Here is a 144,179-nt window from a genome sequence, read left to right on the forward strand (position 1 = left end):
AGAAGCCACTCCAAACCTGTTTGAGTTCTACGCCAAGCACATTTTCAGTCTTCCAGTTAACAATGTTCTTGCAGAAAGACAGTTCAACCTTTCGCAACTGTATCTTAGTGATAACATGTCAGAGTTATCAAAACAGGCTTCAATCACATTTGTTGAGAACATTCTGCACAGTGGAAAAACCAACACCAGGACCACAGAAGCCGCACGTGAAGTTCATGAAGAAAGAATGAAAGAATATGCCCAAATGCTCACCACAGACCTTTAGTAAGAGGCAAGAAAGAACTTAAACAAGATTGGAGAAAACAGCACACATGGGCCACTTACAGCAAAGGACGTTTACCCTAAAGCTTGGATAGAAAAGAAAGTAAACAATGACTTACTGGATATGATTCAGTCACTAAAAGCTGATGGTCGCAAACTTAAACTTCACTGGAAAGCTTCTGCCAAGGGAACATCTGCACTGGAGGGACAAAGGTCATTCAGCCCAATAGTAATTGGGGGAGTTACCAGTAATAATAATAATAATAATTTACATTTCTAAAGCGCTAAAATTATAAAATATTCTAAAGCGCTTTACAACATTATTAACTACAAATATTAAAATGATAAACGACAAAATATCAAAACAAACTGTAAGCCAGCTTGAATAGATGTGTCTTAAGCTTTGACTTAAAAATCATTACACTTGGACTGTTTCGAATTTCAAGCGGCAGTTCGTTCCACAAAAAAGGTCCAGAACGGGCAAAGGCACGATCACCAAAGGTCTTAAAGTTAGTTCTTGGGACCTTAAGGAGACCCTGATCGCAGGAACGTAGCTGATGACCCTTGACACTGTGTGGCTGCAGATATTCTTTTATGTATAGTGGGCCTTGGTTATTTAAAGCTTTATAAATTAAGAGTAACAACTTAAAATGGACGCGATAAGCCACAGGAAGCCAGTGAAGATTATATAAGGCGGACGAGATGTGGTGAGACTTGGGAATCCTAAAAATTAGTCGAGCAGCGGCGTTAAGCACCTTCTGAAGACGCTCTGTCTGGTACTTGGGTACGCCAAATAAAAGGGAGTTGCAATAGTCTAAATGCGAAGTCACAAATGCGTGAACAAGAGTCTTCGTGGACTCAGGACTGAGGAATTTCCTAATTTGGCGAATTTTATACAATCCATGAAAAGCTTTGCTACAGATCTTACCAATGTGAATGGACATGGACATATTGGAGTCAAACCAGGAACCCAGGTTTCGAACACTGTTGAGAAGCTGAATGGTAGAATTACCGACTGTGATGGAATCAATTGCGATTTTTGATAATTGATGGCGGGAACCAACAACTAAGAATTCGGTTTTAGAATCGTTAATTAACAGGCGATTATAAATCAGCCATGAGCGGACATCCGAAATACAGGCTTCAAGAGCAGCTATGGCGTGGTCTTGCGAAGATATTTCATTGGGTCTAAACGACAGATAAAGTTGTGTATCATCGGCATATCCGTGAGCAGAGGGGAGATGGTTAGCGATCACGTGATATATTCGAGATATGTATAATATGAATAAAATAGGACCCATACAGCTGCCTTATGGGACACCGCAGTTCAAATGAAAATCATCTGATGTTCGATCGTTTCTGAGAACACGTTGTTTTCGGCCAGACAGATAAGACGCAAACCATTTATGGGCAGAGCCAATGATTCCAAAATCGCTTTCAAGAACATTAAGGAGAATCTGATGATCGATTGTATCAAAAGCAGCGCTTAGATCCAGTAGCGCAAGAAGCGTAATTTCCTGATGGTCCATTGACATAAGAATATCACTTTGAACCTTAAGCAAGGCAGTTTCGGTAGAGTGAAATCTTCTAAACCCTGATTGTAACTTCGGCAGAGGAGCATTGTATTCACAATGCTTAAACAATTGAGAAAGAACCGCCTTTTCGACGATCTTGGAGATGAATGTTAGATTGCTTACCGGACGAAAGTTTTTATAAGTTAACTCTAGACCGGGTTTCTTTAATAGAGGTTTCACAATTGCAGTTTTCCAATCGTCGGGAACATAGGCGTGGCGAATAGACAAATTTACCATGCGAGTAATGGAGGGCGCAAGGACGTCAAGACAAGACTTCACAAGCCATGTAGGGATTGTACACCTGAAGGACAAGTTCCAAGACTCATGCAGCTAGCAGCGCTAAAGGTGTGGAACTATGGGGAGGAGCTACCAGTTTATGATCTACCAAGAGAATGCCAGTTGTGTTTACAAAACCTTCCAAATGTCTTCCAACCTCCAACTACTTGCCTTTCCAGGTCCCACATGACTGTGCATATTACACCATTGCCTACACATGAAGAATAAAGTAGTCATAGGGGTGGGTCAGTAATTTTTAAACATTTTAGATTTGTACATAAGAACTGATTTCACTGACCCACACTGCATGAAGTAAATGTATCTCAACATGAATGCATTTTTACTCACAGAGACACATCTAAAAATTAATAAACGTTTCAATGCAACATGTTAGAACTAACCTGATAAGAGCATGTTGTATATGCCACTTTAGTTAAGTGAACATAGGTCAATGTCAGTTTTAGTGTATGTAGCATGTTAGCTTTGCAATATTGTAACTGGTTTTGCAGGGTATAAGTAAAGTGCATGGAGCCAAAGCTGAGACATACATGTATTTAATCATGTTGTATTGGATCTTGAATTAAATGAATTGAACATTACATTCAAAATGAACAGTAGGTAAATGAGGCTGTAATATATCTGATTTTAAATTGTTATGCATAACTGTAGCTTAGTAGAATATTAAACAAACATTTAAATGCAGTCACTTCACTACAGCAGTTTAAGACCACAATAAATGTAATATTTAATTAAATGTAGATTATATCATTATAATGTTGCCCATGTATAGTTAAACATATCATTAGCAGTAGGTAACTTTTAATGTGATAAGTACATGACTTGTGTATAGGTGTTCTTGTACATTAAGTGAATCATTTTGAACAGGAAGGGCAAAGCTAAGTGATGCAGCCAATGTTATGTTACATACAGTTAGTGTACAATGCATAACAGTAATAAATTAGATTTAAACACTGGAACTGTTAAAAACATGCCAAATTCTTTATCCTGTCTTTCCTTATTCCGTGTAAAAGATAAGTAGTACAAATCTGACCCATAATGAATCCTCTCTCCCATTTAAACGTTTTTCTTACCCTATTAAATATCTACAACGATGGAATTTTTTTTCACATACAGGCAACTTGTCATAGGCTCTAAATCTGGACCAACACAAATATGAATATGCAGTGTGGTCCAAAAAGAATCAGTGTATTGGTCGATCCTGCACATTCAAAGCGCCCAAAAGAAATAAGCATTGATTTAACAATCGATATCAGTCAAACATCATCGATAGTACCAACGAGTACCCGAGAAGTGATTGATAATTAACTGCTCTTGGTTCCTGTTGACGAATAAACCGGAGTTCACTCTCGATCTCGGGTGGACGATATTGAATGTAAGCTAATCGACCCATTACCACCAACACCCCCAAGATGTGGTCAAGATAACCTAGTTTATAATCTTACCTCGAGCATCGTGCGCTTGCTTTACTCAGTCGATATATTTCATTCCTCCATTACATCTCGAGCACGCGTTAAAAAGATGAAAATAACTTTGATACGAACAACAGTGGACTCCAAACCTCAATTTGACTTGAAACTACGATGCCAATTCTTGAACTTGTCCGTTTCGAAATTCCTAATAATAAACACCACGCGCAATGAATGACAAAACAGTACGAAAAAATAGCATTTCTACCACTAAGTCGATGAAAAGAAAAAAAACAAAACGGTAGAATCCTTAACTCCGTTGCAGTTTTCGCGGTTTAAGTATTAAACTACCAGAGACTTTGTGTTTTGATAAGATATTCAACGGTAAAGTTTTAAAAGCGTAGAGGGGAGAAGTAAACACAACAAGGGACGTCATATGCGCATGTCTGAAATTTTCCTTAGCTCACGTGCGTACGCTGTTCCGTGAGGCCTAATATAGTAACCCTAACTAGTTTCGCTTTGTAAACCCAGCCAGTTTAGAATAAAATAAAAAATTAAAAACTATCCGTAATCTTGAGCCACCAAGATATCACGTGCTAAGAAATCCTAACTAAATTGTCGAGCGAATAAAGGGATGTCGGGCTACTATTTTTCTGGTTAAGCCGACTGCGATTAATCGACAACTGTTTTTTATGTGTGCACACGGCACTGACTATCAAAACCCCCTTTTTAAATGATTATTTAGTGCCTCTAGCCAGTTTTGCTTTCAGTAATAACTTTGTGTCGATTCACGCCAGGTGCAGTTGCCTGTTCGAAGATCAAATATGAATTTAGTATGAAGAAAAAAAGTTTTCAAATTTCAGAACGAAATGAATTTATTTAAAAAATCTAATGGCCATAACTCATTTACTGTCTTGAATGAATGGTTGCGTTCAATTACGCACTACCTACTCTGACCTGCCCCCAATTCTTGTCTAAAACTAACCCGCAATAAAATTACCGTATCCGTCATGAAGTCTCTACAAATTTAACAACTTCAAAAAACAGTCGCTCGTTCGTGTCTTCTTCATTTCACAGACGGTATTTTGACGTTTTATGCAGTAACTTTCAAAGACCAGAAACCTGAGATGATTGGGCGGGAAATTAATTATTCTGAAACCATGGCGAGTGGCTGAGTGAAAAATGTTCATATAGTTTTAACTGGCAAGCTTATACGTTGATTTTTTTTTTCAAAAGCATCTCAGCGGACCAGAATATCAAACTCTTTAATTGTAACTGGTGAATCACGCGCTTTTAACTAGTCCAGCTCTTTGGAATACTAGCGATACGGATCACAATCCGGTATTAAATTCTGTAACCTTCCGTGGTAAAGCGGAACGAAGAAAACTGGCTTTTGAAATATGAATAAGTTATTCATGGGCTTTTCCGGAGATTTAGGGTCTCGCTCGAGCCATTTGTTTGCATTCAGCGTCACCTACTTAGTGTCCATATTTTATCCCTCCCTACCCACCCTCGTTAACGAGCCTGTAAAGCTGAGGGGGTAGAGGAAATGTCCCTACCCCTCACAGGAAGGAAACTAATGGGGATCGTGAATAGTGTTCTCATTACGTCCTAGGGGTTATAATGGTTACCAAAATCACAAAATGTTTTTAATGGAAACTTTTTCCCACACCCTGAGTCATGATAAAACGCTGAACGTGCAGTTTGGTAGATTATTAACAACCTAAGGTGACAGGTGTCCCTTCCTAGTAGATAAAATGTGCTACAGACAAAAAAAACTTGGGTAAAAAAGTTTAAAAAATCATCTTGATAGAAATATCACACTTTTAATGTTCCTTATCTTCGTTGAAAATCTCTAAAATATACGGCCATCAACAAACGAATATAATTTCGACTACAATCACGCTGGTGCTAAGTGCGATTCCCTTTGAGAAAGAACTTGAAATCAGGCTGAAACCCTCCACGTAAATGGCACGTCACCTGATGGAGGAAAAAAGGGGAAATTAGTATACCAAAATAAAGAACAGTAACAATTATAGACAGTTCAGTCATTACTGTGCCAACAATTAGTTATCCGTTATTAGTTATCCGTTATTAGTTATCCGTTATTAGTTATTTCTTTGTTACATCGTATATCGGTTCTCATTTATGAGGTCTCGACTATAATTATAATACCATTCCCCAAGCGAAGATTTCTAGTATGGCAGCCGAAAAGTCAATATTCACTATATAGCTTGACGCTAGGTTTGAACCTAAACAGTGAGAAAAACGATCAATAAACATTTATTCAGCACTTTAACCACGATAAACAAAAGTATCTGTTACTGGTCAAATACAGCTCGAGCCACGCCCCGTTTGATAACTTTTAACCATTTAATTCATTTTAAGACGTAGTTTGTAGTTCTCTCTTCAGGAACGAACATGTCATTTCTTTGTTACATCGTAAAGAGAATACAGGATTAGATCAAGATAACATCCTCTTCTTAGCTGACAAGTTTCTGAGATTATATAAACTGTTTGCTGATTAATGTATCCGTAGAGGATCTGGGGGAGGGGGTATGGGGGGGGGTCTGGAAATGAGAAATGTGTGTCCAGAGAGTTTTGGGCTTTGACTAAAATCAACATATTACTTCGTTAGTAAAATTTAATTTTGAGTAAATTGCTTTCCTCCTTGTTGTGATGGAGCACACTGCTATGTCACTGGTAGCTATCATTCACCCGGTTGATACAATGAACTAAAAAGAAGTCCATACTCAGGCTTGTCCGTATCATCACTTCGTTAGTAAAACTACAGATTGAGTGAAAACGCTCTTTACCCTATTTCAGCCCTACACACAGTTACTTTTTACTGGTACAACAAAGCCAGTCATAGCAGCTATTTCTAAATGAACAATCGCATCCGGAAGTCGCCGCTTTGCATGGGGGACAGCTGCTGACTGTAAAGTAAACACAGAAAACACTATGTGGAACAAATAGTTAAAATGGAGTTGAAACACTTCGCAAAGTGTTTATTTCTGTAATTGACTGACGGGGAATGACCAAACCACCGCCTGGCAACGTAATAACTGACTGACGACTGAATGACTGACTAACTGATTGACTGAAACTCTGACTGACTGAAAGTCTGACTGACTGACCGACTGAATGACTGGCCGACTTACGGATGGACTGTCTGACTGACCGACTGACCTGATTGACTGACTTCTTGCCGAACTTCCCGGCTGTCTGACCGACTGACCGACCGACTGTCTGACTAAATAACTTACTATCTGACTGTCTGACTGACCAACTGACGGACTGTTTGATTGACTGAATGGTCGACTGACCGAATTTTAATCGACTGGCTGACTGATGACATTAAAATCGATTGACTGACTGACTCATTGATCAGCTGACTGACTGACAGACTGACTGACCGACTGACTGACTGACTGATTTGATGACAGAATCATCTACTGACCGACTGACTGACTGAAGGACTGACTGACTAATTGACAGACTGACCGTTTCATTGACTGGCCTGGTGACTGACTGGTTAATTGAATTTCTAATGGACTGAGAGACTGATGAACTAACTGACCGACTGACTGACTGACTGACTGTGACTGACTGACTGACTGACTGACCGACTGACTGACTGACTGACTGACTGACTGACCAACTGACTGACCGACTGAGTGACTGTGACTGACTGACTGACTGAGTGACTGACCGACTGACTGACTGTGACTGACTGACTGACTGACTGGCTGACCGACTGACTGACTGATTGACCGACTGACTGACTGACTGACTGACTGACTGCGACTGACTGACTGACTGACCGACTGACTGACCGACTGAGTGACTGACTGACTGACTGACTGACTGACTGACTGACCGACTGACTGACTGTGACTGACTGACTGACTGACTGACTGACTGACCGACTGACTGACTGATTGACCGACTGACTGACTGACTGACTGACTGCGACTGACTGACTGACTGACCGACTGACTGACCGACTGACTGACCGACTGAATGACTGCCTGACCGACTGACTGACTGACCGATTGACTGACTGACTGACTGATTGACTGACTGACTGACTGAGTGACTGACCGACTGACTGACTGACTGACTGATTGATTGACTTACTAATCGATTTCTTAATGAGGTGATTGATGATTGATTGATTGAGCCGTAAAATTCACAACAGCCAGTCAGATCAAGCAGCAGAATAAAATTTTAAAACCATACGAACAAATTTTCTGAGGCGGGAAAAGAAAGAGAACTATTCATGTTTGGTTCTAGTTTACTTTTGCATCTAACTGGTAAATTTTTAATAAGGTTGCGCGAATTTTTTAGACAAATCACCAAGTTTATGAAAGTTATTGAAAACTAATGAAAACCTTAAGAAGTCTTTCCAACCTACTGTTATCACGCTTCCAATTAGATTCGTTCAGTTGAATTTCATTTAACTCTGTACAAAATCACACAAAGGTGGGAGAGTAATGAATTAAGCATAATGATACATGTAATAGTGATAATGATAACAGTGACGATAATAATGACGATAATGATGACAAAAGAAACAATTTTAAATCTCACTTCAGTGTTGTGCTTAGTCTTTGCTTGTTCCAGTTGGAAATCAAATATTGCTTGTTAAGAAGACAGTTACCTAGCTTTCACGCGTGCGAGCATAATATTAACGGAAAATGGCAACAAGTGAACCTCTAAGCGTCCACCTTCAGCCTTGTTACACCAAATTCAAAATATTTGTGTTAAAAAGTTAACGAGAATTTTCTCTTGCTAAATTCCTGGAGCGTTGAATGAATAATAATATGAAAACGGAAAAAATTCAGAGTTCATTCTTCTCCTTCGACGCCTTGCCTAAACTTACTTTGGAGGTTGTCCTAATTCACCTCCTGAAGGGCAAGGGTGGAGGATTTTGGGGAAGATCACAAGGGGAGTGTACAAGGTGGAGGGATATAGAAAATTAACTGCCAGTCATCTGCCCAAGAGGGGATCACAAGAATAATACATATACATAGCCTTAAAGGGGAATCGGGTAAACAACTAAAATCCTCCGACCCCTCTTAGGCGTTTAATGATGACCATCCATACGTATATCTTTTGGAACACAACTTCCCTTGAAAGGAGGTTTTCCCGCTACTCCGAGTTTTGCTCTACTTAAAATACTCAATTGACGAGAATAGACTCAATTCACATCAACGCACTGATTTACTTGAGATATCCCTTTCCGTTTGCTTCAGAAAGCTTCTTATTTCATCTTGAAAAACGAGAAGTCAAAAGTGGCATAGAAGGGTGATGATTTCCATCTCAAAAAATTTATGCAGGTCTGGTAACTGCGCAATATATGAAGAGATGAAGAGTGTAATACACGATTAGGAATTTTTTTGTGTGCCTAATCCTGTACAGAAAAAAAGGCGCACAGGTCCCTGCGATCTGCGGGCGCGCGCACGCGTGCGAAACGTCTCAACTAACAACAACAATAAAAAATGTAAGAGTCAAACTCTTTGATAATTGTTAGCATTATTTCCAAAACATTAAAAATCTCCTTCAAAATTTAAGCTAAGAGAACGGATTTTAGTAGTAATTCCTCCCCTACCCCCAACCAATTTTACCGCGCGCCAAAAAAATTCTTAGCATATGTTAAGCAAAATATCGGTCCGAATAAAAACAAAGATGAGTGAAAATGCAAGATTAATTTGCTCTTTTCTGGGATTTTAACATTATCCGAGAATATTTCTTAAAAACCCTCAGACCATGCCTAAATATTTAGGACTGCTTCACTTTTTTCAGACTATAAGTCTAACGACCACAGGGCGCCAACTCGGCCGACAATGCACGCTGGGTGACGAATTGATCTGAGATCTACCTATTTTCTACCTTGAAATCAGATATTCATACCTTCAGTTGCATGCAGAAATGGCACTCTGGCGGCCGAAGAAACGCTAAGAAGAAGAACCAAGGCAAAGACGAAGCCGTTCATCTTTTGTATAGAATAACTGTACCACTACAAGATCAAACGCGCAGTATTTTCTTACCAAAGTCGAGGTGAAGACTGAGCAGGCCTTTTTTGTTGGACTTTTAGAAATTTTTTGACAAAACGTTTGCATGAAAAGTAAAGTATTTGATTATGGTCGTGCTTATGTGCTAGTTTTGCAGATAACAACTAATCAACAATCATTTATTCTGTGCACAGCCAGCCATTTTTATTGATAAGTGCGTTTACTATCGATTTATAGTTGTGTTAGCAGTGTAAGAACAATACGCATCTTTAAAGGTATAGAAGTTGAATCAATTGGGCTTTTGTTCTGGTTTAGTAGACTGTAACCAATCCACTATTTTCTGTTATTTGTACAGTTCAGCGTGCAAAGTCCGCTATTTTTATTATCGATCAATTTGTCCAACCAGTTTTGTTGCTCATGTGTTCTTCTGCGTCTGTTTAATCCAGCTTTATAAGCCTTTTTGAAGATATGATACATTTTATTCACCTAGCTTTAGGTAAACTTAGCCCATTTAGAAAAAGGAAAAATTCTTCTGTAATTTTGATTCACCCAGATATTTCGCGCCCTACAACATGCTTGAGTGATCATTTACAAAGCCTTTGTAATGTAAAGGACATCTTAAATAGACAAGAAAGTTAATTGAAATTATTGGACAGGTGCTTTTGTTCTGGTTTAGCAGACTACAACTAATACACAACTACAGGAGCCACCACCCTGGCTCGATTTTTTAACATTATTAGATCTGTCTTTGTCTTGCTCCGGCTGTGTCCATAAATTATTTAGATCCTACCGTGTGACTGCAACTGCTCAGCCATGAAAGGTCTGTTACGAGCATTAAGATAGTATCGTTCCCAACACCTTTCATGTTACAGTTACAAGGAAGGACCTGGGTACAAGATCAACACTACCCAAACATACTCACGTACGATACCTGCAGAACTGAAATGTCCTACCACTAAATCCCACTTGGTGGACCGAGTCCCCACTTTGGGATTTGAACTCTTTCTGATATAAATTTCTCTTTTGTTCCAATAATTTGGAATAGTTGGCAATCACGTGAGTGAAAGCGATCTATTATCTGATAATTGCTTAATGTTTTAAAAATAGTGGCATTGTAATGGACATCACGAGATGAACACGCCTCGCTGATTTGGATAACGTTAGGTTAATCTTCGCGTTTCTGCCGAAGATTGCGGAACTTGACAACTTTTTTTCTGTTTACTGAGAATTTGGAAGCTCGATTCGTCAGGGTCCTAAACTTCTAAAGCGGTAAGTTCCATTAATTTTTATAAGGTCTCAAAAAAAACGAAAGAACGCTAGGACGATTTTGGAAAAATACTTTCCATTGTTAAAAGTGGTCCTTTATCTTTGTCTGTTCAAACTTCGAATATTAAAACTGACAAATTAATCCTTTCAAAAAATCCCATATCTCGTTCTTTGTCAATTTAAAGGGCAAAAGCTGATTTTTTCTCAAAAATAGACTGGAGAAAAGTAGAATTCGAGTTGTTTCGCTTTTAATCAAATATGCTAACTGTTCTCTCGTTGCAACTGACTGCGTTGCAAATATATAGAAGATTCCATTTTTCGATTCAGTTGAAAAACTATGTATTGCTTCCTCAACTCGGTAGAACCCCACTATCGTTAACTCGAACAGGATCCGATTTCCCTTCGATTTGAAGTCGGTTAACGCAACAAATTTTACTTTTCCTTGGCTCAAATTTACCCTGATAACGTCGTTCGATAAACGTCAAAGTGTCAGATCATAGCTGATTGACGCGTCCCATCCTGTAATCGCGATTTTTGTGAAAATAGAAACTTGTATATGAACGGGACACACCTTGATGAACTATCTAGTTTGAACGTTCCTATTCAACAAACTTAATGTACGAAAATTGAGCACGATCGAATCGTATTTTCGAATTCATGACTCTTCATAAATTATGAAAAGAATGATTGAAATTTCAACACGAGTAAAGATAACTCGGACCTCCTCTAGCTTGAACCGTTTTTTCGTTTCTTTTGGGAGCTCGAATTACCACAGCTCTACTGCAGACTGGTAACTGGAACAGTAGGTAGACATATGTGTATGAAATCACGCGGTTATATAATTGATTCATCATTACTGATGTAAGTTACATGCTATGCTGACTCGAGCAAAGAAATTGTAAACAAGATCTCACCAGTGCAAATTTATAAAAAGAAATATCAAATTACCGCCTGATACATAATTATCAAATATGATCAATCGGATTCAAAAATGATTCATGTAGTTTGAGGCCGACTATTATATCTGTTGGTTCTCAAAACATTCTTCACAGATTATCCATCGCTGATTATGGCCTTGATAGGGTCAGTGATGCAGAAATCGAAGAAAGGAACATTGAACCACTGTGTTATATGTGACGAGTTAAATTGCTCTTACAAACTTTTCTTCTCTTTAAGCGTTTTTAGAAATTTGAATTGTCATCTTAGTAAATTACTCTATAACTTGACAATTTACAACATATGCTTTCTGACTTATATTTGCCTTTTTCAATTGTGGGTCTCACAGAGATTATAAGCTTAAAGTTGACCAAAGTTTTTCATCCGATATTGAAATACCAGGATATTCAGTTTGCTTTCAGTTACCCAGTCTTTCGAATGCTGGAGGAGTTGGCTTATTTTAAGAAGGATCAATTATTCGCAACCAGACCTGATCTTAAATTTTCAACTAATGATTTTGAGTCACTTTGGGTAGAAATGCAAAATGGATCTCCATGTAACATGTTAATGTGGTGTGATTTACCGGCATCCACATGGTAACATGCAAAACTTTATGGATTTTCTTAACTCTATTATTGAAAAGATTGATAGGGAAAATAAATTCTGCATCATCTTAGGAGACTTTAATCTTGACCTGCTTAAACTAGATTCTCCCCCTGATACAGATAATTTCTTACATACTTTGGCGTCCTTCAAATATCAACCACATATTTCACAACCTACTCGAATCATTGACCACTCCAAACTTTAATTGACAACATTTTCTTTAATTCTTGGAAACACCTCGCCTTAAGTGGAAATATTATTTATGATCTTAATGATCATTTACCTAGTTTCCTTATTATTAAAAAAATTAACCTCTTTGCCTAACAAGGTTAAGACCTGCAAAAGAGATTATTCAAATTTTGATAAATCTTCTATAATTCAAGACATCCATTCAGTTGATTGAGAAGGTGTGCTGCATGCCACTGCTAATCTCGATCCTAATAATATATTTCATTTTTTCTACACCAGCATCTCTGATATAGTTGATGTTCATATCCCTCTTATACAACTCTCTAAACGTGAATTGAGAATGAAATCTAAGCCATGGATAACCCCTGCTTTAGACGCTTTTAAAGGGTCTCAATCAATATAAAAAACAAACTTTTTAAAAAATACATTTCAACTATTTATAAGTCTGCTTATTATCACACTAAATTCAAACTCTATACTGAGAAATAGAATTAATCACCTATGAAAAGTATCTAAAAAATATTATAATTACTATTTCTATACTAATATAACTGATTCTAAGAAAGTCTGGAAGGGGATAAGACAACTTATTAATCTTAAATCCAGATCTGGCTCTACTCCCACTAAATTACTTGTTGAAGATGTTGAAATTAATGCTTCAAAGTCTAATTGACAGATGCTCTAAACAGTTTTTTTGCTAATATTGGACGTAGTCTGACAAAGAAGATTCCTACTGTAAACAAATCGCCTCTTCAGTATCTTGCAGTTCCACCCAATGACAGTTCTTTTTGTTTCCCACACCAACAGTTAAAATTGAAAATGAAATTACTAGGCTAAATGTCAATAAGTTTACAGGACCTTACAGCATACCAGTTGCCGTTTTAAAAATTACCAAACAAGTTATATCTACACCTCTAGAAATTATATGTAATGTCTCATATTCCACTGGGATTGTCCCAGATCTATTTAAAATAGCTAAAGTTACCCCTGTTTTCAAAAAGGGTGAGCAAGCAAGTTTAAATAATTATCATCCCATTTCTACTCTCTCAATATTCAATAAACTGCTAGAAAAGCAAATGCACAAGAGAATATTAGATTTCTTGGACAAGAATAAATTAATTTATTGCGAGCAGTTTGGCTTCTGTGCAAATCACTCAACTGATCATGCTATTATATAAGTATCACTGACTTGTCATGCAATTGACTGCCAGGAATTTTCTTGTGGTATATTCTTGGATTTCAGCAAAGCTTTTGATTCTGTAAATTATAATATCTTCATTGAAAAACTAGACTACTATATGGCATTCGTGGAGTAACCAAAGACTGGTTCATCTCTCATCTTGCTAACAGATATCAATATGTTTCCTTGGGGCAAACTAAGTCTGAACTGCAATCTGTCTCTTGTGGTGTTGCTCAAGGTTCAGTTCTGCGCCCCTCATTATTTCTTATCGCTATCCATGATTTTAGTAACTGCTCTGAAATTCTAGATTTTCATGTATTTGCAGATGATTCCAATCTATTTTATAAACATAAAAATCTTAAGATCCTTGAATCCAAAGTAAATAATGAACTAGTAAATATTCATACTTGGTTAAGTGCTAACAAACTTTCACTTGATATTGACAAGTCAAATTTTAACATCTTTCTCCCTCCACAAACAAAGTTACCCTTTCATGTCAACCTCCGTCTTAAATGGAATGAACCTAAACCAAGAGTCTTCAATAAAATATCTAGGTATTGTAATTGATTCTCATTTATCATGGAAAAGTCAACTAAGCTATATTGCTTTAAGATCAAGCGAAATATTGGGGTTCTTTCTAAACTTCGTTATTATGTGAATTTAGACATTTTGATTAAACTATATTATGCTTTAATTAATACATCCCTTTTTAATCTATGGTTTAATCTCGTGGGGTAACACTAATATTCTTCGACTACCCAGCCTTTGTTTATCTTACCCAGCCTTTATGTATAAATTTTACAGTAGACGCCTACCATCTGTGTTTGATACATTTTTCACTCAAGTAAATAAAAAACATAACTACAAAACTAGAAGTGCCTCGAATTTGTTCTACCAGCTATACCTAAAGTAAGAACAAATTATGGAATATTTAATTTAAGGTTTAAGAGCCCCAAAGTATGGAACTCGATAAGAAAAAATTTGAAAACCTTATCAATCTCAAACTTCAAGGAGTCAGTAAAATGCGATCTAGTTAAAGACTATTAGCTACTTAATATGTACTTATTAGCAACTTATGTACTTATTAGCAGTGTATTGTTTTCCGATTTACTGTAATCTAGTCTCCTGTTAATTTCTGTAACCTTTTCAAGTGCATCTTTATTTTGTGGTTTATAATTATATAGCTGTTACTATTTGCCATAGACATTGTGCTCTTCTTATATATTAGTGTTTAGTATTCATAAATAACTCTAACTATTTTAGACTTCCTTCATATCTTATAAACTTCGTTTCTTTTTTCTTTTTTCTTGTGTGTGTGTGTGTGCATTTGTGCTTCAATCTTCTTGCTGACCTGTATTTTAACTTTTATTTAATGCTGATGTTAACTAGCTGCCCGTCTCCGCTAGACCCTATCGTTATTCCAGGCTGCTAGTACTCCAATTTTATTTCTGATGATTTCTTTTAGTTTTATAACTTTTTTGCTTAGAGTAAGTATGAATGCGAGTACAAATAAAGATTATCCGTGAACTTGTGCAAATGACGTTTAGTTCAAATCTTTTTTTTCTTTTTCGATTCAAACTCGAACATTCTAGTGTAAAAAGAAACGTGAAATGTTACAGCTTACTCTCGTAAACTGGCAAACCCATTTCATGAGAGGCTAATCTGGATTTGTTTGAAACAAGAATTAGTGGGATTTTTAAATTTTTTTGTCTCGCTCCAGCTCCCTTTTTGTACTTAGCATCACACGCGCTGTGTCCCTATTTCATCCCTATCCACCTACGCTCGTACATTGCTGCAGATTTCTCTTTTGTGTTTCAATAAATTTGTGTAGCTGGTAATCATGTGAGTTAAAGCGATCTATTGTATGAACCATCTTCTCCTAATTACTTGACGTTGTGGAAATAGAAGCATCGTAGAGGACATCACGAGATGAACACGTCTCGCTGCTTTCGAAATATTTGGTTCTCCTTCGCGTTTCCGTCGATGATTTCAGAACTGAACCACTTTTCTTCTGTTCAGTACAAATTAGGAGCTTGCCTCATAAGTTTTTAAAACTTCTTGGCCTCGGTATATTTCATGAATTCTCATAAAGTGTTAAGAAATTCATCGAAGGGAACGTTCGAACAATTTTGACAACTTACCAATAATAATGTGGTAGTCTTCCTGCTCGTCTGTTCGATCCGAACTGCAAATGATAAAGCCAACAGATTTGTTGCTTTCTTAAAACTCTTAAGCATATTATTCTTTACCAGCTGACCATACTGACTTTTTGGAAAAAAAAAAGTATTGGACAAAAGTTAAGTTCATACTGTTTTGCGTTGGACTTATTATGCTCACTGTTCTCAACTGACTGTCGGTTACAATGGAAGATTCCGTTTTTCGACGTTAGTATCGATAGTTCATACCGACGAGAGCATATTTTTCCGCTAATTTTTCAAAAAAAGCGGAAAAACTCATTATCACTTCATAACACTGTAGAAATAGGAAATCTTGACCCGAAATATAAACCCGGTGTCATTTCTTTCTAGGAATTTCCTGTCTAGTGTTCAACCTCGATGGTTTTTCATTTCATCCATCGTATGTGCTGATCATCTGGTTGGATTTTGTAGTTTTTCTTTTGGTGCAGAGGTTAGTCAATTGTTTCTATGTTTAACAGCTAGAGTAGAGGGTGTTTTGATTGGTCCTAAGCTGATGTTTGCACGCACGAAGGGACTCGACTAGTACTTACTACCGGTGCAATCTGTTATTTGTTACAATTGACGTTACGCTACTTAATCACGAGATAAAAGTGCTCTGCTCCCTAAAAAGAATCGTGGTTTGTTAAGTGACGGTTTAAAAACTCAGTAGCCCGGCAGGTTTTCTATGCTTTAAAAGAATGAAGTCTTCATGTGAGACTTGTGGTAATGAAACACTCTTTCCTTAAGTTCAGGGACACGAATGACGCGTGAGAAAACTTCAACATTTGAGTTAAAGTTTTAAGAATTGTCTGAAGGAATTTGTGTGTTGATAGTCGCAAGCCTTAACAGCCGACTGCGCCTCTCTTTGAAAACGAAAGCGCAACGCGGAAGAACAATATGGCCAACACATCTACGAATTTTATGGTTTCATGATCCCTAAGTTAATTAATTTTGTTGATTTATTTGCTGCGTTCTCTGTGTCTTTCCTCCATAAGCAATCTTAAATATTCTTAAATTATCACGTCCTTAAATACCAACCCAAGCAAGAATGTTCCCTATGTCTGCATACTAGCTATTTTTATAAGAAGGTTGGTCTTCGAAATCACTTCCACCTAGAAAACATTTTCTTGGCCTCTCAACTGTTGCGTTACTTGTTACTTGTAGATAATTTTAAAAATGTTGCTTAATTTGTCAGTCGTGCCACAATATCACTCCATGAGCTTGCTTTGTGTCTTCGTCGTTTTGCTTCAATACACGGCGCTAAGGATGGGTCGATACGGATTTTCCGAATCGATACGATACCGAGTAAGAAATTGACATTTTTCTCCGATATCAATACTGTGACATCATTGAGTCAAATGGTCATTCAGGTGGTTTGATTGGTAAAAATATTGAGTTATCTTGCACTGTTAAAGTTATGCAGCGTTCAGTGCTTTATACAAGTGTCAATGAGACAGTTAAAAGTTTAAAATTGGATGAACGACTCGATACTCAATGCTTAATGCCCGACCCCTTGCAATTCCCGACCGCTGGCAATTCACTACAATCTGTTACTCGTGTGCAATGTTTACAACTCATAACATTTTTAAAGTAAGAAATCGTGACTCGAGATTTAAAACCCTACGTCATTTCTTTCTAGGAATTTCTTTTCAAGCGTTCAACCTCGCTGGTTTTTTATTTCAGCTGTGTTATATGCTGATCACCTGGTTGGATTTCGCGGTTTCACTTTTAGTGAAAGGCTTTTTAACCACTTAACTCCCATGAGTGACAAAGACAGAATTCTTCCCTACAATATCAATACGCTATCAGGCAGACACGTTACGGTCATTTAGGGGACTATTAGTTGATTTAATGACAAATTCTCCCTGCTAATGAGATCTTCGGAATGAAAGGATTAACTGATATCTACACGGTTAAGAACAACTTCTTCAATAGTTCTTATGCTGTACTGAAAATTCGCCCCAGGCCTCTTTTTCACTAAACTTTTCACGACTCTCGAACGACTGATTTGGACTCTGATGGAAAGGCTTTTGTGCTGAAGCAAAGGCAATTCTTTTAAGGATTTAGAAAGCAGTTTTCCTGGAATCGTTGAAAGAACTGCTTTGGGACACTACTTAATATCGTCACCAGTATAAACAGGCCTACATTAAACACTTAATGTACTGTCCCGAGGGAAACAGGTAGCTTTGTTTCCCCGAGAGTCCTGATGTTTCCCTCGACTTCATCTCGGGAAACATCAAGACTCCAGGGAAAACAAAACTAACTAGTTTTCCAAGAGACGATACATTAAGTGCTTTGTTACATATTTAGACTTTCCCTTATAAAATTATATGACAAAAACATGCTGTTGTATTCGGCGCGCGAGCAACAACTGTGCATTTGTATCTCGGTCGGGAGACATTTGTGTTTGGTCAGAGGCACTTTGACCAAGAATCAACCAATCACAGCGCTCGTTTTGTTGGGTGAAAGTCTAGGTATATATTTGGCGTCTAAACATGACCTTAATATGTGACGTTATCTTTTTGTGAGAGAAAGGTTTCTCGCCAGTATCGGTTATTATTTGCTGTTTTTCGAGACAATTTCGCAAATTAGATATTGATGATAACGGCGTCGCTATAATCACTGATGCGGAAACGGAAGAAACGAACGATGAACCATTGTGTTTTATGTGACGACTTCAATTTCTCTTAAAAGCTTTTTCTTACCTTAGAATATTTTAAACTTTAGTTTGGATTTTTTTCAAATTTGAATTTGAACATTCTAGGAAGTATGAATCGTATTGGATTGACGTCAATTGAAGAATGCTGATGCATTAAATGAATCAGTCGTAATAAGTTTCCAGTAGTTACTAAGCTAATACTGCGTCTGAATAAACGCTGGGATTGGCCGAGCCAGCATCAGGTCGCTAAGGGGCATGTTGTTTCGCGCGGCCTCGATCTATGTTGTTGTTGTACGAGATGCAGAGCTAGAAGGGCTTCTTAAACTCTCTTTGAAATTGTGTTCTTGCAAAGCGTTCTTCTTTTCACGATGGGTCGGAGGAAACCTTTGATCTGTGTGGGATTGTGAAAGTGACCATATCGTATCACATTGCAATTTACTTTATCCCCCCAAAAAGCCCTGGCGGTGAATTTTCTTCAGTCCCCCTTCCCTCCCCTCCCCCCTTTTATACTCCGTCTGAGGTGATAGAGTATAAAGGGTGAGCACAAACTTACCAGTTAACAAATGCATACTACCATTTTCAGTTGAGTGAGAAGCGACGAAAGTTTGGCAAGCAAGTTTTGAGGTTATAATCTTGTCTTTGTTTTTGTTGTTTTTGAAATGTCGTTTGACTTTTTTTTGTTGTTTTTGAATTGTCGTTTGAGTTCTTTTGCCGACCTTCCAAGAGAGTCTCAATGGGGCGGGGGAGGGGGGCTTCACGTTAACGGCTGACGGTTAAAAATAAACTATTTTAACGGTTGACGGTTAATTTTTTGGACTGTCGTTTATAAAACGAACTAAACGGTCATAATTGGCAGTAATTTTTCATAATGAAGTGTTTGTATAGAACTGTTAATTTGTAACACCTATTTTTTATAACTGACTAACGTTTTACAACACCGGAAGTCAGTTCGGTCGCTGACAGGAGTTAAAAGACTTACATAAATGTATTTTTGTGAAATATCAAAACTTTTATCTATAAACAACATAAATTTAGCTCAATAAGGCAATCATTTAGTTCTTAATAAAGGATATCTAAGGCATTTAACGGCTAACATTGGCTTGCTTATTTGACGGTTGACGATAAAAATATTGAATTTTTGACGGTTGACGGTTAATATTTTGGCCATTTGACGGTTGACAGTTAACCCCATTGAGACTCTCTTCCAAGTTTGACAGTTGGCGACGCACAGCTCTTGAGATTTGGTTACCAAACGAAGAAATTTGTCCCACACAAATTTACTGTCAAATCCCCGTCCCCAAACTTTGTCCGTGTCTCACTCAACTTAATCGTAGCCCTCCCCTCAATGGAATCTATTTAAAAATGGCCCTCCCCAAAGTGGAGCTCAAAAAATTGTCACCCTCTCCCCAAATATAGTGGCCCTCCCCGCACCCCTCAATAAATTATGACCGGTCCCTCAGTGGTCTGTTTTCTGACTTTATCAATCCACATGAAGTCCATCTCCTGCCAACACCTTACAACAGCTGTTCGAGAACAATACGTACAATACCACAACAATTAAAAAGCCGGAAATTCATCACGCGAAACAAAATGGTTCACGAATCACGTTTATTAAGCTCTTAATTCGCGGGCCACGTTAGTAAAAAAATTCGTTCGATTAACGAGTAGATAAAAAATAAAATCACGATTCACGAGACAAAAATTATCCAATCACCCTTCACGTAAAAAGTATAGGGGACCCTCTAGGTAGCGTGAAAAACTTTATTGTGTTCGAGACTTCGGGAGTATTCGTCTTATTGCGCATGTGCACGGCTAGATCTGGCGAGTATCAAAAATATGAGTTTATCTCGGCCCTAAATATCTGTGACAAATCGGCACCACAAAGGTGGGCGCCCTCCAACACAGACAAAACACCAAGCACAAACGAACCCGAGAAGACACGCCATAACACAACTAAACGTAGGCCTACAAATATCTATTATCCTAATTAAAACAATAGAGCAACCAACAAAAACGACAACACAATGAACTGAATTATTTATCCTAATTAAATTTACAGAAAATATAATAATTTAAACTACAGTACACTAAAACTATTTACAAGAGTAATTACTATTAAGATAAAAAAAGGTAGGTTTTTTTTTTTTTGGTTCAGTTCTGTTCACCTTCGCGTCCTGTGCTTGACCTGTTCTTAACAACCACGTTTCACCACCAAACGACACATAAACCAAACTCACGATTCACAAACCAATCTTCGCGTTTAACAACCCACACTCGCGTTTAACAAACCAAACTCAACTCACGTTTTACGCAGCTAAACGTAGTAGTCTCCGATTTAACGTAACTCGGTCCTCGCCCAGATTTTTCCTTCATTTCCCTTGTCTTCACTGGCTTTCCCTTTGACAGAAGATAACCTTCTCCTTTTCCTTCTTATGCGTGTTTTTTTTTTTTCTGCCAGCTTCTCGGCAGGCGCAAGCCCCCGGGAAATAAATTCTTTGTCGTGTGAAAGGACGAATTTTTTCTGAATGACTCTCAGTGATTGAAACGTGCCCCGAACGAGTCTCTGTAACTTTTCCAACCTTCGCCGCCGGTGACCTTCTCCCTCTCAAAAAAAAAAAAAAAAACACACACACACCGTAACCACCCGAATCCTTAAATACATGTGGACGCAAGGTGCCAGAAAAGAATAAGGAAAACAATTTGATATATACAATAAAGGTTAATTATACAACACATTACACAAGTGAAGAATACAAGTTATGTAACAGATACAAATATCACCCACAACATTGATCCTAAGAGAATAAAATAATTATTTACATATCCCTAAATAAATTCTTTAGCGCTTTCATGACAATATCATTGAACCTAAGCAAGAATTTTCTTTATGATAGCATACTAGTTATTTTTACAGGTCGGTTGGTCTTCGGAAATTACTTCCACCTAGAAAATATTTTTTTGATCTCTCAACTTGTGTTGCGTTATTTGTAAGTTGCAAATAGTTTTTAAAATGTTTAATTTATCGTTCGAGCGACCATATCACTTCACTGGCTTGCTTTGCGTCTTAGTTGTTTCGCCTCAATACACGGCACTTAGGATAGGCCGATACGGATTTTCCGAATCAATACGTTACCGTGTAAGGTATTGGACGTTTTTCTTCGATATCGATATTGTGACGTCATTGAGTCAAATGGTAGTTCCAGTAATTTCATTGGTAAAAATATAAGGCTATCTTGCACTGTTAAACTACGCAGTGTTCAGTGCTTTAGAGAAGTGTCAATAAGACAATTAAAAGTTTAAAACCAGATTAAGGACTCAATGCTTCATGCTCAATGCCCGACCCCTTGTCAGCGGTTGGTCGCTGGCAATTTCCTACAGTCCGTCACTCGTGTGCACTGTTGTTTATTTCTCATAACATTGTAAAAGTAAGAAATCTTGACCCGAAATGTAAAACCCTGGGTCATTTCTTTCTAGGAATTTCTTGTCAAGCGTACAACCTCGCTGGTTTTTTATTTCACCTGTGGTATATGCTGATCACCTGGTTGTATTTTGCGGTCTCACTTTTCGTGGAGATTTAAGGTAAAATTTTTGTTTCTGTCCTTGTCAGTTAGAGTAAAGGGCTTCTTAATTATTTAACTCCCATGAGTGATCAAGACAGAATTTCTCCCTACCATACCAATACACTATCAAGCAGACACGTTATAGTCAATTAGAGGACTTAGTTGATCCAATATCAAATTCTCCCAACTGACATCGTAAGAATTGTGCAGCAGAGAGTAAAGAGAATTGCTAATGAGATCTTGGGAATGAAAGGATGAAGTGATCTCTACATGGTTAAGAGCGCCGAACTTTTCATCAACGAACCTTATACCTCGGCTCCAATAGTTCATATGCTCATTGAAAATTCGCCCCAAGCCTCTTACCACTAAAGTTTTCAGGAATCTGGAACGACTGATTTCAACTCTGATGGAACGGCTTTTGTGCAGAAGCAAAAGCAATTCTTTGAAGGATTTAGGAAACATTTTTCTTGGAACTGTCGAGAGAACTGCTTTGGAACACTACTTAATATCAGCGCCTGTATAAACAGGCCTACTGATTATACACTTAATGCATGGTCCCGAGGGAAACAGTTAATTTTGTTTCCCCAAGAGTCCTGATTTTTCCTTCGACTTCTTTTCGAAAAACATCAGGACTCGAGGGAAAACAAAGCTAACTGGTAGAGAGGCATGGTACGTTATTGATCATGAACAAGTTTATGAAATCAAGTTCATAGAGAAAGATGCTTTAATTCAGGTTACTTTATGATTTTATAGCGTGTCCAGGTTACTGTGCAGCTTAAACATCTTGCGGGAATTAACTTGTGGATTGGCCTTTTTGCTTTTCGATTTGTTCTTTAAGTTTTGTTTGCTGGGTTTTATACTCGTGCGTTTTTCGTTTGTTTCTTTACTATTTACTTTAAATGACATTTATTATCAAAGGAAATAAATTAATTTATGCAGCCTGCGCCGCGACTTATCATTATCCCGGATAGGTTACATCCGGGACTTATAATAGCAGATACTTAAACGTCCGAATATTTGATTTCGGGCCTCTTTTAGTCAATCTTCGGTGCAGGGCAAACATTCCCCACCCTCTTAACCCACCCATTGTTTTCGAGCATTCTCATAGGTGCGTTGAGTCCTCATTCGATGGGTGTTTGCCTTTACCTTTGCTGGGATTAGGTTTTTATTTCCGGTTTCACTGTAATTCGATTTGGTATTAAAAATAAACTGCCACTCAACTGAGTGGCCAAATTACGGCAAATAAAGGTTGTCCGTTTAATTCTCCCAGCAAACCGTGCTCATCCCTAGCAATGCACAGTGTACACCACTTGGTTATTGGCAAGCGAGCAAGAGGCATAAATGAGTTTTACAGGATTTTTTCTTGATTATGCTCATCGTGGTACAGAGATTACTATTATTAAATGAACAAAACCTTGTAGTAATGATAGAACTGCGGCTATGATTTAAATAAAAGAACCTTTGAAAAGATCTAATAATTTTATATCCCTATTCCGCAATGGGAAAGCTTTTTCAGGGACATATGGTTCTGATCGAAGATTAACGCTAAATATATCGCAGAATGCAAAAAAAGTGGATATTTCATTAAAAAATTGTATGTTAGGATAAATTAAGCAGAGACTTTCACTTTTACTAAAGAGACCATCACCAGCATATCACACATTATCTCTTAACTGTTCCCTCTTCTCACTCGGACGAGATATTATTGAACTCGGATCCGTCAGCGAACAAGAAGTGTTCTGTATATTCCATAGGTACTGAATACCTATTTAAAAGCGAAGGCAATTTTAAAACACATTTTCAGAACATCAAATGGAGAGAACACCAGCGCATAGAATAAGCTCGCAGAAAAGCTACTTCAACTTTCAACTAATTAAATATAAACATTCAAGTTCTCAATACAATATACATCAAAGGTTGGTATAAATAGTTGATTAATCTACTTGCAGTTCTGACATTGCCTTAGTAACTTTGTTTTATATGTACACAAGGATATAAAACACTCTTCTCACAGAGCATATGTCAATTGCAAGTGAGTTTAATTGCAAATGAGTTTGGTGTAACTGTGTTGGTTTAATCCAATTTTATGAGCCTTTTTGAAGATCTGATATATTTTATTCAGCTAGCATGAGGTAAACTCAGCCCATTTACAAAAATGAAAAATTTGTCAGTGATTTTGATTCACAAAGATATTTCGCGCGCAAAAACATGTTTGACCTATTGAGTGGTCGTTTACTATGCCTTCGTAATGTAAAGGACGTCTTGAATAGGTAAAAAAAATAACGAAAATCATTGGTGCTTTTGTTCTGGTTTTAGCAGACTACGACAAATCGACACATTTTAATTACTAACACACTAACAGAGGGCCTGATTACATAAGCCGGGCTGGCTCGATTTTACCGAGATCTTGGCGCGTTTATAATCAACTTTGTGATTCCAAGTCAAACGAGCCAGCCTGGTTAGCCGTAATGCTGGTTTTGAGATATAAAGGATTTAGAGGATGGGAGGGAGGTTCAGAAAATCAGAAAATCAGAAATTTTGAACCATAAGAATATCGTAGAACCCTAGCAAGACCTTAGGTAAGTTTTACTGAGATACAAAAAACATCCTTCAACCCCCCTCTCCCCCCCCCCCCCCATATTCTTGTAGGCGACAAATAATGACCGTTCCTTAAAAAGCATTCACCCCCCTCTTCAAAAAAGAAAACAAAAAAAAGGCAAAAATATCTCTCTTCGAACAATAATGTTACCATATTGTGTCGTTTATCGATTCGGGCATTTATTTCCAAGAGTTTTCTTTTCTTTTCTTTTTTTTTTTATATTCTTTAAGATATTTCAATGCAAAATTTGCCACAGTGGTGGAAAAAAAGGGTGCGAGAGCAAAAATGAGCATAATTCTCCCGCGTGTGAAAGTTTGCTGGGCGTTCTCATGATAAAATAATTTCAGTGGTTAAATAGTTAGAAAAGTAATTGGAAGATTTGAAGTTTATAAAGCAACAAATGAACAGCTTTCCAACTTTCGGTCTTTCTTCCAAAGATGGTGATTCAGTTTAAGGCATATTTAACAAGAGATTATTCAGGTTTATAATCTCTTGGACATAACAAACTCCTCTTCTGAGTTTTCTCGAAGAATGGCATTAAATAAATGTAACTTTATAAAATTCATTTCATTAAACGAATATAGATTTCTAAAATTTCCTGATTACGCAATAAGTCACTTTGATGAGAAAGTAAACTGTTGAATTATTGGGCATTTTCAAATCTGTCTTTGTTTTGCTGCAGCGGTGGCCACATGTTATCCCTATCTTAATTTGGTACCCAGATCCCACTGTGTGACTGTAACCTCTTGGCCATGAATGGTCTGGGTACGAGGATTGAGATACTATATCGTACACAGACCTTTTACATTACATTTACACCATAGCATCTGGGTACAAGATTAACCCACCCTCACATAGATATCCGTAGAACTGAGCGGGCAGAGGAAATGTCCTACCCCTAACTCCCACTTAGTGAACCAGGACGGCGCTCTGAGATTTGAACTCTTTTCTGATATAAATTTCTCTTGTGTTCCGATAAATTTGCATGGCTCTTATCGCGTGAGTGAAAGCAATCTATTGTATTAACCATCTCCTGATAATTACTTAAAGTTTTAATAATAGAGGCATTGTAATGAACATCACGAGATGAACACGCCTCGCTGATTTTGAAATATTTGGTTTACCTTCGCGATTCTACCGAAGATTGCGGAATTCAACTACTTTTCTTCTGTTAATTGAGATTTTGGGAGTTCAACTCGTCAGTTCCCAAAACCTGTGATCCGGTAAGTCTCGTCGATTCTTATTTTTTCTCAAGGATTTGAATGGAACGCTCGGACAATTTTGGCATACTTTGTATCTTAAAATTCAGTAGTCGATTTGAGCTCGGTTGACTCAAACTGATGACACTTTCCCTTGGCTCAAATTTACCCTAATAACTCTAAATATAGGTAATAAAATAATTTGGATATATCAACAAAGTTGAAATGGTAAATTGGCCACCGTAACGATTACTAAAGCTAACGTTTCGAGCGTTAACCCTTCGTCGGAGCGAATAGAGGAATTGTGGGTAGTGTGTGCTTTGAAAGGCAGAAAATGGAGCTACGTTAACTTTAGGTAGGTGTCTGAACAGAGCCGATTGACACGTCCCAACCTTTACTCGTGATCGATAAGAACGTGGTAACATCTATGAAAACGTGACACATTTAGCTAAACCTTCTAAAGTAAACGTTCTTATGCGGAACAAACTAAATGTGTGAAACGACTCTCGATCGTGCAAGAAGTGTATACATGATTCGTTATTAATTATGATAGAACAACTGCAATTCAACTCCAGTCCCGATACCTCGAACATTCGCTAACCCGAATCCATTTACGTCTCCCCGAATTACGAGGATACTATTGTAGATTGGTAACTGGAATAGTGGTTAGATGTAGATATACATACAGTTACTTTAGTCATCATTACGGATGCAAGTTACTTGCTCTGCTGGGTCAAGTAAACAAATTATAAACAACATCTCACAACGGCTACTTTATAGAAGAAATTTCAAATTAGTACTCGATAGTTACTGGATATGATAAATAAAATTCAGAAACGATTTCTGCAGACTAGTGCCGGCTGTTATTTGTTGTTTTTCAAGACAATTTTGCAGATAAGATATTGATGATAATGGCCTCGGTATGATCACTGATGCGCGGAAAGGAAGAAAAGATCGATGAACCACTGTGTTATATGTGACGACTTAAATTGCTCTTAAAAGCTTTTTCTTACATTAAAATATTCTAAAAGTTTTTTTCGGAATTTTTTTTTTAATTTGAATTTGAACATTCTTGGAAATGTAGATCGTATTGATCTGATGTCATTTGAAGAATGTCGATTCCATTAAATTAATTAATGGTAATGAGTTGCCAGTAATTACTCGACTTGGCTAATACTGCGTCCAAATGATTGCTGGGATCGGCCGAGCCAGTACCAGGTCGCTCAAGCGGCATGTTGTCTCGCGCGGCCTCGATCTTTGTTGTATGAAATGCAGAGACATAAAAGCTTCCTTAATTTTCCTAAAGTTGTGTGTTTTCAAACCTTTCTTCTTTCCGTGATGGGCCGAGGAAATCGTTGATCTGTGTGGGAATGTGAAAATGACCGTATTGTATCACAATAAAATTTACCTTATCCCCCCATAAAGCTTTACAATATTCTTATGATCCCCACTCCCCACATCAGCGAGTAACTGGAAGTCAATTTTATATAGCCCTCCCTTTATACTCTGTCGGAACCCCCTCAAAAACTAAATTTTGTGACTATAAATTCACAATTAGGTGTTTCTTAAAGTATAAGTATGTAACGATAGTTTCAATTTGGTCTAATTCATCTGTAAAGGCCCGTTAAATGCATGGTTTCAACATCTGCCTCGACATGTACTTAACACTTTGTTGAACCAAATGTTCGGTGCGTTTGAACAGGTCGTCCAACATTGTTGAAAACGTAAAAAGTGTTAAAACCTTGTTAAAAGCGCGTTGAATCAAGTTTAAATCAGTTCAAACTTTCATTCAACATCGACTCAACTTTTCCTTTATAAAACCATTTGAAGAACTTTTAAGGGCCTCTGAAAGGTCACCGCACAAATTTGTTTTTGCGTTCAATATTTGCTCAACATCCGTTCAACATTTGTGGAACGAATATTAGTGAAAAGTTAAAACCGTTTAACCGGGCCTTAACTCTCGCATCTGTTTGGATCAATGTGAGCAACTTCGAGGTTACCCCTCCCCCCCCCCCCCCCAATGAGCCTTACAGTCACCCTTACTTGTAACGAGTCGACTTTTGCTGGGAAGGGTGGGTGTGCAGTTTCTGTAATTCCGTTACTCGCACGAAATATCGTTTACACTTCATAACACTGTAAAAGTAAGAAATCATGACCCGAGATTTAAACCCGGGGTAACTTTTTTTCTAAGAGTTCCTTAATTAAGCGTTCACCTGATTGGATTCTGCGGTTTCACTTTACGTTAATATTAAAGGTTAAATATTTCTCTTTCTGTGCTTGCTAATTAGAGTAAAGGGCTTTTTAAACATTTAACTCCCATGAGTGATCAAGACAGAATTTCTCCATACAAAATCAATACACTATCAAGCAGACACGTAATAGGCATTTAGGGGACTATTAGTTGATTCAATGCCAAATTCTCTCAACTGACATCGTACGAATTGTATGGCAGATAGTAAAGAGAATTACAAATGAGATCTTGGGAATGATAGGATTAAGCGATCTCTACACGGTTAAGAGCTCCGACCTTTTTATCAGCGAATCTAATACCTCGGCTCCAATAGTTCATATACTATACTTAAAATTCGCCCTAAGATTTTTTCCACTAAATTTTCATGAATCTCGAACGACTGATTTCGACTCTGATGGAAATGCTTTGGTGCTGAAACAAAAGCAATTATTTTAAGGATTTAGAAAGCAGTTTTCCTGAAATCGTTGAGAGAACTGCTTTGGAACACTACTTAATATCGGCGCCAGTATCAACAGGTCTACATTATACACTTAATGTATTGTCCCGAGGGAAACAGGTAGCTTTGTTTCCCCGAGAGTCCTGATGTTTCCCGCGACTTCATCTCGGGAAACAACAAAGTCTTTATTCGCACTATTTCAAGAGGTTACTACAGATTACAAAAGTCAGAATATATAAGAAACAGTAAATTACATCAATAATCAAAAGTAAAATGTGCACAGTGACCAAAGTAGCATAGCTTTCGAATTGGCCACTGTCACGTGTAATTAACTGGTGTATCTTAACATTTGCACATGACTTACTTTACTTTAATTCTATATTTACACTTACCAAGGTATTTATACAAAGTTAATATTATAAACAAAGAGAAAAGAGAAATGAGTAAACAAGTAAATAAATAAATAAAAATTAAATTAAGTTTAAAGAAGGAGAATTAATTTTTTTTTTTACATTGCAGTTGTATAAGTACTCATACTAAAGGTGCCAAAGCAACAAGTATTGGTTGATACGTGAATTTTAATGAATCAAAAACTCAAAGGCTAAGAACAAAGAAACTAAAGTAAACTGAATCAATGCATTCTAAGAAGCAGATTGCGATTTTAGAAGATATAGCTTGAATTATTTGGAGAAGCGATAATAACATAATTTTTTTAGATGTAGTGGAATAGCCTCTCATATTTTCGATGCAATGAAAGTAAAAGTAGAAGCTCCATACTTGTTATGTATTAGCGGCCTACGGAAGTTAAGGTTAGATAAAAATCTAGTGTAATGGCTATCGAAGTCAGAAGCTAGAGGCAGAGTTCAAGAAAAATCTTGCCGGGATGCCTGTTGGATTGTTAATTATTTTATGTGCAAAGAGTGCTACACGAGCACGCGGCCCATAGCCACGAGCTGATATGTCAATTTACAACATAGTAACGGTTAAACGTTTAGGAAGCGGGAGGGACACACAGTGCTCGTTTAGTTGAGTGAAAGTCTAGGTATATAACAATATTTAATATTTCTCGTAAAAAGGTTTGGTGTCTAAACATGACCCTTAATATGTGATGTTATCTTTTTGTGAGAGAAAGGTCTCTCGCTAGCTATAGTGTCGGTTATTATTTGTCGTTTTTCAAGACAATTTCGCAGATTACATATTGGTGATAACGAACTCGGTATGATCACTAATGCGGAAACGGAAGAAAAAAAATGATGAACCACTACCTCGTTTTATGTGACGACTTAAATTGCTCTTACAAGCTTTTTCTTACCTTAAGATATTTTAAAAGTTTTGTTCAGATTTTTTAAATTTGAATTTCAGCACTCTTGGAAACTTGAATCGTATTCGATTGACGCCAGTTAAAGACTGTTGAATCAATTAAATGAATTAGTGGTAACGAGTTGCCAATACACGAATTGGCTAATACTGCGTCTAAATGAACGCTGGGATTGGCTGAGCCAGTACCAGGTCGCTTAAGGGGTATGTTGTTCCGCGGCCTCGATCTTTGTCATTGTTGTAAGAGATGCAAAGCCAGAAAAGCTTGGTAAACTCGCTTAGAAATTGTGTGTTTGCAAACCGTTCTTCTTTTCATGATGGGTTGGGGAAATCTTTTATCTGTGTGGGAATGTGAAAATGACCGTATTTTATCACAGTACAATTTACTTTATCCCCCCAGAAAGCTCTGGCAGTGAGTTTGCTACAGTCCCACTTCCCTCCCCTCCCCCCTTTTGTACTCTATCGCAGACGAAAGAGTATAAAGGGAGAGCAAAAACTTACCAGTTAACAAATGCGTACTACCATTTTCAGTTGAGTGAGAAGCGACGAAAGTTTGGCGACCCAGTTTTGAGGTTAAAATATTATTTTTGTTGTTGTTGTTTTTGATATAGGCGACGTTTTTTTCCAAGATGGGGGTCACGTTGACGGTTAACGGTTTAAAAGAAACCCCTGTGACAGCTGACGATTAAATTTTAGGTCATATAACGGTTAACGGTTAATTTTTTGGAATGTCGTTTATAAGACCAACTAAACGCGCAAATTGGCTGTCAAATTGGGCTGTCATTTTTCATAATGACGTGGTTGTTTAGAACTGTTAATTTGTAACACCTATTTGTTAGAGATGACTATCGTTTTTCGACACCGGAAGTGTTTGCACACCGGAAGTCAGTTTGGTCGCGAAGTTAAAGGACTTACCTAAATGTATAAACAACAGATGTTGACCCCAATTTAGGCAATCGTTTAGTTCTTAATAAAGGATGTCTAAGACATTTAACGGCTAACATTGGCTTGCTTATTTGACGGTTGACGATAAAAATATTGAATTTTTGACGGTTGATGGTTAATACTTTGGCCATTTGACGGTTGACAGTTAACCCCATTGAGACTCTTTTCCAAGTTTGACAGTTGGCGACGTACAGCTCTTGAGATTTGGTTACCAAACGAAGAAATTTGCCCCACACAACTTTACTGTCAAATCCCCGTCCCCAAACTTTGTCCGTGTCTCACTCAGCTTATAATCGTAGTAAATGTTTCGACAAGTTTAAAAGTTCTTAGTCCTTCAGTAGAAAAGATAAACAAACTGTTACAATTAACTGACTTAACTAATAGGGAGATTGCTTTTGAAAGGGTCTGATTGAATATGGCCGTTCCAATGGAATATACTGAGGAGCAATTAAATTACTACAGGATCTGTTACATTTTCACCGATGTACTAGAAATGTATAAACAACAGATGTTGACCCCAATTTAGGCAATCGTTTAGTTCTTAATTAAGGATATCTGAGACATTTGACGGCTAACATTGGCTTGCTTATTTGACGGTTGACCATAGAAATATTGAGTTTTTGACGGTTGACGGTTGATATTTTGGCCATTTCACGGTTGACGGTTAACCCCATTGAGACCCCCTTCCAAGTTTGACAGTTGGCGACGCGCAGCTTTTGAGATTTGGTTACCAAACGAATAAAACTGCCCCTGACAACCTTATGGTCAAATCCCCGTCCCAAAGCCTTGTCCGTGTCTCACCCAACTTAATCGTAGTAGATGTTTAGACAAGGTTAAAAATTCTTAGTCCTTAGAAAAGATAAAAAAAATGATATAACTAACTGACTTGACTAATGGCGACATTGCTTTTGAAAGGGACTGATTGAATATGGCTGCTCCAATGGAATATGCTGAGGAGAAATTGAATTACTACAGGATTTGTTACATTGTCACTGATGTACTAGCTGAAGGCCTTCGAACAGTCTTCAAACAAGAATGGGACAATCGCTACAAGGCAACCCTAGGGGAATGGAAAGATGAACCGAAAAATGGAATGGACTTTTGGAACGGTGAGTCCCCACGAAACAGAAGTAAATACGCCCGTTACTTGACAACTATGACCAATGGTGACAGAGCGGAATGGGATTGTACCATGCTGTTTTATGCCATTCTTTATTCCGATTGCATCTGCAGTCTCCATCCAGCTGTTCAGTCAAATGTGGATGATCTCAGAAAATTTCGTAATGACTTTGTGCATGGACCAAAAGGCTTCCTATCCAGCGGAGATTTTCAAGATACGATTTTGAAGGTGCATACTGCATTTAACGCACTCGGTCTCCCCACTCTACAAATCGGTGCAATCCAAACTCAGACAAGTTTCCCGACGAAAGAGTTAAGAAAAGTTCAAATAAAAGTACAGACCCTTGAAGACCAGTTGCGAAACGAGGTCTTCCCATTTTGTATTCTCCCTCCTGCACCTACACATGACGTCTTCCCTCGCAGATCGGAGGTTGATAAAATCACACAACACCTCATAGAACTCAAAGATGCCAACAAAGACAGCTTAAGCACCTTGTACTTATCCGGAAACCCTGGAAGTGGAAAATCTCAGCTGGCCCGTTTAGCAGCCAAGCGATTTTTCGATGAGAGCAAAGAAACTCCCTCTGCGATTTCATTTGTCATGACGCTTAATGCAGAAAGTTCAGAAACACTTTTGGAATCGTATGTCTCCTTCGCTCGACATTGTAAATGTCCAGATTACTCAGTTACAGACACGCGTAATTCCAAAGATCTGAGTACAGACGAAAAAATTGCGAGTCTCAAGACGCTAATAAGCGCAAAAATTGAGCTTTACACGTCGTGGTTGCTGGTAGTTGATAATGTCACTAGTTTGTCTCATGTACATTCGTATTTGCCAGGTCGAGAAAACCAACAGTGGGCGAGGGGCCAGTCGCTCATAACAACACAAGACACCAAGTCTATTCCTCTAAAAAGCTCCTTCACTCAGCACATCTCAGTAAGCGAAGGAATGCTACCTGATGATGCCAGCTACTTGTTAAGACTCCTTTCTGGTGTCACTGATAGCGAGGTAGAAAACGAAATTGCACGAACTTTGGACTACCAGCCATTGGCCTTGGCCAGCGCCGCCATATATGTAAAACATGTTCGAGAGAGTAAAATAGCTTCAAAATTCGGCTGGACTGACTTTCTGAAGAAACTTGAAAAAGGACAGCGAGGTACAACTGAGAACATTCTTTCCGAAACAAACCCAAGTTACCCAAAAACAATGACCACAGCGATAACACTCGCCTTGGAAGAGGTAATGAGATCCGACAGTGTTCTAGATCACTTGTTCATTTTTCTCTCTCTTTGTGCACCACACCCAATACTAAAAGATATTGTCGTCGACTACATCATGGAAATGGAAAAAAAATTGGAAGACAAAGAGGCGATTGGGGTAAAGATAAGTCGATGCCCACTGTTGTTGTTTGACGAAGAGGAGAGTGGTATTTACATTCGAGTGCACAGAGTCGTCCATGACGTTGTTAATTCAGTAAGAAAGAAATCTGCAAAGGATGAGCAACTTAAATGCACACTAGGAGCTGCTTCATCCTTCTCCAAATTCGAGGATCAAGATTCTTTAGTCGTTGGCACAAAAATTGTTCCTCATTTGGCAAAAATTATTAAAGACCTTGAAGAAGATTCTTTTGAAGAAAGAATATCTCAAATAGCTCAAATTGGTAACCAGGACTATTCTAACGTCTTTACAACTCTCGGAAATATGTGCCACGAGCACTCTCAATATCCAGCGGCAAGAAGCTACTTTTCAGCACTCCTAGAAATTGCCGAGTTAAGAAACCCAAATGATGAATTACAAAAAACAGATATTTATAATAACCTGGGCCTTGTCCACGAGCAACTGGGTGACCTAAAGCAAGCAGAAGACTTTCACGAGCGAGCCCTGGATGTTCGGCTGAAAAAGCTCGGACCTCAGCACGTTCAGGTCGCAACGTCTTACAATAGCCTGGGCCTTGTCCACAAGCAGCTGGGTAACCTAAAGCAGGCAAAAGACTTTCACGAGCGAGCGCAGGATGTTTTGCTGAAAAAGCTCGGACCTGAGCATGTTGATGTCGCAACGTCTTATAATAACCTGGGCCTTGTCCACCGGCAGCTGGGGGACCTAAAACAGGCAAAAGACTGTCACGAGCGAGCCCTGGATGTTCAGATGAAAAAGCGCGGACCTGAGCATGTTGATGTCGCAACGTCTTATAATAACCTGGGCCTTGTCCACGAGCAACTCGGTGACCTAAAGCAAGCAAAAGACTTTCACGAGCGAGCCCTGGATGTTCGGCTGAAAAAGCTCGGACCTGAGCATGTTAATGTCGCAACGTCTTACAATATCCTGGGCGCTGTCCACCGGCAGCTGGGTGACCTAAAGCAGGCAAAAGACTTTCACGAGCGAGCCCTGGATGTTCGGCTGAAAAAGCTCGGACCTGAGCATGTTAATGTCGCAACGTCTTACAATATCCTGGGCGCTGTCCACCGGCAGCTGGGTGACCTAAAGCAGGCAAAAGACTTTCACGAGCGAGCCCTGGATGTTTTGCTGAAAAAGCTCGGACCTCAGCACGTTCAGGTCGCAACGTCTTACTTTAACCTGGGCATTGTCCACGAGAAGCTGGGTGACCTAAAGCAGGCAAAAGACTTTCTCGAGCGAGCCCTGGATGTTTGGTAAAAAAATCTCGGACCTGAGCATGTTAAAGTCGCAACGTCTGATAATAACCTGGGCCTTGTCCACCGGCAGCTGGGTGACCTAAAGCAGGCAAAAGACTGTCCCGAGCGAGCCCTGGATGTTCGGATGAAAAAGCTCGGACCTGAGCATGTTGATGTCGCAACGTCTTATAATAACCTGGGCCTTGTCCACTGCCAGCTGGGTGACCTAAAACAGGCAAAAGACTGTCACGAGCGAGCCCTGGATGTTCGGATGAAAAAGCTCGGACCTGAGCATGTTGATGTCGCAACGTCTTATAATAACCTGGGCCTTGTCCACGAGCAACTGGGTGACCTAAAGCAAGCAAAAGACTTTCACGAGCGAGCCCTGGATGTTTTGCTGAAAAAGCTCGGACCTCAGCACGTTCAGGTCGCAACGTCTTACAATAACCTGGCCACTGTCCACGAGCAGCTTGGTGACCTAAAGCAGGCAAAAGACTTTCACGAGCGAGCGCTGGATGTTTGGCTAAAAAAGGTCGGACCTGAGCATGTTGATGTCGCAACGTCTTACAATAACCTGGGCGCTGTCCACTGGCAGCTGGGTGACCTAAAGCAGGCAAAGGACTGTTACGAGCGAGCGCTGGATATTAAGCTGAAAAAGCTCGGACCTGAGCATGTTGATGTCGCAACGTCTTATAATAACCTGGGCATTGTCCACGAGAAGCTGGGTGACCTAAAGCAGGCAAAAGACTTTCACGAGCGAGCCCTGGATGTTTTGCTGAAAAAGCTCGGACCTGAGCATGTTGATGTCGCAACGTCTTATAATAACCTGGGCCTTGTCCACGAGCAACTGGGTGACCTAAAGCAAGCAAAAGACTTTCACGAGCGAGCGCTGGATGTTTGGCTAAAAAAGGTCGGACCTGAGCATGTTGATGTCGCAACGTCTTACAATAACCTGGGCGCTGTCCACTGGCAGCTGGGTGACCTAAAGCAGGCAAAGGACTGTTACGAGCGAGCGCTGGATATTAAGCTGAAAAAGCTCGCACCTGAGCATGTTGATGTCGCAACGTTTTATAATAACCTGGGCCTTGTCTACGGGCAGCTGGGCGACCTAAAGCAGGCAAAAGTATGTCACGAGCGAGCCTTGGATGTTCGGCTGAAAAAGCTCGGACCTGAGCATGTTGATGTCGCAACGTCTTATAGTAACCTGGGCTTTGTCCACGAGCAGCTGGGTGACCTAAAGCAGGCAGCAGACTTTCACAGGCGAGCCCTCGATGTTCGGTTGAAAAAGCTCGGACCTTAGCATGTTGATGTCGCAACGTCTTATAATAACCAGGGCCTTGTCCACGGGCAGCTGGGTGACCTAAAGCAGGCAAAATACTTTCACGAGTGAGCCCTGCATGTTCGGCTGAGAAAGCTCAGACCTGAGCATGTTGATGTCGCAACGTCTTATAATAACCTGGGCCTTGTCCACGAGCAGCTGGGTGACCTAAAGCAGGCAAAAGACTTTCACGAGCGAGCGCTGGATGTTTGGCTGAAAAAGCTCGGACCTGAGCATGTTCATGTCGCAAAGTCTTACAATAACCTGGGCATTGTCCACGGGCAGCTGGGTGACTCAAAGCAGGCCAAAGACTGTCACGAAGGAGAGCTGGATATTCGCCTTAAGATATTCGGTCTGGAACACGTCAAGGTAGCAGATACTTTCATAAACCTGGGCGATGTGCACAATTATCTCGGTCTCAGCCAAGAAGTAAAAGGGTGTTATGATTTTGCGTTGGCGATTTATGTGAAGAGCTTTGGCCTTGAAGATGAGAAAGTGAGATTTGTTCAGAATGCACTTGCTTAGCTACGTACAGCAGAACTGAATATTGGTAACACATAAAGTCCAACAATCATAAATTCGTAATTATTTAAAGCGTTAGGCTCGTGACTCGTAGATAAGCGAAGATCAAATCGGAATTGAGAGTTCAAACAAAGATATCAAGACTTCAGTTTACATCATACTTATACAGATTAAGTCCAGCAACACCTGATTGTGGTGCATTGTAATGTAGAAAATTTAAGAAACAACAGACAATTTCCCTGTAAGCCAGACTTCTAGCGATCAACATTACAAGTTAAAGAGCCAGTCAGAGTGCAGTTAGTTGCGTTTGACACGTGCCACAAGCGATCTGTAAAAGGCAGAGCTAAAAACCCCATTCAAATCTCAAAAACTTTCGCAGGCTCACTCTTGAAACTATAGCAACGTTAGACTAAAAATGGCAGAACATTTAAAAAATTGAAACGCCCTGTGGTTTTTCCCCCTAGATCACGACACTAGTAGAGAAGTTACGCTTCAAACTTTCACCTCAGATGTCTCTCAAAACGGGCGCAAAATATCTTTTGCACACCATAGTTTCATCCTTGCTGATATTAACCGGTCTATCATCGAAGTTCGATCGTCAAAATGCATTTGGAGTAAGTTCGGCTACGTTGATCTCGACACGTCAGCTGGACGGTCCTCAGCGATAGTTTTATCATATTTTACTTTAAAAAAAAGTGGTTTTGAAGTATCAAGGTTTAATCCTTTCAATTGTTTTAAACATTGCGCCATATCAATTATTATTAAAAACTGGATCGTTGGATAATGCAATTCAAGACTTTTTATGGGCTTAGCCATTATGATATAGGAGCCAATATACCATAATCTACAAATATGATAAGTGTACGCGTTGGCTTAAAATTAAAAGGGAGTTAAAAAGAAGGGAAGAGAAGATTTGTCTAATATCATGGGGGTGTTTTTAATAAAACAATTATTCCACTCGCGCTTGTTGGATATGAGATGACGATAGCTAACTCGGCGCTACGCGCCTCGTTGGCTATCTATCATCTCATATCCAACAAGCGCGAGTGGAATAATTGTTAAATACATACTGTTGCTATGGATTTATAAGCGTTTATGTGACATGCGCAGATGTTATTCAACTTTGTCTATGTAATATAGAATTAGACCCTGTCACTGGCTGTCAGGATTTGAAAATATCGTCTGTGACTTTATTGCAATAAGCGTTGGACCTTTCTCAGAGTATGGTTCCTCTAGAACCTATTAAGTTTAATTTCTAGTTTTGACATCGAAGTAATCCTTTAAAATTTGAAAATTGTTCATAGTTTAAATCATCACAACTATAGTAACTTTTGGCGTGCTGTAAGTATTGTAATCTTCAACTAAGTAGGCTAATTATTAAAGGAGTTAAGTAATGGCACTTCTGCAGTCGATGGTGTTGCGTTTTGATGGTTGAGAAGATTGGTTGTTAGAACAATAGATAAAACCTATAATTCCGTTTGGCAAAAACCGCATGAATGCACAGAATCCGCATGGCTCTAATCATACTCCATTTGTCAGTCATTTTCGCGGTGTGAACACGAGCTTGTTGATACACAAAATGGAGCAGCAGTGTAGGCCAGTTTACGTAAGGAGCACAGAATTCGAATGTGTGAAATCCTAGCTACGCCACTACTTGCCAACCTAAAAAGCCCTTGTTTCCATAAGCATCAAAAAAGCTCTTTGCTATATTCGATGCCCAATCAACCAAGATAATGGTTTGAGAATTTGTGTAATGCTCTACAAAGCAAATCTGCTTTTGTTTGAGGGGAACAGAGCCTGGCACCATGGGAGGTCGGTTAGAGCTCGAAAGACGATTGTCGCGTGTGGTTCGCAGCATCCTCCTGCACGCATGTCTCGTGTTTGCCTCCGCTGGCCTGAAAATGCCACGTCTCCTTCGCAGCCGTTCTTTAGCTAATAGCTCCTTCGTAACGAACAGTATTCCTTTCCCTTTGTTTGAGGGTATAGACCCTTACAGATTGCGCTAGTAAAAGTGGCACATTATTATTATTTTTTAAATTTTTTTTTTGCTAGAGTTCCTTTGCAGTAAATGGCTTGAACCCGGGGGTAACATGTGAAGGTGAAGTCTGATCGTCCGGGTGAGTGTAGTCCTGAGAAGGACTGTTGTCGGTGGTAGTGACTGACGTTTCGACAACCTGTGCGGAAGTCATCATCAGAATCAAGTGAACGATTGTTGTCAGTAGAATGTTCTTATTCCAGTTCGTGTGAAATGATCGGTTGGTTTTGCCGTGATGCTATTGGTTGTAAGACTCAAGTGACGTAAGTCGGTCGTGATTGGTCTGTTTCGATCTGTCGGTAAAGTTAGGTCGTTCTTTTTCGGTCGTTTGTGATGTTTATGTCGTAAATGAGTCGTTTGTATGGAGCGGGTAAGTGTTGACATCTGTTTAGGGGAGTCTGTTCTAAGTTAGTAAACCAGCTTTCCAGAGTCAGTCGTTGAAAATAGTCAGTGCTGTAGGTTAGGCATTGCGCAGAGTCCCAGTCAATGTTGTGGTTGGTAAGTCGATGGTGTTCAGCAATGTGATTGCTGACATCACCTTTCCTCGTCGCCCGTCTGTGCTCAGTCAGTCTTGTTTCGTCGGATGAAGTCGTTGTTGTAGTTGTTCTTCGTAAAAACACGGTGAAGGTATTTGTTCTCGTCGGATAAGCTGTCTGTCGAGTCGCATACTAGTTGTGCGCGTCGTGTTAGAGTTCTGATAGTTGTAACTTTGTGTGATGTAGGGTTGTAGGATGACTCGTCTAGTAATCCGTCGGTGTGTGTCGGTTTCCTGTAAACTGTCGTCCGTAATGAGTTGTTGTTGTGGCTTACCAGGCAGTCTAGAGAAGGAAGTTTGCCATTTTCTTCGACTTCTCTGGTAAACTGTATGTCACTGTTTTGTTCGTTAAGGTGGTGGTGGAATGCGTCAATTTCGTCGTGTCGAACGACGGTGAATGTGTCGTCAACGTATCGTAACCAAAGCCACAACTATCAGAACTCTAACACGAAGCGCACAACTAGTATGCGACTCGACAGACAGCTTATCCGACGAGAACAAATACCTTCAGCGTGTTTTTACGAAGAACAACTACAACAACGACTTCATCCGACGAAACACTCACCGACCCACTACCACTACCGAAACAAACGACACCGCAACCCCTACGACTACAGCAACCATACCGTACATAAAAGGCATGTCTGAAAACATCTCGCGCATCTTACTACCCTTCAATATCCGCGTCGCCCACAAACCCATCACCACACTACGTCAGTTACTAACCAACGTTAACCGAACAGAACGACCGAACAGAACGACCTAACTTTACCGACGGATCGAAACAGACCAATCACGACAGTCTTACGCCACTTGAGTCTTACAGCCAGTAACATCACGGCAAAACTGACCCATCATTTTACACGAACTGAACACTCTACTGACAACAACTATTCACTTGACTCTGATGATGACTTCCGCATAGGTTGTCGAAACGTCAGTCACTACCACCGACAACAGTCCTTCTCAGGACTACACTCACCCGGACGATCAGACTACACCTTCACTTAAGTTCCTTTGTTTACTGGAAAGTCTGAAGTTAAGTGGAGTGCTGGTGCTTTAAACATGTTAAAACCGTGTCTTGTGAAATTCACATCATGCTCAACAAGATATTATGCCAGTCTACACTAAGTTTGAGTTAGATTCTGGACGCTTTTTTCAGGTTAACATTGCACTTATCGCATTTCTGGTTTTCTTGCTTTGGAAAAAGGTCTTCAGATTTCTACTCTCTTACTTAAAAGTTTTTCAAGAAGTTATCTTTGTCTTTACTCTCATTGTTTCCTTCCCTTTTTGAATCCTGTCATTTTGTCTTTTTTCGCATAACATATGAGTAACTCTTCCTAGACACAACCACAGTTCACTGCAGCAAAAAGTATCATTAGCAAAAATCACACCTACCCTTGTCGAAATGTCATTTAGATGACAAACAGTGAGGTAACGGAATGATTGATTTGCATTGCAAATATGTTTTCACTCGATGAAGCAATAATTGTCTTTGTTCTGTCAGGAACTTCGAACATAGAGCTCCGAGCTTCGATTACCTATTTGGCTTAAAATTGCGACTTTTTGGTACGACAAATAGTTTCATAACATGTGTCAGGTAATTCTAAAGCCGGACAACCGGCGACCGGACAGCAACCACATACCAACTGAGTAGGACGTGAAGTAACAGAAGGTCATGTCTTTCAAGAGCTCAAGTAAGTTATCTAGTTTCATTCTCCTACACTCAATAATTATGTTACCAACAATTTTGAGCCCTCTACTGGAGCCTTGGCTAAATATTAAAAGATATAATGCATCGATGGGCCTGTCTCGCCTATGATTCATTTCTTCTAATTTATAGGTGAAACAGACAGTGTGCGGAAACTTGTCACGGGTATAATTTATGTGAACACTGAATGAAATTGAAAGCTGCAATATTCCATAAGTCTAATTCACTACGTTTTCCATGCACAAGTTTTTGTCCGAAAGGAAATTCAGTACTAATTAGGGCAATTTGAAAATAATCGTAATCTAGCGACACCTAATCACCACAAAGATTCCATAACTGAACCCTTTCATGCATCAGCTATGTCGGTAGAAATATCGATCTCCAGCACATGAAAACGTTATTCCTCAGCGAATGATATCAGCAAACCTTTAAAACTTCGGTTTCTAAGGGACCACTCATTAGTTATCTAACATTATTTTCTCTAATAATCGCGCCTTGCCATCTTCTCGCACTTTGAGCCTAGGTTTAATTTTCTCATCTTTTCCCTTGTACGGCAGCTGCGCATTGGCAAAGGAACTGCTTTAGCTTTTTAATAGAGCATCAAAAACTTCGATATAGAATTTAAAAAAAAATACTGGAAATTGACCGCCAATTAGTGGGGGTATCGTTAGAATAATAAAAAGCCTTAAGGCGGGGAGGAGGGGAGAGAAATTGTTTCAATGTGACACAACCAAACTACTCCGAGCCCCCCTCCCTTTTGATAAATAATGACCGATCCCTGAACAAGGATTATGATCTTGACGTTGCGTCACTGTACGAGAGGAGGGAGATCTTGTGTGATGCTCAATTTGATCAGATTGTAAGGGAAGAAAACCACAAGCTCCATGATCTACTGCTTCCACGCAACGAGTCCACCTATCGCACCCGCAGCCAGAGATACTTCAAGCTACCGATTTGTAAGACAAATAGGTTCAAAAACACATTTATCATGGCGAACAGTTTTAATTATTAGTAGCTATCTTAATTATTTGTATTTTAGTTTTTGACACTTCTCTTATTGTATTTTATTGTAGATTACACTTTGTAGCTTTTATTGTAGTTATCTTAGAGTAAGTGATAATTTATTTCCATTGTAAAGTAAGTCGTATTTCAGCCGGCCCGGGGGCTGCAATGATTTTACTCCCTAATAAAGCTATCTATCTATCACTTTGCTGTCTTCTCACACTTTGAACCCATGTTCGGAAAGAGTTCCATATAATCCCAGCATTAATTATGCATTCCATTTCATAAAGACTAAATATAAAGGTTTCTTTGCAACACTCTATGCATAATTAATGTATGGGGTTCTATGGAACTCTTGCCCCCATGTTCAATTTCCTCCTCTTTTTCCTTGTACGGCGGCTCTGCTTTGCCAAGGGAACTGTTTTAGCTTTTTAACACTGAGTCAGAAACTTTCATTTAGAATTCAAAGGACTGATGAATAAACACGGCTGTCTGCATTTTTCATATCATTTTGGACCGTACCAGTTTTCTTAACTCCTAGCAAGTTGTTAAACCATGCTGTTTTAAATCTCTTATTCAGGAACCAGAGTCATTAGTTATAGACTGAAGGGGGAGGAGGTGGAGGATTATGGGCGATCATTTGGTTTGTAGGGAGAACAGAGAGGGAACTAGTCGTCGCCGACTGAGTATAAAGGGGGAGAACTATAGAAAAATGACTGCCAGCCAATTATTTGTCAATGATGAAGGGGTGGGGGGGGGGGGGGTCATAAGAATGTTACAGAGCATTACCGGGGATCAGGTAAATGTAATTATGACAGTCAAGATTCTCTGACCCCCTCCTCCCCCTCAGGCGATAAATAATGGCCGGTCCCTGATTTCATTCCTCTGAAACCTGCTCTGAGATTTTTGTGAAACTTTACTTTTTCTTTGTTTATCTTATAAGAGCGAAAATTTTGAAATAAAAAAGGGGAAAGTTTTTAAAATAAAGAAAGGAGTGAAATTTTGAAATAAAAAAAGGAGGGGGGGGGTCCTGGGGCTCGTTTAGGAACTGTAGTACTCATATAATTCCTATCATATCATAACAATTAAATTTACGAGTACTGGCTAAATTTGCGTTTCCGAAAATTGTTCCTTTTCCTTCGCCGAGAATTGGAGTTTAAATTTATTTCAGGGGAAGAATGACATTGCTCAATTCCGAGAAAGAGAAAAAAGGCAATAGTTTACCGTGCTGAAAAAACCACAATTGTTGATGTGCGTGTGCTATTTATGTGAAGGATATTCCATGCAATACTATGGCATTTCTTTCAAACAGTTTTTCTCGAAGAAAGAGACTCCCACAGAGGTACAAGGTAGATGAACGAAAGGAAAAAAAACAGTTGATTTTGTACCGTTATTCTCCATTTTTGACCAAACCCTCCCTTTCCTATAGCTATCCTGACTCATCTTCAGGAACATCTTGGAAATTACTACTTCTCCAAGAGGAAATGGATTTGAGTCATACCCAAAGAACATTGGAATAATTTTCAAAGGTCTTTTAGTCCAAATCGAGGATCTGGTGGTAAAAACCCGTATATTTCTCCACTTCCCTCCGATCCCCCATAATCCCCCCATATCCCCTTTCCCCCTTCCCCTCCTGATCTCCCCTCCCCGAACGAATCTGCATCGTTCTTTCCTTCAGTGTTATATTTACACTGTTGTAATTTCGTTCGTGTTTATCGCCCACCAGACGATCAAGAAAGAAGAGAAACATCGTACGTTATGGACTATGAACAAGCTTATAAAATCAAGTTAAGAGAGAAAGATGCTTTAACGCAGGTTAGTTTATGATTTTATGGCGTGTCCAGGTTACTGTGCAGCTTAAACATCTTGCGGGAATTATCTTGTGTGAGTGGCCTTTTTGCTTCTCGTTTCCTTCTTTGTTTTGTGTGCTGGTTTTTTTTCTCGTGATTTGTTTGTTTATTTGTTTGTTTGTTTCTTCTTTATTTTAAATAAGGGGTTTTTATTTTCAAGGAAATCATTATTTTAAATCGATTTTCTGCTGAATCAGTCGAACATAAACGAGAAACAAAACGCCATATGAGTAAATTAAAATTTCAAACTTACCAAATTATGCAGAGGCATAGTTAGTAGTCCCCTCTACTAACTATGGCAGAGGGGAGCAACTCAGTCAAAGTAAATCAATCAACAAGGGATATTTAGAGTATGTCAAAATTCGAGTAATGAGATACGACACTTGACCGGCATCCAAAGTTGCTCGTTTGTTTGAGGAACCGGTCATTATTTATCCTTTGGCTAGGTGGGTCGGTGAGTTTTGGTTGTGTCACCATGTAAACTACCTAATTCCCCCCCCCCCTCTGGGGATCTGTTGTATTCAGATGATCCCCCATAATTGGCCATCAATTCTCTATAGTCTCCCTTTAATCTCTGTTAGTGACAACTGTTTGCCATGGCAACCAAAAGAGTAGTCCTTACACTCCCTCTTTTCGATCTAATTCCCCTCCCCCCCTGGGGATCCGTTGTATTCAGATGATCCCCCATAATTGGCAATCAATTCTCTATAGTCCCCCTTTAATCTCTGTTAGTGACAACTGTTTGCCATGGCAACCAGAAGAGTAGTCCTTACACTCCCTCTTTTCGATCTAATTCCCCTTCCCCCCTGGGGATCCGTTGTATTCAGATGATCCCCCATAATTGGCAATCAATTCTCTATAGTCCCCCTTTAATCTCTGTTAGTGACAACTGTTTGCCATGGCAACCAGAAGAGTAGTCCTTACACTCCCTCTTTTCGATCTAATTCCCCTCCCCCCCTGGGGACCCGTTGTATTCAGATGATCCCCCATAATTGGCAATCAATTCTCTATAGACCCCCTTTAATCTCTGTTAGTGACAACTGTTTGCCATGGCAACCAGAAGAGTAGTCCTTACACTCCCTCTTTTCGATCTAATTCCCCTCCCCCCCTGGGGATCCGTTGTATTCAGATGATCCCCCATAATTGGCAATCAATTCTCTATAGTCTCCCTTTAATCTCTGTTAGTGACAACTGTTTGCCATGGCAACCAGAAGAGTAGTCCTTACACTCCCTCTTTTCGATCTAATTCCCCTCCCCCCCTGGGGACCCGTTGTATTCAGATGATCCCCCATAATTGGCAATCAATTCTCTATAGACCCCCTTTAATCTCTGTTAGTGACAACTGTTTGCCATGGCAACCAGAAGAGTAGTCCTTACACTCCCTCTTTTCGATCTAATTCCCCTCCCCCCCTGGGGATCCGTTGTATTCAGATGATCCCCCATAATTGGCAATCAATTCTCTATAGTCCCCCTTTAATCTCTGTTAGTGACAACTGTTTGCCATGGCAACCAGAAGAGTAGTCCTTACACTCCCTCTTTTCGATCTAATCAGTCCATCAGTTAATTGGCCTTTTTGTAGACTGTGTCATACGTTTGGTGACTAGTACTAGTTTAACATTTTCAGTGAGAGTAACATTTGATACATATCTCCGAAATTTTGAGGAAATATGGAACAGAAATGAAGAAATTAGTTGAGTTTAAAACTGTGGGCTGTTTATAAGAGTTTTTCTAGATTTTGCTCATTGTGGTACAGATATAACTTTAAAGGAACAGAAACCTTTGAGTAATGCTAAAATTGCTGCTATTATTTTACTTCAAGAATGTTAGAAAAGATCTAATGAATTTTACATCCCCATTCCACAATGGGAAAGTTGTTTTAGGGCGTGTGGTTCTAACTTAAAATTAATACTAAATACATTATAAAATGCAAAATATATTATTTCAGTGAAAACGGGTTTGGCAGGATAAATTTTTGATAGTTATGAGGCTATATGGAAATCTTTCGCACACCAATTTAGTACTTCGTGCAGTTTTCGTCAATGGCAAGGTATTCGTTTGAACATGGCCTTATGAAATTTAACCCTATTATAATTTGTTTTTAATTGAGCTTTTTGGGGTGACTAGCAAATATCCCATTTCCAAGAAACAAACAATGGAAGAAGTATACAAAACTTTATATGGTTTTTAAGAAGATAAAATTTTCTTTCCAACTAAGAAATTTTTTTGATTGACGGGTGGCCCCCTGCAGAGTTCTGACGTCATATATACAGTAAAAGCCATGCTCAACCAACTAAAATTTGAGAATATTTCTCTCCTGTGGTCGAGAGTTTAGTGGCTGAAGGGGATTTTAGACTCAAGAATGTAAGTTTAGGGTCTTGCAATTAAGTTGAAACATCTCAGAGATTTCAACAGTATTCTATTTGATTGACAGGTGACATCCAATTTGTCACGCTTTCCATGCTCATTTTACAACTTATGTAACATATGCAACTTTCAAATGCCTCATTGGCAATATAATGAGTTGAAAACTCTGTAAAATATGCTAGGGTATTTTCCCCTACCAATATACACCTTACTGAGGTTCATTTGCACCAAAAAAATATAAAATTTGTGATGAGCAAGCTGGATAGAGTGTCACACAACACCCAAACTCAATGACTACAAAAGATAATTGTCTGAATTAAGTGCAGTTTTATTAACAAAAACCCAATTACATGTTAAAACTTAGGCTCTCAAATATATCAATCTCTTAAATGATCACATTCAGCAGTGTGCCACCTCTGAAAACAATTACGATCAAGTTGAAGGCAGAGGGGAATATTACAAACTGCACACTGCCAGGGGGTTTTCATTTGCTTCTTGTCAAACTCATAACATAGCTTACAATTTTTTCTGCCCAAAGAAGCCTTAGTGGATTTATTGTCAAGTCCCTCTGGTGAAATGGCTACTGGACAATGATCAACCCTACAATTATACTTTCTTGGACGGCCAGGTCCAGGTGAAGGATCCTGTGCCATTTCACTCCTTTCAAGAAGGGCTTTTGCTAAATTAACCCGAAACAATTTGTGGGTGAGTTTTCCACCTATTGACCTATGGATGATAAAACTATTAACAATGCCTACATCAATGAAATGAAAAAACAAAGTCTTCCACCACTTCCTAGATTTCCTTACAATTTCATAGCATTTTAGAAGTTGATCAGATAGATCTACTCCTCCCATATTAGCATTGTAACCTTTCATAGGTGGGGGAATGTTAACACGATCTTTGACATATCTCCCACCCACTAATTTTCCCTTACCCCTTTCTATGAAGTCCCTCCCTGTAGCTGGATAAAAAGTTGATAAAGCACAAACTACTTGAGTATCTTTCCATTTAACAAATACAGTTTGTCCCTCACGAGACCACCTGGATGTTCCGCGTCCTGCCTTAGCTGGAAGGGGGTTACCAAGATTCCTGAGAAAACCTACTCTATTTTCGCGGATTGTCCCTGTTAGAAAACAACCCTTTTCAAATAAATCTGAACATAATTTTGGGCTACTGTAGAAATTATCACAAAATAAATGATAACCTTGAGTAAAAAGTCCATCCATCAGTCCCATAACTACATCATAACCCAACCCATGGGTGGTGGGTGTAAGGCGTTTCCCAGTGTATACTTGAAATTTATAAGTGTACCCAGAGTCTGAACTAGCCAAAATCCATAATTTGAATCCCCATTTTGTGGGTTTATCTTTTATATATTGCTTCATTCCAATTCTTCCTTTGAAGGCCACCATTCTTTCATCGATTGAAATATTTTGTTTTGGTACAAAGTAGGCTTTGCAGGCCAATTGTAATTCATCCATAAGAGGTTTCAATTTAAAAAGAGGATCATAAGGTTCTTTTCGTGACTTATGTAATTCATTTATGTTATCTTGTTCATAATCACACAAATGTAGAACTCTTAAAATATTCATAAAACGTGTTCTGGTCATGCCAGAAGAACGTACAAAGTCCTGACCGAAAAAACCGTCATCATTCCAGTATTCAGCCAGTGAAGGAACATCGACAAGACCCATGAATATGACAATTCCCAGAAAAGCCAAGAACTCTTTGGAGGTCAGCTGAAACCAGCGAAAATAAGAGCTATCAGTTTTGAGCTTGTTACCAAACTTGTTAGTATTTTCTACGATCAAATTGATAGAACGTTGTGAAAAAAAACAAAGAAAACAAAGAAAAAGGAGTCCAGTTTTGGTTTGCGGGTAACTGGAAACCAGGATCACAATACATACATACATACATACATACATACATATAATTTTTGTTAAGGCAGGTCGGTTTGTGGCAACCCAAAGGCTGGTGTGGACCTGCCAGGAACTAAAAAGGAACTACTTAAATATATGGACAATTCTAAGGAAAAAGTAAAGAAATTTCAAGGACTTAAAAGTATAAAAAATCCGTTTGCTTTGATGTTATCACACAGGCCTCCTTTTCGAATTGAATGCGATCTAATGTCCTTGAGGCCTGTCTAAGTTTTTGTTTAAAAAGCTGTAGAGAGGAAGCATCCTTGATGGCTTTAGGCAGCAAATTCCATACAATGGGCCCTCTGTACCTTGCACTATTTCTACCAAGGTCACTGTTACACCGTACATGCGGAAAGTCATTAATACGCCTTAGATTATAATTACTATCAATGTTGCGTTTTGTGAAAAGGGCAGTAAGTTGATCGGGTAAACTATTATAATGTACTTGATACATTATAGAAGCGAGTCTACGTTTGTAAATATAGCCTAATGATTTCCATTTAACTAGGTCAAGGACGTCAGAGTCAGGAGTTTCGCTGGGCAGTTTATGGATTAGTTTGGCTGCTTTCAAGTGTAAATGTTCCAATTCATTAAATGTAGATGGTGAACAGGACCCCCAAATAGCAATGCAGTATGTGATGCTTGGGACAATCCCTTTAAAATATATTTCTTCTAGTACACCTGATGGTAGGGCTTTGAGCTTTTTAAGGAATTTTAGCTTTCCTCCAAACTTGTAGTGCAGGGCTTTAACTTGCGGTTTCCAGTTCAGTTTATAATCAATTTCAACACCCAAGCAAGTAGATTTGGTGGTGAAGTAAATGTGAGAGTTTCCGAACATTAGGGGTCTCATTGGTCCGACAAAGACTTGACTGGAAATTAACATTGGCACGGTCTTACCAGTGTGAACAGTCAGGTGATTTTTACAGCACCACACTTTGAAGTCGTTTAATATTAAATTTAACGCATCAATGATTTCTTCGACTCCTTTCCCAAGGTAATAAATTGTGGTGTCGTCTGCAAACATATGAATGCACCCAGTTTCGGACGAGTTCGGTAAATCGTTGACATATATTGTGAAGAGTCTGGGACCCAGTAAAGAACCTTGTGGAACACCGATATCAATTTGTTGTAGCTTTGATCGTACACCGTTAACAGTAACATATTGGGATCTTTCATGAAGGTAGCTTGCGATCCACTCGAAGAACACACCAGACACACCTACATCGGACAATTTGTCTTTTAGGATGGTATGGTCGACGGTGTCGAACGCCTTCTTGAAGTCAACAAATAAAACTCCAACTTTGTAGCCATCATCGATTGCCTTTTTCCATGCTTCGGTCAGGTACAAGAGTAGTGACTCGGTGGAGACACCTTTCTTGAAACCCCACTGATTTGAGTGTATAAGTTCGTTTGTTACAAGGTGATAATCTAAGGAATCACAAACAATGCTCTCCAATATTTTGCTATTTAAATTAAGCATAGTCAGTGGTCGGTAATTGGCGCAGTCTGATTTGGTCCCCTTCTTAAATACTGGGATTACCTCTCCAATCTTCCAATTACTGGGGAAAATGCCACGTTGTATACTATTTTTGAAGATACTAAAAAGGCCTTCAAATAGTGACTCAGCTGCCTCGGCCATATCACGGGACATTATTTTGTCGGGACCACCTGTTTTTTGCTTGATGTGAGTTAACTTCAGCTTTATTTGTTCTTCGGAAAAGGACACTTGATCAAGGACATGTGGCACAGGGTTAATAGTTGCTGTAAGTTGGTTAATCGAGGAACCAGAGTCGTGATGGAATTTTTCAGCAAGCTTTATTCCAATATTCGCAAAGTAATTATTCATTTCCTCAGCCTTGTCGGAGTCGTTTGTCAGAATGGTACCGTCTCTATCTTGCACAGGAGGTATTGGCTTCCTCGCACTTTTACCTTGAGCCTTACTAACAACTTGCCAAAAATTTTTGCTGTTCTCAGCTTTTGCAAACTGCTCTCTCCAATAAGTGATTTCCGCGTCACGTATTTGTCTCTTGACGCGATTTCGAGTGGCTTTGTATAGGGACCAAGTATGCGTGTCTTTATTAGCCTTGTAGAGCTTGAGGAGACGATAGCGCTTGTTTTGTTCTTTCCTTATTTCGTTGGTTATCCATGGGAGTTTATTTTTCCTCATCTTCACTTGCCTGGTAGGGATATGGTCAGATACTATTCGCTGATAAAGATGTTGCCATGCCCAGACCTGATCATCAATATCGTCAAAGATCTCGCATACACTCCAAGGGGCGCTTTCGATGTCGTTTCTAAATTTCTGCTGGTTGAAAGATCTGTAATTATTTATGATTTTAATCATCAGGGGACTCTTTTCCTTTCTCATTCGCAGATTTGCATACACAAAGCTGTGATCAGATATTCCCAAGTGAGACACACCAGCCATAGTGATTTTCTCTGCGTGGCTAACAATTATCAGATCGATCAATGTTTGTGCTACATCAGAAATTCTGGTCGGTTCTTTTATGACACTTTTCATTCCATATGATCTTAATATGCGCAGGAGACGTCTACCAAGATGAGATTCCGCATCTTCATACCTTTGAGGGGACAAGTCAGAGTTTAGGTCGCCCAAAATTACAATATTTTTTCGTGTAGACCAGATCTTCTCAAGCGTAGTATTAAATGTGTCATAGAAGGAAAGATCGGTTGGCGGTCTGTACACACACGCAAATAGTAAAGGAGTTGAAGGCCACTGAACTTGTTTATCGATATAGCGAGGAGTAAAGTTCATTCTATAAGGTTCTGTGTCAGGCTCAGTAGAATTCTTCCAGTTGCCTTCATCGCCTTCACTAGAACTTTCAGAATCACTTTCCTCTTCACAGACTGGTACTTCCCTGGCTCTTTTCCTTGATCTTCTTCCTAAAGGAGCTGGGCTTCCATCATGTTCACGGGATGTGGATGGACCTGGTTCAGCATCATTCAAGTGCAATCCACGACGAGGTACACTAAAGCAAAGTCAAGATAACTTCTGAATTCCATAACATCATAACAACACTTTTGAGCCCCTAAAAAATATTGTATGCTAAAAGAGAAGCCAGAGACGAATTTCTAGACACCCAAGGTTAACAAAGCTACAAAATGTTCTCCACAACACAATTTCTCCTTGGAAGAGATCTACACGAGAATGAAGAATAATTTTGGAGGTCGGGCAGACGTAAATAATCCTGACATCAAAATTACCCTTTAAAATATCGATAAACAAGTTCAGTGGCCTTCAAGATAAACAGGAGAACAATGTTCAGAATGAAATCTGATCTGATTTCTGTTCGATTACAACTGGTCAACAAAAATGAACAACTTTCACTAAAATCCCGCGTATCAAGGCACAAAAACTCAAGAGAGGACAAATTAAGGTATAAAGAAAACAAAAATTGACATTCCTTGGCGTAGCTTACAGAAAAAAGCAAAAATTTAGCGTAACATACCTCTCATCAGCTGACTCGATCTGTGGATCACAACCAGCATCGATCATTTCTTCTTCTTCGGACGATAGTTCTCCGAATTCTGACCCCGAATCGACCTCAAAATCACTGTCTAAGACATCTCTAAGCACCTCATCAACAGAACGGTAAGTTTTGGTTTTGTTTGAAGCCATTGAAACAAGAAAATCGACCTCAAGCTCGCTTCATTGACTACAACAAGAATGCAAATGGCGTCTCATGTTAGCGTCATGACGCGAACATGATACCATGTGGAATTTCTCAACTTCACCAATTACAAATCGTGTAATAACCAGTACGATAAAGCCTTTCTACATTATCTATCAGAAACTTTGATTGGTTTACTGGTGAAGAACCATATATTTGTGTAATAAGCACGTAGAGTCATCGTTCGCCGGCGTACGATTATTTGCAGCTATTATTTTACTTCAAGAATGTTAGAAAAGATCTAATGAATTTTACATCCCCACTCCACAATGGGAAAGTTGTTTTAGGGCGTGTGGTTCTAACTTAAAATTAATACTAAATACATTATAAAATGCAAAATATATTATTTCAGTGAAAACGGGTTTGGCAGGATAAATTTTTGATAGTTATGAGGCTATATGGAAATCTTTCCCACACCAATTTAGTACTTCGTGCAGTTTTCGTCGATGGCAAGGTATTTGTTTGAACATGGCCTTTTGAAATTTAATGTAACAAGTTCTCCTTCACAAAATAGCTCAGGAAGTCTTACTTCTCAATATTGACTTCTTGAAACTTAAAAAATTAGAACAGACAAGAAAAATACTTCTTGAAAATTAATATACTTCTTGTGAAAATATTTTGCTGCTTAACTGTTGTTGTATGAGATTACATGAGAAACCACCAGTGACTGATAAAGACAGCACTTTCCTAAAATACGCGTAATTTTGGCGTTATTAATCAACAGGGTTGGGGTGTAGGTCAATACATTGCCTTGAGATGTTCCGTGACATTTACACATTTACAAAGACCTATTTTGACTAACTGGATGCTATTTCGTACCTTGGTGCAATTCTTTGCTTGCATTGTTTTCCTTCACCATTCATTCCTATGCTTTACTGTGATATTTATGTTAGATATTTATGTTAGATTTTTAGATTTTAGAATTTATATTGTTAATTGATTAATAATCACTGATTAGACTAGTGTCCCCAACTAGCTTGTGCTTGTACAGCTAAATACATTTGACACTTAAATAAAGTTTTTTTTATTATTATTATTATTATGCAGTATACACGTTTGGATGCTAGTGAGCTGAGCAAGATAGGGCGAAAATTCGTAGCTTATCTGCCTGACAGGAGTGTTAACTATAATAGTATCTAATGTTACTTAAATATAAATGATCAATATAAAACAATTAAAGTGTCGATTGGCCCAATACTAAGATGTTTTTTTTCAAATGTTCATGATGTACTGTTCAGCTCTTAAAATATCCTTAACTTAAAATGTTCATAAAATACTGTTCATAAAAGCCAAATCATAATGTCCTTAAAGTTCTTACGATGTAACCAGTTTAAATGTTCTTGCAATGTTCAGAGTGCTATTTAATACATCTTTCTGCATTCTCAGCAATATTTCTTTGTATCTTGTACCAAAGATGCCCTTCATTTCAGTTTCCAGAGCTTTAGACCATCCTCCAAGTACATCTATAATGACGTTTACTTGTGAGATCTTGTATCCTGGGTGTTGTTTTGTCAGCTCAAGTCTAAGTGCTCCATACTTCTTAGTCTTTTCTTTTTCTTTTTTGTCTCTTTTGTTGATCCAAGGGCAGCTCATTTCCACCAGAAGTACCTTCTTGTTTTTGTGGTGGATGAAACGTGCATCCACACGATTAGATCGTACATATGTACGATCAGCCTATACTGGTACATCCCAGTATGCCTCAGCATCATGTGATTTATAAAGAGGTTTGGGCTTCACATCTGAGAACCATGGCGGAGTACTATCAGCGAGCTCTAGGTCTTTGAGCATCTCAAAGAAGAACACTTTCAAAACAAAATTGTGCCTTTCTAAGTACTTGGACTGAGCTAATGATGGACATCCAGCAAGTACATGTGTCATGCTCTCAGGACCTTCGCCACACATTCTTCATTTGACATCGTTCTTGTCCGTTTTTCCAGTCTTGTAGGCCATGTAGACCTATGTTGGTGTGAGCTGTTCGTACAGTTCCATGATGCCTGCGATACAGTGGGTAGGAGCACATTGCCATTTACTGAGCCATGCAAAAAAATTTTCATGGCTCAGTTGATCATCTTGCCATCTTGCTTTTAAAGACTTCCTTGCCACTGTTGATCTTCGACTTTTTTGACAAGTTTCTCATTTACCACTTTCTTTATATGCTTCTTGATGTGCAGATCTTGGGTAGCTATCTCTGGTTCTTCTGTTGGGCTACATGATGGTTCAGTGGTATTCAAGTTCAGAGTTGTATCCAGTTCTTCTGCAAACATCTTCGCGTCAGTGATGAGAGGAGAATCCCTGACTATAGCACATTCTTCAAACCGTTGCACAGATTTCATCTTGGGGTCTGGACTTTCATAGAGTTTAACTGCTGTTGTGATCTTGATCAGCCTATACTAATAATAATAATAATAATAATAATAATAATAATAATAATAATAATCGACTTTAGAGGGTATATACATAACAGCTTGCGCTGATAAACCAGTGGCCCTCAAAACTAAAGTTAGTAAGTAATGCATTCTAAGCCATAGAGATTAAAAATAGAACTAATTAGTCGAACAATGTAACTATTCAAAGACTATAAATACAATAAAACTAGATTATAATACAGCTTCAAAAGAATCAATACTCTTGCTCAATACTCTTGCTCAATGGCTCGTAGTCCTCGTCCTCCTTTCTCCCTATTATTATTGTTATGTCGCAGAGAAATCAACTGAATGCTACATTCTAATCAGGCAGCACAGGGCGAAAACCGTAACCTGTGAACCATGAAGTAAAAAAATAAATGAACATTAACTAATCCTAAAAGCTTGTCCGTTGTGTCTACGGTCCTCCTTCTAACAGAGAGTCAAACTGCCACCTTGAAACTCCGGGCAATATTCAGCGTGCCCGAGAGCACTGCCCTCTGCATCTTTCGCAGTACGTCTGTGCTTCTGCCTCCCACCAGCTCGCGCATCATGACATCCAGCTCCCGTGACCACCCCCCCCGAGGGCATCCATAATGACGTTATATTGCTTCACCTCGTAGCCTGGGAACTGCTGCCTTAGTTCCCAGCGAAGGGGTCCGTACTTCAGTGTCTTCTCTTCATCCTTTCTTGTCCGATTGTTAACCCACGGGCAGCTCATTTCCAGCGTCACAACTCTCTTGCACATATGATTTACAATGCGTGCATCCACCCTATTATCATTATTATTATTATTATTATTATTATTATTATTATTATTATTATTATTATTACCTGAAAGGGCAAAAAGAAACTATCATTTCCCATTTTTTTAAAGCGGTTCAGTTAGGTTATTTATAATTCCTCGAAAAAAAAAAAAAAAAAAAGAACAATACCGAAGTTGTCACCCTAACGCCATGCGAAGGTTTTCGTAAATATCATTAACGCCTATTCATAGAGGATTCCTCCCCAAGACTCAACTCCTTTTAATTCACCCCCAAGATGAAAATTTCTCTCTTCACCAAACATTTACTCGCCTCCGGCTTGCCAATATAATACATTGATAAGTTTACCCTTTAAAAGTGTTCCAGAGAAGATCTATTACGGTTAATGTAGCATTCTTTCATCTTAATAAGCGTACGTGCTATGATAAAACAAGAAACTACAAGTTATAAGTTATACACCAAGATGTAAATGAACTGAGGGATTCACAAGTGTTAATTCCCTCCTCACGACTTAAAACTTGAGAACGAGGTCAGAATAAATTCACGCAGCAAGGTTCTAGAAGTTGACACTGAATTAGTTTTTATAGTTTAAAGTCTTACCAAATACTTACCAGATTTTCATAACGTATATTATAACTTTTACCTTCAGAAGAAATTCGCTGCCTATTTTTTCATGTATCAAAAACTTCAAATCGAAGGGAAAAAAAAAAAGAAAGCTCTTGTGGAGAATCTAGGGTTCAAACATACTTTCTCAATTTTCTCTCATAATTTTTTGCAGCATGCAGTGGAAGTGGTTATGCTCAGCGCAAATATCAGAAAACATAAAATCAATACACAGGAAAGTGTGAAGAGCGTTCTGAGACGTTTGCTATCCTAACGACGAAGTTCTCATGGGGTGTGACAGATGGATGTCTTCATAACGGCGCGGGAATCTTCTCATTTTTGTGTCTTACAGAAGTGTCCTTCGAGAGAGACTTGGCAGTAAAGTCGAATTCTTTAGCAAGCTTATAAACTTACAAAAATTTGAAGTTTGTGGTTAAAAATTTATTTCATTCAATAACGTCATTGTCCTTATGACTTCCTCTCAACAAAGACTTCTCTGAACGCTAAACAATTACCTTTATCTACCATATTTACAATTGAGCAGGTTTTACTGTACTTCGATACAAAAATAATAAATTATTCTCTTTTTCATTATGCCAAATTCATCTTTCTCTTAGTCTTTCCGTTACAAGTCTTCTGTCAGCTCTTGAAAGGTCACTGGCGATAGAAAGCTACAGTAGATCAAGAAAAAATGTTGTTAAAATGATGGCGAAACTGAGGTGGCTGAGCGTAATTCTACAGCCTTAGCTTAGTGGCTGACTGTATTATTTGTATTTGTATTTGTACTTGTATTAACGATATTTAGACAGGCCAGCCCAATTCAGCTTGCAACTGGTTTAAATGGAGGCCTGTACATCTCACCCATCCCACCCCAGGGGAGGACATCCATCACACTGTAATCTCATGTGTGGGGAATTAACGTCTCCTACCCCAAACCTGCAGGAGACGGGACCTCCATTTATTCGTCCCTATCCGAGAAGACTAAAATATCTAACCATTTCTTGAAGTTACTGAAAGGTAGCAAATTCTTCTCAATTATTTTAATAGCCTGCAGTGTAGGCGGATTTTGGCGGGGCGAGTGGATATTCCCATGGGCTGTTCAGGCCGCCGTCTTGAATTAGAGAAACAGTGGAGAGTTGGGACGAGGTAAAAAGTTTACTACGCTAGTGGGAGGGAAAGAGAAAAATTGGGAAAGGTGAGGGGGAGGGTTTTCTTTCCCCGTCCCCCCACCCACTCCGACATTCTCGCATTCTCGTCCCAATTCTCCCAGTCCGCAGCGAATCCAACATGGCGGCTTAACACTCAAAACCTAGCAACTAAATACAGCAATGGCTCCGACCTGTAGTTGGATGTTAAAAATAGTAAAATTTAATAAGTTACATCTTAACTCCTTGCTTGTGAGTATTGTTTAACCGTGTGTCTCGAAGCGGAACAGTGAAATATCAATGCGAGTGAAAACACTGATGTGTCAAACACGAGATGGTTACTCACCTAACGAAGAGAAGGCAGAGCCTTCATTGTTCAGCGAGGTCGTTCCGCGATATGCCGGCGATGACTACCTCATCTTCTGACCAATTTCGCGGAACAAATTCATTTAGTTGGTTCAGGCTCAGTTTAGGAGGACGAAGATCAGAGACTGGAGCCATTCCTGTATTTCACCGCTGACAGGAATGGCTCCGACTCATGTGTTTGTTAATTTTTTTTTTGGTTTGTTTTGGTTAAATAATTTATAAACTGAGATAAATTTAAAAGTGTTTTTTATTAGGTTCCTCTTAAGTTGAACATTACAATGCTTGCAAATGAAGCCCTCTAAAATTAATACAGGGCTACGTAGTGTCAAAATTAAAATACATGTTTCGAAAATCACGCAGTGTTACATGACGCTGCGACCGATATTTTCAGTTTACAGTATGCTCGGCTGGAGGAGTTTTTTTTTTTTCGTTTTGGCTAAATTATTTATACACTAAGATAAAATCTGAACGAGTGCTCTTCCCATGTTGAACGTTTAGTAATTTATACGCTGAGATAAAAAACTGAAAGAGCGCTCTTCCTATTTTAAACTCCACGCTGATTGTAATTGAAGCCCTCTTTTATTAATACAGGGCCATGTACTTTCTGTAATAATGTCGATCTATCATATGACCAGTACGACCACCTGGGCGCTTTTATCGAAACAATTTTAAGAAAATCCCCGTGTGAGGGCCTGAGTGATGCGAAAGTAGAAAGAAAGAAAAAGACAGTGTGACAATAAATTCTTATTGATTGAGTAAGGTCGGGCCGTACTGGAAAATAAATGGCTCTCAGTCGTGACGCAAGGAGCTCGCTGCGCTCGGTTGGTATTTTACTGTCCGGCCCTCCCACTCAGTTAATAAATGCATACTCTTTTCTTGCAGCAACTGCATGTCACATTTGCAACCTTACGCAGTACCTTTCTAGTGTTGCGTGACCTCAGTTTTTTTACAGGCACGACTTCAACTTTCTGGATACTTATAACATTGCGTTATTCTCGAAACGTGACATGCAGATGCAGCATTAATTTAAAACTTAGACACTACATGGTCCTGTAATAATTTAAGGAGGCTTCATTTACAAGCATTGTAATGTTCAACTTAAGAATAACCTAATAAAAGATACTTTCAATTTTATCTCAGTTTGTAAATTATTTTACCAGAACAAAAAACAAATTAATAAACGCATGAGTCGAGCCATTCCTGTCAGCGGTGAGATACAGGAATGGCTCCAATCTGTTCGTCCTCCTGAACTCAGCCTGAACCGACCAAATGAGTTAGTCAGCGAAACTAGTAAGCGGATGACTTAGTCATCGCCAGAATATCGCTGAACGACCTCGCTGAACGAGAAAGACTCTGCCTTCCCTTCGCTATGTAAGTAACCATTTCTTGTTTGACACATCGGTGTTTTCACTCGCAATGATATTTCATTCTTCCGCTTCGAGACACACGGTTAAACAATACTCAAAAGCAAGGAGTTAAGATGTAACTCATTAAATTTTACTATTTTCATCATCCAATTGCAGGTCGGAGCCATTCCTGTATTTAGTCGCTTGTCACTCGAAAGATGAAAACCACCAAAACTTAAGACCTTGAGTGTTGGACCAGCCGGGACTCGAACCCTCGACCTCCCGCACAACAGTCCAGCGCACTATCCGTTGGGCTAACATAGCCGTAAGTATAATTTGGATTTATCACCTGAGTTGATAATGGAAGCTGGCCACCATAACACAGATCTCGAAGCTGACGTTTCGAGCGTGAAAAAAATGAAAAAAATCGATTTAAGCGCGCCGCACGGAACTCTGGGAGTGAGGTGCCCGAGAAATGTAGGATCTGACGTTTGAGTGGCATGGGCACGAATTAGTCTGAAACTTTTATTCTGATGGCACGTTGAAGAAGTTTTCGTGGCATCGTGGAAGTTACAGATTATTTAAGCATTTCGCGGGAAAATTAATTCTATCTCGGTCGGTCAGTCCCACGTTTGACCGCCATATTATTTTGTATTTGTTGTAATTTTCGTTTTCGACCTCCATGTTAAATATCATTTAAATCCTTGAATTTTTTTGGGTGAAAAGTGGTGTAACGAGGTTAGTTTGCCCTTTCCTCGGGGCATTGTGCTGCTGCGTTGAATGAGGAATACGTTTCCACATATTTTTTGGGCACATCTAAAAAGTGGATTTTTTAGTGGTTTTTCGTATCTGGAGTAGCAAAGGTTCTTTTCGTAGAACCCTTAGCTTCACTGAACACAAGTTGAGATTGTGTCAGGATGTGTATATTGCAAGACTGACTGACTCATTCTAAATAACTTTTTCACATTGAATGTCTCACGTGAGTGTATTAAGAATATAGTACTTTTCCGATGCGCCTCACCAAACTTATCAACTTACCCTTTCAAATGTCACATGATCAGGAGGTAAATAACACTCCAAATGGTGGTAATGCTTCTGCCTGTACTGACGATATCCATGATCGGTGAACGAAACAACCCACCCTAGAGTGATTAAAGACATAGGGCAAGTTATTTACACGAGGCCGAACCCAAACCGCGGTCTTACGCAAGCAGTGGGCCATAAGTATTCTCTGAAAGAGGATGTTTTCATTAAATAAATGTCCTTCCACTGTTAGCTTTCGGCTTTTGGGCGCGAAAGGACCTCAATAGGGTAAACTGATAGCCGTTAAATGGCCTAAAACGTGAGCCGTCTGGCGTACAAATTGACAAGTTTTAATCGTTAGGGGAAAGAAAAGTTAACCGTAAAAACAATTTCTGGTGACAGCCGTAAATTTGCGAAAATTTGAACCATTAGCCATAAAAGCCACCATTGAGACCCTCGTGTAATGGACCAGGCGGGTGGGGGAGGGGAAGGGGGGGCTGGTACGTATTCTTAGGAACAACAAATTACCTGTTTGGAATGAGGCTGCCGCAAGTTCTGCATTGTGCTCGACCACTACGCGCATGCTCGACACCGTAAGAATAATCAAAGTAGTCAGACTCCTTGAACGAAAAAGTGAAAAACAATTAAATCATCGATATTCTGATTTTTAAAATAAAAATATGATCGTGTAGTCTGATGGTCATGCAAATGACTATTGTTGGTAGCGGAAGTCAACATCAAAGCCATTCAACGCTCACTGCGACTTACGCTCAGATCGTGGAAACGTCAGTCATTACCAACTACAACAGTCTTTATCTGGACTTCTCCCCGCGGGATGATCAAACCACACGATCAAACAATTTCCTGGCAAAATACGCGTAACTAATCATATTTTCACCTCAGAAAACGCACAGTACCCTAACTCAACAACTATGCAGCAAGTTATTTTTTCAGTGTGACAAAAGAAAGAACTTAGTGTACAAAAACACTTTTTGTCTCTTCTAAACAGCAGGCAGCCTACGTAACAATTCTAGCAACGTTTAGCTCTAAATACCCTTGCTGAGATATTTCGGCCCTTTCCCCAGATCCAGTCACAGTCCCTCTCGGTCTAACGACTTGTACAGAGTGGGGCTGAGAGGAGATATGAAGGATGGACTTTGACAGTTGTGTAAGATTACCAAAATAATAGTCCAAATACAGGATGACAAAAACAACTTGAATCAACAGTACCTCTTCTGAATAATTCTCAATGTCACTACCTCCTTGATCAGATTCACTATCACTAAATTGTAAAAGAATCAAAGCAAATTTTAAATGACGAAATTTATGATCTATCTTACGTTTAGACAAAAAGTTGCCTTTACGAAAAAAACACAACTGAACCAGCCCTGACCTGGTTGATGAAGTAGGCACAGCTTGTTTTTGGAGTTTTCTTTTTTGCTTCTTTGCTCATCTCCTATAAAGGAAAGTAAAATAAGATTAAAAAGTACTACTGGTTAATTTTTTCCTTTAGTTTTCTTGCTAAGATCTTTGAAGATCTTTTATTTTCTTGCCAATATCTCCAAGGATCTTTCACTTTATTGCCAAAATCTTTAAGAATCTTCTATTTTCTTGTAAAGATCTTCAAGGATCTTTTATTTTCATGCCAACATCTTTAAAGGATCTTTGAAATTCTTGACAAGACTTTTTGGAGATCTTTGAAGATCCATAGAAGAACCTCAAAGATCTTGACAAGAAAATGAAAGATCCTTGAAGATCTTGGCAAGAAAATGCAAGATCCTTGAAGATCTTGGCAAGAAATTGCCAGATCTTTGAAGATTTTGGCAAGAAAATGCAAGATCCTTGAGGATCTTTAAACAAGCATTGTGAAGATCCTCAAAGAATTCTCAGGGATATTCATGAAGACACACAAGAGAACCTCAAAGGTCCTCATGAAGATCTTTACTGATCCTTAAATATCCTCCAAAGATTTTCACCAGGGACTCACCATTGTTCTATTCCACTAAGGTGAATAATTGTTTACAATTGTATTTGCTTTACTTTTGTTTGAAAGAGAAGAAAAATGCCACAAGAAAGACATGTTTCATTTCACCAGAATTTGTCAGAGATCAAGTACCAAACTTAACCTGGACAGCAAAAGTTGAAGATTTTTGTTTCAAATAACGTACTGCTTACCTGAATTTTTAGATGCCTCTCTCTCAGTTCCTCTGGAGAAAGAACTTCTTCTGCTACTTTGTTTATTGTATTGTCCAGCACCTGGAGGGTCAAACAGAAAGCTCAACAATTACCCATTGTCATAACAACTATACTCTTGTTTCTGGTCAGCAAAGTAGTGGAAAGGTCACAGAAATAGAAAAAAAAACTGTTTGAATGTATACATGTGAATAAGAATTAAGTGCAGCTCAGCATATTGAACTCACAGAGAATCCCTAAGACCATGCACAAACAGAGTAGTCTTGACAGATGTAAGTAGTGCAGTCAATTATGCGATTGAAGGAAATTCCATCTCGTGACTCGTGAATTCTGCCTTCAATTGCACTTGAAACCCAATATAACTGATTAACAGGTAATAGTTAAGAGTGTTTACGTAACTTCCATTGTCACGCAAGGAACATTAGATAATCAGATCAAATTAGCCTTTTCCATAACCACATCCGATCAGAACGAACAGAGCAAAGGATAAAAGACTTAAAGAATAAGAGTTAAGATTGGAGAGAGAGGTATGATTTGTAGTTTATTGTGCATGCTTGTCGATTTAGTTAGATTTGGGTTAGATATTATTGCTGGTATCACTAGTGATTCGAAATATTTAGTAATTTTCTAGCATTAAGATACGCCCCCTGTTTCATATCATTACTGTAGTAATAATCCTTTCTTTATAATCATCTTTTCAGTTTTTAGCTGAATCAAGCACGTGATTGATAGATAGAAAGACGGGCTTGGTTCCTAGTAATATTCTTATCCAACCCTATCGCGTTCAGAGCACCAATGGAGTGTAAGACTATGTTAGAAGACCTCCATCCATTAAACCCAATATGGCGTCAGTTTTTTTTAGTGCAATTTGATGTAGAATTCTCTAGAAAAGTAATAAATTTCTTATAAAATTGCTTGAAATTCTTGAAAATTCAACAGGTGGGAGAATACTCCTCAGGTTTGGAACTTTATTTCACCTGTCATGCTCAACATAAACCAGAAAACACAGTATAGCTACTTTCTCTAAGAAGTCTGCTCCATTGCAATTCAGTCCCTTTCCCCTCCCCCCTCAGTAGTTCATCAACTTCCCCTGACAGCTTTGTCTGTTAGCCATTCACACTCTTGGGTGGGGAGAGGAACTTTGAGAGCACAATGTGTCGTGTCCTCGAACATAACAAAATTGCCTCTCTGTGGGCAACTTGTAAACAGATACCCTTCTACTACAGTACATGAATTCTTCTCCCCTTATTTCCATAAGACTTCTTATAATACTTCATTATTCCGGCATATATCAAGGATCTAAAACCAGAAAGCCCCCCCTTTAAAATGTTTCACCTCTCTTTCTAGTCCGCACTCCTTCCCTTGGGTCCAGTAGCCCTGCTAACACTTTTCAAAGTACCCCTACCTCTCTGTTATGTACCCATATCTCTGTAGTTCACTTGGTGATACAGGCTTTTTCCGTTTGCTTCGCCTTCGCACACTCCCATCGCTAGTTCCTTCTCCAAAGGAGCCCACTTCTTCAGAATCATTTTGGCAGACCTCACTAAAAACATAAACAAGTTCCGAATCGTACGCTGACAAACTCTGTCCTTCTATCGTTTTAGCTCCTGCACCTCCAAAGACAACTACATCACCATCGCAAAGGACAGCAGAACTACGCTTTGTTTTGTTTACTAGCAGCCCGTTCAGTCCTTGACAATTAATCCTGAACCTTCCATCGTTGAAATGAATTTCAGCGTGAACACGACTAATCATTAAAGGACACATGGCACTGTCCATAACAACATCCGAGTGTTCACTACTGCGTCCGAGACGAGTGACAGTCGGTTTTAGCAAAATTTTTTTCGGTTGCACAGATGGATCATAGGATTTCCCTTCGACTTTCTGCAAACATAGCATTTTTCTACTCTGATTTCAGCATGCAAAAGCCTCTAATAACAGTTCAAGATTCTTGCAGTGTTCTTGGAGAACTGCAAGGGGCGATTTTGATAAACAGACAACTACGACACGAATGTCGGAAATCAATCGGGCAAGATCGGACAAGCTCGGATAAAAATTCTCGCCGGTAAAATCAGGAACGAGAATGGGAAATGGGGAATGAGGAATGGAAATGAAAGTGATGTTTTGCCTTTACGCGGACCTCACTCGCACTCACATTCCTCGCCGGATCGAAACACGCGAGCCACGCCGATCAGCATACTAAGTTTTGAGCCGGTAATGAAATTTAGATGCTTCGGAATCCAGATAGATTCCGTCGCAGCCTCTTTTTTTGGATGTCACGCAACGCTCACCCGAAAGTTCTTTTGGGGGAGCGTTGCGTGACATGAAAAAAAACGGCTGCGAGGGAGACTAGAATCCAGACTGATCAACAATTGTATCCTTCAAGTAGGGCAATCCGTCCCCTGATTCTGTCTTCATTCAGAATTTGAAAGCTTGAAGTAAAAAGTGATAGATAATTATGGTAGAGAAGATTTGTACAATAGGCAGGGTTGTTATGAGCTGGTATTCGAAACATTTTACCGTCAATTTTAAAAAGAAGGCGCTGGCTATTCTTTTTTTTTTTTCGGTTTAAGTTTACTGTTTATTGAGTGTACATCATGTTTTTTCCTCTGTGGTACTTATATTTTAACTATAGTCCTCTACCTTTGCTGGTTTTGGCTAACATATGGTATCCTATCCTAATCCATCAGTTTTTGAAAGCTTAAAATGTGCTGATCAACCAATCCACTTTCATGCTAGCTCCCCCCTTTGCTTTTGAAATCACCATTTTCTACCTTAGTCATGTTCAAGCCTTGAGCACTTGTCAGAAGTGCTGTTCATGTACTAACAAGGTTACTTTGATTGTCACAATTGATTGTCACAATGATTGTCAGTGAAAACAAGAGAACGAGCTGAAGTGGATTCTCCGATTAAGAAAAATTCAAATTTGTTGATTATACACCTATTTGAATAATAACAGTTTACAATACAGTTTATTGAAACTTAATAAGAAAGAAAGCTTAATAAGAAAATTACAAGTTACAAATGAATCTAATTAATTTAATTAATCTGATTATTATTGATCTAATAATTTGGATATATCAACAAAGTTGAAATGGTAAATTGGCCACCGTAACGATTACAAAAGCTGACGTTTCGAGCGTTAGCCCTTCGTCGGAGCCCTTCGCTCCGACGAAGGGCTAGCGCTCGAAACGTCAGCTTTAGTAATCGTTACGGTGGCCAATTAATATTTACCATTTCAACTTTGTTGATATATCCAAATTATTTCGTTACTCCCACCCACGCAGCCCCAAACAGTTTCTTTCGAAACTATCAGCCTTTATTACTGATCTAATTTAAACTTTCATGTTCATGAAGATCGTTCACGACCGCAAATAGCAGGAGCTAGTCGAGGCGGGCGAAAATTAGAGGTACAGCAGTGGTGATAGAGTAGAAATAAAGCTTAAACATAAATTAATAACATTTCAAGAAAAAGACAGCCACTTAAAACTCGTATATACAACTGCATCATTAAACATAAGCAAATAGTAACACTACAATGTAGAATATAAATTATAAAGCCAGTTTATAATTAGTAATTTTTTGAAATAAAGGGGGCGATTCAACATAGTAATCGTATCCTCAGCCTCTAGGAACGAAAATAACATGTCCGTGAAGAGTTTTTTTAAAGCTCTCTTCGGGAGTTTACGAAGAGCATCACAAATGGAGTTCCAAAGTTTAGCTACGAAGCTAGCAAAAGAGCCCTGGCTTTGACTCAGTCTCGATGGATTAATATAAAAATTGCTGAAAGAAGAGAACCTCGTATCGTGATTATGCTTTCCAGTAGCTTTAATGAAAAGATTGCTAATGTTAGTAGGTACAGTTAGCCATGAGACGTCAAACATAATTGAGGAAACTGATTCAACGTATAACATATTTATGGGGAGGATTTTTGAGGAGATAAATAAAGGCAACGCATGTGCTCTGGGTTCAGAAAAATATATCAGCCGAAGAACACGTTTTTGTAGGACGAGGATTTTAATCACGCACGGTAAATGTGATTTAGCAGCTGGGCCCCAAACAGCCACGCCATAGGATAGGTAAGGGAGGATCAAAGAGCGATAAATAGTTAGAATTTCAAATTCCCCATGCACCCTAGACTTTCAAGTGGCGAAAGACCAGAGCCTTTATAGAGCTATGAAGTTAGAAGAAAGCGCAGATTACATGGAAACTTGACGAGACTTAACACTTTCTGTGAAACCAAATCAATAATCATACAGCATGTTCCATGGGTCAATGAAAATCCGCTCAATGACATGAATCAAGAGTGAGACTTGACAGAGGGGACGAGTTCAAAGGTGAGGTCCTCCTACTGAGGAGAAAGTTACAATTTATAGCATGACTGATTCATAACATACTTCATAACATCATTTATGATATGTTTGTGTCCCAAAGTGTCACTCCAGTATGTGACCCCTCTCCCCCACCCCCCTCCCAGCCCTCTCATGCCTATGGTGGGAAATTTTTTCTCACGAGTGAAAACGCGGAACATGTTGTTGGGTAGGTTGTTATCTACCCACGATGGTAGGTGTCCTTTCTTGATACATACAATGTAATGACAAAATTGAGAAGAAAAATTGTTAGATACTCCTTGACATAACACACTCTTAATGTTCCTCTTCAATGAAAATCTCTTGATCTACAACTCTCTAACAAAATAACAAAAAACAAAGATTGAAAACAAAATGCGACTACAATCAGGCTGGTGCTAAGTGCGATTCCCCCTGATAGGAGACTTGAAATCAGGCTGTTTTCTCCCTCACGTAAATGGCACCTGATAGAGAAAACAAAGTAAATGAGCATGCCAATATCAGAGTAAAGAACAATCACAATTATAGACAGGTCAGTGATAACTATACTAATAATAACTCATCCGTCGTCTTTTGGAAAAGTATATAGGTGGCCGTAACTTATTTAATGTCTTGAATGAATGGTTGCGTTCAATTACACACTACCTACTCTGACCTGCCCCCAATTCTTGTCTAAAACCAACCCGCAATAAAATTACCGTATCCGTCATGAAGTCTCTACAAATTTAACAACTTCAAAAAACAGTCGCTAGTTCGTGTCTTCCTCATTCCTTCCTCCGCACCGTGACAGATGTTTAAGTCAAGCGGTGAAAGCGATCACGTAAGGTTTAAATTTATTTGATTATATTTTATGAAAGAGTGCTGTTTATCATTTTTATTGAATGAAAAGTTTTAAATGGCAGTGTAATACACCTTTGCGTTCGGTCAAAAGCTGTGTATGGATCTGCCGGATTATTGCTACTTAAAAATTTTGCGTGTTGCTGTTCTTCAATCGAGACGCTTTAAACCAGAAAGAATTCTTCAGATCGGTGTGTTAACATGAGCTTGAATACCTGTTAGGTTTTCCGAATCTATTTTCAAAATGTTTGATATAGATTTACAGCCATAAAAAATTATTCCGACAAAATCACACGGGAAAAAATAGTATTCTTAGGTGAAGCGCTACGACTGCTATCTGTGCCGATCGCTAGCTAGCATTGATTAAATTGACAGACTTACGTCGTTTGCTCGCCAAAAGAAGGAGCATCAAAGGTAGAACATATCAGGCTTAAGCTGTTGAAAATCAGACAAACCTCGTGCAAAATAGATTTGTTTATATCAGCAACACTTACAACTGAATTTAAATCTCAAACAACTTGCGAAAAATTTAATATTTTAAACTTTTGCGATGCGTAAATTATTGTAAATAAAGCTAAAGCTTAATAATTCCTTTGACTGTTGATTTTCAAGAATTGAAAAACCTACTCTCGAACTTTCGATATATATGTGGAAATTTGATCCATGAGTGAGAAGAAGAAGGTTTTGGACGTCTATGAACGATGTCATTTCTTAAACTGACGAAGCGAGAATGAACAAGATGTCATTTCTTAAACTGACGAAGCGAGAATGAACAAGATTTCAGACGTCGTCGTCCTTGAGCAACTTCCCTGCTTAAGTTTCATTTTCCTGCTAGAAACGACGTCGTCGTTCCAGACCCTCCGCGATTACTTGACGTCGTCGTCGTCCCTTTCGTCGTGATTGCTTAAGCTCTCTATTGACAGGTGGTGTACAACGCCATTGTAATGTAAAGGACATCTAAATTAACTTGTTGGCGGGAAAAAAAAAGATATCACTGTGCTATTATTCTGGTGTTAGCTGACTCTGATAAATGGACAATTTTTTTTAATAACTGCGCATTAACGATCGGAGCCCCCATTTTTAGGCCTCACGGAAAGGTACCCCACCCATGGAAACCGTAACCCCATGAAATTCTCAGACATGCGCAGATTACATTACCTTGTAGCACTGCGTGAGAAAAGGAACGCGGGCTCGTGCCGTGAGTTGTTTACATCAAAGTTACAGATTTTTGTTAATTAATCTCCGGCCGACTCGCCGACGATGAGACCTAATAGCACGTAAAAGAGCACACGGCAGCCAGTTTTCTTGCAAAAATCAGCCACCAGTCAAAAAGAAGCCGAGAAAATATGTGAATTATTCCGAAGAAATAGAAAAAAGCAGCATTGCAGGGCAAGTGTGCAGCTTTTAAAGTGAAGAAAAACTCGATCGACTCGAGAGAGAGTGTAAGGGTTTGAGGTCCGAAAACGCCAATCTAAAAAGAACAGTCAAAACCCTAAGACGCAGTCTAGCCAAGTGTTTTTAAGGAGGGAATGGAAATGCAAACACTTGCAAATGTCTACGAATACTACTGCAGATTGTCTGAGCCACCAATTACGGTGACTGATTTTCATTCCCATTCTGAATTTTCGCCGGTTGCAACTTGCGCGATCGTAGTTGACACCACTTTTAAATGGTTTTAATCATAAACCGATAACACTCCCACCAAACAGAAGCCGAAAAAAAAACCTCTCGAATGTTAAGATAGAGTAGTCGATATGGCCGCATGGTCGGTAATAAAATGTACAGGCAAGTTAATTTTTCGGTCAGCAAATCATAACGACGCGTATCTTTAAGTGTCATACAGTATCGAGAGTTTCTAAACATACCTCATTGATAGGATTTCTAGTCGGATATTTTTACTTTGCATTCTTTGTTTCCATACTCTATCATGTGAAATCCGTGACTTACATTTGACTAATTTCAATCGTTACCTCTTCATAATTTCAGTATTTGTAAAAGGAAGGAACATCCAATTGAAAAAGGACGTGTTGAGGCTCCAAATTCAACTCAAAAAGTGTCAAACCAAACTTAATGAAAAAAAGAAAAACAAGTCAGCAACAAGTTAAGAGGGACAAGATCTGCTTCCTCAAAACTGAAAAAGAAATTGCAGGGGAACAATGAGTTTGTCAAAAAGGGATATTCTCTTGTGGAGACATTTGCACATGGTAACAATGGATACAACCAAAGAACTTTGATGTTTATGGCTTGTGTCAGATACATGCAACATGCATCTTTGTTATCTTATCAAAAGACACCTGTAGCATTACATCCGATTTTCAATATTTTGTTTGATTGTAGCCCCCCCACAAACTTTGTTGTCTCCCCAAGTACACTTTCTGACTGGAATGTTCTCTTAGGTGAAGCAGACAAACTAATTTTACGCAAGTGCTTCTCAAACTCCAAGTATGATTTTCATCTCTGGAGCGATGACTCCCACAAAGGAGGAGAAGAGAGGCACATAGTGGGTGTTCACACCTGGTGCCCTAGAGAGAACAAGCCCCGAGCTTATGTCCTAGCAAACAGCCTTACAGCAAGCGGGTCTGGAAAACACCAGTCTGATGTGGATTATCATGTTGTGAAAAATGAATATGACATCACGAATGTTTCGGGGTTGGTTGGGGACAATGCCTCTACCCAAAAGGGAAAAGTAAATGGTCTCTTAGCAAACAACACCAAAATTTTTGGAAAAGAAATGTTCTTTGTAGGATGCTACCCACATGTACTAAACATCATGCTGAGAAGAATGTGCCAGGCTGGGTTTGGAGCAAAGGGTGACATGAGTAAACCCCATGTTTTACAATTACTATATAAAATATCTTGGCTCCATCATGAGCGTCCAAGCCAATACAAAGTTATGTATGTTTCTCCAGGTATTCTTAGTAAAGAGCCACCCCTTCCTCAGACATTCATTGACACAAGGTGGACATATTATCATGAGACTCTCCAGTGGTATCTTAAGTATGGAAAAGCTTATCTACAGCTTGCTGAGCGTCTCCTTCAAAGATTGCCAAAATCAGATAGCCACCACACTATTTGGCAAGATGTCATTAAGATGAGCTCAAGTCCTATGATTCAAGTTGAAATCAAGTTTTTGTTTGAATTCCTTGACAAGCTCATCATTCTATCTCTGAACGCATCCCAAGCTAGTGATGCAGAACTTGGTTTTTCCAGTGGTTACCTTGCACGGTTATGGCCAGCAACTGTTTTGAAGCACCATGAAACTTTAAGTGAAATGTTGAAGTCTCCATCAGAACATTTTCCTGTAACATCACAACAGGTAAAGATGTCACTGAAAGACCCAGCAGCCATTGACCATTTTCACAAACAAGTGCAGAGGCCAATGTTACAAGAAGCACTTAAAGTAATCAAAGATCATGGAGCAGAGTGGTTAACTTTTCCTAAGTTGTTTGGAATGGGAGCTGATCAGAGACACCAAAGTCATTTCTGGCATTCGGTTTTAAAGATTCTTGGAGTTCCAGTCAGATCTGAAAATCAAAAAGAAAAGTCAGAGAACATTCCCTTTCATGTTCATGGACAGAACATTCTCACATTGGTCTCTAAGGACAGAGTTGGATTAATTAAATGGGCCACTCTTTGGAAATTAAAGGAACCCCAATTGCTATGTGAGATCAAAGAAATGGCCTTATCACAACAGAGCTCACTCATAAGTAAAGAAGCCACTCCAAACCTGTTTGAGTTCTACGCCAAGCACATTTTCAGTCTTCCAGTTAACAGTGTTCTTGCAGAAAGACAGTTCAACCTTTCACAACTGTATCTTAATGATAACATGTCAGAGTTATCAAAACAGGCTTCAATCACATTTGTTGAGAACATTCTGCACAGTGGAAAAACCAACACCAGGACCACAGAAGCCACACGTGAAGTTCACGAAGAAAGAATGAAAGAATATGCCCAAATGCTCACCACAGACCTTTTGCAAGAGGCAAGAAAGAACTTAAACAAGATTGGAGAAAACAGCACACATGGGCCACTTACAGCAAAGGATGTTTACCCTAAAGCTTGGATAGAAAAGAAAGTAAACAATGACTTACCGGATATGATTCAGTCACTAAAAGCTGATGGTCGCAAACTTAAACTTCACTGGAAAGCTTCTGCCAAGGGAACATCTGCACTGGAGGGACAAAGGTCATTCAGCCCAACAGTAACTGAGGGAGTTACCAGTACACCTGATGGACAAGTTCCAAGACTCATGCAGCTAGCAGTGCTAAAGGTGTGGAACTATGGGGGGGAGCTACCAATTTATGATCTACCAAGAGAATGCCAGTTGTGTTTACAAAACCTTCCAAATGTCTTCCAACCTCCAACTACTTGTCTTTCCAGGTCCCACATGACTGTACATATTACACCATTGCTTACACATGAAGAATAAAGTAGTCATGGGGGTGGCTCAGTAATTTTTAAACATTTTAGATTTGTACATAAGAACTGATTTCACTGACCCACACTGCATGAAGTAAATGTATCTCAACATGAATGCATTTTTACTCACAGAGACACATCTAAAAATTAATAAATGTTTCAATGCAACATGTTGGAACTGACCTGATAAAAGCATGTTGTATATGCCACTTAAGTTAAGTGAACAGAGGTCAATATCAGTTTTAGTGTGTGTAGCATGTTAGCTTTGCAATATTGTAACTGGTTTTGCAGGGTATAAGTAAAGTGCATGGAGCCAAAGCTGAGACATACATGTATTTAGTCATGTTGTATTGGATCTTGAATTAAATGAATTGAACATTACATTCAAAATGAACAGTAGGTAAGTGAAGCTGTAATATATCTGATTTTAAATTGTTATGCATAACTGTAGCTTAGTAGAATATTAAACAAACATTGAAATGCTGTCACTTCACTACAGCAGTTTAAGACCATAATAAATGTAATATTTAATTACATGTAGATTATATCATTATAATGCTGCACATGTATAGTTAAACATATCATTAGCAGTAGTTAACTTTTAATGTGATAGGTACATGACTTGTGCATAGGTGTTCTTGTACATTAAGTGAATCATTTTGTACAGGAAGGGCAAAGCTAAGTAATGCAGCCAATGTTCTGTTACATACAGTTAGTGTACAATGAATAACAGTAATAAATTAGATTTAAACACTGGAACTGTTAAAAATGTGCCAAATTCTTTATCCTGTCTTTCCTTATTCCGTGTTAAAGATAAGTAGTACAAATCTGACCCGTAATGAATCCTCTCTACCCTTTAAACGTTTTTCTTCCCCTATTAAATATCTACAACGATGGAATTTTTTTTCACATACAGGCAACTTGTCATAGCCTCTAAATCTGGAGCAACACAAATATGAATATGCAGTGTGGTCGAAAAAGAATCAGTGTATTGGTCGATCCTGCACATTCAAAGCGCCCAAAAGAAATAAGCATTGATTTAACAATCGATATCAGTCAAACATCATCAATAGTACGAACGAGTACCCGAGAAGTGATAAATAATTAACTGCTCTTGGTTCCTGTTGACGAATAAACCGGAGTTCACTCTCGATCTCGGGTGGACGATATTGAATGTAAGCTAATCGACCTATTTACCACCAACACCCCCAAGATAGGGTCAAGATAACCTAGTTTATAATCTTACCTCGAGCATCGTGCGCTTACTTTACTCAGTCGATATATTTCATTCCTCCATTACATCTCGAGCACGCGTTAAAAAGATGAAAATAACTTTAATACGAAGGCTAAACTTCAGAATACCCGGCCACTGAAAAATCATTCATCAAATCCTGCTACCGCAGTACCGCAGTCGACATACTTTACCTAACATCTGCATTATATTAAACATCGTAGTAAGTTAGGGTTAGGTTTTAGGCTTTTAACGTATTTCTTTTTAGGGTTTTAGCGTATGGCAATTTAGTTTAGAGCTCACTTTATTACTTATTCAACATCAGCGGTAGTGCGGACCGCGGTAGCAGTTCATTTATCACCTAGTTTAATACTTATTCATCCACGGCGGGAGTGCGGACCGCGGTAGCACGTCAGTTTAAAAATTAGTTAATACTTATTCATCGACTGCGGGAGTGCGGACCGCGGTAGCACTTGAGTTTAAAAATTACATTTCTACATATTCATCTACTTCGGTACTGCGGATAGCGGTAGCACTTCATTTTAAAGCTTCATTTCATACATATTCATCCACTTCGGTACTGCGGACCGCGGTAGCACTTGAGTTTAAAAATTAGTTTAATACTTATTCATCGACTGCGGGAGTGCGGACCGCGGTAGCACTTGAGTTTAAATATTACTTTACTACTTATTTATCCACTTCGGTAGTGCGGACCGCGTTATCACTTGAGTTGATAAATTAGTTTACTACTTTTTTATCGACTTCGGTAGGGCGGACAGCGGTAGCACTTCATTCTTTATCTTAGCAAGTACATTTTATTTGTTAGCTGACTTCGGACTGTGGACCACGGGAGCACTCGATTTATAAAGGGCGTGAGTGGCCAGGTATTCTGAAGTTGCTCGAAATTCCTAATAATAAACACCACGCGCAATGAATGACAAAACAGTACCAAAAAATAGCATTTCCACCACTAAGTCGATGAAAAGAAAAACAATAAAACGGTAGAATCCTTACCTCCGTTGCAGTCTTCGCGGTTTAAGTATTAAACTACCAGAGACTTTGTGTTTTGATAAGATATTCAACGGTAAAGTTTTAAAAGCGTAGAGGGGAGAAGTAAACACAACAAGGGACGTCATCTGCGCATGTCTGAAATTTCCTTAACTCACGTGCGTACGCTGTTCCGTGAGGCCTAATTTTTAATCGATAGTAACTCCAACTAGTTTCGCCTTGTAAACGCAGCCAGTTTCGAATAAAATAAAAAATTAAAAATTATCCGTAATCTTGAGCCACCAAGATATTACGTGCTAAGAAATCCTAACTAAATTGTCGAGCGAATAAAGGAATGTCGGGCTACTATTTTTCTGGTTAAGCCGACTGCGATTAATCGACAACTGTTTTTTATGTGTGCACACGGCACTGACTATCAAAATCCCCTTTTTAAATGATTATTTAGTGCCTCTAACCAGTTTTGCTTTCAGGAATAACTTTGTGTCGATTCACGCCAGGTGCAGTTGCCTGTTCGAAGATCTAATATGAATTTAGTATGAAGAAAAAAAGTTTTCAAATTTCAGAACGAAATGAATTTATTTAAAAAATCTAATGGCCATAACTTATTTACTGTCTTGAATGAATGGTTGCGTTCAATTACACACTACCTACTCTGACCTGCCCCCAATTCTTGTCTAAAACCAACCCGCAATAAAATTACCGTATCCGTCATGAAGTCTCTACAAATTTAACAACTTTAAAAAACAGTCGCTAGTTCGTGTCTTCTTCATTTCACAGGCGGTATTTTGACGTTTCATGCAGTAACTTTCAAAGACCAGAAACCTGATATGATTGGGCGGGAAGTTAATTATTCTGAAACCATGGCGCGCGGCTGAGTGAAAAATATTCATATAGTTTTAACTGGCAAGCTTATACATACATTTTTTTTTTCCAAAGCATCTCAGCGGACCAGAATATCAAACTCTTTAATTGTAACTGGTAAATCACGCGCTTTTAACTAGTCCAGCCCTTTGGAATACTAGCAATACGGATCACAATCCGGTATTAAATTCTGTAACCTTTCGTCGTAAAGCGGAACGAAGAAAACTGGCTTTTGAAATATGAATAAGTTATTCATGGGCTTTTTTGGAGATTTAGGGTCTCGCTCCAGCCATTTGTTTGCATTCACCGTCACCTACTTTGTGTCCATATTTTATCCCTCCCTACCCACCCTCGTCAACGAGCCTGTAAAGCAGAGGGGGTAGAGGAAATGTCCCTACCCCTCACAGAAAGGAAACTAATGGGGATCGTATAATTTCAACTACAATCACGCTGGTGCTACGTGCGATTCCCTTTGAGAAAGGACTTGAAATCAGGCTGAAACCCTCCACGTAAATGGCACGTCACCTGATGGAGGAAAAAAGGGGAAATGAGTATACCAAAATAAAGAACAGTAACAATTATAGACAGTTCAGTCATTACTGTGCTAACAATTAGTTATCCGTTATTAGTTATCCGTTATTAGTTATCCGTTATTAGTTATCCGTTATTAGTTATCCGTTATTAGTTATCCGTTATTAGTTATTTCTTTGTTACATCGTATAGACCACTTTCATAAATGACTGCCGGATTAATATTCTTTTGTTTAAATTTAAATTAGCCTTTCTGGCCTCGTTTTCCAGTACAAAATTCAAAAGAATACATTATCTCAAGCGAGGCCAGAAAGGCTATTTGAATTTAAACAAAAGAATATTAATCCGGCAGCCATTTTTGAAAGTGGTCAATATCGGTTCTCATTTATGAGGTCTCGACTATCATTATAATACCATTCCCCAAGCGAAGATTTCTAGTATGGCAGTCGAAAAGTCAATATTCACTATATAGCTTGACTCTATGATTGAACCTAAACAGTGAGAAAGACGATCAATAAACATTTATTTAGCACTTTAACCACGATAAACAAAAGTATCTGTTACTGGTCAAATACAGCTCGAGCCACGCCCCGTTTGATAACTTTTAACCATTTGATTCATTTTAAGACGTAGTTTGTAGTTCTCTCTTCAGGAACGAACATGTCATTTCTTTGTCACATCGTAAAGAGAATACAGGATTAGATCAAGATAACATCCTCTTCTTAGCTGACATGTTTCTGTGATTATATAAACTGTTTGCTGATTAATGTATCCGTAGAGGATCTGGGGGAGGGGGTATGTGGGGGTCTGGAAATGAGAAATGTGGGTCCAGAGAGTTTTGGGCTTCGACTAAAGTCAACATATTACTTCGTTAGTAAAATTTAATTTTGAGTAAATTGCTTTCCTCCTTGTTGTGATGAAGCACACTGCTATATCACTGTTAGCTATCATTCACCCGGTTGATAAAATGAACTAAAGAGAAGTCCATACTCAGGCTTGTCCGTATTATCACTTCGTTAGCAAAACTACAGATTAAGTGAAAACGCTCTTTACCCTATTTCAGCCCTAAACACAGTTACTTTCCACTGGTACAACAAAGCCAGTCATAGCAGCTACTTCCCACTGGTACAACAAAGCCAGTCATAGCAGCTATTTCTAAATGAACAATCGCATCCGGAAGTCGCCGCTTTGCATTGGGGACAGCTGCTGACTGTAAAGTAAACACAGAAAACACTATGTGGAACAAATAGTTGAAATGGAGTTGAAACACTTCGCAAAGTGTTTATTTCTGTAATTGACTGACGGGGACTGACCAAACCACCGCCTGGCAACGTAATAACTGACTGATGACTGAATGACTGACTAACTGATTGACTGAAAGTCTGACTGACTGACCGACTGAATGACTGGCCGACTTACGGATGGACTGTCTGACTGACCGACTGACCTGATTGACTGACTTCTTGCCAAACTTCCCGGCTGTCTGACCGACTGACCGACCAACTGTCTGACTAAATAACTTACTATCTGACTGTCTGACTGGCCAACTGACGGACTGTTTGATTAGCTGAATGGTCGACTGACTGAATTTTAATCGACTGGCTGACTGATGACATTAAAATCGATTGACTGACTGACTCATTGATCAGCTGACTGACTGACACACTGACTGACTAATTGACTGACCGACTGACTGACTGACTGATTTGATGACAGAATCATCTACTGACCGACTGACTGACTGAAGGACTGACTGACTAATTGACAGACTGACCGTTTCATTGACTGCCCTAGCGACTGACTGGTTAATTGAATTTCTAATGGACTGAGAGACTGATGAACTGACTGACTGACTGACTGACTGATCGACTGACTGACTGACTGACTGATTGACTGACTGACCGACTGACCGACTGACTGACTGACTGACTGACTGACTGACTGACCGACTGACCGACTGACTGAGTGACTGACTGACTGACTGACTGAATGACTGACTGACCGACTGAGTGACTGACTGACTTACTGACTGACTGACTGACCAACTGACTGACTGACCGACTGACTGACCGACTGACTGACCGACTGACTGACTGTGACTGACTGACTGACTGACCGACTGTCTGAGAGACTGACTGACTGTGACTGACTGACTGACTGACTGACCGACTGACTGACTGACTGACTGACTGACTGATTGACTGACTGACCGACTGACTGACTGTGACTGACTGACTGACTGACTGTGACTGAGTGACTGACTGACTGTGACTGACTGACTGATTGACTAACTGTGACTGACAGACTGACTTACTGACTGACTGAGTGACCAACTGACTGACTGTGACTGACTGACTGACTGACAGACTGACTGACTGATTGTGACTGACTGACAGACTGACTGACTGTGACTGACTGACTGACTGATTGTGACTGACTGACTGACTGACTAACTGACTGACTGACTGACTGTGACTGACTGACTGACTGACTGACAGACTGACTGACTGATTGTGACTGACTGACAGACTGACTGACTGTGACTGACTGACTGACTGATTGTGACTGACTGACTGACTGACTGACTAACTGACTGACTGACTGACTGTGACTGATTGACTGAGTGACTCTGACTGACTGACTGACTGACCGATTGACTGACTGACTGACTGACCGACTGACTGACTGACTGACTGATTGATTGGCTTACTAATCGATTTCTTAATGAGGTGATTGATGATTGATTTATTGAGCCGTAAAATTCACAACAGCCAGTCAGATCAAGCAGCCGAATAAAATTTTAAAAAAATACGAACAAATCTTCTGAGGCGGGAAAAGAAAGAGAACTATTCATGTTTGGTTCTAGTTTAGTTTTGTATCTAACGTAAATTTTTAATAAGGTTGCGCGAATTTTTTAGACAAATCACCAAGTTTATGAAAGTTATTGAAAACTAATGAAAACCTTAAGAAGTCTTTCCAACTTACTCTTATCCCGCTTCCAATTAGATTCGTTCAGTTGAATTTCATTTAACTCAGTTAAAAATCACACAAAGGTGGGAGAGTAATGAAATAAGCATAATAATGATACATGTAATAGTGATAATGATAACAGTGACGATAATAATGACGATAATGATGACAATAGAAACAATTTTGGATCTCACTTCAGTGTTGTCCTTAGTCTTTGCTTGTTCCACTTGGAAATCAAATATTGCTTGTTAAGAAGACGGTTACCGAGCTTTCACGCGTGCGAGCATAATATTTACGGCAAATGGCAACAAGTGAACCTCTAAGCGTCCACCTTCAGCCTTGTTACACCAAATTCAAAATATTTGTGTTAAAAAGTTAACGAGAATTTTTTCTTGCTAAATTCCTGGAGCGTTGAATGAATAATAATATGAAAACGGAAAAATTCAGAGTTCATTCTTCTCCTTCGACGCCTTGCTTAAACTTACTTTGGAGGTTGTCCTAATTCATCTCCTGAAGGGCAAGGGTGGAGGATTTTGGGGAAGATCACAAGGGGAGTGTACAAGGTGGAGGGATATAGAAAATTGACTGCCAGTCATCTGCCCATGAGGGGATCAGAAAAATAATACATATACATAGCCTTACAGGGGAATCGGGTAAACAACTAAAATCCTCCGACCCCTCTTAGGCGTTTAATAATGACCATCCATACGTATATATTTTGGAACACAACTTCCCTTGAAAGGAGGTTTTCCCGCTTCTCCGAGTTTTGCTCTACTTAAAATACTCAATTGACGAGAATAGGCTCAATTCACATCAACGCAATGATTTACCTGAGATATCCCTTTCCGTTTCCTTCAGAAAGCTTCTTATTTCATCTTGAAAAACGAGAAGTCGAAAGTGGCATAGAAGGGTCAAGATTTCCATCTCAAAACATTTATGCAGGTCTGGTAACTGCGCAATATATGAAGAGATGAAGAGTGTAATACACGATTAGGAATTTTTTTGCGTGCCTAATCCTGTACAGAAAAAAAGGCGCACAGGTCCCGGCGATCTGCGGACTCGCGCACGCGTGCGAAACGTCTCAACTAACAACAACAATAAAAAATGTAAGAGTTAAACTCTTTGATAATTGTTAGCATTATTTCCAAAACATTAAACTTCTCCTTCAAAATTTAAGCTAAGAGAACGGATTTTATTAGTAATTCCTCCCCTACCCCCAACCAATTTTATCGCTCGCCAAAAAATTCTTAGCATATGTTAAGCAAAATATCGGTCCGAATAAAAACAAAGATGAGTGAAAATGCAAGATTCACTTGCTCTTTTTTGGGATTTTAAGATTATCCGAGAATATTTGTTGAAAACCCTCAGACCATGCCTAAATATTTAGGACTGCTTCACTTTTTTCAGACTATAAGTCTAACGACCACAAGGCGCCAACTCGGCCGACAATGCACGCTGGGTGACGAATTGATCTGAGATCTACCTATTTTCTACCTTGAAATCAGATATTCATACCTTCAGTTGCATGCAGAAATGGCACTCGGGCGGCCGAAGAAACGCTAACAAGAAGATCCAAGGCAAAGACGAAGCCGTTCATCTTTTGTATAGAATAACTGTACCACTACAAGATCAAACGCGCAGTATTTTCTTACCAAAGTCGAGGTGAAGACTGAGCAGGCCTTTTTTGTTAGACTTTTAGAAATTTTTTGACAAAACGTTTGCATGAAAAGTAAAGTATTGATTATGGTCGTGCTTATGTTCTAGTTTTGCAGATAACAACTAATCAACAATCATTTATTCTGTGCACAGCCAGCCATTTTTATTGATGAGTGCGTTTATTATCGATTTATAGTTGTGTTAGCAGTGTAAGAACAATGCGTGTCTTTAAAGGTATAGAAGTTGAATCAATTGGGCTTTTGTTCTGGTTTAGTAGACTGTAACCAATCCACTATTTTCTGTTATTTGTAGAGTTCAGCGTGCAAAGTCCGCCATTCTTATTATCGATCAATTTGTCCAACCAGTTTTGTTGCTCATGTGTTCTTCTGCGTCTGTTTAATCCAGCTTTATAAGCCTTTTTGAAGATATGATACATTTTATTCACCTAGCTTTAGGTAAACTTAGCCCATTTAGAAAAAGGAAAAATTCTTCTGTAATTTTGATTCACCCAGATATTTCGCGCACTACAACATGCTTGAGTGATCATTTACAAAGCCTTTGTAATGTAAAGGACATCTTAAATAGACAAGAAAGTTAATTGAAATTATTGGACAGGTGCTTTTGTTCTGGTTTAGCAGACTACAACTAATACACAACTACAGGAGCCACCACCTTGGCTCGATTTTTTAACATTATTAGATCTGTCTTTGTCTTGCTCCGGCTGTGTCCATAAATTATTTAGATCCTACCGTGTGACTGCAACTGCTCAGCCATGAAAGGTCTGTTACGAGCATTAAGATAGTATCGTTCCCAACACCTTTCATGTTACAGTTAAAGGAAGGACCTGGGTACAAGATCAACACTACCCAAACATACTCACGTACGATACCTGCAGAACTGAAATGTCCTACCACTAAATCCCACTTGGTGGACCGAGTCCCCACTTTGGGATTTGAACTCTTTCTGATATAAATTTCTCTTTTGTTCCAATAATTTGGAATAGTTGGCAATCACGTCAGTGAAAGCGATCTATTATCTGATAATTGCTTAATGTTTTAAAAATAGAGGCATTGTAATGGACATCACGAGATGAACACGCCTCGCTGATTTGGATAACGTTAGGTTAATCTTCGCGTTTCTGTCGAAGATTGCGGAACTTGACAACTTTTCTTCTGTTTACTGAGAATTTGGAAGCTCGATTCGTCAGGGTCCTAAACTTCTAAAGCGGTAAGTTCCATTAATTTTTATAAGGTCTCAAAAAAAACGAAAGAACGCTAGGACGATTTTGGAAAAATACTTTCCATTGTTAAAAGTGGTCCTTTATCTTTGTCTGTTCAAACTTCGAATATTAAAACTGACAAATTAATCCTTTCAAAAAATCCCATATCTCGTTCTTTGTCAATTTAAAGGGCAAAAGCTGATTTTTTCTCAAAAATAGACTGGAGAAAAGTAGAATTCGAGTTGTTTCGCTTTTAATCAAATATGCTAACTGTTCTCTCGTTGCAACTAACTGCGTTGCAAATATATAGAAGATTCCATTTTTCGATTCAGTCGAAAAACTATGTATTGCTTCCTCAACACGGTAGAACCCCACTATCGTTAACTCGAACAGGATCCGATTTCCCTTCGATTTGAAGTCGGTTAACGCAACAAATTTTACTTTTCCTTGGCTCAAATTTACCCTGATAACGTCGTTCGATAAACGTCAAAGTGTCAGATCATAGCTGATTGACGCGTCCCATCCTGTAATCGCGATTTTTGTGAAAGTAGAAACTTGTATGTGAACGGGACACACCTTGATGAACTATCTTGTTTGAACGTTCCTATTCAACAAACTTAATGTACGAAAATTGAGCACGATCGAATCGTATTTTCGAATTCATGACTCTTCATAAATTATGAAAAGAATGATTGAAATTTCAACACGAGTAAAGATAACTCGGACCTCCTCTAGCTTGAACCGTTTTTTCGTTTCTTTTGGGAGCTCGAATTACCACAGCTCTACTGCAGATTGGTAACTGGAACAGTAGGTAGACATATGTGTATGAAATCACGCGGTTATATAATTGATTCATCATTACTGATGTAAGTTACATGCTATGCTGATTCGAGCAAAGAAATTGTAAACAAGATCTCACCAGTGCAAATTTATAAAAAGAAATATCAAATTACCGCCCGATACATAATTATCAAATATGATAAATCGGATTCAAAAATGATTCATGTAGTTTGAGGCCGACTATTATATCTGTTGGTTCTCAAAACATTCTTCACAGATTATCCATCGCTGATTATGGCCTTGATAGGGTCAGTGGTGCAGAAATCGAAGAAAGGAACATTGAACCACTGTGTTATATGTGACGAGTTAAATTGCTCTTACAAACTTTTCTTCTCTTTAAGCGTTTTTAGAAATTTGAATTGTCATCTTAGTAAATTACTCTATAACTTGACAATTTACAACATATGCTTTCTGACTTATATTTGCCTTTTTCAATTGTGGGTCTCACAGAGATTATAAGCTTAAAGTTAACCAAAGTCTTTTATCTGATATTGAAATACCAGGATATTCAGTTTGCTTTCAGTTGCCCAGTCTTTCAAATGCTGGAGGAGTTGGCTTATTTTAAGAAGGATCAATTATTCGCAACCAGACCTGATCTTAAATTTTCAACTAATGATTTTGAGTCACTTTGGGTAGAAATGCAAAATGGATCTCCATGTAACATGTTAATGTGGTGTGATTTACCGGCATCCACATGGTAACATGCAAAACTTTATGATTTTCTTAACTCTATTATTGAAAAGATTGATAGGGAAAATAAATTCTGCATCATCTTAGGAGACTTTAATCTTGACCTGCTTAAACTAGATTCTCCCCCTGATACAGATAATTTCTTACATACTTTGGCGTCCTTCAAATATCAACCACATATTTCACAACCTACTCGAATCAATGACCACTCCAAACTTTAATTGACAACATTTTCTTTAATTCTTGGAAACACCTCGCCTTAAGTGGAAATATTATTTATGATCTTACTGATCATTTACCTAGTTTCCTTATTATTAAAAAAATTAACCTCTTTGCCTAACAAGGTTAAGACCTGCAAAAGAGATTATTCTAATTTTGATAAATCTTCTATAATTCAAGACATCCATTCAGTTGATTGAGAAGGTGTGCTGCATGCCACTGCTAATCCCGATCCTAATAATATATTTCATTTTTTCTACACCAGCATCTCTGATATAGTTGATGTTCATATCCCTCTTATACAACTCTCTAAACGTGAATTGAGAATGAAATCTAAGCCATGGATAACCCCTGCTTTAGACGCTTTTAAAGAAAGGGTCTCAATCAATATAAAAAACAAACTTTTTAAAAAATACATTTCAACTATTTATAAGTCTGCTTATTATCACACTAAATTCAAACTCTATACTGAGAAATAGAATTAATCACCTATGAAAAGTATCTAAAAAATATTATAATTACTATTTCTATACTAATATAACTGATCCTAAGAAAGTCTGGAAGGGGATAAGACAACTTGTTAATCTTAAATCCAGATCTGGCTCTACTCCCACTAAATTACTTGTTGAAGATGTTGAAATTAATGCTTCAAAGTCTAATTGACAGATGCTCTTAACAGTTTTTTTTGCTAATATTGGACGTAGTCTGACAAAGAAGATTCCTACTGTAAACAAATCGCCTCTTCAGTATCTTGCAGTTCCACCCAATGACAGTTTCTTTTTGTTTCCCACACCAACAGTTAAAATTGAAAATGAAATTACTAGGCTAAATGTCAATAAGTTTACAGGACCTTACAGCATACCAGTTGCCGTTTTAAAAATTACCAAACAAGTTATATCTACACCTCTAGAAATTATATTTAATGTCTCATATTCCACTGGAATTGTCCCAGATCTATTTAAAATAGCTGAAGTTACCCCTGTTTTCAAAAAGGGTGAGCAAGCAAGTTTAAATAATTATCATCCCATTTCTACTCTCTCAATATTCAATAAACTGCTAGAAAAGCAAATGCACAAGAGAATATTAGATTTCTTGGACAAGAATAAATTAATTTATTGCGAGCAGTTTGGCTTCTGTGCAAATCACTCAACTGATCATGCTATTATATAAGTATCACTGACTTGTCATGCAATTGACTGCCAGGAATTTTCTTGTGGTATATTCTTGGATTTCAGCAAAACTTTTGATTCTGTAAATTATAATATCTTGATTGAAAAACTAGACTACTATATGGCATTCGTGGAGTAACCAAAGACTGGTTCATCTCTCATCTTGCCAACAGATATCAATATGTTTCCTTGGGGCAAACTAAGTCTGAACTGCAATCTGTCTCTTGTGGTGTTCCTCAAGGTTCAGTTCTGCGCCCCTCATTATTTCTTATCGCTATCAATGATTTTAGTAACTGCTCTGAAATTCTAGATTTTCATGTATTTGCAGATGATTCCAATCTATTTTATAAACATAAAAATCTTAAGATCCTTGAATCCAAAGTAAATAATGAACTAGTAAATATTCATACTTGGTTAAGTGCTAACAAACTTTCACTTAATATTGACAAGTCAAATTTTAACATCTTTCTCCCTCCACAAACAAAGTTACCCTTTCATGTCAACCTCCGTTTTTTAATGGAATGAACCTAAACCAAGAGTCTTCAATAAAATATCTAGGTATTGTAATTGATTCTCATTTAGCATGGAAAAGTCAACTAAGCTATATTGCTTTAAGATCAAGCGAAATATTGGGGTTCTTTCTAAACTTCGTTATTATGTGAATTTAGACATTTTGATTAAACTATATTATGCTTTAATTAATACATCCCTTTTTAATCCACGGTTTAATCTCGTGGGGTAACACTAATATTCTTCGACTACCCAGCCTTTGTTTATCTTACCCAGCCTTTATGTATAAATTTTACAGTAGATGCCTACCATCTGTGTTTGATACATTTTTCACTCAAGTAAATAAAAAACATAACTACAAAACTAGAAGTGCCTCGAATTTGTTCTACCAGCTATACCTAAAGTAAGAACGAATTATGGAATATTTAATTTAAGGTTTAAGAGCCCCAAAGTATGGAACTCGATAAGAAAAAATTTGAAAACCTTATCAATCTCAAACTTCAAGGAGTCAGTAAAATGCGATCTAGTTAAAGACTATTAGCTACTTAATATATACTTATTAGCAACTTATGTACTTATTAGCAGTGTATTGTTTTCCGATTTACTGTAATCTAGTCTCCTGTTAATTTCTGTAACCTTTTCAAGTGCTTCTTTATTTTGTGATTTATAATTATATAGCTGTTACTATTTGCCATATACATTGTGCTCTTCTTATATATTAGTGTTTAGTATTCATAAATAACTGTAACTATTTTAGACTTCCTTCATATCTTATAAACTTCGTTCCTTTTTTCTTTTTTCTTGTGTGTGTGTGTGCATTTGTGCTTCAATCTTCTTGCTGACCTGTATTTTAACTTTTATTTAATGCTGATGTTAACTAGCTGCCCGTCTCCGCTAGACCCTATCGTTATTCCAGGCTGCTAGTACTCCAATTTTATTTCTGATGATTTCTTTCAGTTTTATAACTTTTTTGCTTAGAGTAAGTATGAATGCGAGTACAAATAAAGATTATCCGTGAACTTGTGCAGATGACGTTTACTTCACATCTTTTTTTTCTTTTTCGATTCAAACTCGAACATTCTAGTGTAAAAAGAAACCTGAAATGTTACAGCTTACTCTCGTAAACTGGCAAACCCATTTCATGAGAGGCTAATCTGGATTTGTTTGAAACAAGAATTAGTGGGATTTTTAAATTTTTTTGTCTCGCTCCAGCTCCCTTTTTGTACTTAGCATCACACGCGCTGTGTCCCTATTTCATCCCTATCCACCTACGCTCGTACATTGCTGCAGATTTCTCTTTTGTGTTTCAATAAATTTGTGTAGCTGGTAATCATGTGAGTTAAAGCGATCTATTGTATGAACCATCTTCTCCTAATTACTTGACGTTGTGGAAATAGAAGCATCGTAGAGGACATCACGAGATGAACACGTCTCGCTGGTTTTGAAATATTTGGTTCTCCTTCGCGTTTCCGTCGATGATTTCAGAACTGAACCACTTTTCTTCTGTTCAGTACAAATTAGGAGCTTGCCTCATAAGTTTTTGAAACTTCTTGGCCTCGGTATATTTCATGAATTCTCATAAAGTGTTAAGAAATTCATCGAAGGGAACGTTCGAACAATTTTGACAACTTACCAATAATAATGTGGTAGTTTTCCTGCTCGTCTGTTCGATCCGAACTGCAAATGATAAAGCCAACAGATTTGTTGCTTTCTTAAAACTCTTAAGCATATTGTTCTTTACCAGCTGACCATACTGACTTTTTGGAAAAAAAAAAGTATTGGACAAAAGTTAAGTTCATACTGTTTTGCGTTGGACTTATTATGCTCACTGTTCTCAACTGACTGTCGGTTACAATGGAAGATTCCGTTTTTCGACGTTAGTATCGATAGTTCATACCGACGAGAGCATATTTTTCCGCTAATTTTTCAAAAAAAGCGGAAAAACTCATTATCACTTCATAACACTGTAGAAATAGGAAATCTTGACCCGAAATATAAACCCGGTGTCATTTCTTTCTAGGAATTTCCTGTCTAGTGTTCAACCTCGATGGTTTTTCATTTCATCCATCGTATGTGCTGATCATCTGGTTGGATTTTGTAGTTTTTCTTTTGGTGGAGAGGTTAGTCAATTGTTTCTATGTTTAACAGCTAGAGTAGAGGGTGTTTTGATTGGTCCTAAGCTGATGTTTGCACGCACGAAGAGACTCGACTAGTACTTACTACCGGTGCAATCTGTTATTTGTTACAATTGACGTTACGCTACTTAATCACGAGATAAAAGTGCTCTGCTCCCTAAAAAGAATCGTGGTTTGTTAAGTGACGGTTTAAAAACTCAGTAGCCCGGCAGGTTTTCTATGCTTTAAAAGAATGAAGTCTTCATGTGAGACTTGTGGTAATGAAACACTCTTTCCTTAAGTTCAGGGACACGAATGACGCGTGAGAAAACTTCAACATTTGAGTTAAAGTTTTAAGAATTGCCTGAAGAAATTTGTGTGTTGATAGTCGCAAGCCTTAACAGCCGACTGCGCCTCTCTTTGAAAACGAAAGCGCAACGCGGAAGAACAATATGGCCAACACATCTACGAATTTTATGGTTTAATGATCCCTAAGTTAATTAACTTTGCTGATTTATTTGCTGCGTTCTCTGTGTCTTTCCTCCATAAGCAATCTTAAATATTCTTAAATTATCACGTCCTTAAATACCAACCCAAGCAAGAATGTTCCCTATTTCTGCATACTAGCTATTTTTATAAGAAGGTTGGTCTTCGAAATCACTTCCACCTAGAAAATATTTTCTTGGCCTCGCAACTGTTGCGTTACTTGTTACTTGTAGATAATTTTTAAAATGTTGCTTAATTTGTCAGTCGTGCCACAATATCACTCCATGAGCTTGCTTTGTGTCTTCGTCGTTTTGCTTCAATACACGGCGCTAAGGATGGGTCGATATGGAGTAAGAAATTGACATTTTTCTCCGATATCATTACTGTGACATCATTGAGTCAAATGGTCATTCAGGTGGTTTGATTGGTAAAAATATTGAGTTATCTTGCACTGTTAAAGTTATGCAGCGTTCAGTGCTTTATACAAGTGTCAATGAGACAGTTAAAAGTTTAAAATTGGATGAACGACTCGATACTCAATGCTTAATGCCCGACCCCTTGCAATTCCCGACCGCTGGCAATTCACTACAATCTGTTACTCGTGTGCAATGTTTACAACTCATAACATTTTTAAAGTAAGAAATCGTGACTCGAGATTAAAAACCCTACGTCATTTCTTTCTAGGAATTTCTTTTCAAGCGTTCAACCTCGCTGGTTTTTTATTTCAGCTGTGTTATATGCTGATCACCTGGTTGGATTTCGCGGTTTCACTTTTAGTGGATATTTAAGGTAAAATTTTTCTGTTTCTGTGCTTGTCAATTAGAGTGAAAGGCGTTTTAACCATTTAACTCCCATGAGTGACAAAGACAGAATTATTCCCTACAATATCAATACGCCATCAGGCAGACACGTTACGGTCATTTAGGGGACTATTAGTTGATTCAATGACAAATTCTCCCTGCTAATGAGATCTTCGGAATGAAAGGATTAACTGATATCTACACGGTTAAGAACAACTTCTTCAATAGTTCTTATGCTGTACTGAAAATTCGCCCCAGGCCTCTTTTTCACTAAACTTTTCACGACTCTCGAACGACTGATTTGGACTCTGATGGAAAGGCTTTTGTGCTGAAGCAAAGGCAATTCTTTTAAGGATTTAGAAAGCAGTTTTCCTGGAATCGTTGAAAGAACTGCTTTGGGACACTACTTAATATCAGCGCCAGTATAAACAGGCCTACAATATACACTTAATGTCTTGTCCCGATGGGAACAGGTAGCTTTGTTTCCCCGAGAGTTCTGATGTTTCCCTCGACTTCATCTCGGGAAACATCAAGACTCGAGGGAAAACAAAACTAACTAGTTTTCCAAGAGACGATACATTAAGTGCTTTGTTACATATTTAGACTTTCCCTTATAAAATTATATGACAAAAACATGCTGTTGTATTCGGCGCGCGAGCAACAACTGTGCATTTGTATCTCGGTCGGGAGACATTTGTGTTTGGTCAGAGGCACTTTGACCAAGAATCAACCAATCACAGTGCTCGTTTTGTTGGGTGAAAGTCTAGGTATATATTTGGCGTCTAAACATGACCTTAATATGTGACGTTATCTTTTTGTGAGAGAAAGGTTTCTCGCCAGTATCGGTTATTATTTGCTGTTTTTCAAGACAATTTCGCAAATTAGATATTGATGATAACGGCGTCGCTATAATCACTGATGCGGAAACGGAAGAAACGAACGATGAACCATTGTGTTTTATGTGACGACTTCAATTTCTCTTAAAAGCTTTTTCTTACCTTGGAATATTTTAAACTTTAGTTTGGATTTTTTTCAAATTTGAATTTGAACATTCTAGGAAGTATGAATCGTATTGGATTGACGTCAATTGAAGAATGCTGATGCATTAAATGAATCAGTCGTAATAAGTTTCCAGTAATTACTAAGCTAATACTGCGTCTGAATGAACGCTGGGATTGGCCGAGCCAGCATCAGGTCGCTAAGGGGCATGTTGTTTCGCGCGGCCTCGATCTTTGTTGTTGTTGTACGAGATGCAGAGCTAGAAGGGCTTCTTAAACTCTCTTTGAAATTGTGTTCTTGGAAAGCGTTCTTCTTTTCACGATGGGTCGGAGGAAACCTTTGATCTGTGTGGGATTGTGAAAGTGACCATATCGTATCACATTGCAATTTACTTTATCCCCCCAAAAAGCCCTGGCGGTGAGTTTTCTTCAGTCCCCCTTCCCTCCCCTCCCCCCTTTTATACTCCGTCTGAGGTGATAGAGTATAAAGGGTGAGCACAAACTTACCAGTTAACAAATGCATACTACCATTTTCAGTTGAGTGAGAAGCGACGAAAGTTTGGCAAGCAAGTTTTGAGGTTATAATCTTGTCTTTGTTTTTGTTGTTTTTGAAATGTCGTTTGACTTTTTTTTGTTGTTTTTGAAATGTCGTTTGAGTTCTTTTGCCGACCTTCCAAGAGAGTCTCAATGGGGCGGGGGAGGGGGGCTTCACGTTAACGGCTGACGGTTAAAAATAAACTATTTTAACGGTTGACGGTTAATTTTTTGGAATGTCGTTTATAAAACGAACTAAACGGTCATAATTGGCAGTAATTTTTCATAATGAAGTGTTTGTATAGAACTGTTAATTTGTAACACCTATTTTTTATAAATGACTAACGTTTTACAACACCGGAAGTCAGTTCGGTCGCTGACCAGGAGTTAAGAGACTTACATAAATGTATTTTTGTGAAATATCAAAACTTTTATCTATAAACAACATAAATTTAGCTCAATAAGGCAATCATTTAGTTCTTAATAAAGGATATCTAAGGCATTTAACGGCTAACATTGGCTTGCTTATTTGACGGTTGACGATAAAAATATTGAATTTTTGACGGTTGACGGTTAATATTTTGGCCATTTGACGGTTGACAGTTAACCCCATTGAGACTCTCTTCCAAGTTTGACAGTTGGCGACGCACAGCTCTTGAGATTTGGTTACCAAACGAAGAAATTTGTCCCACACAAATTTACTGTCAAATCCCCGTCCCCAAACTTTGTCCGTGTCTCACTCAACTTAATCGTAGCCCTCCCCTCAATGGAATCTATTTAAAAATGGCCCTTCCCAAAGTGGAGCTCAAAAAATTGTCACCCTCTCCCCAAATATAGTGGCCCTCCCCGCCCCCCTCAATAAATTATGACCGGTCCCTCAGTGGTCTGTTTTCTGACTTTATCAATCCACATGAAGTCCATCTCCTGCCAACACCTTACAACAGCTGTTCGAGAACAATACGTACAATTCCACAACAATTAAAAAGCCGGAAATTCATCACGCGAAACAAAATGGTTCACGAATCACGTTTATTAAGCTCTTAATTCGCGGGCCACGTTAGTAAAAAAATTCGTTCGATTAACGAGTAGATAAAAATAAAATCACGATTCACGAGACAAAAATTATCCAATCACCCTTCACGTAAAAAGTATAGGGGACCCTCTAGGTAGCGTGAAAAACTTTATTGTGTTCGAGACTTCGGGAGTATTCGTCTTATTGCGCATGTGCACGGCTAGATTTGGCGAGTATCAAAAATATGAGTTTATCTCGGCCCTAAATATCTGTGACAAATCGGCGCCACAAAGGTGGGCGCCCTCCAACACAGACAAAACACCAAGCACAAACGAACCCGAGAAGACACGCCATAACACAACTAAACGTAGGCCTACAAATATCTATTATCCTAATTAAAACAATAGAGCAACCAACAAAAACGACAACACAATGAACAGAATTATTTATCCTAATTAAATTTACAGAAAATATAATAATTTAAACTACAGTACACTAAAACTATTTACAAGAGTAATTACTATTAAGATAAAAAAAGGTAGGTTTTTTTTTTGGTTCAGTTCTGTTCACCTTCGCGTCCTGTGCTTGACCTGTTCTTAACAACCACGTTTCACCACCAAACGACACATAAACCAAACTCACGATTCACAAACCAATCTTCGCGTTTAACAACCCACACTCGCGTTTAACAAACCAAACTCAACTCACGTTTTACGCAGCTAAACGTAGTAGTCTCCGATTTAACGTAACTCGGTCCTCGCCCAGATTTTTCCTTCATTTCCCTTGTCTTCACTGGCTTTCCTTTTGACAGAAGATAACGCTCTCCTTTTCTTTCTTCTGCGTGTTTTTTTTTTTTTTTTTTTTCGGCCAGCTTCTCGGCACACGTAAGTCCCCGGGAAATGAATTCTTTGCCGTGTGAAAGGACGAATTTTTTCTGAATGCCTCTCATTGATTGAAACGTGCCCAGATCCGAACGAGTCTCTCTAACTTTTCCAACCTTCGCCGCCGGTGACCTTCTCTCCCAAAAAAAAAAAAAAAACACACACACACACCGTAACCACCCGAATTCTTAAATACATGTGGACGCAAGGTGCCAGAATAGAATGAAGAAAACAATTTGATATATACAATAAAGGTTAATTACACAACACATTACACAAGTGAAGAATACAAGTTACGTAACAGATACAAATATCACGCACTACATTGATCATAAGAGAATAAAATAATTATTTACATATCCCTAAATAAATTCTTTAGCGCTTTCATGACAATATCATTGAACCTAAGCAAGAATGTTCTTTATGATAGCATACTAGTTATTTTTACAGGTCGGTTGGTCTTCGGAAATTACTTCCACCTAGAAAATATTTTTTTGACCTCTCAACGTGTGTTGCGTTATTTGTAAGTTGCAAATAGATTTTAAAATGGTTAATTTATCGTTCGAGCTACCATATCACTTCACTGGCTTGCTTTGCGTCTTAGTTGTTTCGCCTCAATACACGGAATTTAGGATAGGCCGATACGGATTTTCCTAATCGATACGTTCCCGTGTAAGATATTGGACGTTTTTCTTCGATATCGATATTGTGAAGTCATTGAGTCAAATGGTAGTTCCAGTAATTTCATTGGTAAAAATATAGGGCTATCTTGCACTGTTAAACTACGTAGTATTCAGTGCTTTATAGAAGTGTCAATAAGACAATTAAAAGTTTAAAACCAGATTAAGGACTCAATGCTTCATGTTCAATGCCCGACTCCTTGTCAGCGGTTGGTCGCTGGCAATTTCCTACAGTCCGTCACTCGTGTGCACTGTTGTTTATTCTTCATAACATTGTAAAAGTAAGAAATCTTGACCCGAAATCTAAAACCGTGGGTCATTTCTTTCTAGGAATTTCTTGTCAAGCGTACAACCTCGCTGGTTTTTTATTTCACGTGTGGTATATGCTGATCATCTGGTTGTATTTTGCGGTCTCACTTTTCGTGGATATTTAAGGTAAAATTTTCTGTTTCTGTCCTTGTCAGTTAGAGTAAAGGGCTTCTTAATTATTTAACTCCCATGAGTGATCAAGACAGAATTTCTCCCTACCATACCAATACACTATCAAGCAGACACGTTATAGTCATTTAGAGGACTATTATTTGATCCAATATCAAATTCTCCCAACTGACATCGTGAGAATTGTGCAGCAGAGAGTAAAGAGAATTGCTAATGAGATCTTGGGAATGAAAGGATTAAGTGATCTCTACATGGTTAAGAGCGCCGAACTTTTCGTCAACGAACCTTATACCTCGGCTCCAATAGTTCATATGCTCATTGAAAATTCGCCCCAAGCCTCTTTTCCACTAAAGTTTTCAGGAATCTGGAACGACTGATTTCAACTCTCATGGAAAGGCTTTTGTGCTGAAGCAAAAGCAATTCTTTTAAGGATTTAGGAAGCAGTTTTCCTGGAACTGTCGAGAGAACTGCTTTGGAACACTACTTAATATCAGCGCCTGTATAAACAGGCCTACTGATTATACACTTAATGTATGGTCCCGAGGGAAACAGTTGATTTTGTTTCCCCTAGAGTCCTGATTTTTCCCTCGACTTCTTTTCGGGAAACATCAGGACTCGAGGGAAAACAAAGCTAACTGGTAGAGAGGCATGGTACGTTATTGATCATGAACAAGTTTATGAAATCAAGTTCATAGAGAAAGATGCTTTAATTCAGGTTAGTTTATGATTTTATAGCGTGTCCAGGTTACTGTGTAGCTTAAACATCCGGCGGGAATTATCCTGTGGATTGGCCTTTTTGCTTTTCGATTTGTTCTTTAAGTTTTGTTTGCTGGTTTTTATACTCGTGATTTTTTCATTTCCTTCTTTCCTCTTTACTTTAAACGACATTTATTACCAAAGTGAATAAATTAATTTATCAGCCTGCGCCGCGACTTATCATTATCCCGGATGGGTTACATTCGGGACTTATAATAGCAGATATTTAAACATCCGAACATTTGATCTCGGGCCGCTTTTAGTTAAACTTCGGTGCAGGGCAAACATTCCCCACCCTATTAACCCGCCCATTGTTTTCGAGCATTCTCATAGGTGCGTTGAGTCCCCATTCGATGGGTGTTTGCCCTCACCTTTGCTGGGATTAGGTTTTTATTTCCGGTTTCACTGTAATTTGATTTGGTATTAAAAATAAAAGGCCACTCAACTGAGTGGCCAAATTACGTGGCCAGTGGTAATCCCGATCCTAATAATATATTTAATTCTTTCTACACCAGCATCTCTGATATAGTTGATGTTCATTTCCCTCTTATACAACTCTCTAAACGTGAATTGAGAATGAAATCTAAGCCATGGATAATCCCTGCTTTAGACGCTTTTAAAGGGTCTCAATCAATATAAAAAACAAACTTTTTAAAAAATACATTTCAACTATTTATAAGTCTGCTTATTATCACACTAAATTCAAACTCTATACTGAGAAATAAAATTAATCACCTATGAAAAGTATCTAAAAAATATTATTATATATACTATTTCTATACTAATATGACTGATTCTAAGAAAGTCTGGAAGGGGATAAGACAACTTATTAATCTTAAATCCAAATCTGGCTCTACTCCCACTAAATTACTTGTTGAAGATGTTGAAATTAATGCTTCAAAGACTAATTGACAGATGCTTTTAACAGTTTTTTTGCTAATATTGGACGTAATCTGACAAAGAAGATTCCTACTGTAAACAAATCGCCTCTTCAGTATCTTGCAGTTCCACCCAATGACAGTTTCTTTCTGTTTCCCACACCAACAGTTAAAATTGAAAATGAAATTACTAGGCTAAATGTCAATAAGTTTACAGGACCTTACAGCATACCAGTTGCCATTTTAAAAATTACCAAACAAGTTATATCTACACCTCTAGAAATTATATTTAATGTCTCCTTTTCCACTGGAATTGTCTCAGATCTATTTAAAATAGCTAAAGTTACCCCTGTTTTCAAAAAGGGTGAGCAAGCAAGTTTAAATAGTTATCATCCCATTTCTACTCTCTCAATATTCAATAAACTGCTAGAAAAGCAAATGCACAAGAGATTATTAGATTTCTTGGACAAGAATAAATTAATTTATTGCGAGCAGTTTGGCTTCAGTGCAAATCACTCAACTGATCATGCTATTACATAAGTATCATTGACTTGTCATGCAATTGACTGCCAGGAATTTTCTTGTGGTATATTCTTGGATTTCAGTAAAGCTTTTGATACTGTAAATCATATTTATCTTGATTGAAAAACTAGACTACTATATAGCATTCGTGGAGTAACCAAAGACTGGTTCATCTCTCATCTTGCCAACAGATATCAATATGTTTCCTTGGGGCAAACTAAGTCTGAACTGCAATATGTCTCTTGTGGTGTTCCTCAAGGTTCAGTTCTGCGCCCCTCATTATTTCTTATCGCTATCAATGATTTTAGTAACTGCTCTGAAATTCTAGATTTTCATGTATTTGCAGATGATGCCAATCTATTTTATAAACATAAAAATCTTAAGATCCTTGAATCAAAGTAAATAATGAACTAGTAAATATTCATACTTAGTTAAGTGCTAACAAACTTTCACTTAATATTGACAAGTCAAATTTTATCATCTTTCACCCTTCACAAACAAAGTTACCCTTTCATGTCAACCTCCGTCTTTAAATGGAATGAACCTAAACCAAGAGTCTTCAATAAAATATCTAGGTATTGTAATTGATTCTCATTTATCATGGAAAAGTCGACTAAGCTATATTGCTTTAAGATCAAGCGAAATATTGGGATTCTTTCTAAACTTCGTTATTATGTGAATTTAGACATTTTGATTAAACTATATTATGCTTTAATTAATACATCCCTTTTTAATCCATAGTTTAATCTCGTGGGGTAACACTAATATTCTTTGACTACCCAGCCTTTGTTTATCTTACAAAAGAGAGCAATGAGAGTGATAATTTCCATGAGCATTAATTCTAGTCCAATATTTAAGCGTTTAAATATTGTTAAACTGCCTGACCTTGTCTTCGTTAATACTGCAGCCTTTATGTATAAATTTTACAATAGACGCCTACCATCTGTGTTTGATACATTTTTCACTCAAGTAAATAAAAAACATAACTACAAAACTAGAAGTGCCTCGAATTTGTCCTACCGGCTATACGTAAAGTAAGAACAAATTGTGGAATATTTAATTTAAGGTTTAAGAGCCCCAAAGTATGGAACTCGATAAGAAAAAATTTGAAAACCTCATCACTCTCAAACTTCAAGGAGTCAATAAAATGCGATCTTGTTAAAGACTATTAGCTACTTAATATGTACTTATTAGCAACTTATGTACTTATTAGCAGTGTATTGTTTTCCGATTTACTGTAATCTAGTCTCCTGTTAATTTCTGTAACCTTTTTAAGTGCTTCTTTATTTTGTGGTTTATAATTATATAGCTGTTACTATTTGCCATAGACATTGTGCTCTTCTTATATATTAGTGTTTAGTATTCATAAATAACTGTAACTATTTTAGACTTCCTTCATATCTTATAAACTCCGTTTCTCTTTTCTTTCTTCTTTTGTGTGTATGTGTGTGCATTTGTGCTTCAATCTTCTTGCTGACCTGTATTTTAATTTTTATTTAATGCTGATGTTAACTAGCTGCCTGGCTCCGCTAGCCCCCATCGTTATTCCAGGCTGCTAGTACTCCTATTTTATTTCTAATAATTTCTTTCAATTTTATAACTTTTTTGCTTAGAGTAAGTATGAATGCGAGTACAACTAAAGATTATCCGTGAACTTGTGCAAATGACGTTTAGTTCAAATCTTTTTTTTCTTTTTCGATTCAAACTCGAACATTCTAGTGATGACAAAGAAACCTGAAATGTTACAGCTTACTCTCGTAAACTGGCAAACCCATTTCATGAGAAGCTAATCTGGATTTGTTTGAAACAAGAATTAGTGGGATTTTTAACTTTTTTTGTCTCGCTCCAGCTCCTTTTTTTTATCACACGCGCTGTGTCCCTATTTCATCCCTATCCACCTACGCTCGTACATTGCTGCAAATTTCTCTTTTGTGTTTCAATAAATTTGTATAGCTGGTAATCATGTGAGTTTAAGCGATCTATTGTATGAACCATCTTCTCCTAATTACTTGACGTTGTGGAAATAGAAGTATCGTAGAGGACATCACGAGATGAACACGTCTCGCTGCTTTCGAAATATTTGATTCTCCTTCGCGTTTCCGTCGATGATTTCAGAACTGAACCACTTTTCTTCTGTTCAGTAAAAATTAGGAGCTTGCCTCATAAGTTTTTGAAACTTCTTGGCCTCGGTATGTTTCATGAATTCTCATAAAGTGTTAAGAAGTTCATCGAAGGGAACGTTCGAACAATTTTGAAAACTTACTAATAATAATGTGGTTGTCTTCCTGCTCGTCTGTTCGATCCTAACTGCAAATGATAAAGCCAACAGATTTTTTGCTTTCTTAAAACTCTTAAGCATATTGTTCTTTGCCAGCTGACCATACTGACTTTTTGGAAAAAAAAAGTATTGGACAAAAGTTAAGTTCATACTGTTTTGTGTTGGACTTATTATGCTCACTGTTCTCAACTGACTTTCGGTTACAATGGAAGATTCCGTTTTTCGACGTTAGTATCGATAGTTCATACCGACGAGAGCATATTTTTCCGCTAATTTTTCAAAAAAAGCGGAAAAACTCATTATCACTTCATAACACTGTAGAAATAGGAAATCTTGACCCGAAATATAAACCTGGTGTCATTTCTTTCTAGGAATTTCTTGTCTAGTTTTCAACCTCGATGGTTTTTCATTTCATCCATCTTATGTGCTGATCATCTGGTTGGATTTTGTAGTTTTTCTTTTGGTGGAGAGGTTAGTCAATTGTTTCTATGTTTAACAGCTAGAGTAGAGGGTGTTTTGATTGGTCCTAAGCTGATGTTTGCACGCACGAAGGGACTCGACTAGTACTTACTACCGGTGCAATCTGTTATTTGTTACAATTGACGTTACGCTACTTAATCACGAGATAAAAGTGCTCTGCTCCCTAAAAAGAATCGTGGTTTGTTAAGTGACGGTTTAAAAACTGAGTAGCCCGGCAGGTTTTCGATGCTTTAAAAGAATAAAGTCTTCATGTGAGACTTGTGGTAATGAAACACTCTTTCCTTAAGTTCAGGGACAGGAATGACGCGTGAGAAAACTTCAACGTTTGAGTTAAAGTTTTAAGAATTGTCTGAAGGAATTTGTGTGTTGATAGTCGCAAGCCTTAACAGCCGACTGCGCCTCTCTTTGAAAACGAAAGCGCAACGGGGAAGAACCACGTATCAAGAAATGGTCTATTGTTCCGGCTCAATTTCACACATTAAGTAGTAAACAATAGTCCTTTTGTTCTTTGTAGCGTTGAGGGACTTTGGCCGAAGCAACGCGAAAAAGTTCGTGACTAATCGGAAAAAAATTTTTTGGCATCACAATTTAGCTGTTTTGGAAGAGTAGGTAGCGCATGTTTGCACACGACAGGTAAATTGTCACCGGAGTACCCCAAGGGAAAATTAAACGCTGATTTAGCCGCTTCGGAATGATATGGCCAACCCATATGATATGGCCAACACATATGATATGGCCAACACATATGATATGGCCAACACATCTACGAATTTTATGGTTTCATGATCCCTAAGTTAACTAATTTTGCTGATTTATTTGCTGCGTTCTCTGTGTCTTCCCTCCATAAGTAATCTTAAATATCCTTGAATTATCACGTCCTTAAATACCAACCCAAGCAAGAATGTTCCCTATTTCTGCATATTAGCTATTTTTATAAGGTTGGTCTTCGATATCACTTCCATCTAGAAAATATTTTCTTGGCCTCTCAACTGTTGCGTTAATTGTTACTTGTAGATAATTTTTAAAATGTTGCTTAATTTGTCAGTCGTGCCACAATATCACTCTATGAGCTTGCTTTGCGTCTTCGTCGTTTTCCTTCAATACACGGCGCTAAGGATGGGCCGATACGGATTTTCCGAATCGATACGATACCGAGTAAGAAATTGACGTTTTTCTCCGATATCAATACTGTGACATCATTGAGTCAAATGGTCATTCAGGTGGTTTGATTGGTAAAAATATAGAGCTATCTTGCACTGTTAAAGTTATGCAGCGTTCAGTGCTTTATACAAGTGTCAATGAGACAGTTAAAAGTTTAAAACTGGATGAACGACTCTATACTCAATGCTTAATGCCCGACCCCTTGCAATTCCCGACTGCTGGCAATTCGCTGCAATCTGTTACTCGTGTTCAATGTTTACAACTCATAACATTTTTAAAGTAAGAAATCGTGACTCGAAATTTAAAACCCTGGGTAATTTCTTTCTAGGAATTTCTTTTCAAGCGTTCAACCTCGCTGGCTTTTTATTTCAGCTGTGTTATATGCTGATCACCTGGTTGGATTTCGCTGTTTCACTTCTAGTGGATATTTAAGGTAAAATGTTTCTGTTTCTGTGCTTGTCAATTAGAGTGAAGGGCTTTTTAACCATTTAACTCCCATGAGTGACAAAGACAGAATTCTTCCCTACAATATCAATACGCTATCAGGCAGACACCTTACGGTCATTTAGGGGACTATTAGCTGATTCAATGACAAATTCTCCCTGCTAATGAGATCTTCGGAATGAAAGGATTAACTGATGTCTACACGGTTAAGAACAGCTTCTTCAATAGTTCTTATGCTGTACTGAAAATTCGCCCCAGGCCTCTTTTTCACTAAACTTTTCACGACTCTCGAACGACTGATTTGGACTCTAATGGAAAGGCTTTTGTGCTGAAGCAAAAGCAATTCTTTTAAGGATTTAGAAAGCAATTTTCCTGGTATCGTTGAGAGAACTGCTTTGGGACACTACTTAATATCGGCGCCAGTATAAACAGGTCTACATTATACACTTATTGTATTGTCCCGAGGGAAACAGGTAGCTTTGTTTCCCCGAGAGTCCTGATGTTTCCCTCGACTTCATCTCGGGAAACATCAAGACTCGAGGGAAAACAAAACTAACTAGTTTTCCAAGAGACGATACATTAAGTGCTTCGTTACATATTTAGACTTTCCCTTATAAAATCATATGACAAAAACATGCTGTTGTATTCGGCGCGCGAGCAACAACTGTGCATTTGTATCTCGGTCGGGAAACATTTGTGTTTGGTCAGAGGCACTTTGACCAAGAATCAACCAATCACAGTGCTCGTTTTGTTGAGTGAAAGTCTAGGTATTTACTTGGCGTCTAAACATGACCTTAATATGTGACGTTATCTTTTTGTGAGAGAAAGGTTTCTCGCCAGTATCGGTTATTATTTGCTGTTTTTCAAGACAATTTCGCAAATTAGATATTGATGATAACGGCGTCGCTATAATCACTGATGCGGAAACGGAAGAAACGAACGATGAACCATTGTGTTTTATGTGACGACTTCAATTTCTCTTAAGAGCTTTTTCTTACCTTAGAATATTTTAAACTTTTGTTTGGATTTTTTTCAAATTTGAATTTGAACATTCTAGGAGATATGAATCGTATAGGATTGACGTCAATTGAAGAATGCTGATGCATTAAATGAATCAGTCGTAATGAGTTTCCAGTAATTACTAAGCTAAAACACACACCGTAACCACCCGAATTCTTAAATACATGTGGACGCAAGGTGCCAGAAAAGAATGAAGAAAACAATTTGATATATACAATAAAGGTTAATTACGCAACACATTACACAAGTGAAGAATACGAGTTTTGTAACAGATACAAATATCACCCACTACATTGATCCTGAGAGAATAAAATAATTATTTACATACCCTAAATAAATTCTTTAGCGCTTTCTTGACAATATCATTGAACCTAAGCAAGAATGTTCTTTATGATAGCATACTAGTTATTTTTACAGGTCGGTTGGTCTTCGGAAATTACTTCCACCTAGAGAATATTTTTTTGACCTCTCAACTTGTGTTGCGTTATTTGTAAGTTGCAAATAGTTTTTAAAATTTTTAATTTATCGTTCGAGCTACCATATCACTTCACTGGCTTGCTTTGCGTCTTAGTTGTTTCGCCTCACTACACGGCACTTAGGATAGGCCGATACGGATTTTCCGAATCGATACGTTACCGTGTAAGGTATTGGAAGTTTTTCTTCGATATCGATATTGTGACGTCATTGAGTCAAATGGTAGTTCCAGTAATTTCATTGGTAAAAATATAGGGCTATCTTGCACTGTTAAACTACGTAGTGTTCAGTGCTTTAGAGAAGTGTCAATAAGACAATTAAAAGTTTAAAACCAGATTAAGGACAATGCTTCATGCTCAATGCCCGACCCCTTGTCAGGGGTTGGTCGCTGGCAATTTCCTACAGTCCGTCACTCGTGTGCACTGTTGTTTATTCCTCATAACATTGTAAAAGTAAGAAATCTTGACCCGAAATCTAAAACCCTGGGTCATTTCTTTCTAGGAATTTCTTGTCAAGCGTACAACCTCGCTGGTTTTTTATTTCACCTGTGGTATATCCTGATCACCTGGTTGTATTTTGCGGTCTCACTTTTCGTGGATATTTAAGGTAAAATTTTTCTGTTTCTGTCCTTGTCAGTTAGAGTAAAGGGCTTCTTAATTATTTAATTCCCATGAGTGATCAAGACAGAATTTCTCCCTACCATACCAATACACTATCAAGCAGACACGTTATAGTCATTTAGAGGACTATTAGTTGATCCAATATCAAATTCTCCCAACTGACATCGTAAGAATTGTGCAGCAGAGAGTAAAGAGAATTGCTAATGAGATCTTGGGAATGAAAGGATTAAGTGATCTCTACATGGTTAAGAGCGCCGAACTTTTCATCAACGAACCTTATACCTCGGCTCCAATAGTTCATATGCTCATTGAAAATTCGCCCCAAGCCTCTTTTCCACTAAAGTTTTAAGGAATCTAGAACGACTGATTTCAACTCTGATGGAAAGGCTTTTGTGCTGAAGCAAAAGCAATTCTTTTAAGGATTTAGGAAGCAGTTTTCCTGGAACTGTCGAGAGAACTGCTTTGGAACACTACTTAATATCAGCGCCTGTATAAACAGGCCTACTGATTATACACTTAATGAATGGTCCCGAGGAAAACAGTTAATTTTGTTTCCCCAAGAGTCCTGATTTTTTCCTCGACCTCTTTTCGGGAAACATCAGGACTCGAGGGAAAACAAAGCTAACTGGTAGAGAGGCATGGTACGTTATTGATCATGAACAAGTCTATGAAATCAAGTTCATAGAGAAAAATGCTTTAATTCAGGTTAGTTTATGACTTTATAGCGTGTCCAGGTTACTGTGCAGCTTAAACATCTTGCGGGAGTTATCTTGTGGATTAGCCTTTTTGCTTTTCGATTTGTTCTTTAAGTTTTGTTTGCTGGTTTTTATACTCGTGATTTTTTCGTTTGTTTCTTTCCTATTTACTTTAAATGACATTTATTACCAAAGGGAATAAATTAATTTATGCATCCTGCGCCGCGACTTATCATTATCCCGGATGGGTTACATCCGGAACTTATAATAGGAGATACTTAAACATCCGAATATTTGATTTCGGGCCTCTTTTAGTTAAGCTTCGGTGCAGGGCAAACATTGCCCACCCTATTAACCCGCCCACTGTTTTCGAGCGTTGAGTCCTCTTTCGATGGGTGTTTGCCCTCACTTTTGCTGGGATTAGGTTTTTATTTCCGGTTTCACTGTAATTCGATTTGGTATTAAAAATAAACGGCCACTCAACTGAGTGGCTAAATTACGGCAAATAAAGGTTGTCCGTTTAATTCTCCCAGCAAACCGTGCTCATCCCTAGCAATGCACAGTGTACAACACTTGGTTATTGGCAAGCGAGCAAAAGGCATAACTGAGTTTTACATGAGTTTTTCTTGATTCTGCTCATCGTGGTACAGAGATTACTTTTATTAAAGGAACAAAACCTTGTAGCAATGATAAAACTGCAGCTATGATTTTAATAAAAGAACCTTTGAAAAGATGTAATAATTTTATATCCTTAGTCCGCAATGGGAAAGTTGTTTCAGGGATATATGGTTCTGATCGAAGATTAACGCTACATATATCGTAGAATGCAAAAAAAATCGATATTTCATCAAAAAATTGTATGTTAGGATAAATTAGGCAGAGACTTTCACTTTTACTAAAGAGACCTTCACCAGCATATCACACAATATCTCTTAATTGTTCCCTTTTCTCACTCGGAAGAGATATTATTAAACTCGGATCCGCCAGCGGACAAGAAGTGTTCTGTATATTCCATAGGTACTGAATACCTATTTCAAAGCGAAGACAATTTTAAAACACATTTTCAGAACATCAAATGCAGAGAACACCAGCGCATAGAATAAGCTCGCAGAAAAGCTACTTCAACTTTCGACTAAATATTAACATTCAAGTTCTCAATACAATTTTCATCAAAGGTTGGTATAAATAGTTCATTAATCTACTTGCACTTCTGACATTGTCTTAGTAACTTTGTTTTATATGTACACAAGGATATAAAACACTCTCTTCTCACAGAGCATATGTCAATTGCAAGTGAGTTTAATTGCAAATGAGTTTGATATAACTGTGTTGGTTTAATCCAATTTTATGAGCCTTTTTGAAGATCTGATATATTTTATTCACCTAGCATGAGGTAAACTCAGCCCATTTACAAAAATAAAAAATTTGTCTGATTTTGATTCACAAAGATATTTCGCGCGCAAAAACATGTTTGACCTATTGCGTGGCCGTTTACTATGCCCTCGTAATGTAAAGGACGTCTTGAATAGGTAAGAAAAATAACGAAAATCATTGGTGCTTTTGTTCTGGTTTTAGCAGACTACGACAAATCGACACATTTTAATTACTAACACACTAACAGAGGGCCTGGTTACATAAGCCGGGCTGGCTCGGTTTTACCGAGATCTTGGCGCGTTTGTAATCAACTTTGTGGTTCCAAGTCAAACGAGCCAGCATGGCTAGCCGTAATCCTGGTTTTGAGATATAGAGGTCAGGGTTAGGGTTAGGGTTTTGAGATATAGAGGATTTAGAGGATGGGAGGGAGGTTCAGAAAATCAGAAAATTGGAACCATAAGAATATCATAGAACCCTAGCAAGGCCTTAGGTAAGTTTTACTGTGATACAAGCAACATCCTTCAACCCCCCTTCCCCCCCCCCCCATTCTTGTAGGCGACAAATATTGACCATTCCTTAAAAAGCATTCACCCCCCTCTTCAAAAAAGAAAACAAAAAAGGAGGCAAAAATATTTCTCTTCAGACAATAATGTAACCATACTGTGTCGTTTATCGATTCGGGGATTTGTTTCCAAGAGTTTTCTTTTCTTTTCTTTTTTTTATATTCTTTAAGATATTTCGATGCAAAATTTGCCACAGTGGTGGAACAAAAGGGTGCGAGGGCAAAAATTAGCATAATTGTCCCGCGTGTGAGTGTTTGCTGGGCGTTCTCATCATAAAATAATTTCAGTGGTTAAATAGTTAGAAAAGTAATTGGAAGATTTGAAGTTCATAAAGCAACAAATGAACAGCTTTCCAACTTTCGGTCTTTCTTCCAAAGACGGTGATTCAGTTTAAGGCATATTTAACTAGAGATTATTCAGGTTTATAATCTCTTGGACATAACAAACTCCTCCTCTGAGTTTTCTCGAAGAATAGCATTAAACAAATGTAACTTTATAAAATTCATTTCATTAAACGAGTAGATTTCTAAAAATTTCCTGATTACGCAAAAAGTCACTTTCATGAGAAAGTAAACTGTATATTGAATTATTGGGCATTTTCAGATCTGTCTTTGTTTTGCTGCAGCGGTGGCCAAATGTTATCCCTATCTTAATCTGGCCGGTACCCAGATCCCACTGTGTGACTGTAACCTGTTAGCCATGAATAGTGAACCAGGACGGCGCTCTGAGATTTGAACTCTTTTCTGATATAAATTTCTCTTGTGTTCCGATAAATTTGCATGGCTCTTATCGCGTGAGTGAAAGCAATCTATTGTATTAACCATCTCCTGATAATTACTTAAAGTTTTAATAATAGAGGCATTGTAATGAACATCACGAGATGAACACGCCTCGCTGATTTTGAAATATTTGGTTTACCTTCGCGATTCTACCGAAGATTGCCGAATTCTGTTAATTGAGATTTTGGGAGTTCAACTCGTCAGTTCCCAAAACCTGTGATCCGGTAAGTTTCGTCGATTCTTATTTTTTCTCAAGGATTTGAATGGAACGCTCGGACAATTTTGGCATACTTTGTATCATTAAATTCAATAGTCGATTTGAGCTCGGTTGACTCAAACTGATGATGCTTTCCCTTGGTTCAAATTTACCCTAATAACTCTAACTTTAGGTAATAAAATAATTTGGATATATCAACAAAGTTGACATGGTAAATTGGCCACCGTAACGATTACTAAAGCTAACGTTTCGAGTGTTAACCCTTCGTCGGAGCAAATAGAGGAATTGTGGGTAGTGTGTGCTTTTAAAGGCAGAAAATGGAGCTACGTTAACTTTAGGTAGGTGTCTGAACAGAGCTGATTGACACGTCCCAACCTTTACTCGTGATCGATAAGAACGTGGTAACATTTATGAAAACGTGACAGATTTAGCTAAACCTTCTAAAGTAAACGTTCTTATACGGAACAAACTAAATGTGCGAAACGACTCTCGATCGTGTAAGAAGTGTATACATGATTCGTTATTAATTATGATAGAACAACTGCAATTCAACTCCAGTCCCGATACCTCGAACCTTCGCTAACCCGAATCCATTTACGTCTCCCCGAATTACGAGGATACTACTGTAGATTGGTAACTGGAATAGTGGTTAAATGTATATATACATTCAGTTACTTTATTCATCATTACGGATGCAAGTTACATGCTCTGCTGGGTCAAGTAAACAAATTACAAACAACATCTCCCAAGGGCTACTTTATAGAAGAAATTTCAAATTAGTACTCGATAGTTACTGGATATGATAAATAAAATTCAGAAACGATTTCTGCAGACTAGTGCCGGCTGTTATTTGTTGTTTTTCAAGACAATTTTGCAGATAAGATATTGATGATAATTGCCTCGGTATGATCACTGATGCGCGGAAAGGAAGAAAAGATCGATGAACCACTGTGTTTTATGTGACGACTTCAATTTCTCTTAAAAGCTTTTTCTTACCTTAGAATATTTTAAACTTTTGTTTGGATTTTTTTCAAATTTGAATTTGAACATTCTAGGAGATATGAATCGTATTGGATTGACGTCAATTGAAGAATGCTGATGCATTAAATGAATCAGTCGTAATGAGTTTCCAGTAATTACTAAGCTAAAACACACACCGTAACCACCCGAATTCTTAAATACATGTGGACGCAAGGTGCCAGAAAAGAATGAAGAAAACAATTCGATATATACAATAAAGGTTAATTACACAACACATTACACAAGTGAAGAATACGAGTTTTGTAACAGATACAAATATCACCCACTACATTGATCCTGAGAGAATAAAATAATTATTTACATATCCCTAAATAAATTCTTTAGCGCTTTCTTGACAATATCATTGAACCTAAGCAAGAATGTTCTTTATGATAGCATACTAGTTATTTTTACAGGTCGGTTGGTCTTCGGAAATTACTTCCACCTAGAAAATATTTTTTTGACCTCTCAACTTGTGTTGCGTTATTTGTAAGTTGCAAATAGTTTTTAAAATGTTTAATTTATCGTTCGAGCTACCATATCACTTCACTGGCTTGCTTTGCGTCTTAGTTGTTTCGCCTCAATACACGGCACTTAGGATAGGCCGATACGGATTTTCCGAATCGATACGTTACCGTGTAAGGTATTGGACGTTTTTCTTCGATATCCATATTGTGACGTCATTGAGTCAAATGGTAGTTCCAGTAATTTCATTAGTAAAAATATAGGGCTATCTTGCACTGTTAAACTACGTAGTGTTCAGTGCTTTAGAGAAGTGTCAATAAGACAATTAAAAGTTTAAAACCAGATTAAGGACTCAATGCTTCATGCTCAATGCCCGACCCCTTGTCAGGGGTTGGTCGCTGACAATTTCCTACAGTCCGTCACTCGTGTGCACTGTTGTTTATTCCTCATAACATTGTAAAAGTAAGAAATCTTGACCCGAAATCTAAAACCCTGGGTCATTTCTTTCTAGGAATTTCTTGTCAAGCGTACAACCTCGCTGGTTTTTTATTTCACCAGTGGTATATGCTGATCACCTGGTTGTATTTTGCGGTCTCACTTTTCGTGGATATTTAAGGTAAAAATTTTATGTTTTCTTTTTATGTTTCTTTCTTGTCAGTTAGAGTAAAGGGCTTCTTAATTATTTAACTCCCATGAGTGATCAAGACAGAATTTCTCCCTACCATACCAATACACTATCAAGCAGACACGTTATAGTCATTTAGAGGACTATTAGTTGATCCAATATCAAATTATCCCAACTGACATCGTAAGAATTGTGCAGCAGAGAGTAAAGAGAATTGCTAATGAGATCTTGGGAATGAAAGGATTAAGTGATCTCTACATGGTTAAGAGCGCCGAACTTTTCATCAACGAACCTTATACCTCGGCTCCAATAGTTCATATGCTCATTGAAAATTCGCCCCAAGCCTCTTTTCCACTAAAGTTTTAAGGAATCTGGAACGACTGATTTCAACTCTGATGGAAAGGCTTTTGTGCTGAAGCAAAAGCAATTCTTCTAAGGATTTAGGAAGCAGTTTTCCTGGAACTGTCGAGAGAACTGCTTTGGAACACTACTTAATATCAGCGCCTGTATAAACAGGCCTACTGATTATACACTTAATGAATGGTCCCGAGGAAAACAGTTAATTTTGTTTCCCCAAGAGTCCTTATTTTTTCCTCGACCTCTTTTCGGGAAACATCAGGACTCGAGGGAAAACAAAGCTAACTGGTAGAGAGGCATGGTACGTTATTGATCATGAACAAGTCTATGAAATCAAGTTCATAGAGAAAGATGCTTTAATTCAGGTTAGTTTATGACTTTATAGCGTGTCCAGGTTACTGTGCAGCTTAAACATCTTGCGGGAGTTATCTTGTGGATTAGCCTTTTTGCTTTTCGATTTGTTCTTTAAGTTTTGTTTGCTGGTTTTTATACTCGTGATTTTTTCGTTTGTTTCTTTCCTATTTACTTTAAATGACATTTATTACCAAAGGGAATAAATTAATTTATGCATCCTGCGCCGCGACTTATCATTATCCCGGATGGGTTACATCCGGAACTTATAATAGGAGATACTTAAACATCCGAATATTTGATTTCGGGCCTCTTTTAGTTAAGCTTCGGTGCGGGGCAAACATTCCCCACCCTATTAACCCGCCCATTGTTTTCGAGCATTCTCAGATGTGCGTTGAGTCCTCATTCGATGGGTGTTTGCCCTCACTTTTGCTGGGATTAGGTTTTTAATTCCGGTTTCACTGTAATTCGATTTGGTATTAAAAATAAACGGCCACTCAACTGAGTGGCTAAATTACAGCAAATAAAGGTTGTCCGTTTAATTCTCCCAGCAAACCGTGCTCATCCCTAGCAATGCACAGTGTACAACACTTGGTTATTGGCAAGCGAGCAAAAGGCATAACTGACTTTTACAGGAGTTTTTCTTGATTATGCTCACCGTGGTACAGAGATTACTATTATTAAAGGAACAAAACCTTGTAGCAATGATAAAACTGCAGCTATGATTTTAATAAAAGAACCTTTGAAAAGATGTAATAATTTTATATCCTTAGTCCGCAATGGGAAAGTTGTTTCAGGGATATATGGTTCTGATTGAAGATTAACGCTAAATATATCGTAGAATGCAAAAAAAAAATCGATATTTCATTAAAAAATTGTATGTTAGGATAAATTAGGCAGAGACTTTCACTTTTACTAAAGAGACCTTCACCAGCATATCACACAATATCTCTTAATTGTTCCCTCTTCTCACTCGGAAGAGATATTATTAAACTCGGATCCGCCAGCGGACAAGAAGTGTTCTGTATATTCCATAGGTACTGAATACCTATTTCAAAGCGAAGACAATTTTAAAACACATTTTCAAAACATCAAATGCAGAGAACACCAGCGCATAGAATAAGCTTGCAGAAAAGCTACTTCAACTTTCGACTAAATATTAACATTCAAGTTCTCAATACAATATACATCAAAGGTTGGTATAAATAGTTCATTAATCTACTTGCACTTCTGACATTGTCTTAGTTACTTTGTTTTATATGTACACAAGGATATAAAACACTCTCTTCTCACAGAGCATATGTCAATTGCAAGTGAGTTTAATTGCAAATGAGTTTGATATAACTGTGTTGGTTTAATCCAATTTTATGAGCCTTTTTGAAGATCTGATATATTTTATTCACCTAGCATGAGGTAAACTCAGCCCATTTACAAAAATAAAAAATTTGTCTGATTTTGATTCACAAAGATATTTCGCGCGCAAAAACATGTTTGACCTATTGCGTGGTCGTTTACTATGCCCTCGTAATGTAAAGGACGTCTTGAATAGGTAAGAAAAATAACGAAAATCAGTGGTGCTTTTGTTCTGGTTTTAGCAGACTACGACAAATCGACACATTTTAATTACTAACACACTAACAGAGGGCCTGGTTACATAAGCCGGGCTGGCTCGGTTTTACCGAGATCTTGGCGCGTTTGTAATCAACTTTGTGATTCCAAGTCAAACGAGCCAGCATGGTTAGCCGTAATCCTGGTTTTGAGATATAGAGGTCAGGGTTAGGGTTAGGGTTTTGAGATATAGAGGATTTAGAGGATGGGAGGGAGGTTCAGAAAATCAGAAAATTGGAACCATAAGAATATCATAGAACCCTAGCAAGGCCTTAGGTAAGTTTTACTGTGATACAAGCAACATCCTTCAACCCCCCTTCCCCCCCCCCCCCATTCTTGTAGGCGACAAATATTGACCATTCCTTAAAAAGCATTCACCCCCCTCTTCAAAAAAGAAAACAAAAAAGGAGGCAAAAATATTTCTCTTCAGACAATAATGTTACCATACTGTGTCGTTTATCGATTCGGGGATTTATTTCCAAGAGTTTTCTTTTCTTTTCTTTTTTTTTTATATTCTTTAAGATATTTCGATGCAAAATTTGCCACAGTGGTGGAACAAAAGGGTGCGAGGGCAAAAATTAGCATAATTGTCCCGCGTGTGAGTGTTTGCTGGGCGTTCTCATCATAAAATAATTTCAGTGGTTAAATAGTTAGAAAAGTAATTGGAAGATTTGAAGTTCATAAAGCAACAAATGAACAGCTTTCCAACTTTCGGTCTTTCTTCCAAAGACGGTGATTCAGTTTAAGGCATATTTAACTAGAGATTATTCAGGTTTATAATCTCTTGGACATAACAAACTCCTCCTCTGAGTTTTCTCGAAGAATAGCATCAAACAAATGTAACTTTATAAAATTCATTTCATTAAACGAGTAGATTTCTAAAAATTTCCTGATTACGCAAAAAGTCACTTTCATGAGAAAGTAAACTGTATATTGAATTATTGGGCATTTTCAGATCTGTCTTTGTTTTGCTGCAGCGGTGGCCAAATGTTATCCCTATCTTAATCTGGTACCCAGATCCCACTGTGTGACTGTAACCTGTTAGCCATGAATGGCCTGGGTACGAGGATTGAGATACTATATCGTACACAGACCTTTTACATTAAATTTACACCCTAGCATCTGGGTACAAAATTAACCCACCCTCACATAGATACCCGTAGAACTGAGCGGGCAGAGGAAATGTCCTACCCCTAACTCCCACATAGTGAACCAGGACGGCGCTCTGAGATTTGAACTCTTTTCTGATATAAATTTCTCTTGTGTTCCGATAAATTTGCATGGCTCTTATCGCGTGAGTGAAAGCAGTCTATTGTCTTAACCATCTCCTGATAATTACTTAAAGTTTTAATAATAGAGGCATTGTAATGAACATCACGAGATGAACACGCCTCGCTGATTTTGAAATATTTGGTTTACCTTCGCGATTCTACCGAAGATTGCCGAATTCAACTACTTTTCTTCTGTTAATTGAGATTTTGGGAGTTCAACTCGTCAGTTCCCAAAACCTGTGATCCGGTAAGTTTCGTCGATTCTTATTTTTTCTCAAGGATTTGAATGGAACGCTCGGACAATTTTGGCATACTTTGTATCATTAAATTCAATAGTCGATTTGAGCTCGGTTGACTCAAACTGATGATGCTTTCCCTTGGCTCAAATTTACCCTAATAACTCTAACTTTAGGTAATAAAATAATTTGGATATATCAACAAAGTTGACATGGTAAATTGGCCACCGTAACGATTACTAAAGCTAACGTTTCGAGCGTTAACCCTTCGTCGGAGCAAATAGAGGAATTGTGGGTAGTGTGTGCTTTTAAAGGCAGAAAATGGAGCTACGTTAACTTTAGGTAGGTGTCTGAACAGAGCTGATTGACACGTCCCAACCTTTACTCGTGATCGATAAGAACGTGGTAACATTTATGAAAACGTGACAGATTTAGCTAAACCTTCTAAAGTAAACGTTCTTATACGGAACAAACTAAATGTGCGAAACGACTCTCGATCGTGTAAGAAGTGTATACATGATTCGTTATTAATTATGATAGAACAACTGCAATTCAACTCCAGTCCCGATACCTCGAACCTTCGCTAACCCGAATCCATTTACGTCTCCCCGAATTACGAGGATGCTATTGTAGATTGGTAACTGGAATAGTGGTTAGATGTATATATACATACAGTTACTTTATTCATCATTACGGATGCAAGTTACATGCTCTGCTGGGTCAAGTAAACAAATTACAAACAACATCTCCCAAGGGCTACTTTATAGAAGAAATTTCAAATTAGTACTCGATAGTTACTGGATATGATAAATAAAATTCAGAAACGATTTCTGCAGACTAGTGCCGGCTGTTATTTGTTGTTTTTCAAGACAATTTTGCAGATAAGATATTGATGATAATTGCCTCGGTATGATCACTGATGCGCGGAAAGGAAGAAAAGATCGATGAACCACTGTGTTATATGTGACGACTTAAATTGCTCTTAAAAGCTTTTTCTTACATTAAAATATTTTAAAAGCTTTGTTCGCAATTTTTTTTTTAATTTGAATTTGAACATTCTAGGAAATGTAAATCGTATTCAACTGATGTCATTTGAAGAATGTCGATTCCATTAAATTAATTAATGGTAATGAGTTGCCAGTAATTACTCGACTTGGCTAAGACTGCGTCCAAATGATTGCTGGGATCGGCCGAGCCAGTACCAGGTCGCTCAAGCGGCATGTTGTCTCGCGCGGCCTCGATCTTTGGTGTATGAAATAGACCACTTTCATAAATGGCTGCCGAATTAATATTCTTTTGTTTGAATTTAAATTAGCCCTAATGGCCTCGTTCTCCAGTGCAAAATTCAAAAGAATACATTATCTCAAGCGAGGCCAGTAGGGCTAATTTAAATTTAAACAAAAGAATATTTATACGGCAGCCATTTATGAAAGTGGTCTATGCAGAGACAGAAAAGCTTCCTTAATTTTCCTAAAGTTGTGTTTTCAAACCTTTCTTCTTTCCGTGATGGGCCGAGGAAATCGTTGATCTGTGTGGGAATGTGAAAATGACCGTATTGTATCACAATAAAATTTACCTTATCCCCGCATAAAGCTTTAAAATATTCTTATGATCCCCACTCCCCACATCAGCGAGTAACTGGAAGTCAATTTTATATAGCCCTCCCTTCATACTCTTTCGGAACCCTTTCAAAAACTAAATTTTGTGACTATAAATTCACAATTAGGTGTTTCTTAAAGTATAAGTATGTAACGATAGTTTCAATTTGGTCTAATTCATCTGTATAGGCCCGTTAAATGCATGGTTTCAACATCTGCTTCGACATGCACTTAACACTTTGTTGAACCAAATGTTCGGTGCGTTTGAACAGGTCTTCCAACATTGTTGAAAACGTAAAAAGTGTTAAAACCTTGTTAAAAGCGCGTTGAATCAAGTTTAAATCAGTTCAAACTTTCATTCAACATCGACTCAACTTTTCCGTTATAAAACCATTTGAAGAACTTTTAAGGGCCTCTGAAAGGCCTCCGCACAAATTTGTTTTTGCGTTCAATATTTGCTCAACATCCGTTCAACATTTGTGGAACGAATGTTAGTGAAATGTTAAAACCGTTTAAACGGGCCTTAAATCTCGCATCTGTTTGGTTCAATGTGAGCAACTTCGAGTTTACCCCTCCCCCCCCCCCATGAACCTTACAGTCACCCTTACTTGTTACGAGTTGACTGTTGCTGGGAAGGGTGGGTGTGCAGTTTCTGTAATTCCGTTACTCGCACGAAATATCGTTTACACTTCATAACATTGTAAAAGTAAGAAATCATGACCCGAGATTTAAACCCTGGGTAACTTTTTTTCTAAGAGTTCCTTAATTAAGCGTTCACCTGATTGGATTCTGTGGTTTCACTTTACGCTAATATTAAAGGTTAAATACTTCTCTTTCTGTGCTTTCTAATTAGAGTAAAGGGCTTTTTAAACATTTAACTCTCATGAGTGATCAAGATTGAATTTCTCCATACAAAATCAATACACTATCAAGCAGACACGTAATAGGAATCTATGGGACTACTAGTTGATTCAATGCCAAATTCTCTCAACTGACATCGTAAGAATTGTATGGCAGATAGTAAAGAGAATTACAAATGAGATCTTGGGAATGATAGGATTAAGCGATCTCTACACGGTTAAGAGCTCCGACCTTTTTATCAGCGAATCTAATACCTCGGCTCCAATAGTTCATATACTATACTTAAAATTCGCCCTAAGATTTTTTTCCACTAAATTTTTCATGAATCTCGAACGACTGATTTAGACTCTGATGGAAATGCTTTGGTGCTGAAGCAAAAGCAATTCTTTTAAGGATTTAGGAAGCAGTTTTCCAGGAACTGTTGAGAGAATTGCTTTGGGACACTACTTAATATCGGCGCCGGCATAAAAAGGCCTACATTACACACTTACTGTATTGTCCCGAGGGAAACAGTTAGTTAGGTGTACAAAACTAGGGAAACAGGGAAACAGTTAGCTAGGTGAAAAAATTAACTAGTTTCCTGAGGGACCATACATAATTGTTATGTTATATATTTAGACTTTCCCATATGGCAAAAACATACAAATACAAATTGTATCCCGGTCGGGATACATTTTTATTACACGACTCGGACAGTCAGAGGGCCAATAACTAAAATCAACCAATCAAAAGGCTCTATTGCCGGTCAATATTCTCTCAGTATTGGACCAGGCACTGTCCCGAATGGTCCCGAATGATACCGCACTTGTCTCCCTTTGAACTTCAGTCGTATAATAAATCTCTTATTAACCAAGTTTGCTCGGGACCGTACTGGAAGAATATCGGCCCTCGGTCTTTTTTGTACGGACCTCGCTACGCTCAGTCCGTACTGTCAAGACCTCGGGCCGATATTCTCCCAGTTCAGCCCTCGCGCTTGGTTAATAAGATGTATGTATTTGATCAGGGGCACGTTGACCAAGAATCAACCAATCACAGTGTCGTTGCCGGACGACAACTGTACTCGGTTGATTCGATATCTAAATAATTTTCATTCGTAACAACACCGCTCACGTTGCTCCCAACTCAACTTGTTTTTATCTCTTGCTACAACAACAACAACAACAAAGTCTTTATTCGCACTATTTCAAGAGGTTACTACAGATTACAAAAGTCATAATATATAAGAAACAGTAAATTACATCAATAATCAAAAGTAAAATGTGCACAGTGACCAAAGTAGCATAGCTTTCGAGTTGGCCACTGTCACGTGTAATTAACTGGTGTATCTTAACATTTACACCTGACTTACTTTACTTTAATTCTATATTTACGCTAACCAAGGTATTTATACAAAGTTAATATTATAAGCAAAGAGAAAATAGAAATGAGTAAACAAGTAAATAAATAAATAAAAATTAAATTAAGTTTAAAAGAAGGAGAATTAATTTTTTTTTTTTACATTGCAGTTATATAAGTACTCATGGTAAAGGTGCCAAAGTAACAAGTATTGGTAGATACGTGAATTTTAATGAATCAAAACAACAAAGACTAAGAACAGAGAAACTAAAGTAAACTGAATCAATGCATTCTAAGAAGCAGATTGCGAATTTAGAAGATATAGCTTGAATTATTTGGAGAAGCGATATTAACATAATTTTTTTAGATGCAGTGGAATAGCCTCTCATATTTTCGATGCAATGAAAGTAAAAGTAGAAGCTCCATAACTGTTATGTATTAGAGGCCTACGGAAGTTAAGGTTAGATACAAATCTAGTGTAATGGCTATCGAAGTCAGAAGCTAGAGGTAGAGTTCAAGAAAAAACTTGCCGGGATGCCTGTTGGATTGTTAATTATTTTATGTGCAAAGAGTGCTACACGAGCACGCGGCCCATAGCCACGCGCTGATATGTCAATTTACAACATAGTAACGGCTAAACGTTTAGGAAGCGGGAGGGACACACAGTGCTCGTTTTGTTGAGTGAAAGTCTAGGTATATAACAATATTTAATATTTCTCGTAAAAAGTTTGGTGTCTAAACATGACCCTTAATATGCGATGTTATCTTTTTGTGAGAGAAAGGTTTCTCGCTAGCTATAGTGTCGGTTATTATTTGTCGTTTTTCAAGACAATTTCGCAGATTACATAGTGATGATAACGACCTCGGTATGATCACTAATGCGGAAACGGAAGAAAAGAACGATGAACCACTACCTCGTTTTATGTGACGACTTAAATTGCTCTTACAAGCTTTTTCTTAGCTTAAAATATTTTAAAAGTTTTGTTCAGATTTTTTAAATTCGAATTTCAGCACTCTAGGAAACTTGAATCGTATTCGATTGACGCCAGTTAAAGACTGTTGAATCAATTAAATGAATTAGTGGTAACGAGTTGCCAATACACGAATTGGCTAATACTGCGTCTAAATGAATAACGCTGGGATTGGCCGAGCCAGTACCAGGTCGCTTAAGGGGTATGTTGTTCCGCGGCCTCGATCTTTGTCATTGTTGTATGAGATGCAAAGCCAGAAAAGTTTGGTAAACTCACAGAAATTGTGTGTTTGCAAACCGTTCTTCTTTTCATGATGGGTTGGGGAAATCTTTTATCTGTGTGGGAATGTGAAAATGACCGTATTTTATCATAGTACAATTTACTTTATCCCCCCAGAAGGCTCTGGCAGTGAGTTTTCTACAGTCCCACTTCCCTCCCCTCCCCTCTTTTGTACTCTATCGGAGACGAAAGAGTATAAAGGGAGAGCACAAACTTTCCAGTTAACAAATGCATACTACCATTTTCAGTTGAGTGAGAAGCGACGAAAGTTTGGCGACCAAGTTTTGAGGTTAAAATATTATTTTTGTTTTTGTTGTTTTTGATATAGGCGAAGTGTTGTTTGACTTTTTTTCCAAGATGGGGGTCACGTTGACGGTTAACGGTTTAAAAGAAGCCCTTTTGACAGTTGACGATTAAATTTGAGGTCATATAACGGTTAACGGCTAATTTTTTGGAAAGTCGTTTATAAGACCAACTAAACGCGCAAATTGGGCTGTCAAATTGAGCTGTCATTTTCATAATGACGTAGTTGTTTAGAACTGTTAATTTGTAACACCTATTTGTTAGAGATGACTATCGTTTTCCGACACCGGAAGTGTTTCCACAACGGAAGTCAGTTTGGTCGCGGAGTTAAAGGACTTACGTAAATGTATAAACAACAGATGTTGACCCCAATTTAGGCAATCGTTTAGTTCTTAATTAAGGATATCTGAGACATTTGACGGCTAACATTGGCTTGCTTATTTTGACGGTTGACGATAGAAATATTGAGTTTTTGACGGTTGACGGTTGATATTTTGGCCATTTCACGGTTGACGGTTAACCCCATTGAGACCCCCTTCCAAGTTTGACAGTTGGCGACGCACAGCTTTTGAGATTTGGTTACCAAACGAATAAAATTGCCCCTGACAACCTTATGGTCAAATCCCCGTCCCAAAAGCTTGTCCGTGTCTCACCCAACTTAATCGTAGTAAATGTTTAGACAAGTTTAAAAATTCTTAGTCCTAAGAAAAGATAAACAAAGTGATATAACTAACTGACTTGACTAATGGCGACATTGCTTTTGAAAGGGACTGATTGAATATGGCTGCTCCAATGGAATATACTGAGGAGCAATTGAATTACTACAGGATCTGTTACATTGTCACTGATGTACTAGCTGAAGGCCTTCGAACAATCTTCAAACAAGAATGGGACAATCGCTACAAGGCAACCCTGGGAGAATGGAAAGATGCACCGAAAAATGGAATGGACTTTGAGAGCCATGAATCCCCACGAAACAGAAGAAGAAACGCCCTTCTCTTGAAAACTATGATCAATGGTGACAGAGCGGAATGGGATTGTACCACGCTGTTTTATGCCATTCTTTATTCCGATTGCATCTGCAGTCTCCATCCAGCTGTTCAGTCAAATGTGGATGATCTCAGAAAATTTCGTAATGAAGACTTTGCGCATAGACCACAAGGCTTCCTATCCAGCGGAGATTTTCGAGATGCGATTTTAAAGGTGCATACTGCATTTAACGCACTCGGTCTCCCCACTCTACAAATCCGTGCAATCCAAACTCAGACAAGTTTCCCCACGAAAGAGTTAAGAAATGTTCTGAAGAAAGTTGACAACCTTCAACAAATGGTTATAGAGAAGGAAGCAAAACTTGAAGAAAAAGAGAATCAACGACAGACCCTTGAAGAACAGTTGCAAACCAAAGTCTTCCCATTTTGTATTCTCCCTCCTGGACCTACACATGACGTCTTCCCTCGCAGATCGGAGGTTGATAAAATGACACAACACCTCATAGAACTCAGAGATGCCAACAAAGACAGCTTAAGCACCTTGTACTTATCCGGAAACCCTGGAAGTGGAAAATCTCAGCTGGCCCGTTTAGCAGCCAAGCGATTTTTCGATGAGAGCAAAGAAACTCCCTCTGCGATTTCATTTGTCATGACGCTTAATGCAGAAAGTTCAGAAACACTTTTGGAATCGTATGTCTCCTTCGCTCGACATTGTAAATGTCCAGATTACTCAGTTACAGACACGCGTAATTCCAAAGATCTGAGTACAGACGAAAAAATTGCGAGTCTCAAGACGCTAATAAGCGCAAAAATTGAGCTTTACTCGTCGTGGTTGCTGGTAGTTGATAATGTCACTAGTTTGTCTCATGTACATACGTATTTGCCAGGTCCAGAAAACCAACAGTGGGCGAGGGGCCAGTCGCTGATAACAACACAAGACACCAAGTCTATTCCTCTAAAAAGCTTCTTCACTCAGCACATCTCAGTAAGCAAAGGAATGCTACCTGATGATGCCTGCTCCTTGTTAAGGCTCCTTTCTGGTGTCACTGATAACGAAGTAGAAAAAGACATTGCACGAACTTTGGACTACCAGCCATTGGCCTTGGCCAGCGCCGCCATATATGTAAAACAGGTTCGAGAAAGTAAAATAGCTTCAAAATTCCGCTGGACTGACTTTCTGAAGAAACTTGAAAAAGGCCAGCGAGATACAATTGAGAACATTCTTGCCGAAACAAACCCGAGTTACCCAAAAACAATGACCACAGCGACAACACTCGCCTTGGAAAAGGTAATGAAATCCGACAGAGTTCTAGATCACTTGTTCATTTTTCTCTCTCATTGTGTACCACACCCAATACTAAAAGATATTGTCGTCGACTACATCATGGAAATGGAAAAGGAAAAGGAATTGGAAGATGAAGATGCGATTGGGGTAAAGATAAGTCGATGCCCACTGTTGTTGTTTGACGAAGAAGAGAGCGGTGTTTACATTCGAGTGCATGGAGTCGTCCATTACGTTGCTAATTCAGTAAGAAAGAAATCTGCAAGGGATAAGCAACTTAAATGCATACTAAGAGCTGCTTCATCCTTCTCCAAATTCAAGGATCAAGATTCTTTAGTCGTTGGCACAAAAACTGTTCCTCACCTGGCAAAACTGATTACAGACTTTGAAGATTTTTCTTCTGAAGAAAGAATATCTCAAATGGCTCAAATTGATAACCTGACTTCCCAGGACTATTCTAAAGTCTTTACAACCCTCGGAAAGATGTGCAGCGACCACTCTCAATATCCAGCGGCAAGAAGCTACTTTTCAGCAGTCCTAGAAATCGCCGAGTTAAGAAACCCAAGTGATGAATTACAAAAAACAGTTATTTATAATAACCTGGGCCTTGAGCTCGGACATGAGCATGTTGATGTCGCAACGTCTTACAATAACCTGGGCCTTGTCCACAGGCAGCTGGGTGACCTAAAGCAGGCAAAAGATTGTCACGAGCGAGCGCTGGATATTAAGCTGAAAAAGCTCGGACCTGAGCATCTTCATGTCGCAACGTCTTATAATAACCTGGGCCTTGTCCACAAGCACCTGAATGACCTAAAACAGGCAAAAGACTGTCACGAGCGAGCACTGGATGTTCGGCTGAAAAAGCTTGGACCTGAGCATGTTCATGTCGCAACATCTTATGATAACCTGGGCCTTGTCCACAGGCAGCTGGGTGACCTAAAGCAGGCAAAAGATTGTCACGAGCGAGCGCTGGATGTTTTGCTGAAAAAGCTCGGACCTGAGCATGTTGATGTCGCAACATCTTATAATAACCTGGGCCTTGTCCACGACCAGCTGGGTGACTTAAAGCAGGCAAAAGACTGTCACGAGCGAGCGCTGGATGTTTGGCTGAAAAAGCTCGGACCTGAGCATGTTGATGTCGCAACATCTTATAATAACCTGGGCCTTGTCCACGAGCAGCTGGGTGACCTAAAGCAGGCAAAAGACTGTCACGAGCGAGCGCTGGATGTTCGGCTGAAAAAGCTCGGACCTGAGCATGTTGATGTTGCATTGTCTTACAATAACCTGGGCGCTGTCCACTGGCAGCTGGGTGACCTAAAGCAGGCAAAAGACTGTCACGAGCGAGCGCTGGATGTTCGGCTGAAAAAGCTCGGACCTGAGCATGTTCATGTCGCAACGTCTTATAATAACCTGGGCCTTGTCCACGAGCACCTGAATGACCTAAAGCAGGCAAAAGACTGTCACGAGCGAGCGCTGGATGTTAAGCTGAAAAAGCTCGGACCTGAGCATGTTCATGTCGCAACGTCTTATAATAACCTGGGCCTTGTCCACGAGCACCTGAATGACCTAAAGCAGGCAAAAGATTGTCACGAGCGAGCGCTGGATATTAAGCTGAAAAAGCTCGGACCTGAGCATCTTCATGTCGCAACGTCTTATAATAACCTGGGCCTTGTCCACAAGCACCTGAATGACCTAAAACAGGCAAAAGACTGTCACGAGCGAGCACTGGATGTTCGGCTGAAAAAGCTTGGACCTGAGCATGTTCATGTCGCAACATCTTATGATAACCTGGGCCTTGTCCACAGGCAGCTGGGTGACCTAAAGCAGGCAAAAGATTGTCACGAGCGAGCGCTGGATGTTTTGCTGAAAAAGCTCGGACCTGAGCATGTTGATGTCGCAACATCTTATAATAACCTGGGCCTTGTCCACGACCAGCTGGGTGACTTAAAGCAGGCAAAAGACTGTCACGAGCGAGCGCTGGATGTTTGGCTGAAAAAGCTCGGACCTGAGCATGTTGATGTCGCAACATCTTATAATAACCTGGGCCTTGTCCACGAGCAGCTGGGTGACCTAAAGCAGGCAAAAGACTGTCACGAGCGAGCGCTGGATGTTAGGCTGAAAAAGCTCGGACCTGAGCATGTTGATGTTGCATTGTCTTACAATAACCTGGGCGCTGTCCACTGGCAGCTGGGTGACCTAAAGCAGGCAAAAGACTGTCACGAGCCAGCGCTGGATGTTCGGCTGAAAAAGCTCGGACCTGAGCATGTTCATGTCGCAACGTCTTATAATAACCTGGGCCTTGTCCACGAGCACCTGAATGACCTAAAGCAGGCAAAAGACTGTCACGAGCGAGCGCTGGATATTAAGCTGAAAAAGCTCGGACCTGAGCATCTTCATGTCGCAACGTCTTATAATAACCTGGGCCTTGTCCACGAGCACCTGAATGACCTAAAGCAGGCAAAAGACTGTCACGAGCGAGCGCTGGATATTAAGCTGAAAAAGCTCGGACCTGAGCATCTTCATGTCGCAACGTCTTATAATAACCTGGGCCTTGTCCACGAGCACCTGAATGACCTAAAACAGGCAAAAGACTGTCACGAGCGAGCACTGGATGTTCGGCTGAAAAAGCTCGGACCTGAGCATGTTCATGTCGCAACGTCTTATAATAGCCTGGGCCTTGTCCACGAGCAGCTGGGTGACCTAAAGCAGGCAAAAGACTGTCACGAGCGAGCGCTGGATGTTCGGCTGAAAAAGCTCGGACCTGAGCATGTTCATGTCGCAACGTCCTATAATAACCTGGGCCTTGTCCACAGGCAGCTGGGTGACCTAAAGCAGGCAAAAGACTGTCACGAGCGAGCGCTGGATGTTCAGCTGAAAAAGCTTGGACCTGAGGATGCTCATGTCGGAACGTCTTATAATAACCTGGGCCTTTTCCACGGGCAGCTGGGTGACCTAAAGCAGGCAAAAGACTGTCACGAGCGAGCGCTGGATGTTCGGCTGAAAAAGCTCGGACCTGACCATGTTGATGTCGGAACGTCTTATAATAACCTGGGCCTTGTCCACAGGCAGCTGGGTGACCTAAAGCAGGCAAAAGATTGTCACGAGCGAGCGCTGGATGTTCGGCTGAAAAAGCTCGGACCTGAGCATGTTGATGTCGCAACGTCTTACAGTAACCTGGGCACTCTCTACAGGCAGCAGGGTGACCTAAAGCAGGCCAAAGACTGTCACGAGCGAGCGCTGGATATTCGCCTTAAGATATTCGGTCCGGAACACGTCAAGGTAGCAGATACTTACATAAACATGGGCGATGTGCACATTTATCTCGGTCTCAGCCAAGAAGCAAAAGGGTGTTATGATCTTGCGCTGGCGATTTATGTCAAGAACTTTGGCCCTGCAGATGAGAAAGTGAGATTTGTTCAGAATGCACTTGCTCAGCTACGTACAGCAGAACTGAATATTGGTAACACATAAAGTTCAATAATCATAAATTCGTAATTCTTTAAAGCGTTAGGCTTGTTACTCGTAGATCAGCGAAGATCAAATCGGAATTGAGAGTTCAAACAAAGATACAAAGACTTCAACTTACAGCATACTTATACAGATTAAGTCAAGCAACACCTAACTGTGGTGCATTGTAATGTAGAAAATTTAAGCAACAACAGACGATTTCCTTGTACGCCAGACTTCTAAATCTCAAGAACTTTTGCAGGCTCACTCTTGAAACCATAGCAACATTAGACTAAAAATGGCAGAATATTCAAAAAATTGAAACGCCCTGTTGTTTTTTCTCCCTAGATCACGACACTAGTAGAGAAATTACGCTTCAAACTTTCACCTCAGATGTCTCTCTTTATCCTTGCTGATATTAACCGGTCTATCATCGAAGTTCGATCGTCAAAATGCATTTGGAGTAAGTTCGGCTACGTTGATCTCGACACGTCAGTTGGACGGTCCTCAGCGATAGTTTTGTCATATTTTGCTTTAAAAAAAGTGGTTTTGAAGTATCAAGGATTAATCCTTTCAATTGTTTTAAAAATTGCGCCATATCAATTATTATTAAAAACTGGATCGTTGGATAATGCAGTTCAAGACTTTTTATGGGCTTAGCCATTATGATATAGGAGCCAATATACCATAATCTAGAAATATGATAAGTGTACGCGTTGGCTTAAAATTAAAAGGGAGTTAAAAAGAAGAGAAGAGAAGATTTGTCTAATATCGCGGTGGTGTTTTTAATAAAACAATTATTCCACTCGCGCTTGTTGGATATGAGATGAATATGGCTAACTCGGTGCTACGCGCCTCGTTGGCTATCTATCATCTCATATCCAACAAGCGCGAGTGGAATAATTGTTAAATACATACTGTTGCTATGGATTTATAGGCGTCTATATGACATGCGCAGATGTTATTCAACTTTGTCTATGTAATAAAGAATTAGATCCTGTCACTGGCTGTCAGGATTTTAAGATATCGTCTGTGACTTTATTGCAATGAACGTTGGACTTTTCTCGGAGTATGGTTCCTCTAGAACCTATTAAGTTTAATTTCTAGTTTTGACATCGAAGTAGTCCTTCAAAATTTGAAAATTGTTCATAGTTTAAATCATCACAACCATAGTAACTTATGGCGTGCTGTACGTATTGTAATCTTTAACTAAGTAGGCTAATTATTAAAGGAGTTAAGTAATGGCACTTCTGCAATCGATGGTGTTGCGTTTTGGTGGTTGAAAATATTGGTTGTTAGAACAATAGCTAAAACCTATAGTTCCGTTTGGCAAAAACCGCGCGAATGCACAGAATCCGCATGGCTCTAATCATACTCCATTTGTCAGTCATTTTCGCGGTGTGAACACGAGCTTGTTGATACACAAAATGGAGCTGCAGTGTAGGCCAGTTTACGTAAGGAGCACAGAATTCGAATGTGTGAAATCCTAGCTACGCCACTACTTGCCAACCTAAAAAGCCCTTGTTTCCATAAGCATCAAAAAAGCTCTTTGCTATATTCGATGCCCAATCAACCAAGATAATGGTTTGAGAATTTGTGTAATGCTCTACAAAGCAAATCTGCTTTTGTTTGAGGGGAACAGAGCTTGGCACCATGGGAGGTCGGTTAGAGCTCGAAAGACGATTGTCGCGTGTGGTTCGCAGCATCCTCCTGCACGCATGTCTCGTGTTTGCCTCCGCTGGCCTGAAAATGCCACGTCTCCTTCGCAGCCGTTCTTTAGCTAATAGCTCCTTCGTAACGAACAGTATTCCTTTCCCTTTGTTTGAGGGTATAGACCCTTACAGATTGCGCTAGTAAAAGTGGCACATTATTATTATTTTTTTAAATTTTTTTTTTGCTCGAGTTCCTTTGCAGTAAATGGCTTGAACCCGGGGGTAACATGTGAAGGTGTAGTCTGATCGTCCGGGTGAGTGTAGTCCTGAGAAGGACTGTTGTCGGTGGTAGTGACTGACGTTTCGACAACCTGTGCGGAAGTCATCATCAGAGTCAAGTGAACGATTGTTGTCAGTAGAATGTTCTTATTCCAGCTCGTGTGAAATGATCGGTTGGTTTTGCCGTGATGCTATTGGTTGTAAGACTCAAGTGACGTAAGTCGGTCGTGATTGGTCTGTTTCGATCTGTCGGTAAAGTTAGGTCGTTCTTTTTCGGTCGTTTGTGATGTTTTTGTCGTAAATGAGTCGTTTGTGTGGAGCGGGTAAGTGTTGACATCTGTTTAGGGGAGTCTGTTCTAAGTTAGTAAACCAGCTTTCCAGAGTCAGTCGTTGAAAATAGTCAGTGCTGTAGGTTAGGCATTGCGCAGAGTCCCAGTCAATGTTGTGGTTGGTAAGTCGATGGTGTTCAGCAATGTGATTGCTGACATCACCTTTCCTCGTCGCCCGTCTGTGCTCAGTCAGTCTTGTTTCGTCGGATGAAGTCGTTGTTGTAGTTGTTCTTCGTAAAAACACGGTGAAGGTATTTGTTCTCGTCGGATAAGCTGTCTGTCGAGTCGCATACTAGTTGTGCGCGTCGTGTTAGAGTTCTGATAGTTGTAACTTTGTGTGATGTAGGGTTGTAGGATGACTCGTCTAGTAATCCGTCGGTGTGTGTCGGTTTCCTGTAAACTGTCGTCCGTAATGAGTTGTTGTTGTGGCTTACCAGGCAGTCTAGAGAAGAAAGTTTGCCATTTTCTTCGACTTCTCTGGTAAACTGTATGTCACTGTTTTGTTCGTTAAGGTGGTGGTGGAATGCGTCAATTTCGTCGTGTCGAACGACGGTGAATGTGTCGTCAACGTATCGTAACCAAAGCCACAACTATCAGAACTCTAACACGAAGCGCACAACTAGTATGCGACTCGACAGACAGCTTATCCGACGAGAACAAATACCTTCACCGTGTTTTTACGAAGAACAACTACAACAACGACTTCATCCGACGAAACACTCACCGACCCACTACCACTACCGAAACAAACGACACCGCAACCCCTACGACTACAGCAACCATACCGTACATAAAAGGCATGTCTGAAAACATCTCGCGCATCTTACTACCCTTCAATATCCGCGTCGCCCACAAACCCATCGCCACACTACGTCAGTTACTAACCAACGTTAACCGAACAGAACGACCGAACAGAACGACCTAACTTTACCGACGGATCGAAACAGACCAATCACGACAGTCTTACGCCACTTGAGTCTTACAGCCAATAACATCACGGCAAAACTGACCCATCATTTTACACGAACTGAAATAAGAACACTCTACTGACCGTGAACAACTATTCACTTGACTCTGATGATGACTTCCGCATAGGTTGTCGAAACGTCAGTCACTACCACCGACAACAGTCCTTCTCAGGACTACACTCACCCGGACGATCAGACTACACCTTCACTTAAGTTCCTTTGTTTACTGGAAAGTCTGAAATTAAGTGGAGTGCTGGTGCTTTAATCATGTTAAAACCGTGTCTTGTGAAATTCACATCATGCTCAACAAGATATTATGCCAGTCTACACTAAGTTTGAGTTAGATTCTGGACGCTTTTTTCAGGTTAACATTGCACTTATCGCATTTCTGGTTTTCTTGCTTTGGAAAAAGGTCTTCAGATTTCTACTCTCTTACTTAAAAATTTTTCAAGAAGTTATCTTTTTCTTTACTCTCATTGTTTCCTTCCCTTTTTGAATCCTGTCATTTTGTCTTTTTTCGCATAACATATGAGTAACTCTTCCTAGACACAACCACAGTTCACTGCAGCAAAAAGTATCATTAGCAAAAATCACAGCTACCCTTGTCGAAATGTCATTTAGATGACAAACAGTGAGGTAACAGAATGATTGATTTGCATTGCAAATATGTTTTCACTCGATGAAGTAATAATTGTCTATGTTCTGTCAGGAACTTCGAACATAGAGCTCCGAGCTTCGATTACCTATTTGGCTTAAAACTACGACTTTTTGGTACGACAAATAGTTTGATAACATGTGTCAGGTAATTCTAAAGCCGGACAGCCGGCGACCGGACAGCAACCACATACCAACTGAGTAGGACGTGAAGTAACAGAAGGTCATGTCTTTCAAGAGCTCAAGTAAGTTATCTAGTTTCATTCTCCTACACTCAATAATTATGTTACCAAAAACTTTGAGCCCTTTACTGGAGCCTTGGCTAAATATTAAAAGATATAATGCATCGATGGGCCTGTCTCGCCTATGATTCATTTCTTCTAATTTATCGGTGAAACAGACAGTGTGCGGAAACTTGTCACGGGTATAATTTATGTGAACACTGAATGAAATTGAAAGCTGCAATATTCCATAAGTCTAATTCACTACGTTTTCCATGCACAAGTTTTTGTCCGAAAGGAAATTCAATACTAATTAGGGCAATTTGAAAATAATCGTAATCTAGCGACACCTAATCACCACAAAGATTCCATAACTGAACCCTTTCATGCATCAGCTTTGTCGGGAGAAATATCGATCTCCAGCACATGAACACGTTATTGCTCAGCGAATGATATCAGCAAACCTTTAAAACTTCGGTTTCTAAGGGACCACTTATTAGTTATCCAACATTATTTTCTCTAATAATCGCGCCTTGCCATCTTCTCGCACTTTGAGCCTTGGTTTAATTTTCTCCTCTTTTCCCTTGTACGGCAGCTGCGCATTGGCAAAGGAACTGCTTTAGCTTTATAATAGAGCATCAAAAACTTCAATATAGAATTAAAAAAAAAATACTGGAAATTGACCGCCAATTAGTGGGGGTATCGTTAGAATAAAAAAAGGCCTTAAGGTGAGGAGGAGGGGAGAGAAATTGTTTTAATGTGACACAACCAAAATACTCCGAACCCCCCTCCCTTTTGATAAATAATGACCGATCCCTGAACAAGGATTATGATCCAATTTACTTTAACAATCGCACTTTGCTGTCTTCTGACACTTTGAACCCATGTTCGGAAAGAGCTCCATATAACCCCAGCATTAATTATGCATTCCATTTCATAAAGACTAAATATAAAGGTTTCCTTGCAACACTCTATGCATAATTAATGTATGGGGTTCTATGGAACTCTTGCCCCCATGTTCAATTTCCTCCTCTTTTTCCTTGTACGGCGGCCCTGCTTTGGCAAGGGAACTGTTTTAGCTTTTTAACATTGAGTCAGAAACTTTCATTTAGAATTCAAAGGGCTGAAATACAATAAATACGGCCGTCTGCATTTTTCATATCATTTATGGACCATACCAGTTTTCTTAACTCCTAGCAAGTTGTTAAACCATGCTGTTTTAGATCTCTTATTCAGGAACCAGAGTCATTAGTTATAGACTGAAGGGGAAGGGGGTGCAGGATTATGGGCGATCATTTGGGTTGTAGGGAGAACAGAGAGGGAACTAGTCGTCGCCGACTGAGTATAAAGGGAGAGAACTATAGAAAAATGACTGCCAGCCAATTATTTGTCAATGATGGAGGGGTGGGGGGGGGGGGGTCATAAGATTGTTACAAAGCATTACCGGGGATCAGGTAAATGTAATTATGACAGTCAAGATTCTCTGACCCCCTCCTCCCCCTCAGGCGATAAATAATGGCCGGTCCCTGATTTCATTCCTCTGAAATCTGCTCTGAGATTTTTGTGAAACTTTACTTTTTGTTTGTTTATCTTATAGGAGCGAAAATTTTGAAATAAAATAGGGGAAAGTTTTTAAAATAAAGAAAGGAGTGAAATTTTGAAATAAAAAAGGGAGGGGGGGTCCTATGGCTCGTTTAGGAACTGTAGTACTCATATAATTCCTATAATATCATAACAATTAAATCTACGAGTACTGGCTAAATTTGCGTTTCCGAGAATTGTTCCTTTTCCTTCGCCGAGAATTGGAGTTTAAATTTATTTCAGGGGAAGAATGACATTGCTCAATTCCGAGAAAGAGAAAAAAGGCAATAGTTTACCGTGCTGAAAAAACCACAATTGTTGATGTGAGTGTGCTATGTATGTGTCGAATCAGTTATGCGCAGGAAGGATATTCCATGCAATACTATTGCATTTCTTTCAAACAGTTTTTCTCGAAGAAAGAGACTCCCACAGAGGTACAAGGTAGATGAACGAAAGGAAAAAAAACAGTTGATTTTGTACCGTTATCCTGCATTTTTGACCAAACCCTCCCTTTTCTATAGCTATCCTGACTCATCTACAGGAACATCTTGGAAATTACTACTTCTCGAAGAGGAAATGGATTTGAGTCATACCCAAAGAACATTGGAATAATTTTCAAAGGTCTTTCAGTCCAAATCGAGGATCTGGTAATAAAAACCCGTATACTTCTCCACTTCCCTCCGATCCCCCATAGTCCCCCCATATCCCCTTTCCCTCTTCCCCTCCTGATCTCCCCTCCCCGAACGAATCTGCATCGTTCTCTCCTTCAGTGTTATATTTACGCTGTTGTAATTTCCTTCGTGTTTTTCGCCCACCAGACGATCAAGAAAGAAGAGAAACATCCTACGTTATGGACTATGAACAAGCTTATAAAATCAAGTTAAGTTAAGTTGAGTTTAAAACTGTGGGCTGTTTATAAGAGTTTTTCTAGATTTTGCTCATTGTGGTACAGAGATAACTTTAAAGGAACAGAAACCTTTTAGTAATGATAAAATTGCAGCTATTATTTTACTAAAAGAATGTTAGAAAAGATCTAATAAATTTTACATCCCCATTCCTCAATGGGAAAGTTGTTTTAGGGCGTGTGGTTCTAACTTAAAATTAATACTAAATACATTATAAAATGCAAAATATATTATTTCAGTGAAAACGGGTTTGGCAGGATAAATTTAGCAAAGACTTTCACATTTACTAAAACAACCTTCAAACACCATAATAGTATATTACACAAAACACTTTTTACAAAACGTTGTTTAGGCGTGCATTCTATGGTTACTTTTGTTGTTCTTTTTCTTTTTTATTAACAGAGTCTGTAAAAAAAAGAAAAGGTTCATTTTTCTTTGTTAAGAGAGCTAATGCCCATAAAATGTTTCTTTCATCTCACCATGTGAAATCTGAGAAGCTCATTGTATCTGATTTATCATCACGGGTTTATTACGAATCAACTTAACGGCCTGCTCCCAGTTGGCTTGTTAGCTCAAATGGTAGAGCGCTGCACTATTATCGCAGAGGTCAGTGGTTCCAATCCCGTACAGGCCTGATTTTTTTCAGGTCTGATTTTCGCTATTGCATAAAAAGCGCTCTCTACTGCGAGGATCGTGCATCATACGTATCAATTGATTCGCGAGAATTTTGAAATCCTTGGCGTGTTTCTTCATCCATTTCGTCGTGATGTACGTTAAAAATTTATTTATACTTGCAAGCCGATCATTTCGTCGTCTCGCGATGATTAAGACTCTTGCGAATGAAAACCGCAAAGTTTCGTCTTGACAAAGTTTTCCAGAACTTCAAAACTTGAAACTTTAAGATGGTTTATAAGTAGGCCAAACAGCTTGAAATTACGGGGTCATCCTTGGTGTAAAAACCTGACGAGGTCTTCTTTGTTTCATGAGGTATTGTTTTGCTGTACGCTATTGTTTATAATGTTTTTTAGTCTTTGTTTTACGTCACTCGTGAGCTTCACAGGTTTTTACACCGAGGATGAGCCAGACCTCCGTATAAACCCATACTTCATTATACAAAATAAAAGCAGAGGCAAAACAACAGATCACCTTTGGGACTGCGGCTCTGTTTTTGATAGTTATGAGGTTATATGGAAATCTTTCCCACACCAATTTAGTACTTCGTGCAGTTTTAATTTGTGTTTCGTCGATGGCTAGGCATTTGTTTGAACATGGCCTTTTGAAATTTAATGTAACAAGTTCTCCTTCACAAAATAGCTCAGGAAGTCTTACTCCTCAATATTGACTTCTTGAAACTTAAAAATTAGAACAGACAAGAAAAATACTTCTTGAAAATTAATATACTTCTTGTGAAAATATTTTGCTGCTTAACTGTTGTTGTATGAGATTACATGAGAAACCACCAGTGACTGATAAAGCCAGCACTTTCCTAACATACGCGTAATTTTGGCGTTATTGATCAACAGGGTTGGGGTGTAGGTCAATACATTGCCTTGAGATGTTCAGCGACATTTACACATTTACAAAGACCTATTTTGACTAACTGGATGCTATTTCGTACCTTGGTGCAATTCTTTGCTTGCATTGTTTTCCCTCACCATTCATTCCTATGCTTTACTGTGATATTCATGTTAGATATTTGTTAGATTTTTAGATTTTAGAATTTATATTGTTAATTGATTAATAATCACTGATTAGACTAGTGTCCCCAATTAGCTTGTGCTTGTACAGCTAAATACATTTGACACTTAAATAAAGTTTTTATTATTATTATTATTATGCAGCATACACGTTTGGATGCTAGTGAGCTAAGCAAGATAGGGCAAAAATTCGTAGCCTATCTGCATGACAGGACTGTTAACTATAATAATATCTAATGCTACTTAAATATAAATGATCAATATAAAACAATTAAAGTGTCGATTGGCCCAATACTAAGATGTTTTTTTTTTTAATGTTCATGATGTACTGTTCAGCTCTTAAAATATCCTTAACTTAAAATGTTCATAAAATACTGTTCATAAAAGCCAAATCATAATGTCCTTAAAGTTCTTACGATGTAACCAGTTTAAATGTTCTTGCAATGTTCAGAGTGCTACTTAATACAGCTTTCTGCATTCTCAGCAATATTTCTTTGTATCTTATACTAAAGATGCCCTTCATTTCAGTTTCCAGAGCTTTAGACCATCCTCCAAGTACATCTATAATGACGTTTACTTGTGAGATCTTGTATCCTGGGTGTTTTGTCAGCTCAAGTCTAAGTGCTCCATACTTCTTGGTCTTTTCTTTGTCTTTTTTGTCTCTTTTGTTGATCCAAGGGCAGCTCATTTCCACCAGAAGTACCATCTTGTTCTTGTGGTGGATGAAACGTGCATCCACACGATTAGATCGTACATATGTACGATCAGCCTATACTGGTACATCCCAGTATGCCTCAGCATCATGTGATTTATAAAGAGGTTTGGGCTTCACATCTGAGAACCATGGCGGAGTACTATCAGCGAGCTCTAGGTCTTTGAGCATCTCAAAGTAGAACACTTTCAAAACAAATTGTGCCTTTCTAAGTACTTGGACTGAGCTAATGATGGACATCCAGCAAGTACATGTGTCATGCTCTCAGGACCTTTGCCACACATTCTACATTTGACATCGTTCTTGTCCGTTGTTCCAGTCTTGTAGGCCATGTAGACCTATGTCGGTGCGAGCTGTTCGTACAGTTCCATGATGCCTGCGTTACAGTGGGTAGGAGCACATTGCCATTTATTGAGCCATGCAAAACAAATTTCATGGCTCAGTTGATCATCTTGCCATCTTGCTTTTAAAAGACTTCCTTGCCACTGTTGATCTTCGACTTTTTTGACAATTTTCTCATTTAACACTTTCTTTATATGCTTCTTGATGTGCAGATCTTTGGTGGTTATCTCTGGTTCTTCTGTTGGGCTACATGATGGTTCAGTGGTATTCAAGTTCAGAGTTGTCTCCAGTTCTTCTGCAAACTTCTTCGCGTCAGTGATAAGAGAGGAGAATCCCCTGACTATAGCACATTCTTCAAATCGTTGCACAGATTTCATCTTGGGGTCTGGACTTTCATAGAGTTTAACTGCTGTTGTGATCTTGATCAGCTTATACTAATAATAATAATAATAATAATAATAATCGACTTTATTTAAAGAGGGTATATACATAACAGCTTATGCTGATAAACCAGTGGCCCTCAAAACTAAAGTTAGTAAGTAATACATTCTAAGCCATAGAGATTAAAAATAAAACTAACTAGTCGAACAATGTAACTATTCAAAGACTATAAATACAATAAAACTAGATTATAATACAGCTTCAAAAGCATCAATACTATTGCTCAATACTCTTGCTCATTGGCTCGAAGTCCTCGTCCTCCTTTCTCCCTATTATTATTATTATTATTATTATTATTATTTTTATTATTATCATCATTATTACTATTATTATTATTATTATTACCTGAAATGGCAAAAAGAAACTATCATTCCCCATTTTTTTAAAGCGGTTCAGTTAGGTTATTTATAATTCCTGGAAAAAAAAAAGAAGAACAACGATACTGAAGTTGTCACCCTAACACCATGCAAAGGTTTTCGAAAATATCATTAACGGCTATTCATAGAGGATTCCTCCCTAAGACTCAACTCATTTTAATTCACCGCCAAGAGGAAAATTTCTCTCTCCACCAAACATTTACTCGCCTCCGGCTTGCCAATATAATACATTGATAAGTTTACCCTTTAAGTGTTCCAGGGAAGATCCATTACGGTTAATGTAGCATTCTTTCATCTTAATAAGCGTACGTGCTATGATAAAACAACAAACTACAAGTTATAAACTCCTTCTCAGCCTCACCCTGTGTCCGTCGAGAAAATGATTTGGCTAGCTATCATGATCAGTCCTTGGTGAGTCTTCAATAAAAAACAATTCTTAGGTGCTCCAGGCGATCTTTGACTGTTAGAAATTACTAATTTACGAGTGTTTAACGTCTTTCAATGAAGTGAAACAGTTCAGACCACGAGGAACACCAAGATGTAAATGAACTGAGGGATTCACAAGTGTTAATTCCCTCCTCACGACTTAAAACTTGAGAACGAGGTCAGAATAAATTCACGCAGCAAGGTTCTAGAAGTTGACACTGAATTAGTTTTTATAGTTTAAAGTCTTACCAACTACTTACCAGATTTTCATAACGTATATTATAACTTTTACCTTTAGAAGAAATTCACTGCCTATTTTTTCATGTATCAAAAACTTCAAATCGAAGGGAAAAAAAAAGAAAGCTCTTGTAGAGAATCTAGGGTTCAAACATACTTTCTCAATTTTCTCTCATAATTTTTTGCAGCATGCAGTGGAAGTGGTTACGCTCAGCGCAAATATCTGAAAACATAAAATCAATACACAGGAAAGTGTGAACAGCGTTCTGAGACTTTTGCTATCCAACGACGAAGTTCTCATGGGGTGTGACAGAGGGATGTCTTCATGACGGCGCGGGAATCTTCTCATTTTTGTGTCTTACAGAAGTGTCCTTCGAGAGAGACTTGGCAGTAAAGTCGAATTCTTTAGCAGGCTTATAAACTTACAAAAATTTGAAGTTTGTGGTTAAAAATTTATTTCATTAAATAAGGTCATTGTCCTCATGACTTCCTCTCAACAAAGACTTCTCTGAACGCTAAACAATTACCTTTATCTACCATATTTACAATTGAGCAGGTTTTACTGTACTTCGATACAAAAATAATAAATTATTCTCTTTTTCATTATGCCAAATTCATCTTTCTCTGAGTCTTTCCGTCACAAGTCTTCTGTCAGCTCTTGAAAGGTCACTGGCGATAGAAAGCTACAGTAGATCAAGAAAAAATGTTGTTAAAATGATGGCGAAACTGAGGTGGCTGGGCGTAATTCTACAGCCTTCGCTTAGTGGCTGACTGTATTATTTGTATTTGTATTTGTACTTGTATTAACGATATTTAGACAGGCCAGCCCAATTCAGCTTGAAACTGGTTTAAATGGAGGCCTGTACATCTCACCCATCCCACCCCAGGGGAGGACATCCATCACACTGTAATCTCATGTGTGGGGAATTAACGTCTCCTACCCCAAACCTGCAGGAGACGGGACCTCCATTTATTCGTCCCTATCCGAGAAGACTAAAATATCTAACCTTTTCTTGAAGTTACTGAAAGGTAGGCGGATTTTGGCGGGGCGAGTGGATATTCCCATCGGCTGTTCAGGCCGCCGTCTTGAATTAGAGAAACAGTGGAGAGTTGGGACGAGGTAAAAAGTTTACTACACTAGTGGGAGGGAGAGAGAAAAATTGGGAAAGGGGGTGGGGGAGGGTTTTCTTTCCCCGTCCCCCCACCCACTCCGACATTCTCGCATTCTCGTCCCAATTCTCCCAGTCTGCAGCGAATCCAACATGGCGGCTTAACACTCAAAACCTAGCGACTAAATACAGCAATGGCTCCGACCTGTAGTTGGATGTTAAAAATAGTAAAATTTAATAAGTTACATCTTAACTCCTTGCTTGTGAGTATTGTTTAACCGTGTGTCTGGAAGCGGAACAGTGAAATATCAATGCGAGTGAAAACACTTATGTATCAAACACGAAATGGTTACTCACCTAACGAAGAGAAGGCAGAGCCTTCATTGTTCAGCGAGGCCGTTCCGCGATATGCCGGCGATGACTACCTCATCTGCTGACCAATTTCGCGGAACAAATTCATTTAGTTGGTTCAGGCTCAGTTCAGGAGGACGAAGATCAGAGACTGGAGCCATTCCTGTATTTCACCGCTGACAGGAATGGCTCCGACTCATGTGTTTGTTAATTTTTTTTTGGTTTGTTTTGGCGAAATAATTTATAAACTAAGATAAATTTAAAAGTGTTTTTTATTAGGTTCTTCTTAAGTTGAACATTACAATGCTTGCAAATGAAGCCCTCTAAAATTAATACAGGGCTACGTAGTGTCAAAATTAAAATACATGTTTCGAAAATCACGCAGTGTTACATGACGCTGCGACCGATATTTTCAATTTACAGTATGCTCGGCTGGAGGAGTTTTTTTTTTTTCGTTTTGGCTAAATTATTTATACACTAAGATAAAATCTGAACGAGTGCTCTTCCCATGTTGAACGTTTAGTAATTTATACGCTGAGATAAAACACTGAAAGAGCGCTCTTCCTATTTTAAACTCCACGCTGATTGTAATTGAAGCCCTCTTTTATTAATACAGGGTCATGTACTTTCTGTAATAATGTCGATCTATCATATGACCAGTACGACCACCTGGGCGCTTTTATCGAAACAATTCTAAGAAAATCCCCGTGTGAGGGCCTGAGTGACGCGAAAGTAGAAAGAAAGAAAAAGACAGTGTGACAATAAATTCTTATTGATTGAGTAAGTTCGGGCCGTACTGGAAAATAAATGGCTCTCAGTCGTGACGCAAGGAGCTCGCTGCGCTCGGTTGGTATTTTACTGTCCGGCCCTCCCACTCAGTTAATAAATGCATACTCTTTTCTTGCAGCAACTGCATGTCACATTTGCAACCTTACGCGGTACCTTTCTAGTGTTGCGTGACCTCAGTTATTTTACAGGCACGACTTCAACTTTCTGGATGCTTATAACATTGCGTTATTCTCGAAACGTGACATGCAGATGCAGCATTAATTTAAAACTTAGACACTACATGGTCCTGTAATAATTTAAGGAGGCTTCATTTACAAGCATTGTAATGTTCAACTTAAGAATAACCTAATAAAAGATACTTTCAATTTTATCTCAGTTTGTAAATTATTTTACCAGAACAAAAAACAAATTAATAAACGCATGAGTCGAGCCATTCCTGTCAGCGGTGAGATACAGGAATGGCTCCAATCTGTTCGTCCTCCTGAACTCAGCCTGAACCGACCAAATTAGTTAGTCAGCGAAACTAGTAAGCGGATGAGTTAGTCATCGCCAGAATATCGCTGAACGACCTCGCTGAACGAGAAAGGCTCTGCCTTCCCTTCGCTGTGTAAGTAACCATTTCTTGTTTGACACATCGGTGTTTTCACTCGCAATGATATTTCATTCTTCCGCTTCGAGACACACGGTTAAACAATACTCAAAAGCAAGGAGTCAAGATGTAACTCATTAAATTTTACTATTTTCATCATCCAATTGCAGGTCGGAGCCATTCCTGTATTTAGTCGCTTGTCACTCGAAAGATGAAAACCACCAAAACTTAAGACCTCGAGTGTTGGACCAGCCGGGACTCGAACCCTCGACCTCCCGCATAACAGTCCAGCGCACTATCCGTTGGGCTAACATAGCCGTAAGTATAATTTGGATTTATCACCTGAGTTGATAATGGAAGCTGGCCACCATAAAACAGATCTCGAAGCTGACGTTTCGAGCGTGAAAAAAATCGATTTAAGCGCGCCGCACGGAACTCTGGGAGTGAGGTGCCCGAGAAATGTAGGATCTCACCCGATTCGCCCTTAATCTACCGCTTATAAGCGAATCTAATTATTCTCAAATTACCGCATACATGCGGATAAAGTAGGCCCTATTTACCTACCGAGATTAGATTACCGAGAACAAAAAAAAGGCCTGGTAAGGTGCTGGATTTGTAGCTTAGCTTCGTACGGTATCGCAGTCGCACTTGACATGTGGCAAGGTTCAAGCGAAAGAGGAAAGTTCATCGCTTTTACATCTGGTAAAAAGAGATCATGGATAAAATTCCACGCGTGAAGATTACTGAAGAACAGAAAAACATTCTGAAATCATTTCATGAAAATGGAATGATTTCTACCAAGCGGGAAATGGGAAGTGTAATACGCGAATGTGCTTCAGTAGCTTCATTGTCAGAGGAGCAAGTTAAGGTAAATGGAATACTTCAAAACACGTTCATGAATAATTTAGTTTCCGTGTCGTGAGGCTTAATTACTTTCCTTCACTACAATTCATGCATTTTAAATTATTTCCCTGAACCACGGTCCTGCTATCGCTCGCAAGCTCTTTGATTTCACTGGAAGATACCTAGGCCTGCTAGCTGCTCCGATCTTTATCAGCTTAAATATGGCACCTTAGGTTTGCAGCTTTCTTCAGTTGTTGTCAATATTATTTATTCCACAGTCTGTTGAAGTTAAGGCTCGGGCTTACACTTGAGATACTATTGACAGTGGTACTCCACCAGCCTATACTTATTTCGCAACACTAAATCTACAACAAATTATAGCAAAAAAAAAACAGCTATTCCTAAACATAGGGAAAGTGCTCAAGCAAAGTAAACCACCCAAAATACAAATAAAAATATAAATAAATCAATAAATATTTTATAAAATGACGAAGTTAAGAAATGAGTGAAAGAATGAATGAATGTATAAATCAATCAATCAATCAATTTATTAAGCACCATTTTCAATTTTCAACAATTGCAAGGAAGTTAGTAGAAGATAATCTACATCTATTTTACACAAATATAATTGGAGCTCCTTGAATGACTAACTGAAGTGTGCTTGTTGTACTTGTCCACAATTCTATGTTTATAAATGTTTAAAAAATTTTTTTTCTAGTGCGTTTTTTTTTTAATTTATAGGCCCACATCCTTCTGCCTCAGAGTACTGAGATCATTCTCCATGACAGAGTTTACACAGTCATGTACAATTGACAGATTAAGCAATGATGAGGAGTCAATTGGAGTTTGATTTGTATATGTTGGGAGTACAGGATTCGAGAACATGATAGTAGACTGTTAAAAGCCACACTAATATAGGTGTATTTGAAGACAAAAGTATTGTTATGTCTTTCCACTTCCAAATGTAATTAAACCATTAGGTAATGACACCAGGTCAGTGTATTCACTATCCAAGCAGGATGGAATATAAGCTAGTCCTACAGTTGAGGATTTTGTTGGTGGTAGTAAACAATTAGTATGTAAGAGTTTTGTTGCTCCAGAAAATGTCCATGATGCCTTCCTCACAGAAATTGTTTTGGTTTACCCCCCCCCCCCACCTTACCACTTCAGCAGTCCATTTTGTTTCACCTCAGCCTTCCTCTCCAATCTGTTTCAAAATAATATAAAAAGGCTAGCAGACCCACACAATCCAGATCATGCTCCATGCTCAAGAAGCTAGAGTCACTCTCGGCTATCGCCTCGAGCGACTGTTATGCTTCTTTCATGCTTAGCAACCTCCCGCGTGCATCCATAACTCAATAGTGTACGCTGTGGTGTTTACCATTTGTTAAATCTAAACTGAAAGGTAGCTAAAGCATGAACCAACTGTTAGCAAGTCCCTGTGCAAATTGTTTCACATACAAATGAATTTGATTTAATTTCTGGCTTAAAATATTTATTTGCATTTGTATCATATCTTGTGCTTGAGGGTGGTATAATAGTTGGGTTCAGTGAAGGTGATTGTTTAATAATTTACACATTGTAGTTGAGCTGTTATTTTTCATGATATTTATCATTAAACATCAATTTGGCATGGCACATTTGTGAGAGTGCTCACCTCCCACCAATGTGCCCCAGGTTTTATTTTCACACCTGGCACCGTACGTGGGTTCTGTTTTTAATGTTGTTTCCCATCCTTGCTGTGAGGGTTTTCTAATTCATTTGGAAGAGAGCAGATTAATAATATGCAAATTCCTATTTTTAATTTCGTTTCCCTTATATCCTCATCCCACTGTGCTGGTGCAAAGACTGGAAACTGAGTCATCACTGTGAGTAATTGGAATGCAGTTGAATTTCTTTTTCTATCTTAAATGGAATTAATTTAGAGTGCATTAATTTGCAGAATTGTATAAACAACTACAATGCCAAGCTGAGTGGCTCTGGCAATCGGCAGACAGCTCCTAAAAGCAAGCAACTCCATAGAAAACTGTCAGGTTACAACTTATTTACTAGTGATGTTATGCAAAAAGGTAAATGTAATTATTTCAATTGAATCATTCCTATGTTTTTAGTTGAAATTAATACTATGAATGAATAACCAATTTATGCATTTTAAATACATTTTACAAGCATTTGCAATAATTAGTTACTTTTGGAATGGTCTTCACTATTACCATTTTTCTTTTGCACTATATCTATTTTTCTGCCCTATTTAAAATTGAAGATAAAACTGGTGGGAGTGCAGATGTCTTTAGGACTTTAGGAGAAAAGTGGAGGGGCCTGGCAGAGGAATCCAGAGAAGAATACCGCAAAAAAGCCATGGAAGATAGTGGCAATCTTATCTTGCAGCCATCAAATAGTGTGAGAGCCCAAAAGGTCATTAAAAATATGATGAAAGAGGTACAGTTGAACAGCCATAGTGCATGTAGTGCATATATTACATTATGCTTAAAAGGAAGCTGTATGCTATAATTAATTGCCAATTTGTAGCATTTCCAAGCACAACAATTTAGTTACATTTGTATTTAACATAAATTGTATATTGTAAAGATGAAAGAGAGAAAAAGTAACTTATTAAGTTTTAATGAATGAGTGAGTGAGTGGGTGCATGGGTGGGGGGAAAATAGGTCATGTGACTTATGTTTTAAAAAGAACAATTTATGATGTAACGACATTCAAAGCTGGTCATCGACTGTTTTGCACGTAAGCATCAAGATAAATCATCAAGATAGCAAATCAAGGGATCTGACTACTCAGAAACAAATTAAGTTACAAAACCATTTGTCGCTTGAACTAAGAATGTTGTAAATGATAATTTATCGCGAAACTATTTAAATTTCAGCTGGCTACAATATAACCATGGGTGCTACAAACTGTGTTCACTCTAGTGCAAATAAAGTTCTGACAACTTTGATCCCTGGTGGGCTAATCTTCAAAATAAGTAACTGCTTTAACCATAGGAGTGAGTCAATGATTGGAATAGATCTCACATGATAATGATATCACACTTGTTTTGTATATAATTTGTAGATCAGTTTAAGTCATGCTGTTTATATTAGGTGTGGGAGGTTGAAAACTTGAAGCTGCTCCTTCAAAAACAACAGGGTGAAGCCACCTTAAGGTGTCTTTGAGGAAGCATCCCATGAGCCTGGGATTATTCTTAATTGTTTTATTTTAAATGTACAGGTGGCAAAACTTGAATTGCTTGGTGGACAGGGAATGGTGTTATGCTCGTATGATGGCATGTTATACCATGGCCAGTCAGCTATTTGTGACAAGCTGATTGCTGACAAAGACCTTATTAAGTCCTTTGGTAGCCTATTGCAATGTAAGTGTCCAATTATATTTACATATTTTAACATAATAATACATTGGCAATATATTGTAACAGTTATTAAATATAATATTTGTTATGATCATGATCAAATGGTTTCATTAATTCAACCACAAGGCCTTCAGTTGGTTTATCTTGTTTATAACACTAACTTGGTGCTATTTTAGAATAGCCTGGTTGAATTGAAACACATTAAGTGGGAGTTTAAGGAGGCCATTTAGCTCTATAATGCAAGACAGTTATAGAAACCTTACACTTTATTTGTATATTCTTACGTTGTGTAGTTCCCAAAAATTACTGCTGACAGTTCCTCCACACAAGGGATCAGAAATTCCTGGTAGGCTGGGGAGATCAAAGACCATAAATTGAAAGAAATGAGTCTATTGTTAATTGGAATTCCATGAGAGGTGGGGGTTTTTATGAAACCCCCCTCTGTGGGGGAAGTGTGGATATTTTATGGAACAACACATTTGCCCTACGTTCTTACTGAATAGATTTCTGCTAATTGTTTTTCTTTTATTTTCCTGTCCATTTCTTGAAGTATCAGACAAAGAAAAAGAAGAAGTGTCGCCGAAAGATCTACAGGAACTTTTTAACAGCAAATACAGTACAGTCAAACATTTTTGGAATTTACTCTCTTTCAAAGCATTGTTAGTGGGTTGAGAATTGCAATGTTCCCCTTTTTTCAGATTACATGGAGGACTTTTGCTTTTACAAGTATTATTATAAAACATAACATGTTGAATCACATCCTACCCAGAAAACTTAAAATTTCAACAAGAACTATTGCCCAGACATCTAAAACAATTGGAAGTATCCTGAACACAGTTACATTGATTATGTTTCTGTATAGCAGAGTTATGGTATGTTAATAGACAGGTGTAGATTTGTATCCCATACATCAGTAAGACAAAAGGAAGTGAAAAACAGTGATAAATAATGATAACATTATATATCTAAGAAGTGATTGCTTATTTGTCTCACTCTAGGTGAACTTGTGGGTAAAAGTGGACAAAAAATGCCCTATGCAAAGGCGAAGCAGTTAGGAATTGTTTTTCAAGGTCTTCCTGAGACCTTGGGAAAGGACATTGGAGAGGCTCCACGAAAGCCACATTTGTATGGCAGCGCCCAACGCCAGAAGTTGTGGTTGACACGAGATACGTGGAAATTCGATGTTTCACACTCCGTCTACAGTCAGTCGACCCCACCCACATCCATTGTCAGTTCATCCTCATCTATCACAAGCTTACTAATTTCTCAAAATAGTGCAACCAGCTTCCTTGTTTCTTCATGTAGCACCATAGTTACCTCACCAAACACCATCATTACCTCACCTAGGACCATAGTTACCTTACCATGCACCATCGTCACTTCACCAAGCAGCATGGTTCCCTCACCTGGCACCATCGTCACCTCACCTACTTCCCTTATTACCCATTCCACCAGTCTCCCTACGTCATCCACTCTTCTGGTTCCGCCATCAAAATCTGCCTTATCTTCACCACCCGTTGCTTCTACTGCAAGTCGTTCTTTGTCCAGTATTTCTTCCCCATCGGGAACCATCATATCCAAAGGTGAGAATGCAACTTTTAAAGAAGGTACAAGTGAGCCGGCACATTCGGCAAAGCTATATCCTCAGTTCTAAACTCGTCCATTTACAAAGAAAGTTGCGAAATGTCCATGCACCCAGATCTCTCCATTCCAAAATAGTATGTATTTTTCTGATGTAATGTTTAATATAAAGGTCTGGGAAAAGGCTTTCACTTGATGGATCTAGCATGTCAGTTCCGGCTGATGGTAAGAAAGTGACCTAAGCTACATTTCAATGCGTCAGGCTCCTCTGCCAGCACATTTGTTAGTTTTTATTTTTATTACACTTTCATTTCACTTGCAAACTATCTTTATCATGACCAGAAAGTAACTATTATTTTGAGCGGGGGCAGTATTTGAATAAAGCATCTGTAAATTGATCTTTGTAGATACTCAGTTCGGAATGACGATCCCTAACGGTAACGATGTGACTCATGCTGTTTGCCAACTGAGCCAAAGACAGCAACTACACGGTCGTGCTGTTACCCCAGGGAATGTCGTGGTGGAGGTCCTCCAGGTGCTCAGGCCAGGATTACTTCCCTTGTGTCCCGGAGGATTCGATCAAGATGAGCCAGTGTCTGTCGGAGGATACTACGAGTGGCCTTGCAGCCATCTTGTTCTAATGTAGTTTACAATGTAGCCGCGGTTAATAACCGAAATGTAACTATGTTTCAGTAGAAACTCAGCTGTGTTGTATTGGAATTCCCTGAATCTGATTGGTTCTCCCACTGCTTTCTAAAAAAAACGCTCGAGATTCCATCGCGTGATGGTTGATGAGGGAAACTATGATCAACTATCACAGGTTATAGTTCACCACTAAATTTTCTTCGATCCTTGTTGGTTTAACTTGATCATGCGACGCGATAGTGTTCGTCTGCGGAAGGCTACTGTCAGTGCGTCTGCTGAAAATACCCGTATGGATAGTAGTCATGCGTGAAAATTTCCTGTAAATAAGCGGTTTCGTAGAAAATAAACAGCTTAAAAGTAGTTAGGTAGTTCGTCTGCTTTCTTTTTCCAATTTTATACTTGGCTTTCATCTCAAAATCTTGAAAATAATTCAATTGACGTGTTATTTTTGAATTAGCGCGCGTAAGAAAATTTAGTGGGGAACAATGGAAACAACAGAGTGTATTTGTCTCGGAACTATCGGTCTGATAGTTGGCCCTTAGAAGTTTGATGTTCTTAAAACTAGCGTATATGCCCTCGAAGCTACTGGACCGACGTTCAAATCGTAACAACAGTATTATCCAAATCTAGATTACAGACACCGATAACTCTTAACAAACGTGAAGAAGCGCCCGCCTTTTTGTTATGAAACCCTACCCCAAGTTCTATTTTACAATTAGCCTGATTTATGAGCTCGAGATTTCTATCGCACTATGGGTGGTTTGCACGTAACGTCAATGCCGCCATGTTGGTGGACGTAAACAATAGATATTTCATTAGGGGCCGACCATTTGACTTTTGACGGGTGGGGGTAGCGGGTGATTTCTGGTCATCAAGAAATTTTTTTTCTAGCAATCTGCTGTCCAGGATATTTTTTCCGATTTTTTGGTAAATTTTTTCTGTTACATTTGGGCTGCATGCAGTTTTTTTCTTCCAACAAGCGTTTGCAGGAAATTTTCAAAATCACCCATTCCCCCCCTCAAAAGTTAAGTGCTCGGCCCCTTAGCTCCTTTTGTTCGTCCACCAGCATTTGTTCCTTCCACCATTGATACCTGTGCTTCTAGAGATTGGCTGCTAACCACCTAGAGTTCACGAAGGTGCAACCCAAGTCAACTATCACGCATGGAAATCGAGAGCGAATAATCTAATAGTTTTAGTATAAATCTACTAGTCGTTCAAAACTTAAACTAACTCCTATTCACTCCTTTTTGTGCACGAAAGGAAATTAGCGATGTCAGCAGCATAAATCGAGTGTAAATAAGTAACTATGATTTAGAGAAGAGAGTAACTAATTATGTAAACTATCGGATGACCTTTTTTCAATACAAAAATAGTTATTTGGGATACTTATTTCTTTCATTTCATTATATTAATAAAATATTGGTATTTTTGACAATAAAGATTTTTTTATGTGAAAGTCCTGAACTACTTGCTGAGACGATGAGATCACATAAATAAGTTGCCTTTTTTTATTGTTTTGCGTGTCTTTACTAATGAACTTATTTGACACACAGTCGTGTTTGAATTTGCGAGGGCTATATCTGAAACATTAGGGACCTTAAGCAGTCAGGACGGCAACGCCAAGGAAGACTTCGATTAAAAAATGAATTTCTACTCTTAGAATTTCAAATATAGCTGCACGAGCCTACTGTCTTATACGGCGCCACAGCTCAACTTCAGTATGAGGTATAACAGTAGCATTGAGTTCCAAATGGCAACTAAAATATTTGCCGTCGCGGTTTCAGCTCGCAGACGACGCAAATTTTGGCGATGTCACTTTGTTGTTTTGCATAGGACGGCTAAGAAATGTACAAAGTTCCTGAATGCACGTGCTGAGCTATTGTACTGCCAATTAGATCTCTTGTTTTTCCACGCCCTCGTTGCCGTCGCCATCGTGGTTGCTTAAAGTCCCTATTTCATGGAAAGTGACGCTGAAAAACAAATAATCATATGAAACGTGCAAAGCGGACGACTTGGATGAGGTTAAGCCCATAACAAACCCCTGTTTCGTTTCATTTCATTGGTTGATAGAGCAATGTGATGTGAAATCCTGCAATCAAACTTGCATGAGAAGCAAAGAAAATGTACGGAACGGCGCTGCTTATCATTCGAAAAGCCGTCAAATAGTTAACGCTGAAAGGCAAAGGGGAAGGGGGGCGGCTAGTCTTAAGCCTGGCAGAATCAACAAAAACAGAGCTTAATTAAAACAAAGAAAAACCTGATAGCTGAACTCTTCACTGTGCACCCCAATGACCTTAATTCCACCAAAAACGGAGTTATTTTTGTGAATCTAATGTAGCAGCCTTTATATGGCATATCCAGAGATCGACTCTGCACCCCGATTACTTTCATTGCACGAAAAACGGGGTTAATTTAATGATTGCAGTCTAGCAAGCGTTATATGGCCTATCTAGAGATCGACTCAGTGCATCCTTATTTTACCCTTTAATTTATTCGAGTTTAACCGCAAAACGCGGTTATATTATTGATTGCAGTCTAGAAAGCGTTATATGGCGTATCTAGAGATCTACTCAGTGCATCCCGATGTTATCCTTTAATTTATTTGAGTTCAACCGAAAAACGGGGATAATTTATTGATTGCAGTCTAGAAAGCGTTATATGCCATATCTAGATATCGACTCAGTGCATCCCGATGTTACCCTTTAATTTAATTTATTTGAGTTCAACCGAAAAACAGAGATTAATTTATTGATTGTAGTCTAGCAAGCGATATATGGCATATCTAGAGATCGACTCAGTGCATCCCGATTTTACCCTTTAATTTATTTCAGTTCAACCGAAAAACGGACTTAATTTATTGATTGCAGTTTACCAAGCGTTATATGGCATATCTAGAGATCGACTCAGCGCATCCCGATTTTACCCTTTAATTTATTTCAGTTCAACCGAATAACGGGGA

General features: G+C 38.6%; 4 protein-coding genes, 1 long non-coding RNA gene and 2 pseudogenes across 7 annotated transcripts; 4 read left to right on the forward strand and 3 right to left on the reverse strand.

The window, feature by feature from the left end:
• Positions 1-2,136: 2,136 nt before the first annotated feature.
• LOC148730197 (uncharacterized) lies at positions 2,137-73,420 on the reverse strand. The gene is made up of 3 exons (XR_016001913.1): positions 73,269-73,420; positions 3,575-3,746; positions 2,137-2,322 (listed from the first exon to the last, which is right to left on the reverse strand). It is a non-coding gene; the product is annotated as an uncharacterized LOC148730197 (long non-coding RNA).
• LOC148730198 (uncharacterized) lies at positions 31,675-37,365 on the forward strand (annotated as a pseudogene).
• LOC148730199 (uncharacterized) lies at positions 47,727-51,582 on the reverse strand. Its single transcript, XM_088761660.1, has 3 exons — positions 51,355-51,582; positions 50,645-50,874; positions 47,727-47,866 (listed from the first exon to the last, which is right to left on the reverse strand). Exons 1-3 carry the CDS (start codon positions 51,522-51,524, stop codon positions 47,757-47,759), a joined length of 510 nt encoding a protein of 169 aa, XP_088617786.1. The 5' UTR covers positions 51,525-51,582; the 3' UTR covers positions 47,727-47,756.
• On the reverse strand, positions 55,765-62,695 carry LOC148730200 (uncharacterized). The gene is made up of 7 exons (XM_088760705.1): positions 62,648-62,695; positions 61,401-61,481; positions 60,609-60,681; positions 60,456-60,507; positions 59,754-59,845; positions 59,241-59,344; positions 55,765-56,016 (listed from the first exon to the last, which is right to left on the reverse strand). Exons 1-7 carry the CDS (start codon positions 62,693-62,695, stop codon positions 55,948-55,950), a joined length of 519 nt encoding a protein of 172 aa, XP_088616831.1. The 3' UTR covers positions 55,765-55,947.
• LOC148730201 (uncharacterized) lies at positions 68,359-72,375 on the forward strand (annotated as a pseudogene). Its single transcript, XR_016001474.1, has 3 exons — positions 68,359-68,389; positions 68,591-71,015; positions 72,269-72,375. The product of XR_016001474.1 is annotated as an uncharacterized LOC148730201 (transcript).
• A 32,710-nt stretch (positions 73,421-106,130) lies between the features above and the next one.
• Positions 106,131-122,386, forward strand: LOC148730202 (uncharacterized). The gene is made up of 2 exons (XM_088761654.1): positions 106,131-106,231; positions 116,178-122,386. Exon 2 carries the CDS (start codon positions 116,191-116,193, stop codon positions 121,150-121,152), a length of 4,962 nt encoding a protein of 1,653 aa, XP_088617780.1. The 5' UTR covers positions 106,131-106,231; positions 116,178-116,190; the 3' UTR covers positions 121,153-122,386.
• A 12,849-nt stretch (positions 122,387-135,235) lies between these two features.
• Positions 135,236-142,676, forward strand: LOC148730203 (uncharacterized). Of its 2 annotated transcripts, none has more exons than XM_088761022.1 (7): positions 135,236-135,655; positions 137,573-137,699; positions 137,894-138,069; positions 138,856-138,997; positions 139,545-139,610; positions 139,993-140,577; positions 140,983-142,676. In XM_088761022.1, exons 1-7 carry the CDS (start codon positions 135,503-135,505, stop codon positions 141,219-141,221), a joined length of 1,488 nt encoding a protein of 495 aa, XP_088617148.1. In that variant the 5' UTR covers positions 135,236-135,502; the 3' UTR covers positions 141,222-142,676. The 2 variants fall into 2 exon arrangements, with proteins under 2 accessions (XP_088617148.1, XP_088617149.1); XM_088761023.1 differs by having other exon boundaries at positions 137,894-138,045.
• The last annotated feature ends 1,503 nt before the right edge of the window (positions 142,677-144,179 follow it).

The sequence above is a fragment of the Stylophora pistillata genome, chromosome 5 (assembly GCF_964205215.1).
Source record: "Stylophora pistillata chromosome 5, jaStyPist1.2, whole genome shotgun sequence".
Classification (NCBI taxonomy): domain Eukaryota; kingdom Metazoa; phylum Cnidaria; class Anthozoa; order Scleractinia; family Pocilloporidae; genus Stylophora; species Stylophora pistillata.

What these genes read in the sequence shown, in the direction of transcription:
- LOC148730199 (XM_088761660.1), bottom strand. Translation starts at nt 51,524, where the DNA reads ATGGCTTCAAACAAAACCAAAACTTACCGTTCTGTTGATGAGGTGCTT. An exon ending in ATCGAGTCAGCTGATGAGAG is followed by an intron (nt 50,875 to 51,354) that starts GTATGTTACGCT and finishes ACTTTGCTTTAG; the next exon opens with TGTACCTCGTCGTGGATTGC. An exon ending in TAGAATGAACTTTACTCCTC is followed by an intron (nt 47,867 to 50,644) that starts GCTATATCGATA and finishes ATGTATGTATGT; the next exon opens with ATTGTGATCCTGGTTTCCAG.
- LOC148730202 (XM_088761654.1), top strand. Translation starts at nt 116,191, where the DNA reads ATGGCTGCTCCAATGGAATATACTGAGGAGCAATTGAATTACTACAGG.
- LOC148730200 (XM_088760705.1), bottom strand. Translation starts at nt 62,695, where the DNA reads ATGAAGTATTATAAGAAGTCTTATGGAAATAAGGGGAGAAGAATTCAT. An exon ending in AGAGGCATCTAAAAATTCAG is followed by an intron (nt 60,682 to 61,400) that starts GTAAGCAGTACG and finishes TTTCCTTTATAG; the next exon opens with GAGATGAGCAAAGAAGCAAA. An exon ending in TTGAGAATTATTCAGAAGAG is followed by an intron (nt 59,846 to 60,455) that starts GTACTGTTGATT and finishes TTTTCGTTCAAG; the next exon opens with GAGTCTGACTACTTTGATTA.
- LOC148730203 (XM_088761022.1), top strand. Translation starts at nt 135,503, where the DNA reads ATGGATAAAATTCCACGCGTGAAGATTACTGAAGAACAGAAAAACATT. An exon ending in CTTTGGTAGCCTATTGCAAT is followed by an intron (nt 138,998 to 139,544) that starts GTAAGTGTCCAA and finishes CATTTCTTGAAG; the next exon opens with TATCAGACAAAGAAAAAGAA. An exon ending in GGGAACCATCATATCCAAAG is followed by an intron (nt 140,578 to 140,982) that starts GTGAGAATGCAA and finishes TGATCTTTGTAG; the next exon opens with ATACTCAGTTCGGAATGACG.